The 139,914-nt window shown below is 37.8% G+C and overlaps 15 protein-coding genes, 2 long non-coding RNA genes and 1 other non-coding gene across 42 annotated transcripts; 9 read left to right on the forward strand and 9 right to left on the reverse strand.

Annotated features, from left to right (window-relative positions):
* Positions 1-5,971: 5,971 nt before the first annotated feature.
* Positions 5,972-6,044, reverse strand: TRNAE-CUC (transfer RNA glutamic acid (anticodon CUC)). The gene has a single exon. It is a non-coding gene; the product is annotated as a tRNA-Glu (tRNA).
* Positions 6,045-8,640: 2,596 nt separating this feature from the next.
* On the reverse strand, positions 8,641-11,824 carry LOC103970695 (cytochrome b561, DM13 and DOMON domain-containing protein At5g54830-like). Its single transcript, XM_009384580.3, has one exon. It carries the CDS (start codon positions 11,653-11,655, stop codon positions 8,929-8,931), a length of 2,727 nt encoding a protein of 908 aa, XP_009382855.2. The 5' UTR covers positions 11,656-11,824; the 3' UTR covers positions 8,641-8,928.
* Positions 11,825-15,648: 3,824 nt separating this feature from the next.
* LOC135652277 (cinnamoyl-CoA reductase 1-like) lies at positions 15,649-17,146 on the forward strand. The gene is made up of 5 exons (XM_065173112.1): positions 15,649-15,837; positions 15,922-16,076; positions 16,154-16,339; positions 16,427-16,779; positions 16,878-17,146. Exons 1-5 carry the CDS (start codon positions 15,699-15,701, stop codon positions 17,044-17,046), a joined length of 1,002 nt encoding a protein of 333 aa, XP_065029184.1. The 5' UTR covers positions 15,649-15,698; the 3' UTR covers positions 17,047-17,146.
* A 9,831-nt stretch (positions 17,147-26,977) lies between these two features.
* LOC135652531 (WRKY transcription factor WRKY71-like) lies at positions 26,978-28,453 on the forward strand. Of its 2 annotated transcripts, none has more exons than XM_065173523.1 (4): positions 26,978-27,217; positions 27,289-27,543; positions 27,614-27,730; positions 27,826-28,453. In XM_065173523.1, exons 1-4 carry the CDS (start codon positions 27,125-27,127, stop codon positions 28,096-28,098), a joined length of 738 nt encoding a protein of 245 aa, XP_065029595.1. In that variant the 5' UTR covers positions 26,978-27,124; the 3' UTR covers positions 28,099-28,453. The 2 variants fall into 2 exon arrangements, with proteins under 2 accessions (XP_065029595.1, XP_065029596.1); XM_065173524.1 differs by having other exon boundaries at positions 27,062-27,217; positions 27,279-27,543.
* A 378-nt stretch (positions 28,454-28,831) lies between these two features.
* On the reverse strand, positions 28,832-35,547 carry LOC135652367 (two-component response regulator ORR24-like). Of its 3 annotated transcripts, XR_010502112.1 has the most exons (8): positions 34,923-35,547; positions 34,482-34,634; positions 33,855-34,253; positions 33,624-33,700; positions 31,935-33,194; positions 29,999-30,182; positions 29,795-29,886; positions 28,832-29,085 (listed from the first exon to the last, which is right to left on the reverse strand). XR_010502112.1 is itself a non-coding variant. In XM_065173219.1 (6 exons), the coding sequence occupies exons 1-6, from the start codon at positions 35,047-35,049 to the stop codon at positions 29,014-29,016; spliced, it is 2,088 nt and encodes a 695-aa protein (XP_065029291.1). In that variant the 5' UTR covers positions 35,050-35,547; the 3' UTR covers positions 28,832-29,013. The 3 variants fall into 3 exon arrangements, 1 of the variants encoding a protein (XP_065029291.1); XR_010502111.1 differs by lacking the exon at positions 29,795-29,886; XM_065173219.1 differs by lacking the exons at positions 29,795-29,886; positions 29,999-30,182.
* Positions 35,548-40,882: 5,335 nt separating this feature from the next.
* Positions 40,883-41,436, reverse strand: LOC103970700 (mitochondrial import receptor subunit TOM9-2-like). The gene has a single exon (XM_009384584.3). It carries the CDS (start codon positions 41,434-41,436, stop codon positions 41,089-41,091), a length of 348 nt encoding a protein of 115 aa, XP_009382859.1. The 3' UTR covers positions 40,883-41,088.
* On the reverse strand, positions 40,883-45,372 carry LOC135653395 (uncharacterized). 8 transcript variants are annotated; one of them, XM_065175331.1, is made up of 6 exons: positions 45,166-45,372; positions 44,598-44,728; positions 43,855-44,057; positions 43,540-43,674; positions 42,771-42,830; positions 40,883-42,473 (listed from the first exon to the last, which is right to left on the reverse strand). In XM_065175331.1, the coding sequence occupies exons 2-6, from the start codon at positions 44,689-44,691 to the stop codon at positions 42,333-42,335; spliced, it is 633 nt and encodes a 210-aa protein (XP_065031403.1). In that variant the 5' UTR covers positions 44,692-44,728; positions 45,166-45,372; the 3' UTR covers positions 40,883-42,332. The 8 variants fall into 8 exon arrangements, with proteins under 8 accessions (XP_065031403.1, XP_065031398.1, XP_065031402.1 ...); XM_065175326.1 differs by having other exon boundaries at positions 43,540-43,728; positions 45,199-45,366; XM_065175330.1 differs by having other exon boundaries at positions 43,540-43,728; positions 43,855-44,039; positions 44,598-44,716; positions 45,166-45,366.
* A 571-nt stretch (positions 45,373-45,943) lies between these two features.
* Positions 45,944-47,302, forward strand: LOC103970702 (LOB domain-containing protein 15). The gene is made up of 3 exons (XM_009384593.3): positions 45,944-46,290; positions 46,392-46,638; positions 46,729-47,302. Exons 1-3 carry the CDS (start codon positions 46,277-46,279, stop codon positions 47,116-47,118), a joined length of 651 nt encoding a protein of 216 aa, XP_009382868.1. The 5' UTR covers positions 45,944-46,276; the 3' UTR covers positions 47,119-47,302.
* A 1,762-nt stretch (positions 47,303-49,064) lies between these two features.
* Positions 49,065-53,279, reverse strand: LOC135652855 (pentatricopeptide repeat-containing protein At3g09040, mitochondrial-like). 2 transcript variants are annotated; one of them, XM_065174158.1, is made up of 3 exons: positions 50,309-53,279; positions 49,999-50,136; positions 49,065-49,891 (listed from the first exon to the last, which is right to left on the reverse strand). In XM_065174158.1, exon 1 carries the CDS (start codon positions 53,167-53,169, stop codon positions 50,746-50,748), a length of 2,424 nt encoding a protein of 807 aa, XP_065030230.1. In that variant the 5' UTR covers positions 53,170-53,279; the 3' UTR covers positions 49,065-49,891; positions 49,999-50,136; positions 50,309-50,745. The 2 variants fall into 2 exon arrangements, with proteins under 2 accessions (XP_065030230.1, XP_065030229.1); XM_065174157.1 differs by having other exon boundaries at positions 50,266-53,279.
* Positions 53,280-57,200: 3,921 nt separating this feature from the next.
* LOC135653212 (sorting nexin 2B-like) lies at positions 57,201-76,195 on the forward strand. Of its 4 annotated transcripts, XR_010502363.1 has the most exons (7): positions 57,202-58,336; positions 59,471-59,680; positions 59,788-60,045; positions 61,293-61,379; positions 62,626-62,702; positions 66,274-66,373; positions 66,508-66,689. XR_010502363.1 is itself a non-coding variant. In XM_065174894.1 (6 exons), the coding sequence occupies exons 1-6, from the start codon at positions 57,392-57,394 to the stop codon at positions 75,836-75,838; spliced, it is 1,599 nt and encodes a 532-aa protein (XP_065030966.1). In that variant the 5' UTR covers positions 57,201-57,391; the 3' UTR covers positions 75,839-76,195. The 4 variants fall into 4 exon arrangements, 3 of the variants coding, with proteins under 3 accessions (XP_065030966.1, XP_065030965.1, XP_065030967.1); XM_065174894.1 differs by lacking the exons at positions 66,274-66,373; positions 66,508-66,689 and adding an exon at positions 75,817-76,195 and having other exon boundaries at positions 57,201-58,336; XM_065174893.1 differs by lacking the exons at positions 66,274-66,373; positions 66,508-66,689 and adding an exon at positions 75,822-76,195 and having other exon boundaries at positions 57,201-58,336.
* Positions 68,354-75,793, forward strand: LOC135653213 (uncharacterized). The gene is made up of 3 exons (XR_010502364.1): positions 68,354-68,526; positions 68,698-68,896; positions 74,640-75,793. It is a non-coding gene; the product is annotated as an uncharacterized LOC135653213 (long non-coding RNA).
* A 2,452-nt stretch (positions 76,196-78,647) lies between the features above and the next one.
* On the forward strand, positions 78,648-81,519 carry LOC103970705 (ferritin-4, chloroplastic). 2 transcript variants are annotated; one of them, XM_009384599.3, is made up of 8 exons: positions 78,648-79,096; positions 79,642-79,725; positions 79,818-79,878; positions 79,955-80,042; positions 80,477-80,538; positions 80,624-80,689; positions 81,014-81,077; positions 81,178-81,519. In XM_009384599.3, the coding sequence occupies exons 1-8, from the start codon at positions 78,663-78,665 to the stop codon at positions 81,228-81,230; spliced, it is 912 nt and encodes a 303-aa protein (XP_009382874.3). In that variant the 5' UTR covers positions 78,648-78,662; the 3' UTR covers positions 81,231-81,519. The 2 variants fall into 2 exon arrangements, with proteins under 2 accessions (XP_009382874.3, XP_065028898.1); XM_065172826.1 differs by lacking the exon at positions 81,014-81,077.
* Positions 81,520-82,376: 857 nt separating this feature from the next.
* Positions 82,377-88,787, reverse strand: LOC135653291 (protein TIC 56, chloroplastic-like). The gene is made up of 5 exons (XM_065175112.1): positions 87,999-88,787; positions 86,175-86,372; positions 85,645-85,927; positions 83,481-83,643; positions 82,377-82,818 (listed from the first exon to the last, which is right to left on the reverse strand). The coding sequence occupies exons 1-5, from the start codon at positions 88,678-88,680 to the stop codon at positions 82,582-82,584; spliced, it is 1,563 nt and encodes a 520-aa protein (XP_065031184.1). The 5' UTR covers positions 88,681-88,787; the 3' UTR covers positions 82,377-82,581.
* A 1,576-nt stretch (positions 88,788-90,363) lies between these two features.
* LOC135652374 (ran-binding protein 1 homolog a-like) lies at positions 90,364-93,803 on the reverse strand. Its single transcript, XM_065173240.1, has 4 exons — positions 93,602-93,803; positions 93,366-93,517; positions 93,166-93,291; positions 90,364-90,942 (listed from the first exon to the last, which is right to left on the reverse strand). Exons 1-4 carry the CDS (start codon positions 93,742-93,744, stop codon positions 90,740-90,742), a joined length of 624 nt encoding a protein of 207 aa, XP_065029312.1. The 5' UTR covers positions 93,745-93,803; the 3' UTR covers positions 90,364-90,739.
* A 2,922-nt stretch (positions 93,804-96,725) lies between these two features.
* On the forward strand, positions 96,726-97,924 carry LOC103970949 (uncharacterized). Its single transcript, XM_009384859.3, has one exon. The coding sequence runs from the start codon at positions 96,804-96,806 to the stop codon at positions 97,758-97,760; it is 957 nt and encodes a 318-aa protein (XP_009383134.2). The 5' UTR covers positions 96,726-96,803; the 3' UTR covers positions 97,761-97,924.
* Positions 97,925-99,151: 1,227 nt separating this feature from the next.
* On the forward strand, positions 99,152-108,677 carry LOC135582453 (probable DNA helicase MCM8). The gene is made up of 18 exons (XM_065173370.1): positions 99,152-99,371; positions 100,046-100,186; positions 100,275-100,392; positions 100,483-100,705; positions 100,794-100,957; positions 101,771-102,031; positions 103,280-103,375; positions 103,520-103,672; positions 103,917-103,987; positions 104,082-104,200; positions 106,001-106,130; positions 106,326-106,377; positions 106,449-106,605; positions 106,692-106,866; positions 107,499-107,669; positions 107,758-107,871; positions 108,391-108,459; positions 108,549-108,677. The coding sequence occupies exons 1-17, from the start codon at positions 99,186-99,188 to the stop codon at positions 108,439-108,441; spliced, it is 2,382 nt and encodes a 793-aa protein (XP_065029442.1). The 5' UTR covers positions 99,152-99,185; the 3' UTR covers positions 108,442-108,459; positions 108,549-108,677.
* A 1,188-nt stretch (positions 108,678-109,865) lies between these two features.
* LOC103970709 (uncharacterized) lies at positions 109,866-120,989 on the reverse strand. 8 transcript variants are annotated; one of them, XM_009384603.3, is made up of 14 exons: positions 120,856-120,989; positions 120,281-120,380; positions 120,005-120,126; positions 119,759-119,915; positions 119,560-119,672; positions 118,531-118,614; positions 118,397-118,445; positions 118,187-118,278; positions 115,950-116,079; positions 115,688-115,767; positions 113,882-115,611; positions 112,513-112,629; positions 111,320-112,440; positions 109,866-110,466 (listed from the first exon to the last, which is right to left on the reverse strand). In XM_009384603.3, the coding sequence occupies exons 2-13, from the start codon at positions 120,371-120,373 to the stop codon at positions 111,917-111,919; spliced, it is 3,291 nt and encodes a 1,096-aa protein (XP_009382878.2). In that variant the 5' UTR covers positions 120,374-120,380; positions 120,856-120,989; the 3' UTR covers positions 109,866-110,466; positions 111,320-111,916. The 8 variants fall into 8 exon arrangements, with proteins under 8 accessions (XP_009382878.2, XP_009382879.2, XP_065030130.1 ...); XM_009384604.3 differs by lacking the exon at positions 119,560-119,672 and having other exon boundaries at positions 119,799-119,915; XM_065174058.1 differs by lacking the exons at positions 119,560-119,672; positions 120,005-120,126; positions 120,281-120,380; positions 120,856-120,989 and having other exon boundaries at positions 118,187-118,298; positions 119,799-119,841.
* A 2,121-nt stretch (positions 120,990-123,110) lies between these two features.
* Positions 123,111-132,069, forward strand: LOC135652840 (uncharacterized). 3 transcript variants are annotated; one of them, XR_010502218.1, is made up of 5 exons: positions 123,111-123,310; positions 123,388-123,717; positions 130,450-130,531; positions 130,599-130,684; positions 130,787-132,069. It is a non-coding gene; the product is annotated as an uncharacterized LOC135652840 (long non-coding RNA). The 3 variants fall into 3 exon arrangements; XR_010502217.1 differs by having other exon boundaries at positions 131,102-132,069; XR_010502216.1 differs by having other exon boundaries at positions 131,880-132,069.
* The last annotated feature ends 7,845 nt before the right edge of the window (positions 132,070-139,914 follow it).

The following is a 139,914-nucleotide window of genomic DNA, read 5'->3' on the forward strand; positions in this document are numbered from 1 at the left end:
TTAGAATGGTTTCTAAACTTTAGGAGGAGGGATTCTATACTTTACGAGGGTTTTCAACTCTAGAAACATAGAGTTTTTGTTCATTTTTATTGCTTCTCCATGCAGGAATAGCTAGGAGATTTATAGACCCCAAATGGCTTCAAAAATGGAGCCAAAATTCAAATCCTCAAAATTTCAAGGTACAAGTGGTACCATCGCCTGCACTGGGCGGTACCACCACCTGCAGTCTGACACTAGGCGGTACAATCTCCTAGTATGGTGGTATCACCACTTAGAAGACTGTGTCTAGATGGTATCACCACCCAGATTGGCGGTACCACTGCCTGACACAATCTCGGAGACTATGCCACAATGATTTCACTTGTTTGGACACTGTTTACACCTTTCTCTTGGCCCAACATAGCCTAAACTTAGCCTAACTGTCCTCTAATTAGGTTGGACTAATTCTAATTCTAATTATGTGCTAACTATAAATTTTAAGATATTTACTAAGCTAAACAAAGTTTGTAAGTCTAAGTTTCTTCCGGTGAAGTTCCAGCAAACTTCCGATGATCTCTCGATAATGTTCCAATGGACTCCCAGTAAGCTCCTGGACTTCACGATGATCTTCTTAGAGAGTTCTGATGTGCTTCTTTGGCAAGCTCCTGGACTTCTTGGTCAATTCCGGCAGAACTTCCGATGAACGTTTGGACTTTCGATGAACTCTCGAACTCCCAACGAAATCGTGTTCTTGACTCCGGAACTTTATTTTACTTTATGCCTTGCTATCGTAGTTAATCCTGCACACATAAAACACACTTTGATCTAGACAATTATTACTATGCATGAATCATATTGTTCAGCATATCATTGGTTCATCGACGCTTCGTCCGATTCTTCGATGCATCGTCCTCTCTTACAGCCTATTGCCCAATCGACCAGTTGACCTCCACAACTCCGATATTCTTGGCACAATATCTGCTCTTCTTGGCCCGATGCCTGAATCCATGGCCCGAAGCCTTCTGTCGATACGTTAACTGATCCTCCAGCTCGACCTCCAATCTTTTGACATGTTTTCCTCCGGCACAACATGATTCTTCCTGCTTTAATTGTCTCATCTTGATCGAAGCATCTTGCGTCACTCAAAACGCAGATCAAATCATAAACACTTATCAATTAGTTTCATCATCAAAATATGAGATTCAATAATCTCCCCCTTTTTTATGATGATAACCAATTGATGACGGAGCTAACATTAACTCCCGGAGTTTAAACAAACTCCCCATATCAATATGTCATATTGATAGAACTCTTGGCTTCAAAAATCCAAGCAACATGTTATCATAAAACTTATGCATAACATCATATTTCTCCCCTTTTGTCATCAATAAAAAGGAAAAGTTCAACTATCAAACACGTGTTTGAGATATAAGTTCAAATCATTGCATAATAAACATAATCTCTATTTTAATTATTATGTAAGCTAACAAATTTAGCAAGTGCTACATCATGTTAGAACATGCAAGCTATCAAGTTTTAGATATGCAAGATAGTAAGATAGCATGTTCTACAATATACAAGCTAGCAAAAAAATTTTATTTCATCATTTTAGAAAGTGTAAGCTAGCAATATTTCGAAAGCAAATGCAAGATAGCTTTCTTATTTTTGAGATGAGCAAACTAATAAGTTTTTCCTCTTTTTGTGATATGTACGTTTGTAATTTTTGCTTCTCTTTATATGTGCAAGTAAGCAAAATTTTCTCCTTACAATTTATGAACTAGCAAATTTTATATATATGAAAGTTGGTAATATTTTTGCATCTTTTGAGATGAGCAAGTTTTTTGTTTCTTCTTGAAGTATGCAAGCTATCTAGCAAGCTAGCAAAATTTGCTCCCCCTATGTCATTGTCAAATAAAAGGAAGAATGCAATGTTGTAATTCTTTTCCCTTTTTATCAATCTTCACATCATGACAAAGGTAAAGTATCAACCTTATTTCAATATGTCTGTGCATCATTATAGTTTCAATTTACAGCATACACAATTTTAAAACTTTACATATCATCCTTACTCTATGCATGATAATAAATCAATCATCATATCATACATGATACTCATAAGCTAGCAAATTTATATCATTTTAGAGCATCAAAACAATATCATGAGTATTTCATACATTCATATCATCATACGAAGAATATGAAGAAGAATTAGGTGATGAAATATACTTTAAGAATACAAGGAATTATATAAAGATAAAAAAATCATATCATGAAAGATGAGATTATGTGAATACCAAAAGATATGATTCATTTTGATAAATCTCTTCTTAAATATTCAAAGAGAAATCTTAGGAGATCAAATAATAAAAGATATTCAAATGAAATTTTAAGTCATGAATTTTAAAAAAGATATTCTCTTTAGTAAATCGTAAAACGAAATGTAGGAGAAAAAGATTTCAATTTATGCAAAAGAAATCTTATGATTCATATACAAAATCTCCTCTTTAGTAAAATACCAAGAAAAATCGTAGGCGTATAAAGAAGATATCTTGATTAAAAAAAATCAAGTAATTCTAAGAAAAATCAAGATAAAGCTCATTCAAATTCAAATCGTCAAATCAAAAACATTTTCAAGGGATTAAAAAAAAAAAGGTTCATTAGTCTCTCCTTTTTAAAAAGTCGATAAAGTAGAGAAATATTTCACGGAGAAAGCTTTCTTCGTTTTAGTGTTTCAATTCATAAGATTGATTTTATAGAAGCATGCCTTTTTCATTTATGCCAAATAAAAACATGCATCAGCGTTTAGGATCAAAAAATAAATTTCATCATAAAAACCATCCATCTTGTTTATAACCAAAAAAATAACTTTCATTGCGGTAAAAATCGATAATCCATAAATCGCAAGAATCATCATGCATAATTTCGAAAGATAAACTAATTCAGCATGATCTCAAATTATCATTACATTATTTCATCAAGCATGATTTCATAAATCATAAAATATTTTTAAATAAAATAAAAAATAATACGGAAATCATTAAGATAAACATTAATGCTTCTTAAAAACATACATAAAATTTATCTTAAGCATTAGATTTAAGTCTAACATTTTGTTCCTATATCATAAAGCATGCAATTTTCATGATCATTTTCAAAAATTACTAGAAGGATAAGTATGATTCCTAAAATTTTTATTTTTATTACATCATGCAATTTTCAAGAAAAAAATATATAATTTTTCTGAACTAATTTAAGAACAACTCATGAAAAGCATTATGTAATTTTGAAATAAATTAAAGAGATTTTGGTTACCTCATCGTCGAAAGTCATTAAGGCATAGTTTGCCACCTCGCCTTTATTGATTTTCTTCTCGTCTTTGGATGAACTCAATTCGTCCCAAAATACTTCCTTCTTCTTGCGTTCATAGCAAGTAGTTATGTTCTTTTTAAGTTTATTTTTGTTCTTTAATTCTTGTTTCATGAACCTTTTAAATTTCATAGTGAGGAGTTCAAGTTCACCATCACTTGAGCTTATGCTCGAGTAGTCTTCAATTGTTCTAAGTCTCAAATCCTTCATGTTCTTTGGAAGGTTGTTCTCAAGTTTGTTTTGTGCCGCATTGGTCATTTCGTAGGTCATTAAAGATCCAATTAGTTCTTCAAATAAAAAATTATTAAGATCTTTTGTCTTTTGTATTGCAGTTACTTTCGGATCCCAACTCTTATTAAGATAACGTAAAATTTTGTTTACAAGTTCAAAATCTGAAAAACTTCTACCAATAACGGGTGTACATATCAATAACGGTTTCGCTTGGTTTCATATGAAATAATTCAAAATCATGCATTAAAAGATAGACTTTAGAATCTTTAACTCTAGTAGTGCCTTCGTGTGTGATTTTAAGAGCATGCCAAATGTCAAAAGTCGTTTCACAAGTAGAAATCCGATTGAATTCATTTTTATCTAAGGTGCAAAATAAGACATTCATAGCATTTGCATTTAAAGAGAAAGTCTTCTTCTCCAACTCATTCCAATCATTCATTGGAAGAGAAGAATTTTGAAAACCAAATTCAACTATATTCTATAAATCGAGATTCAATAAAAGGAAGAAAACTCTCGTTCGAGTTTTTCAATATATGTAGTCCGTCCAATTGAACAAGGGAGGACGAATGAGAGAGTGACCCTTGAAAAGAGTCATTTCTCTTTGGGTGTTAAACCAAATGAGAAAAACGAAGCTATGATACCAACTATTAGGAATGAGTCGGCACTAATAGGGGGGGTTTTGAATTAATTCAGCGGAAAGATTACGTCGGTTTAAAAAATCTTCGTTCGATTAAAACCGATTTCAACGAAAATCGTTTCGAGAGATGTTAACTTTAAAATCATATTCATAAGTGTAATGGAAGTAAGCAAGTAAGTAGTTTGCACTGAAAGTAAATAGCAAGAATAGAAATGCAAACCAAGTTTTTATAGTGGTTCAGTCGTTGTGACCTACATCCACTCTACCGATTCCCCTTCCGTTGAGGCCATCGGCATCCACTAATGATCTTTCTTTAATATGCGAAGATCAACCTCCTTCTTACAACTCTATTCTCCTTTTGCAAGCTCAGGAGAGAACCTTTATACCCCATTTTTACAAAGCTTCTCTCACACTCTCCCTTAGAATGGTTTCTAAATTTTAGGACGAGGAACTCTATACTTTACAAGGATTTTCAACTATAGAAACATAGAGTTTTTGTTAACTTTTCTTGATTCTCCAAGCAGGAATAGCTAGGGTATTTATGGACTACAAATGGCTTTAAAAATGAAGCCAAAATTCAAATCCTCGAAATTTCAAGGTACGGGCAGTACCACCGCCTGCAGTCTAACACTGGGCGGTACCACCGCCTAGAAGATTGTGTTTGGGCGGTACCACTGCCCAAACTGGCGGTACCACCGCCTGACATAGTCTCGAAGACTGTGCCACGACGGTTTCACTTGTTTGGTCACTATTTGGGCCTTTCTCGTGGCCCAACACAGCCCAACTTAGCCCAATTACCCTCTAATTGGGTTGGCCCAATTCTAATCCTAATTATGTACTAACTATGAATTTTAAGATATTTACTAAGCTAAACAAAGTTCGTAAGTCTAGGTTTCTTTCGGCGAGCTTCCGGTAATCTTCTGACGAACTTCCGACGATCTCTCGGTAATGTTCTAATAGACTCCCGGCAAGCTCCTGGACTTCACGACGATCTTCTTAGCGAGTTTCGACGAGCTTCTTTGGCAAGCTCCTGGACTTCTCGGTCAATTCCGGTAGAACTTCTGACGAACGCTCGGATTTCCAACGAACTCTTGAACTCCGAACGAAATCACATTCTTGACTCCGGGACTTCATTTTGCTTTATGTCTTGCTATCGTAGTTAATCCTATACACATAAAACACACTTCGATCTAGACAATTATTACTAAGTATGAATCATGTTGTCCGGCATGTCATTGGTCCATCGACGCTTTGTCCGATTCTTCAGCGCATCGTCCTCTCTTGCGGCCTATTGCCCAATCGGCTAGTTGACCTCCGTAACTCCGATATCATTGGCGCAATATCCGCTCTTTTTGGCCCGAAGCCTTCTGTCGATACATCGACCGATCCTCCGGCTCGACGTCCAATCTTCCGACATGTTTTCCTCCGGCCCAACATGATTCTCCCTACTTTAATTGTCTCATTTTAATCGAAGCATCTTGTGTCACTCAGATCAAATCATAAACACTTATCAATTGGTTTGATCATAAGATTCAACAACATCTAAAAATTTTTTATTTTTTATTTTTTACAACAAAGCAACATAAAAGGACAATTGATTGCAGAAAAAATAATTCTTTTAAGAGTAGCAGCCATTTCATGTTTGCCAAATAAATTTGCTCTGTATTATTATTAATTTTGTGAATCATCAATTTCTTAACAAATAATATATGTATATTTAATAGACATGAATTAATTGACAAAACAAATGAATATATATTCCGTTGCCGGGACTCGAACCCGGGTCTCTCGGGTGAGAGCCGAGTATCCTAACCAACTAGACTACAACGGACTAGTGACATGCAAGTAAACTAAATAATTGATCATCTAAAATTATATGATTGGATATTTTATATATTAACGCGACAAATAATATATGATTGGAAACTAGTAGTTAATTTCATTGATTGGTCATGTTTTCTTTGTGAAATAGGTCGGGTTGATCTCGTTCAAGATATGGTACATATAATCAACAATATCATTCTGTCTCATCCTATTTGTTCTGACTCTAATACAGCACCCACCTTGTGTCAAAATTAAAGATTTCTATAGCTTGAATCTTAACTTGAGATTCCCTTATTTACCACCCACCCCTACACAGCTGAGTGTGATTTCTTCTTAAATCTTTACGGATCCAAAGAGAGCAATAGAAGCCCATCTCGTAACACCGGAAGAGGCGCTATAACTAACAATCACAACATTCTTTGCACGGCTCGTTTTCAAGGGTTTTGAATCCAGCTAGATATTTTAAATCCACATATACGATACGACTCAATCACATTGGACACAGAAACAATGTACATTGACATCATCATGCATCACCAAATATTTTTCTTTGCAGGGTACTAGATAAATATTCTTAAGAATCCATGAATCTAGGAGATAAAAGTTCTTCAGACCTGATGGAATGCAATTGCTTTGCTCAACAATGGCAAACCTGAAATCAACATCTCTGCCAAGCAATATAATCTAAGAAAAAACCACTATGAAGACATGCCCAGTGAGCCAACCTATTGTATCAGTGATATTGTACGTATCTTACAATCTGAGTGGAGTCGATGTATTAGTGACGAAAGGAGGATTATAAACAATACAATCGTAATATCTGCTTGTATGTAGGAGTAAGTAACTTTGAAAAATAAAAGAGAGAGAACTTGAATCTATCTAAGTGGTTCATTACAACACTTTCTTCGTGTCTGCGTTTTGATATATCGGGCTCGTGGGCATACATTACCAGAACATGCCACCAAAAAAAAAGAAAGACAAATGACAGATTGCTTGGAACGATGAAAATGATGGCGGATTAAGAATATATCTATCATAGGATCAAAAAATCTTGTATGTGTTACCAAGATTAGCATATTTCAAACAACAGAAAGTATCAAAGGTTGAAAGCAAAATTTCAAAAACATAAAAACCAAACACATCAACTAGAATCCTCGGAAGATACCGTTGCCAATGGACAGAAGCTGATTACAGGTAAATTTTAACTTCTTAAACCTTTGAACATACAAGATCAGCATCTGACACCCAAGTTACGAACATTAAATTAATCAGCACGTCAAATGTTATTTTCCACTGACTGATAACAACTGTGTGCCTTTTCATCATGAAGGAAGATGTTCAAATAAATGTAGTAAAAGTTCATGATTATTGTGGTGTTTCTTTGCTAAATGAGCAAAACATATATGATAAAAACCACAACTATTTGCTTGAATTTCTCATACCATGCCCACACTGATTCCAGAACAAGATGCAAACAAACCAAATCAAATAGCTACTACACATCTAAACCCCATGATCCATAGATATTATAATATCTTTAAGCAAATTCACTGCAACTTGAAAGGCAATGGAACTGATGACAAGTAGTAAGCTGTTAAATGAATAACCAGTTCCCTCATCAGGAAAATTGCTATCTTTCACAGTATCAATGCTGATAAACAGCAAGAAACTCATCCAATTTCCTTTCTTTTTCTAGGTCTTTTGAAATTATAAGCATGAATTCTTTATAGATATTAGAAACTTCAAAGCCATAATAAGATGTAAACAAGGTCAGTAAACAGATATATCTTCCTTTAAGGTTTACGCTTATCCTTGGAGTCATGAGGCATTTCGAACATTTACTGGATGTGAAACTGAAGTCCACATTTGCACATCACTAAACCATTTATGAAAAGAATAAATATAATCACTCCCATCCTCTCAAGCAGACACAAAGTGAAGAAAGTACATGGACTAGAGACTAGCTTATGAGTCTTCTAAAAACGAGTATTATCTGTAACTAGAAGTTATGAATAGAAACTAACAATTGACAAGCAATACAGGACTCATCAAAAAATAAAAACAATAGCACAGTAAACTATAAGGGTATGTATAATAAAAAATATAGTATAGGTCCTCCGGTGCATATATGTTCATATGGCTCCGTCGCATAAGGCTTCTGTGGCTAAATAGGCAACTTATTAATAAGATAAAGTGTTTCATCAAAGTAGAAATTTTGTTTTTAGAAATACATCCATTTAAAATAATTGATTTCCATTCTCTCATAACATAACTTACAATGCAAGCTCCCCGAAAAAGATTATTATGAGTAAATTTCCATCATATGCTGCTAAATGATACCATTCTCTTTTATTACCACAAAAAAATATGACCATAATAATTTAATGACATAGAAGAACAAATGGTAGACACATAAATATTTTATTAATCATATATACTCGTCAATCAAATTAAATTAACAAATGCAAGACAATTGATTAAATTTTCTCAAAGTTTGATGAAAATGATGCATTGAATTGAGAAATTATAGTCAAACATGCATGACAAATGCATAAGCCAACCAATTAGCCTCGAAGAAATTCTATTCAGGGAATCAGGATAAAGAGAACAAGAAACCAGCTGAATGAAAATGAATTAGCTCAGGGGCTGGCATCCTTACAAAACTGTGTACATACATGACATGGTCTCTCATGGTGCAGATACAACAGCAATAAAAGACAGAACGTAAAAAATTTCTAACCTGCACCAGAAGCTGTAATAAAATGTCTTTAAACCAAAAGAATCTTCTCGGGCAAAGCCGATCACCATGGCTCCATCTTCTCTATACATAGACAAAAAATCCCAAGGCTGAAGTATTTATGTGTTTATTTTGATGTATAAAAAATTGTACCTCATCTGCTAAGAGGTTCAAGCTGCACTTCCATTATCCCAGATGTCTGAGACTCTGATTTAGTAACCGTCCTTTCAGAATGCAACAGATCCACTGAATCATCATCTTCACTGTTTCCCAACACCCAATTGCCTTTTAAAGAGCTCCTATGTATTCTTCTCCGCTTAATCTCCATATATTCCAAGTACATAACTAAAAGGGCAAAAGCCAAAACCCATAATATTAATGCCCAAGTAAGCCCTTGAACATTCTCACTGCCATACCTATGCCTCAAATGCTTCATCCCAGTAATTAGCGCAGCAACTCCAGCTACAATAGCAGACCTCCCTACAATAATGTGAAAATACTCCCAAATTATCCTTTTTGGAGAGGCAATCTCTCCTTCTGCTGGTCTTTTTGGACGTACGCATGCATTTAATGGCTGTGCGCATGCCAAGAGTATGGCAGTAACACCAAATTTCACATGCACCAAACTTAAATAAAACCCACGGAGTTCAGCAGCTGCAAAAAGAACACCAAGTAACATGATAGCTATTCCAGAGTATTGCAAGTAGACATGTAACTGGAACCAGCCATCACCCTTTATGTGCCTCAAGTACCTCGCGGCCAAAATTCCCCCAGGAAGCAAGATTCCCCAAGCCACAAACATCATGAATCCATGCACAGCAAGAACAGGGCGCAGATCCTGGTCCGCCTCTGCTGATCCTCTCAACAATAGAACACTAACAGGTCTGTTGCTTGCGACAGAATGCATATTCCTCTCGCTTAAGTTATCTGCCATCCACTGAGAACCCATGGCCCAGATGACTTTGAGAGGAGTCGTAGGATCAATAATATTCTTACACTCTATCTTTCCACTACAGGAGGGTGACAGAGGACGAGTAAATTCAAATGTTATTATTCCATTTTCTTGTCCACATCTAACAAAGGTCAAATTTTCAGAAACCGGATGCACATTCATTGCGTCCTTGCTGTCGATCCAGTAAGTGTTCACATGACCTTTCCCATTGTTGTCTATCCAACCGACATATGCATAGCTGTCTATCATTCCACTTCCAAATCCAATTGCAAGATATCCACTTTTCTTCTCACCTCGAGCCGCAATAGATATCGAATCTTCAGATAAAGTCCAAAAAAAGGAAACCTGTTGATCATCCAAGAGAACACTGTTATTATACATGTCTGAAAGACCACCATCAACAACCTGCACTTTCCAGCCCATTTTCTGCCCGAACAAGGAGTGGTAGTAAAGTTGATCTGGTGTATTCCGATCAGGCAACCATGTCAACTCTGTCGGGCTAGCTGGGACACCTTCAAACTCTGGTCCACCAGCATACATTACCTCTGTCATGTTCCGCAATGTTGCATTCCCACCGATGGGATCAGAGGTGAGGTAAAGTGCCACATCATGCCCAGCTTGGATTGAGAAGGTTACTGGCACACCTCTTTCAGCTCTCAGCAAGGGTGCTTCTTTCTTGTTGATATAAAGAACCTTTGTGGGATTTGGAGGGTTGGGGTAATGCAATGCAGGCCCTGAGGTAACAACCAGTGGCGTCTTTGCATCTGCAATTATAATATCCTGATCCTCCTTATCTTCAGCATCCAGTGGCCCAAAGCAATTGTCCACCTCCTTCGACAAATTGAGGCTGAGGTAATTATAAGCTGTTTCTCGTGGTTTCCCATGATTCTGAGGAAGGTAGTAAGGCCGAATCGAATCAGGGGGCTTCAGCAGACCCAACGCCCAGATCACTGTCATGTTCTGTGTCACGTTCACCGGCACATCATACTTCTTATCAATGGACACTAATGGACGCTCGTACCGGACAAATGCCACTCCATCTCTCCGATGACCATAGACCAATTTGGTATTGTTGACCAGTCCAACTGGATCTGAACCCTCGTAGATTGTATCAGGACACACACCTTCGACCTTGCCGTCCTTGTTGAGAAGGCATTCACTGTATCCAGTAATGAAATAGTCATCGGAAAAGGGATTACCTTCTTCTGTGAACCCGGTGACAGTCACATCTGCATTGAGCATATGCGACGACGAACCAGGCGTCGTCCACCCAAAGGCCATATAGTACTCCGATCCCACCGTTGCTTCAAGGCCGATATCGACAGAATCAGATTCAGGGTCCAGCGTCCACCGAAGTCGAAATCGCGAAGATAGGGCAAAGCAGTTGGTGAACATGGTCGGCTGGCGGTGGATCTGGCTCTTGCTCTTGTGCTCGACCAAAGAATCAGAAGCCGGCGAAGGGGCTGGGGAGAGATCGGGACTCGGGGCCACGGTAGGCTCAGTCTCATTGTCGCCGGCATTCCGGAGGAGGACGTGGCCGAAATCGGAGGCGGTGGCCTCATCCCAGATGGCGAGGACGGCGATCTGGTCCCAAGAGGCGTTGTCGGACAGCCGGATAGTGAGCGACTCGTTGCGGAAGGTGCGGTTGAGGGGCAGGTCGGAGATCCGGGATCCCATTGTCAGGTTGTGGAGGTCGTCGCCGGCAGCGCCAAACCACCGGACCTGGTCGGAGCCGGCGAGCATGTCGAATCCCCGGACGGAGAAGGAGCAGCCGTCGACGATCCGGACGACGCCGCGGACCTGGTGCTGGACCATGGCGAGGTCCGCCTCGAAGCCGGCAAAGGAGGTGTTCTCCGTGCAGCCGGCGACGGCGGGACCGATGGGGAGGAGGAGGAAGAGGAGGAGGAACAGCGATGGCGGGGACGCCATCGAAGGAGGTGGATCGAGATCTGTCCAACAGGTCCGCGGGATTTGGGGTCTAGGGTTAGGGTTCGATGAAGGCGGTCGTTAGCGCGTCGCTGCGAGGAAAGCCAAATTTAGTGGGAAGGAGACATGGAAACTTCGTTTCTCCTCCACCGCCTCCTCCATTATGCCTCCATTCATATACTTTCTTTTGTTCTTGCTTGTCTAGCGTATAAACAATGTTTTTTCTTTTAAAGGTCTTTTTGAGGAAAATTATATTTATTTATCCCTATAAAAATTATATATATATATATATATATATATATATATATATATATATATATATATACCTTGTGAGTAGAAGTCTAAATAGTATATTCAAGAACTTATATCAAATATAAAGATATTATATTATTTTAAAGGGTATATATTTTATAAATATTTTAACTCAAATTAGCTAAGTTTTACTATAGTTAATCATTTTTTTTTGACAAAAATTAAGTGATGAAAGCCAAATTCGAACTCAAGACCTTGCGATAAACATGAGTTTTTTGGATGGATGTTAATCGAAAATAATATATATAATATCAAAAATATGTTATTTCCAAATTCAAAATGATAAATATGAACAACTCTTTTCTCTCCCAACCGATTACATAATTTTGTTGAGTTGATGATAAGTGAAAGGAGAATTTTAGATATATTAAAATTGGTCGAAATGTATTAAAATCACTTTTGGGGATCATGGCACATTACATATATATATATATATATATATATATATATATATATATATATATATATATATATATATATATATATATATATATATATATATATATATATATATATATATATATATATATACATATATATATATATATATATATATATATATATATATATACATATATATATATATATATATACATATATATATATATATATATATATACATATATATATATATATATATATGTATATATATATATGTATATATATATATATATGTATATATATATATATATGTATATATATATATATATATGTATATATATATATATATGTATATATATATATATGTATATATATATATATATATATGTATATATATATATATATATGTATATATATATGTATATATATATATATGTATATATATATGTATATATATATATATATATGTATATATATATATGTATATGTATATATATATGTATATGTATATGTATATGTATATGTATATGTATATGTATATGTATATGTATATGTATATGTATATGTATATGTATATGTATATGTATATGTATATGTATATGTATATGTATATATATATATATATATATATATATATATATATATATATATATATATATATATATATATGTATATATATATATATATATATATATATATATATATATATATATGTATATATATATATATATATGTCAAACCAAGTATAATTTTTCTATTTATGTCTCATCAAGTAGTTGTTTTCTATAGTTTTTTTTTTCTCAATTGATTGGCTTTTATTGGAAATATTCAAAACGAGAATAAAAATGAAGAAAGATTGTCTAATGTAATGTGAATATACCTAGAGAAAATTCATACATATTGTGGTTATATGGGATCAATCAATTAAAGATAGTTTTCATAAAGCATGTTATTAATAATAAGTGTAGCATATTTATCAGCCAAAGCGTAGAAGTATAATAAAATGCTCATTAATTATGATACAAAAGTAATACTAATTATTATCATGATGAAATCATGATCTTTTACAGAATGTCTTAGCCATTAGGATATCTCTTCGGAGACAATCAACCATGGAGGATACCTCACATCATTACCTTCTGTTCTTTCCTCTCTCAAGCATCATATGGCCTTTCTCGGATTGCAGATTCTGAGAGAAAGTTGTGTTGGGTTAAGGCCTTTACATCCAACAAAGAACATGGAATATGACCTTCGACAGAGATGGAACTTTGAAGAGGGTCATTTCCTATTTCCCTATATATATCTAGAACGGGAGTACCCATTGATCTTTGGAAGATTTACCCATAGAAACCAAGTTAGAGTCAATGCAACTTACATAGATCAAAAGAAGAAAGAGATAGTAATAATGATAAAGGGGAAAATGGCCTATTGTGTGCTTTGTATCCTTCCAGTCATTATCACATTCTCAAGAATGTAGTGTTCATTCATAAGGAAAACATCAGAATTAGAAGATGCCAGCCAGTCTGCAGCAGCACTGATTGATCAGAGAAGTCATCCTATCATGTGTCACCTGCATGCAGATCTGGTCATGTTCCTGTCACTGGGTTTCTACATGTTAATTCACCTCATTCTGCTTGTTACTTGCTACTTCTATATTCTGGTTGTGTCAGAACAGATAATATATGCTTCCAAGCTTTTGATGCAGTGTTTCTTACAGTCTTGGGGTGTCAATCAGCTGACTCAGTCAGGCTTGATAAAGCCTAATCCAAACATGATCTTGCACCAAACTCATAATGCATATGTTGTTGCATGTAATCTGAATTAGTTCCTAAGAACTTGAAGTCTTGTCCAAAGATATATGGAAGTCAAAAGGTGTTCTTTCTTCTCATGTGAAGTCAAAAGTGTTCCTTTCTCCTCATGTTCAACTTTGCAGCAACTAGATCATGCAACACAGTCTCCAAGCAGGTAACCTAAAAGTTACAAAAGGGCAGATCGTGTTCCTTATTCAGTGGTTGATCACCAGTTACAGGAGAGAAAAAAATGGAAGCATCAGGAACGAATTCTATGTAAAAGTATGATCTTCAGCTAGATTCTTGTTGTTGTATGAAATCTAGAAGGAATCTGAAAGAAATAATGAATGTTTTTGTCTTTCAATCTCATCTGATCATTGAAGCTGTAAGCATTTGGCTGTGGATTCTTCCATCAAAAACTGCTTTTTTTGGTGCCTACTACAATTCTATGACAAAGTTGAGGAGAGCAAGACTTGCATCTTCTATCACCTTTCGTTTTCTTCAGTAGATTACAATGGCAACAACCATGGCTGACAAAGCTTCAACAGGATCATGAAGAGTCTTGCCAAATTCTTCTTTTTGTGCCATCAGTCAAAATGCTAACTTTATGTGCAGTAAAGCACTTGGATGACACACCCAACTTCACCTGCTACACTTTGTAAGATAGCATAATTGTGCCCTACAAACCTCAAGCTGAAGGCAGAAAAGATGCTGTAGTGCATGCATGTAACCATAGCATGCACAAGAGCTGGGTTTCTAGAACTTCTATCTATTAAACTGTTGCAGATTAAGGCAACTACTCACACCTAAATAATCTAAATAAACCATTTTCTTTGTTAGCCATTGAATTAACAGAAACAAGAGCAAAGGTGTTTGCATTTTCTGATGAAAATGAACTGAGTGCATTAGAATCATTGACACATGGATTTGTAAGAAGCATATCAGATCAAGTTTTGTTAGTTTCATGAAATTTCAGGTGGATATATCTGAGATCTGATCTAATGAATGGAAGTGTTCCATAATGTGCAAAGATCTTTGCACAGCACCAGTAGACCACATAAAAGAATGACTTCCACCACAGCTTCACATCAAGATTTGACATCTTGAAGCTGCCAATCTGATATTTTGGTGTCATTTTTTGTATTTTAAAGATACTTACTAATTGCTAATGTTAGAAATACTCAATAAAAAACATTAGAAGAACAGGAAAGGAATAGTTTTTGGTTTCCTCAAGTTGGAAGAGGAATCAAAATCCACTGCTGTTATTGAATCAAAGCAGACCTCAGAAGAACATATGCCACCTTTTTAAAGGAAATTTTTTGATTCATGAATAGTCATACAAATTTTGTCCTTTTTCTTATCTGCTTCATTGCTACTGATTTCGCCATACTTCAATGATTTCTCACCAACTTCTCTTCCATGAGTTTCCTCCATAACTCTCTGCAAGCTTCTCTTCCCTCTCTATAAACTAGCATGGCGTGGTGACCTCCCTCCTCACTAGCACAAAGCCCTGTACGCTTCTTCCGGATTCTGTTGATCTCTCCTCCTCACGCTGAAGAAAGGATGCCGAGTGACCTCTCCACCCTCGCCGGCAGCGGCCAGACCGTGTGCGTCACCGGTGCCGGAGGCTTCATCGCCTCCTGGCTTGTGAAGCTCCTCCTCGCGAGAGGCTACACCGTCCGAGGCACCGTCAGGAACCCCGGTCCGTGCTTCTTCTCTCACACTTGTCTCTTCTGCATCACGTACGTGGAAAGTTTCATTTTCTCTGATCGATTGTTATATGTAGATGATCCAAAGAATGCTCATCTGAGGGCGCTCGAGGGAGCAAAAGAGCGGCTGGCGCTCGTCAAAGCCGATCTGCTCGATTCCGATGGCCTGCACGTCGCGATCAACGGTTGCGATGGCGTGTTCCACACCGCGTCTCCCGTGACGGACGAAGCCGTGAGTTGTCCTCCCCCATTGTGTCGAATGAGAGAGCATTTCTTCATCCATGTGGTGGGTGAATCCTCTGCATGCAGGAGCAAATGATAGAGCCGGCGATAAAGGGCACGTGGAACGTGATGAATGCCGCAGCCGACGCCGCAGTTCGACGTGTGGTGTTCACCTCCTCGATCGGCGCCGTCTACATGAACCCTAACCGCGGGCTCGATGCCGCCGTCGACGAGTCATGCTGGAGCGACCTCGACTACTGCAAGGTCACCGAGGTGCACCACCAGCTCATACCTGCGATGTGGAATGACCTAAGCATTAATCTTCTATCATCGACTACATGGTGGTGGCGGTGGATGCAGAACTGGTACTGCTACGCGAAGACGGTGGCGGAACAAGTCGCATGGAAGGTGGCGGGGGAGAGGCGGCTGGACCTGGTGGTGGTGAACCCGGTGCTGACGCTGGGGCCGCTGCTGCAGCCGACTCTCAACGCCAGCACAGCCCATGTGCTCAAGTACTTGACGGGGTCAGCGGCGACGTACGTGAACGCGGCGCAGGCGTACGTCGACGTGAGGGACGCCGCCGAGGCCCATATAAGGGTGTACGAGGCGCCGGAGGCGGAGGGCCGGTACATCTGCGCGGAGAGCACGCTGCACAGGGGAGAGGTGGTCCGGATACTCGCCAAGCTCTTCCCGGAGTACCCCATTCCCACGAGGTAACTCTCCTCCGACCTACCATCGTCCTTCTCGGTCTTGGTAAGCATGCCCACCTCGTTTTGGTTGATGAGCTACCTCTGGAGATGGTTGCATGCAGGTGCAAGGACGAGGTGAATCCCCCAAAGAAGGGCTACAGATTCACGAACAAGAAGCTCAAGGACCTGGGAATCCAGTTCATTCCTGTGACGCAGTGCCTCTTGGAGACTGTCAAGAGCCTGCAAGAGAAAGCCCTTCTCCCCATCGTCTCCTGTATCTCCCACAACTGATCCCTCGTCACACTGCTGTGGGCAGCTGCGCATGCATTATGCCTACATATAATATATAACAGTAATAATAAGAAATATACTGTCCATATATTAACGACATTCCCAAGCTAATATTTCTTGTGCGTATGGAAAATAAGAGTACGGTATATACCAAAAGAATAATTAATAAGATTAACAAAAAATATTATTATTATTATTATTATTATTATTATTATTATTATTATTATTATTATTATTATTATTATTATTCAACTTATTTAGATCCACCGAGGAAAAAATATACTAAGATCATTGGAACTATTTTAAGGGGTTTATATTTAAATAGATGTTTAAAAAAAATGAATTCCTTTTCTTCTGAATATATTGTCCTACAAACAATTTATCTTAAAAAATAAATAGAAATTATCCTCGATCGATCTATCAAACGTAATTCCTTAGTTATGAAACTTAATTGCACTGCTGATTGGGTCGAAAAAAATCAAGAATAAAAATTTTCCACTTGTTTGGTTCACTAATTATATCAATTTCAATTTTTTTATTTATTGACAATTTAAGATGTTTTTGTACGTATTTAAATTACTTTGAAAGAGATGAAAATCTTTTTATCATCATTAATCTCTATTTTTATTTTATATAATATATAATTAAACATATAGCCTAACAAGTAAACTCATCGGTTCAACTCGAGACTGAACCAAGTCGATGTCGGGTTCGATTTTGTTTCAACCTTTTTCCACACAAAATAAAAAAAATATTTGAGTATTATATTCCATGCTACAATTTTTCTCATTAGCTTTGTGGATCTAATATGTTTAAGCCTTTGTACCTATTTTTTTTTTTTTTTTGGCTAAGTGACCTGTGATTTGTGTCTTAAATGGTCATAACTATTTAGCCTAACTTCAAGTCTTAACCGTCTAGACGAGAGGTCCTAAATCTTTGGCCTAACTTCAAGTGGGATTTTTTTTTTTTTTTTCATATACATTCAGAGTTAAGTAGATAAATATTATTTTATTTATCATTTATAAATATTTATTACAATTCATTTATTAGTCAAATTATAAGTAGAAAAATAAACATAGTGATGTTAACTTCAAAAATCATAAGTGACTCTACTTAGCGGTAGAGGAAGGTCTGCTCTCCACTTGAATTCGATTTAGTACTAGAGGGAGGCTACTCTGAAAATCAAAAACAAAGAAAATTTAGCAACGTTGAGTAGGAACCCCAAAAGTCAATTTAAAATAAATACATGATCAAAATTCAATCATCTCATTGGCGTATATCAAATACCCGAAGGAGCACTCCCCCGACAATGAATGAAGAGACTTTATCCTATGAGATGAGTTTGTGTTCTCCCAACAGCGGATAAAGGCAAACTCATATCGCAATCCCAACGGATTGAAGTTGTGTCCCTCACCCGCTAAAGTGGGGACATGTTCCTCCCAATAACGGATGGAGGAACCGTCCAGCCGCCACGTCTGATGGCCTGCTAATCCCCGAAGGGAATCGCCCTACCTACTCTCGATAGGGACATAACATAATCTCACACCGATCATGTCCAAGATGAAATAACACATTTAAAACATCTCTTTCAAATATCATCAATATCAAATTATACAAATTAGTCCTCAATTAACTTGAACCCTAGTTCAATCGATCTAATTGAACTCAATTTATTAGAACCTAATTGAACCGATCTCTAATCCTCATTTAACTGATCCGAAACCACCCTAAACTAGTATAATTTGGACTAGATTAGATTCAATTTAGGTTAAACTAACTTGAATAAGTCAATCAATTCGGAATCATCCTGAATCGATCTAAAGTAATTAGTTTAGTTCAATCAATATTTGGACTCAAATCGAACAACAATATTGAGCTAGATTAGGCCAGCCCATCTACTAGTCATGTGCTACATGACTAGGCATGCATCACACAAAGCTAGCCTTGGCTCATGGACTAGTTAGCCTACGGGCCAAGGCCTAACCCGTGGGTTGGGCTTGGCTTACGGGCTGGGCCTAGTCTACTGATTGGGCCTAGCCAATGGGCTGTGGCCTGACCTATGGGTTGGGCCTAACTTGTAAGCAATTTCAATTCAATTCATATCCAATTTTATACCAGAACATATATTCACTAACAATTATATAAACAAAAACATAATAACACATTAAAAGATAGATCGAAAGATAAACTTTAATACAAGGAAATAATCTTCTAAATTCAAATAGAAATCATACTTTCAACACATGTATAATTTTAACATATTCTAGTCAAATAAATTTTAAATCATTCAGAATGATATATTTTAAACTTCAAATCAAAGAATATCAAAATTTTAGATAACATATTTTAATCTAACAGAAAATTTAATATAAATAAGATTAAAGTGTTAGGATCAAGAGCATTAAGAGGGGGGGTGAATTAGTGCAGCGGAAAACCTTCTACGATAAAAATCGCGTTCGTTCGATAAAAGTGATTTCGATAGGAAAGCCGATTCGTAAATCACTTTAACTTTTGATTAAGCGAGATGCAGCAAAGATATAAGTGTAGTTTGCAGTTATGGTTCAAATCAGATAGTAGGCGCAAACTGAAATATGATATTTGTACGAAAAAACTGATTTACGTCTAAATGCTGATTCGTAAATCACTTGATTAAGCGAGATGCAGTTAAAGCAAGGATATAGAGGTAGTTTACAGTTATGATAGAACTCAAAACGTAAACGCAAACTGAAATATGATGATCGTACGATAAAACTGATTTACGTCTAAACGCCGATTCGGAAAGTGCAAAGCTTGAAACCCGATCGTATATGTGCAGAAAGCAGTAAGCTTTTGAGGAGATTTGCAGTAAGGTTAAGATGCTCAAAGTAAATGCAAACCGAGATTTAGAGTGGTTCGGTCAATCTTGACCTACTCCACTTTTGGCTTCCTCCACCGACTAGGTCACCGACGTCAACTAGAGGCCTTCCTTCAATAGGCGAAGGCCAACCACCCTTTTACAGTTTCACTCCTTTCTTTAAAGATCAGAACTTGGAAGAAAAGAGGGAGAAGAACTTTTGGCCTTTACAACAATTTTGAGCTCTAAGAATCACAGAATAAGATCAGGATTTCGGTGTTTGTGTGTTTTCTTTCAGTGCTGAATGGGTGAGGTATTTATAGGCCCCAACCTAGTTTGAATTTGGAGCTCAAAACTGTCAATTCCCGGAATTCTGGGATCTGGCGGTTGCACCGCCTGACTGGAGCAGTTGCACCGCCTGGCAGAGCTCGAAGACTAAGCCTCTAGGCGGTGCCACCTCCTGTCAGGGGCGGTTGCACCTCCTGCCAGAGCTCGAAGACCGAGCTCAGGCAGTGCCACCTCTTGACTGAGGTGGTTGCACCGCTCAGCCAGAGCTCGGAGACCGAGCCCAAGCGGTGCCACCTCTGTCAGGGGCGGTTGCACCTCCTGCCAGAGCTCGAAGACTGAGCTCAAGCGGTGCCACCGCCTGACTGAGGCGGTTGAACCGCCTGGCAGAAATCAGGGTCCGAATGGGTTGATCCATTCGGCCCAATTTGGGTTTTCTCAGGGGCCCAATTGCCCCAAGATTAAGTTAATGGGATCACCTCCCATTTCCAACTTAATTATTGTGCTAACTATGATTTTTCCTAAGATATTTACTGCAACTTGCTCCGGTGCGTCAATCGCTTCTTCCGGCGAGCTTCCGGCGAACTTCCGTCGATCATTCGATGAACCCTCGGTGATGCTCCTACGGACTTCCTGTCACGCCCCTCAAAATATCGATAATATTAAAATTCAAGAAAACAAATCAATCCATGATCCAATATAACATTTGAGGACACTGAAAAACATTCTATCAAATTCATATCTATAAAATCTGCGCAGTTTATAAACATACAACACATTGCTCGACGATTCATAAAATCTGAACCCAACTCATCAAATTAATAACCACAACATAAATTCATAAGTGTGGGAGTCTATACAGTCACAAAACTAACGTTTACCATAAGTTCATATCGTTACACAAATTAAACTTAACATTCCAGAATCCTAAACATGAGAGGTCCTTTAAACTTATACAACATCCACAAGTTTAGATTCATCGTCAACATTTCATTAGATGCAGAGTGTACTTATACAACAAAAACATATATACTAATAAAGATCTGCCCAAAATCTTTTAGCTTTCCACTGCCTCAGCCCGATCTTAACATTTAAGCAAGCGACAAGCTATCCTGAAAAATTTATTCAACAACGGGGTGAGCATATAAAGCTCAGCAAGTGACTAACATATCCATGTCAAAAGAGGACAATTTCCAAAGAGATAAAGTTTTAAAATGCAAGGCAGAATATACGAATTCATAGACGTAATATCATTAGGTGCAGAATCACAATTGTCATTTCAATCATACATATTTGGTTCATAACAAATGGGGCATAGAGTAATTGGAGCATATCAGTAACGAATGAAATGTTTTGGAGCATATCAATAACAAATGAAACATATCGGAGCTTATCAATGGCATATGAAATGTTCCGGAGCATATCAATGGCGTATGGAACATTTTGAAGCATATCAATAACAAATGAAACATATCGGAGCTTATCAATGGCATATGAAATGTTCCGGAGCATATCAATGGCGTATGGAACATTTCGAAGCATATCAATAACAAATGAAACATATCGGAGCTTATCAATGGCATATGAAATGTTCTGGAGCATATCAATGGCGTATGGAACATTTCGAAGCATATCAATAACAAATGAAACATATCTGAGCTTATCAATGGCATATGAAATGTTCCGGAGCATATCAACGGCATATGGAACATTTCGAAGCATATCAACAATGAATGAAACATTTCGGAGCATATAAATAACAAATGAAATGTTTCGGAGCTTATCAGTGGCGTATAAAATGTTCCGGAGCATATCAACGGCGTATGGAACATTTCGAAGCATATCAACAATGAATGAAACATTTCGGAGCATATAAATAACAAATGAAATGTTTCAGAGCTTATCAGTGGCGTATGAAATGTTCCGGAGCATATCAATGGCGTATGGAACATTTCGAAGCATATCAATAACAAATGAAACATATCGGAGCTTATCAATGGCATATGAAATGTTCCGGAGCATATCAACAATGAATGAAACATTTCGGAGCATATAAATAACAAATGAAATGTTTCGGAGCTTATCAGTGGCGTATGAAATGTTCCGGAGCATATCAACGGCGTATGGAACATTTCGAAGCATATCAACAATGAATGAAACATTTCGGAGCATATAAATAACAAATGAAATGTTTCGGAGCTTATCAGTAGCGTATGAAATGTTCCGGAGCATATCAACGGCGTACGGAACATTTCGGAGCATATCAATATCAAATACCAAACAGAAGCTCAAACGTTGTCTTTGACATTGCATTCATATCATTCTTATCCAAAGCATGTACAGAAACACATAACCAAAGCTCTAGATATCATATCAAACATACAGAAGATGTAGTGGGACCACAGACAGAATATGATTCATCCATTTCTGAATAACCATCAGACAGAAGTCTCCCACGTCTGGGAGCTCCATCCACCCACGTCTAGGTGAAGTCAGAGGGGGCCAGCAGAGCATCGTAGGCTCTATGCATAACTCCCTTTACCATTTCTAGCAAAGGTTCACATTATCCCACAACACTAGAGTACAAAAGGACAGAATGAACAATAAATAGCATATATTGGAAGCACACGCGGAACAACAAACATACATGTGCATTTACGAGTCAATACGATGCAAGCAATAATCTCTCACAAATGTGTTCAGATTTGGAATGAAATGAAAGCAAGAGTATACACGGATTCCAAGCAATCACATATAGCTCAATTCAAATAAGAAGGTTAGATGAATTCAATATCCAAAGGAATGAAACTAGAATAGGCACATATCGAAAGCAAACGCGGATTAATGGGATATACATGTGCCTATAGGTGTCAATGCGATATAGCATAAACATTACACAAAAGGATTCAAGAATGTAAATAATTTATAGACAAGATCAAACCAGAATTCAAGCACCAACATAAGCCTCAATTGAGTGAAAGGGACTGAATGTAATCTATTTCCAAACGAATGAAACAGAATACGCGAAATCGACCAAAGCTCGATTTCTGACAAAATTCAAGAGGCACATTGAACAAATACTTCAGATTATTAATTATACTTCAATACCCATAAGAAAACTACTGTTGAAAGATATATCAATCTATTTTCTGTTGAAATAAGTTTCGTATGAATCATGGTTTCCAACAAGGAGTTACCTTTGATTTGGTAACACAAGGTCAAAAACAAAATCATTGTTTTGCAGAATTCATAGGGTCGGATTCAACAGATAATAGGGTAGGCATTTGAATTCCAAATTTTTCAATCTATATGTCAAAAGAAAGGTCTACAAGTCTAGTTTCGAACAAAATCAGTTTGGTACAAATCAAAATTTCCAACAGGGACTTATAGGTATTTTAGTATCGAAATGTCAGAAGTTTTGATCTATATTCTGCAGCATCTATAGGCTTATTTGAAACAGACGTTTGGGTAAGTATTCGGTGTCCAAAATCTACAAAATCAGTGTCAAAAGAAAGATATAAGAGTCTAATTTCAAATGAGCTAGGTTTTGCCTGAATCCACATTTGGTGCTAAAAATTATAGCTGAAACAGTGTATAGGGGTCAGTTTACCGAAAAAATTTCAGATCATTAGTTTTATGTCCAAAGAGAGAAATATCAGGTTCTAAGCATAAATCTTTCAGAATCAATATAGGAACATAGACTAATACTTCTGTAGGATGGGGTTAGAACACTTGCCTTTGAGAATTATGACCCCAATTGAAAAGATTTGAGTAAGAAACCTCAAAGCCTCAATTTTTTTTCTTCTTCTTCTTCCCCCTTTTTCATCTCTTCTTCCTTCTTTCTTTCCTTATGAACGAAGGCAGAGAGGCTTAAATGATGGAATTTGTAATTTTATGTATTTTACAGTTTAGTCCTTATATTATTATATTTACGATTAGGTCCTCAGGATTTACAAATAGGTCCTCAGAATTTTTTTTTTTTTTTGAACAAATCGTCCAAATCTTATGAATAAGTTCTCATATTCATACTTTGACTTTTTATCAAATTTAAAATAGATACTTACATTACAACTAGAAACTTATACGAAAATTCAGAAATGAGGGATGTTACACTTCCGGCAAACTCCTGGACTTGCGACGATCCACTTGGCGAGTTCCGACGAGCTTCTTTGGCAAGCTCATGACTTCTCGGATTTGTTCCCGCAGAACCTCCGACGATTGTCCGAACTTCCGTCGAACTCTCGAACTCCCAACGTGACCATTGTCTTGACTCCAGCGCAACTCCTATTGCATATCTTATTTTCATCGTAGTTAATCCTGCACACTTATCTCAACATATAGATTAGATAACAAATGACAATTGACCTCATCATCAAAATCCGAGATTCAACATAAAGATCTAGATAAGATTAAAGATAAGTTTTAATGTCAGAAAATATCATATATTTAATATATAAAATATATAAATTTTTAACATGTTTAAATCTAAAAATAAAAACCTTAAGCAGGGGTCAAAGAACATTATAAAAACATCTGCGGAAAGATTTTAATACAACAATAAAAATTTTGACATTTAAAGAATTGATAAATATTTTCAAACTATAAAACTTTCAACATTTAAAGAATCAAAATAAAAACTAAAACTTATTTTCAATAAATGTAGGGAATACTTCTCGTCAGTAGGGTGTAACTCCGTTCCTCTCGTTGCTAGGCTTAGCAAAGTGAGGAACGAATAAGAGAAATCACTCCTATTTAGGAGGAGGTGAGCCTCTATTAAAGAAAATTTATTTTTATTTTTATATTTATTTAATATAAATTATTTCTATTTAACATACTAACAAATATGATATCATCCTATTTGGAATGCTTAATAGTTATTTTCTAATTCGTATTAATAAAGAAAGAAATACATTAAGATTTCATAAATTAAAATGATAAATAAGAAAAAAAATTAATTTCTAACTTAATTATTTGATTTGATTACATCAAGTCTTAACCCTCGAGACGAGAGATGATCAAAATTTATATTATGATCAAAATTTATATTCTTATCATAAAAAAATATGAAATATGAATCGTGTGTACGTGTGTTTGATATGGTAAAAAAGTTTAGAACTCTCACTCTGATATCAACTATTACTATCCCACTTATTTCGAACTAATATCACCTTAAATATTTTATGGTTAAAAGCTAAGTCTTTATATCTATTCACTTGTATTCTCCCTAATATAACGTGTTATTATTGAAATGTCTATATTTATGTCTTAGATTAGTGCCTAAATTCTTACATCATCTTCGTTGATCGATATTTCTTTTTAAGAAAAATAGAAGAAATTTTCATTGTTTTCTCATTTTTTTGACACATGGATTTGGACGTAAGGCCTATTACTTATACAACAATATACTAATCAATGATATGTATTGATGCATACTTCGATATTGAGAGTTAAATTGGTTTTCTCCTCAATTGTTTATCTCCATTGATAACAAATAATTGGAATCTCAATTTAAATTTCCTAACTCCTACTTGGCTTAGATATCAAAGTGAATTAATTCTACATGGTTCACGTTTTTTTTCTTCTTTTGTTGCAACTCAAATATCAAGAAATTGGAGAGACATCAGATCGAATAGGTGAGAGGCATATGGTCGTCACACTCCTCCTCGTGAGCCAAGTCTTTGGTGGTTTAGGTTGGAGACTTAGACAATAGAGGTGTGCTTTCTAAACACAATTTGCATGAGCCAAGGCATGTAACACATTTTTAGAGTGATTTCCACAACTTTTCTTCTCTCACGATTTGTTAGTACGATGGAAGACTTGAAGCAAATCTTTCCAACTCCTTGAACATTCAAAAGGAAGAAAGTGACATGAGATCCAATGATCTTTTGCTTTGTTGTCACCACTTGAATTGATACATCCCAAGAGGAAGAATCTCTTATAGGGCACGTTACACATTTTCAAAGTGATTTCTTGATACTTTTCCTGAGTTTTATTGTGATTCTTTTGTCCAAACTTTATCCTTTTCTTTACTTAAAGGTAAGAAGAATTGAGAGCAAATCACTTTCAGAGGAAAGAAATAGACATGGAAAAGATATGCCACCAAATGATAACATCTCAAGATTAATAAATTAGGAGAGAATGAGGCTTTGACCTATCATAGGATAAACTTCTTTGGAAATTTTCAATTTAAAATATATTTTTTTGAATTATTATGATTTTAAGATCAATTTTTTTGAATTAAGATCAATTTTTTGAATTATTGTGACCAAGTTTTTATTCAATTTTGATGTTAGATTAATCAGAGTAGTGTTATATTTTTTCTAAAAAAAAATTATTTATCATTTAAAAAATATTTAAAAATAAAAAAATTGTGATAAATTACTTTACAATACAAGTTATTATAAATCATCTTGATGCGTAAAAGGTATATCAATAAATATACAGGAACCCAAAAAAAACGTGCTCTAATCCACGTGGCGGAAGGTCCACCAATCACCGACCGGGGCCCCGCCCAATGCTTTTTGCAGCACGTGCTTTTTTGGCACGTGTTCTTTTTTTCTGACCTTTTCCGCTTCTTCTCACCCACTTGACCCCTGCCGGGTTCCGCGGGCCCCACCCCTGTGTCTTTTATTCTAGCACGTGGGTTTAATTTTGGTGTGTGAGTGCGTCGGCTGCTTGCTCTTGTAGCTTTTTCTTCTTCTTCGCCTTCCTCCTCCGGTCCCATCACCGACCACTATTTCGAAGAAGCACGAGGCAAACATAAGTATCCTCATCATCTCATACCTAATATAAGACACCATCAAGAATCCACATCTCAATACTCCTGCGCAGGCAGGCAAGTCTCATACCTGAAGAAGACAAGCTCTCTCTCTCTGTCTCTCTCTCAATCTACCACTGTATATATATGTGTGTATATATATATAGCTTCAAATCAAGAGGAGGCTTACCAGTCGGCAAATCATGGACCTGACGTCCTCCGTGGATCTCGATCTCACCATCGGCTCCCTTCGGTTCGACGGCGAGAAGCTCTCCGTGGAAGAAAATAAGAAGGAGGTGAGTCAGCATCTTCATGTTCGTCAGTAGTCGATAGAGATCTGATTTGGTTGCTCTTAAGTCCGGTGAAGGCATTGGAGGCCGAGCTCGGCCGCGCCAACGAGGAGAACAAGAGGCTGAAGGAGATGCTCTCGGACATGGCGGCCAGCTACAGCACGCTTCGGAGTCACATGACTGGGGTGGTGATGCCCAAGACCTCGTCATGCAAGAGGGACGATGCGAGGAGCAGCTCAAGCGAGGAGTCGTCCAAGCGGGTTAAGGAGGAAGAGCGTAAGCCGAAGGTTTCGAAGCTGTACGTTCTCACTGATCCATCGGATTCGAGCCTCGTGAGTTCCCCAAACTCCCTCACATGAACCTACGGGCTTCTCATTGCTGACTCGAATCGATCTTGTTTAGGTGGTCAAAGATGGGTATCAATGGCGGAAATATGGTCAGAAGGTAACCAGAGATAACCCATGCCCGAGAGCATACTTCAGGTGCTCGTTTGCCCCAGCTTGCTCTGTCAAGAAGAAGGTGATGGATGAATCCGGAGAAGAAATGAGAACTCCTCCCTCCATCAAAATGCTGTCTACTGATCTCGCTTGATGATACGTGTTGTTGCCTTGCAGGTCCAGAGAAGCGCGGAGGACGCGTCCATGTTGGTTGCGACGTACGAGGGCGAGCACAGCCACGGCCAATCCTCTCGTCCTGAAGCTCCGCACGCATCAGGCCGCAGTGCTCCTGCACCACCGAGGCCGCAGGAAGTAGAGCCGCCGAATCCGCAGCGCAGTTTGGTGGAGCAGATGGCTGTGTCCCTGACGAACAATCCAGATTTCAGAGCTGCTATGGCTGCTGCCATTTCCGGAAGGATGTCTGAGACATCTCCTCCTCCAACCAAGTAACAGCCTCATCGTTCCATGTGTCTTCTCCATGATGATTGATGATGATGATGATGATGATGATGAAGAGCGGGAATGTTTCAGCAAGAGAAGAGATTTCACTGTAAGATCGGTTTCCTGAGGAGGACGACAAAGGGATGATGATGCTGATAAGGAGGAGAATCACATCACACCAAAAGAAATCCTCATGGAAATGCTGTATTGATGCAGCATTTGAAGGATCGTTTCAACTGCAACAGTAGATATGAGAAAACATCATTGAGGTCATCTACTGGATCTAACCCTTCATGTGACTGTGATCAGAGAAGGCTATGTATTCCTGTGCTCAAACATTGTTGAAATTGGATGCTTAATCTAATGGTCTGGGAGTAATGATGATTTCGATCTCAATCATTTCGATAATCTATCAATCAGTATATGGTGATACTTGGACCAATACGTACTGTGAAACCATAGACAGAGTAGCCACATCACAATCAATGAACTTGTAGAGATGAGTGGTAGATTGAGGAGAGACTGCTCTCAGCTTGCTTTGGGCAGTCGTTAGAGAGAGAAATGATGAACCAGCTACATTATAGCTCAGTCAATTCAATAACCAGATGAATGAAGGGATGAGTCAAACTAATACATTAAGAAGCTCAAAATTCTTAATGGCCATCTCAAGCCATCAAAGGGAAGAAGAAAAACAGTGGAAGGTAGGTCGAAGAGAACAAGAAAAGCATGCAGCAAGAACAGGTGAAAGACAATGGTCGGTATCATTATCGCACCCAACATAACACACTCCTCAGCTACACTCGTGTTCATCGTTCTAGGAAAAACAAATATTAAAGGATAAACAAGCTTGACCGTATGTCGGTCGTAACAATGCCCTGCCTAAATTCCATTGATGATTGATGGAGATCGTTTGTGAAAAGACCTTCACATGCAAGTACCTAAAGAGTAGACATCACATCCCAAGTCCATATCCGCGAAAGCAATCTCGTCGCGCTCCTGAAAGGCAGAGAATTAAAAACAATTACACATCTGAAAATATCTTATTCTGGTATATAACATGATTAGATACAGCACCAAAAGATCTGAAATTGTCCACAAACCCAATTTACATAGTGTTGTAGAAAGAAAAGACGAGAAAAATGGATTTGATGAATGACTAAAAGAGCATGGCCAAATTACTTCTACAAGATTTGTCGAGGAATCTGGGTAATTATCTCTGTCGAGGAATTGGGATTACAAGCTAGTATAAGAGACACAATCTTCCTCTTCCGATTCATTTCCTCCTACTTTAGATTACAGTACAAGACAATTTCAAGTTCTTTCCACGATTTCCTGTGTCTAAAAGATTTGAAAATTATGAGATGAATTTACGGGGTGTGACATGATTTGGAACCAATATAGGTAGTCAAACTGATGAAAAGATGTCCAAGAATACAAAATCTAAGAGTTCAATTGGTGCAGACAAGGGATAAGTATCTACATACACAGATGACCAAATTCACAAAAGCTACCAAATGTTCACCATGTGCATAGGAAGAGATACAACCAGCAAGAGCTAGACAAGTGCATAGGAACTCAAATAGATAGGGAGTAAGCAAAGGGATAAAAACAAAGAAGCAAGGGAGAGAAGTGCACATGGCGTAAAAAAAAGGATGCACAAAGCACCATTAACAGAATCGAGCCCCTGACCATGCAGACTTGTTACCTATTTGTCGAGCATGTCAAGTAGATGAGCTTGTTCACCAAATCATTAATCTCAAGATATCACTTCGGTTCAAATAGGCGATTATTTTGTTTCTGGAGTGAAAGAAAAAAAAACAAATGTATGTTGAGTTCATCACCATCTATTATTAAATCCATCTTCATAATTGCTAGCAGAGAAAAATGAATATCTCTATTCAGAAATAACCTGTTCTTCATATTTGAGGCTCATAGTCTGCTTCATACAAAACCTGGCAGCAAAGACTTTCATAAATTGTGTCATATTCTGATAAATGATAACTCTCCATGTAACCCAAAATGCCCCATTAATGTTCCACATTCAGTTATTCTCTGCTTTTAACTCAACAAACCCATTCCTAGAGTTATAGATTCTGTGAAAAGAAAAAAAAGACAGTTAGTCCACTTGCTATGATTGGCAACTTGCTTTCTCACCGTCATGCAATAAAGATATCAGCAACATTCTGAGTGAAGATTGTTATGGAAATAGATGACAGACTGATGATCAGAAAAGAGATGTAGGACTATAAGAGGTTCCAATAATTGATGAATAGATAGAGATATTCATAGACCAGAGTTTTTTTCACAGGTGATATAGACATTTCCATCCTTTTCTTGGATGCAAGTCCATGACACTCCCTCTTTAGTTGAAAAACCCAAGCTTGCCCTAATGTATGTTGGTTTCAATAAACTAGTGGTTATTATCTATGGCCAAACAAACATAGGTAATATGTTTTACTTAAATGACAACAATGTCGCTGCTGATAACATTATCTTTTTTTAATTACTTACTTCAACAACAATCGCATCTTGAGATAGGCCATCTATGAACTTGATCTACCATGCCACAGCATATTCCAATTTCTAAGATCTAATTGTTTATATATTGTAGTGTTGTTAGTAGCCATCACCTATCCCAGTGTCCTTGAAAATAAACATACAATTGCCATATATTAATGCACATACACCTTCTTTTCCACTTCATCGGTTACTATATTATCTTTGTTTTTCTTCTTATGTTTGCTTTGTTCCTTCTTGTTTTCCTTTTTCTTTTTTTAAATTACTATAGGTAGTGCAGTTATAGTGATTTGATGAAGAAACTTGTTGGGAAATTATAAAAACATGATCTAAATCTTATTGTAGTATGAATATTGTACTGCCCTGGTGTAGGTGGTATAGATTAAATATCCTGGCAATTGGCAATATGGAGTTGAAGGACAGCTGTAAAAGAGGAGTCTCAACAAGGTCATTTGACCCAAAAACAGTGAAGCAGCAAGTTCTTTTTTGCTTTCAGGAACATTAGATTGAGCTCTTATTGGAGTCAGTTATTTCCTAGGGTTTACAAGCACAAACAGGGAAGAAATGTACAATTCAGTTGGCTCATCAAAGAAGAGTCACAGATAAAAATACAGAAAATGGAAGAAGGGATATCGAGAATCAGCGAAAGGAAGAGAGTGGGAATTCTGGATGTCATGATACTAACTTTCAGTCAGAAGATTTCAGAATTACGAACACTTTAGATGTAGCTCCTGTCATTAGAGGGTATTCAAAAGGATGAAACTATTACTGTGTAACGACAAGGAAAGATAACCCTATCATAGGGATGCTTTATATTCAGAATCAGTCAGCTTTTTTCATGGGAGATGAGATATTCTATAGCTTACTATGTACATATACTAACATCTTTGAAGTAAATACATTCAGTAAATCATATTAGAAACATTTCATGCAAGGTGCCTATGCTCAGCAATAACACCGGCAAGTTGTTCTAAAATCCCCTTAGATATGGAAAAGACTAGAAGTTTAGATGGCTTATTCATCATCATCTTTCTAACCATCTCAAGGTGATTAGAACTTCATGACTGCTACATTTAACAAAAGAAAACTCCATGGATAGACAGTTCTGAATTCTGATGTGATTATGACATTCCTGAACCAGCGTCATAACCAAAGGGAAAGTGGTGTCTCACATATAATACCAACCATGTAATGCTGATTGTAAACACCCTTCCATCTAGGTAATTGAGCATTTGACTAATTTAGTCCATCTATACTAGCATTATCATAAAAATAAAGAAACAATAATACAAAAGATTGACTGAAGGGTAAAGGGAAAAGATACATACAGGTTTAATCATGGCATTCACAAGATCATCCAAGCTGCAACCAGCAGAATTTAGTCCACTCTGAAAACTTGTGGAGCCGTATTCACCCTTAAAATTCAGCTGACTATCACTAGTTGGCTTATCAATCATGCAATTCTGTGTTATGAGTGGAGAACCAAAATTCACTTGGCCTATTGAATCAACATCCAAATTTTTATTAGAAAAGACAAATTCTGATGTCCGACACTGAGCAGTTGCATCAGTAATCCTAAGATTGGGCAATGAAGAACTTGAGGAAGCACTTGAAACGGCATTTGGATTAAATGTGTAATCCCATTTCTGCTGAGAGTTGCCTATTATATTGAAATTTGAGAACTTTGGATCTTTGTCAAGAGCTGTGGGCACTGAGCTCGCACTAAGCAAACGAACCTGGTTTACACCATTACTTGTAGTTGGATTACAAAGAGGTGCAACAGCCTTAATGTTTGGAGATTCATCAAGAGTCCTGGTGACTGGATGTGAAGTTACCGTAGAAATGTTTCTTCCAACATTACCAGGAGGTATATCAGTATGATTATAAGGAGCAAGTATAGGCAAGGGATTTGCAGAATACTCAGTTGATGCAACAGCACCCTGCCATGAGCCATCACATCTACTGATACTGGAAAACTGAGACACATCTTGAAGATCAATCTCAAAAAGCTCTGAGCTCGAGGAAGGCATTCTAACTATTGAAAAATTGTCTAATCCTCCTGATTGATTGTGTTGCTTGTTAGCTTGCACTAATAGAGAATTGTTAGTAACATTAGGAAAAGAATTACTGCAAGGACCAGCAGCAAGTCCACTATCAGATAAGCCTGCAGGGAAGTGGCTTTTTGCTTCCTGCATTAACTTAGGTTGTGGAAATTGCTCTAACTCCAAAGCCGTGGGCACCCCCTGAAGCAAATTGACTCGATGATTTCCTTGTAAAATGATCCCTGGTATCTTCCCTAAATCATTGCATGGATTGCTTGCATTTTTGTGCGCACCACCAAGCTGAACTGTCTGAGAAGGTAGTAGTGCATGCATTCCTAGCATAGGACTATTCATTCTACCAAACCCATTCTGTTGAAGGGATCCAAGGATTGGCAGTTGTTTTGATCCATTGATTGCACAGTAATTTCTGAGACCATTGAAAGAGGCCATATGAAGATAGGATGGATTTCTAACTCCGACAGCTGCAGTGATGCTAGCTTGATGGCCTGCCACTGCGCTGAGCCTTTTCAGATAGAGCCTATACTTCTGCAACCACAAAGATAGGAGAGTTAGAAAAGAAACAAACAGGCACGAGGAAGTGTGATTTTTTACGATACATATTCTGATCCATAATTATGAGCTTGATTGCAGAGTAAAAGGGTCGGTATCAACATTCATATATACATATTCTGATCCATCAATTATGAGCTTGATTGCAAAGTAAAAGGGTTGGTATCAATATTCATATATATTTTAGGCATCTAAAACAGACTTTCTAATTAGATAATTAGATCGACTCATGTAGATCCATCTTCAGGTTTCTGAGAACTAGGTTCATAAAGTGTTCACGACAGAAACCAGTGAGGAACCAAAACCAGGAGCAACTCTTAGTTTGGTAGCCTTTTACACAACCAGGACTTGTTAATAAAACTTACAATGAATCTTGTTTGTAATAATTTAAAGCAAGAAACATGCCTGTAGATGGCTTGCAACATTCTCCCTTGTTAGTTTTTCCACATTCATGAGATCAAGTATTTTCTTCGGTACAGCCTCTGCAAAAGGAAGAACAAGCAGAGAAATTATTTTTTAAGTAATTGCCAAGACAAGCAAATGTCAACAAAACAATTGTAAAGCACACGCCCATTTTATTTTATTTTTTCACCTTTATTAAAGAAAAGTAAAAATTATGCCTGAGACGATACTTACTGTCGACACCCAGTTGATTAACAGCAGCAACAAATTTCCTGTGCAGCTCAACAGTCCAAACAACCCTAGGCTTTTTCTGGGCAGACGGGTCTTCATTATCTAGCATGTTGTCTTCACTATCATCTTCATCCACTTCACTCTGATCCTTCCGTTTCTTGTTGATTTTTCCACTGTGATCAGCTGCCCCTTGGCCATCTTCGGACTTTGCAACTTGAGACTTTTGGCCATCCTCCCTACCGTCAGGATCGTTGTCGCATCGTCTTTCAAACTTCCTCCTCCTAATGACATGCTGCCATATGTTTCTCAGCTCCTCGATCCGCACAGGCTTCAGCAGATAGTCACAAGCTCCATGAGTGATTCCCTTCATCACAGTTTGGGTTTCACCATTTGCGGACAACACTACATCATAAGCTCAATTTTGTTCAGAAACCACCCACATCATCCAGTAACTATTAATTATTATTCTACATTTGATTTAACAGTATCAAATGTCACATATAAACATTGAGGGATGAATCATTCAGTTATAAAGGATAATCCCAGATGCAAAAGCATATGCTACATGACAGCAAAAGGTTAGTCTCGATGGATCACCACAACCATCCAAAGAAAGTTTCTAAGACTTACTAATAACTGGCAGGTCCATCTCCAGGCCGACAAGCTCTAAGAGCTTGAAACCATCCATGTCCGGCATGTGGACGTCGCTGATAACCAGATCGAACTTGTCTTTGTTCTCCCTCAACAACTTCAATGCGGTGATCGCTTTATCAGTCGTCGTAACTGAAGAACACAGACAGACAAACACCCATGATTCCATAAGCTCCGGAACTTGTCCTCAGACTAACAAGATTCAATTTTTTTTTTTCCAGGTAACACGAAGGACTAATCAAGAAAAGAAAACCAATATTTTCAAACAAAAAGTAGCAGAGAATTAGGTTTAAATGATAGGAAAGAAATAGCACGATCTAGAAACACGAGAAACAATTGTTCTCGAGAGGAAACGATATTCGATCGGATAAGAAGAATGCTCGAACGAAAAAGGAAAAAGATGCAAACTTTGGCACAAACCATTGTACTGGCAGCGGCGCAGCAGGGCCTCCAACAACCTGAGACATATGGGATCATCATCCACCGCAAGAACACGCATGCCGACGGGGAACTGATCTCTGCTCCCCATGCTCTCTTCAATCGTCATGCTCCCAAATCAACCCTTTGCCAACCCAGAGCAAGTCAAACAACACACTTATCCCAGGAACTGCAAGAACACCCCAAGGGACACACGCTGCGGTCAAAGGTAGGAGGAGATGGCCGAGAACAGGGAGAGGGAAAGATGCAAACTTTGAAGAAAGATGTAAGCTATTGGACGGTGTAGAGACAGAAAGGAGTGGACTTTGGACGCGCGCGCGAGAGACAGAGAGAGAGGAAGTCAAATAGGGCAAGAAGGAATGGCAGAGGGCTGGGAATCGGAGGAAGGAGAAGAGTGACTGCTGCCTCAATTCATGCACCCGTCAAAATGGGAACTTTCCTTTCTTCCTCATTCGGAGGCTCGCTCCTTTTTGGCCTTATCTCCACTTTGCCATCAATGAGCACCAACGATAGGCGTCGATGAAATCTTGCAGGGGCTGAGATCTATGAAAACTATGGTATGAGATCAGACCACCTTCTTGTCCTCACATCAACTTTTGGCTGCCTTTCTTCCTAATGCATATGTGTAGTAAGTAGTCTTGCCATGGATAAATATGTCGCTTTTTCTTCTCATTTAGTTTGCTAAAGACAATCTCAGCTTTCTCTTTGATAGCGACTTTTGTTAGTTAGTTTCCTTAATTTTTTTTGTTTTAAAAAAATAAAGAAAAATCAAAATCTTTATCGACTAAACTACTTAAGTCTTCAATTAAAAATAAATAATATTTTTTTTATAAAATAATAATAATAATAAATATATATACATCATAAATTAATATTTTTATATTCTAATTCTTTGTAATATTGGGCGTAACATAATTCGATTAAGACGAGCATTGTGGGGGGATGGTTTCATTCGACCCCAAACCTTTCCTAATATTGGGTTCATGACATCTTTGTAAGAGTCGCTTGCTTGCAGTGGAAGTGGGCGGCCCCCACCTCATCGCGCCAACCAATGTCTCTTCTGCTTCGGTGGGTGAATGCCACCAACAACGCAATGGTGGAGATATATATATATATATATATATATGCAAGTGTTTGTCTCGATGTTGGCCAAGACAAAGAAAGGCTCATCGAGAAGCGTCATGTGTGCGATGTAGTGTTGTGCGTGGACAGGACGTAACTGATCCGATAACATGAAATGGATCCGCAATTTTGCTCCCGAATCGGGTGAGGCGGTGGAATCGTAATTGTCGCCGAGTTGTGGTGGCATTATTACCGTAAGCTCGATCGTGCGGCTGAAGTTGACGCTGCTCTTGAGGAGGCGATCGGACGGTCGTGCCGTCATCCTCTCGGGTGTGTGGATGACAGCTAATGACCCGTGACGACGCGTTGCGCGAGACCACTGGCCGTCGCTTGTGGGACCCACGGCGCTTAAAGATAACTTAATTTTCGCTTTTCTTTTATTATTATTTTATAAGGCCTTTATAAGCAACCCATTTTTTTATTAGTAGCATTTTTATTATCATATACAAGAATCCTATTTGGGTGATTTGCCAAAAAAAAAAAATCTTAAATTTTTAATATTAAATTTAATATTATACACTAAGTAAAACATGTAAATCTATTCAGAAACAATTGTAATGATCTAATCTAAACATTTTGAAAACAAGAGAGGCTTTAATATTAAAGATAAATTAAGAAAAAAAGAGAGGTCATTTTATGGCAACTCAAACCCACAATTAGCTCAATTTCAAAAAGCTAATTAAGCTAAAATCGCTATGCATAGAATATGGTAAGTGTTATTAGGCTCTACACAATCTATAAGTGTTATTAGTAATAAGATCATGATCATAGGCTAATTATATATTATCCTCTATAATTAATTTTTTTAAAATATTTTAAATTTTATATTAAAAAAATTATATTAAGATATTTATATTTACGAAAGTAAAATATTTAATCTTATTATTTTAATAAAAAAAATTTACACTTTTTTAATTATATAAAATTATCGATTTTAATATTTTATTTTCGTAAATATAAAGATACTAATATAACTTTTAAAAATATAAAGATCAAAAATTTAAAAATAATATTTAATTAGCTCCGTGACCATAGCACCTTTGCTTTCCATCCTTTGGATAGGATAAACCGATTGACATCGGTATTGACAGCCCAAAGCTCCCATCTTCAGCACACTTTCATGTATTCAACGCCCCAAAGCTCGGTGGCTTTCTCAAAATCGTGACCGCAACACCTTTGCATGGCGTAATTTTAGTCAGGTGGTGCTTAGGTAATCATTTCAGACCCAAAGATGGCACGAATCACGACGCGAGTTAGGACCATAACAAATGGCGAAGGGTGTGCGCATCGAACCTCTCGTATCCCTTAGTATAAAAAAGCCCTTTAGATCTTTGGAAGGAGTGGAGGAGGATCTTATCATGCCTTCTTTTTATTATTGTGTGGCAATGGGCCCAATTCTATGTCTCTATTGTTGCAAGGAGGAGAGAGAGAGAGAGTTATAGCGAAGAGGAAAACTTGGCATGTTTTCATGTTATTGTTGAAAGTCAATGAATTGTTTAATATGTAAATTAATGTCTCATGGCTGGATTTTATATTATGGTGATTGTTTTATCTTTGTGGTGACTGAGTGTTTACTTTGTCTTCTTATGTTGGGAAATTTTATTTCTTTATTTTTTGTTAGAAATATATATATATATATATATATATATATATATACACACTCCTAAAAAGAAAGAACTAATAGTTGATTAAAAAATAAAGAAAAAGTATTAAATTAACTCTATATGTTGATAAAGGGCATTTAGGTAATTAAAAGAAAAGAAAAAAAAAACTCAATGGCAACCATGATTGGTAATAGTTAACTTGAGTTTAAAGTGGTAAGGATGGAGGATTGCAATATTTAAAGTGATACATACATATGTAACATTATATTTGAAGGGATGTATATATATGTGAGTGTGTGTGTTATGTAAAAATATGAAGGGGCAAATAAAATATGCTTATTTCCAACTGGAAAGGATAGATATGGCAGAACAAACATCAAAGTAAGAACAAACATACATGGCATTGGGTTGAATATTGCAAGGCTCCTTGCTACTACCATGTGCTGCACTTACTTTCCAAGAGATTCCAAGTCCAGCTTCTTTCTCTATCTACTGCAGCCACCACCAAGTTGGGTACTTCAATCTCTTTTTCTTTTATCGGAATTAAATTGTTCTGTTCCTCCTGTTCGAATGACTCTTACTAACATTCGGGATAGCTCTTCTCTCACGGCCATGCAGAATGATGCTTTGACAACAAGCAGGATGATGCTGTGCTGTGCTCAGTTGGGCTTAGCTGGTAGATGTGGATGTACATGCCTCGTATGTATTGTATGCTTTGTCGGAGTTGTCTTTGGAGAACACAGCAAGTCCTTCACATGTAACCAATCCTGCAAGTCGATCTACCAAAGCAAACTTGTGGCTTTGTCTAATCAAAGTTAGTAGTCAAACCTGTGACAGGTGTAGTGGTTGCTGCCATCAGTTTAATATTTGATCCATGCATCACTGACCCACCACCGCATTTTAACAAATGTGCAACGAGTCCTTCACATGACATTTAGTATAATGTCATCATACAAGTAGATTTGTATCTTCTTTTACTTCCTTGTCCCCTTTAGATCATTTTGTCCATGCAAAGTTGATTGCATAATCCCAAATAACACTCTGTAGATTTAATCTAATGAAAACAGTTTATACTTAAAAGACATCTCTCGACTATTTAGTATGATGTGTTCTCTCTAAGCAGCAACTATGGTGGTAAGGCACTGGTAACCGACCACCCATCCAATGGAAACACTCGTTTTGACTCCACCGCCACCCCCAGTGGTGACTTCATGCTGTGATGAGTCTCTAGTCTCTATCTACAGGTAGGCCTTTCATAGTGATGACTTCATGCCGTGATGAGTCTCTAGTCTCTATCTACAGGTAGGCCTTTCATACCTAAATCCTCTCATCTCATCGTGTCTTAATACTAAGTTGGTCCGATACCATTTGATAACAATAAATCTCGATTCATTTAAGATGATGGCATCATGGTTAAGTCTTCATGTTACAATACATGCTGATCTAATATGAATTTGTGATAACTCTGGACCTAAAATTATCATCCTACAGATGATGACATTGTGATGCTTACCTTTTACATGCATGCAATTTTGATAATGATTGTTGGGCTATTTCAAGTGTGTGTTGCATATTTGCTTCCCCTTTTTATACACTCTGAAGCATACAAGAGTGACTGTAACAGTTGAAATCCTTTTTGTGTAGCCCTCTCTTGTCCTTTCTCAATATCAATAGGTTCTCTTCCCTTCCCTGATCTTTCTACTCCCAAGTATTCCTTCCATCACCCTTCCACTATAATTTCTGCCACTATAAGAACAAGTCTGTTTACTGCTAGTAAAGTGATTCATTCAGCTTTCTTTTCTTTCCTTTTACAACTAAAGATAAACAGTATATTAGCAGCAATCATACTATTATTTTGTGTCATCAACTACAATTTCTTTGCTTTGGAGAACAGCCAAGACGGAATAGATTGGACCACCATGATGGTATCTGTTCTTAAGACACATGACTAGCTACATTAGAAAGGTAACAATGAAATCAATTCACCCACAGCACTGAGGATGAGAGGTAGGAAGTGTGAAGTTGAGCATGAAGAGTAAAAGATAAGATTAACAAAAAGTATTAAATCATAGGAATAGATGGTGAAAACATTTATTGATGAAATAAAGACTTGGGGTTTGCTAACCAACCAGAAGAAGAATCCGAACCCAAAAATCCTGAACTCATTATCGCTAATAATATGTCCGAGGTTGCAGAAAAAGATTCTGAAGCTACAAACTGAAAGTGTCGGAGAAAATTAGAAACAAAAGATGTGATCACAAAGTATTCCAACATGAAAGAGCCTATATTACACCAACCGACACAGGAAAGACCTGAAATCGTCTTTAAAAACCTCGTGATACTCAAACTTAATTTCCAAATAGGATTTCTACCTTTGAAACAAGAAATCTGAACACTTGTAGGGCTACTTCAAAAGAATAAAAAAATCACAACAGAATTTAAGTGAATATATATATATAAACCCTAATCCGATGAATCATAGCTCATTAATTGGCTTTCTTAACTACTTAGCTCAGTCAAGCCTACAGCTGACTCGATCTAAACCTAATGTAGGCACACTCTCTATTAAAGATCCATCAGATGGAACTTGTATGAATAAGAGATGACATCACACAGTAGATGAGGGATCAAAACCGGTTAACATACAAAGAAAAGAAAAGAAAAAGTATATCAAACTGGTGAACACTCTAGACAGACGACGTAGTTAACCGAAGCTATTGAGTAATTCAGAGTGCAGAAAAAACAGTGGTTGGAGAAAGATATCTGGCAGTATTTCCTGATAATAATGATTAAAACAAGGCATTTGTTATTAGCCATCAGTCAAAGCAGTGACAATCGTCAGAATCAAGCAATTAGGATAGGCAAAGATCAAAGACACCAAGAAAGCATTCGTGACCAAGCGACATGAGCCACAAAAAAAGGCATAGAAGAGGCCTCTTTTATTCGTCACGATGCTATCCTTATAAGGACTTCTGTCAAATGATTTGTATATCCATGCCTACTAAAATCTAAGGTAGAGTGGTAAAGGATTTCAACACCAAACTTCAAGTATCTGCTTACAAGAAGATGCATGCAGGTAAACTGTTGATGCATCAAAAATTGACATTGATCCCTTTTAGCAATGCACAGGTAACCACCAAAGATTCAGTTAATTCTGTAGTCCGCATACCATTGCTAAAAAAGCATATAAGATGATCCTCCAACATAATTGCATCGTCATGAAACCAAGATGAATATTTTGATTCAAAAAGAAAGAGTAATTCACCAGTTCCTAACAAAACCCTAATTCATCAAACCGACACATGATAGTTCCTTATTCCCAAGACAAGAAGATGACCGCTGACCTAAGCCCCAAGAAGAAGCATATGAGCCGCAGCGGAGATCAAGGGGGGCGAGATCGCGCGCTGACCTGATCGTCGTGTTCACTTGGCGGGGGCCGCGGTGGCGTAGGGCTGAGGCGGGGTGGGGGTGCCGAGGAGGGTGGACTGTTGCATCTCGAGCTCGTTGAGCTGCTGCTCGCGGTCCATCTCGATGATGAGGGGGACGACGAGGACGAGAAAAGTGGTGCCGGCGATCCAGGCGGCCTTGCCGGTGCTCCGGAGGAGCTTCTTCGCCACGGTGCCGGTCTCGGCGGCGGCCGCCTTCCCCCGGGCGACGATCCAGGACTGCGAGATCGAGCTTGACACGCGGGCCAGGACGCCCTCGCTGGCGCCGTCGGCGACGCCCCGCCGCGGAAGCGAAGCCCTTCGACTCGAAGAAGACGACGACATACTACGATTCCTTCGGCTTCGGTTCGCGAGAACAGGCGGGGAGCGGCGGCTCGACCTAAAGAGGTCGGGCTGTTCGTTGCCTGATCGGATTTCTATCGGCTGATCGGATCCACGCGTACCCGATCCGTTTATGGATCGATGGGAACATGATATCATGGGATGGTGGAGCCGAATTCCATGCCCAACTCTAATCGGGTCGGATCCGACCCGAGCCGGAGGAGGTGGGAATTGACGGTCAAAATAAGTCACATAGGAAGACTGTGTTGATATATTTAATAGAAGATACAGATGAAAACCAGTAAAAATAATTATTGAAGTAATGCTCTCAGACTGACTTTGTCAGACACAATGTCAGATTAAAAATATATTATATATATGTTTTAATAATAATAATAATTTATGAGAGGGTAAAAATATGCAATGAATATGCTATCATTTACAAGTCCATGAATTTGCATGGGTTAGATTAGCTAAATGGAAATTTAGGACACATTTATACCTGTCAATATGGTTGGAAATCTGTTTTTGTCTAACATGGAGAAAGACTCATACCTTTCTCCGTATAATAAGTGGCCTTCTAATGTAGCCAAGGAGTATAGCTTGAAACAACCACATTTGTTGTGCTTCTCAATACCTTGGATCTGTATCTTCAATAGATGAACAATCAAGCCTAGTGAGATGGATGCAAACCCAGGTCACAACTAGAAGAGATAGACAAAAACAAGTTTAGTGAAATAGAAAACTGAAGGTTGCATCCCAAACATACAGCTTACAACTGAATAGACAGACAATTATCTTTGATAATCGGTTAGCTGAGTCCATGCATCTTCATGATTTATCATTTCACATTTTCTCCATGTGGCTACGTTGTGTGCAGTATCATGCTACAAGGATGTTTATGCCACCAAGGCAGTGCTGACGAGTTCTGCTTGGCTGGTCTTGCATGCGTGCATGGCAGCACAAACATTTGTGCTCTCAAGGAATCTTTCGCCGTCGACCAGTATCAGAGGGCCATAGTGGAGGACCATCTTCTTACACTGTTCAGTGAAGAGGAGAAAAGATAAACAAGTAACAAGTTTATGCAGTTAGATGATTGGAAAACCAGATATAGGCGTGATGTCCATATGAAAGTTAGTGAATGACAAGATCTAGTCAAGTACCATGAGAGAGAGATGCTGATCTATCAAAGTGAAATTCCGAAACTTTCATGTGTTGAAATAAAAATACTAGGTTGGTCACAATACATGACCACTATTTCAAGTCGATACATGTTGATTTATACTGCAGGTACCTTTTCTAAACCTCTTACAAGCGTTTAGTGACTGAAAGCTTACCTCTTGGACATAATTCTCCACCTTGTTGCATTCCTGAAGTAGCATTTTAATCACCTCGAACTGTCAATTTATTAAAACATTAATATTTAGTCAGCATTTGGAGGCATTAAGAAAACTATAATTTGGAATTTTGCAGTATAGTATTAATCTGACAGGGTATCATATGCCAATACCACTGTGACTGACCAGATACCAGCATGGAACAATTTTTTTCAGATGCGACAATTGGTATTGGACTAGCAAGATACCAGATTAGCATTTTGAACCTTGGCATATAAAACAGAGAATCTAGCAACAAAAGCCATAGTGGAAATTTCTTACAAGTCTAGGTGCGTTTGTGTCATGTTATGTGAGGGATGATAGTGCAAACATGTAAAAAAGGAAAAAGAAAGAACTCATCCAGTACCAGGGGGCTTGCTTGAATTTGTAGTATGAAAAAGAGTCATTTGCTACATGCAAACAGATCACAAAAGCATGATATAAATATTTGTGTACTGTTAAAATATACTCGTCCCCTGTTGAAGAAATGATATTGAGTCCAAATGCTATTTCAATTAATCTGATGAAATAATACCGGCATCTGATGTAAATTTAGGCTATTTATCATTAAAAAAATTCTTACAGTAACAGTTGCTAGTCGAAGAAGTTTATTCAAAAATGACTTTATTACCATAACCTCCACTCTGGTATTGCAGACACAGGGTAGAATGAAATGAAGAAGCAAATGGAGTTGGAACAACAAAACTGACAAAAAAAGTCCCTCAATTACCTGTGTGTCAGGATCTTGCAGTTTCATAAGTAGTTTAGCAACAACACCATGACACAGAGAGCAGGCATCATCACTCTTGACAGATAATCTCTCCTGACAAAGACTGAACTTTGTGCAGAACTCCTCCGGATGTATCTTAGAGATCTCAACAAAGAAAAGTGAGGCATAGTAGTCGACCAACAGAATGCACTGCCAGAAAATGTGATGCAAGCCAAAAAGGAATCAACTATCATGACCACATAAGCAATGAAAAACTTCCAACTGGTCAGGAAATTCTAACCTGCAACAATTTCTACTCATGACATCAAGAATTACCTGATCCTTGAAAGGCTTCAGCTCGGAACATGCTTGATGAAGTGTCTCAATTATCTCAGTTTGAGTCTTGTTTTCTCCAAGATATTGGGTAGCCTGTGCAGTAAAGTTCTCACACAACTTGCACAGTTGATCATAGCCCTCGACTACTTTGGCGACTTTATTTTGGCTTTGAGGTCTCTCGATGCCTGCTTCTGTGATGGGAACTGTCAGATAAAGATTACTGTTTTCCTTTTTTAGAAGCTACAACCAATTCAACTTATACAAGTCATAGGCGTTTGGCAGTAGATAACTGCTGGAAAGCAAAAAAAGGTAGCTTAGGAAATCCAATCATATAAAGGTCTGCTCTCAATCAAAATCTTAAAAACACAAAACAACAGAGTAAGCGTAAGTAATGCTGCATGAAAAAGATTCATGAACAAAAATGGTTTTACTATGGTTCCTGCATACAAGAGCCGATTCCTAATCTTATCATCAGTCAGAAAACTTTGCATACAGAACCTGTTACAACATAATTCTAAGCTCCAATTGGGCTATAATTCTATCTGAAAGTTCTTCATGTACGACTCTTATGTTTCACAGTACAAAGAAAAAAAATTCAATACCAATTTAAATCTCTTGCTCAACAAAATTACATGAATGTCTACCAGTAGTGTTTATAAGACTGGCAAAAAGAAAAATGAGAGTAGAAAAGACCAAATGTTATATGCAATAAAACAAAGGGAAAGTGTATCATCATGCCATACCCATAATATCAAAATTGTCCAAACTTCTGGCATCAGCACTTGCCCAGCTCATAACAAGTACAAGAAGAAGGAAGAACCCCTCTCTCAAAGCCATCGATCTTGTCTATAACCAAATGCACCTGATACAAAACCTGATAACCGAGTTATAAGTATCATTAAACAGTTCAATTCCATGCCGACAAGACCACAAAAAGCAGCACGTTAGCAATGTCTATAACCAAATGCACCTGATAACCGAGTTATAAGTATCATTAAACAGTCCAATTCCATGCCGACACGACCACAAAAAGCAGCACGTTAGCAAACCCTAGTGAATTTCTCATCGGCCCCTTTAAGCCAACTCATATGCCAAATTCCCAGTGGAAGTCACCAATTCATGCCTCAATTACGGTGATTTATTTAAATCAATAAGAATTAGAAGCAACAAGCGAATTTCATCGGATGAAAGTAGAAACAAACAGCAAAAGACGAAAAAAAAAAAGGGACGAAATTAGAACTCCAATCGTAAATTAATCTATAATACATCAGGTATAACGAGACGAAGAGGGGCAACAGGGTGGGGAATCACCGGTCCGCTCGATCAGATGAGGAGAGGACGTACGAGAAGAGCGAAGAAGGTTTCTTGGCGGCGGCTGCTCCGCTTCTATCTTCCCTCTCCGATCCGAGTTCTTGACCGGGATCGAAGGAGAGAAGCGGACAGGCCGTCGAGGGGCGATCGCGAGCACGTCCTCCGATCGGGACGGAACACGAAGCACAATATGGAAACGGAACAGCGGTGCACATCCGTATTCGACTCGTATCACAACAGGTTTATAATTCTCGTGTCCCTTAAGAGGCAGCAAACATGGATAACGGCCTCTAATCTTTGCACAAATGTAGCGGGGACCGCTGTCCACTGCAGATCGGAAGATCCTAACCGTTGAAAACTGTAAGCTATCTGTTTGGTGATCCGCACGAGGGAGCTGAGCCTATAACCCGCCTCGTTAGTGGAGAAAGATTCTGGACCCACGTGGACCCCATGGTAACTATCCTCCGAACACCTTCTGTGCAAGTAATCACCGTCTAATAAACCGGCCAGGTCGATCGAAAAGATTAGAGATAATCAAATTATTTATCGGTTCGGTTCGACTGCAGGAATCGGATTGAACCAAATCCAATAGATTGGGTTCTATGAAATATTGCCTCTCTTATCAGATTGCGTCTGTAGTAATCATTCTGAATTCAATGCATGTGTCTTTTTGGTATACCAATTCCTTTTACAGAGAGTGCTTCCAAGCTAATCGTATGTCTCTATTCATTCCACAGAAAGAGATGGAAGAGACCTCTCAAAAGCTGAGCATCTGAGACTTTTCCTTTGGTTTCTTACAGAAGTCAACGTCGGAGGTGGCATGACAGATTAAGCACACCTCTCTCTCTCCTCAGAAGCAGAAACATCAGCAGCTGCAACCAAACAAGAAGCCAGCAGTCCTTGTTCTCACCATAATCTCACTGTTGTCTTCCCTTTACGTATCTATCTATGATTTAAGCTTCGGTCCAGTGTCCTCTAATACCTCGCTTCCAAGTACTCCTTCCTTTGCTCATATTCCACCTTTCTGCTCTCACATTCCCCTTTCTCTTTGCCTCCATTCTTCTTCCTCCCTGTCCCCAACTCCATAGCCAGCGCAAAGGAGCATGCCTCAATGTCCACACCAAGGTGAGCAGAATAGGAGAGGGGAGAATGAGCCTCCTTCTTCAAGAATCTTGCACTAGAAATTGATGGTGTTCTTGTTGTTGGTTTATGCCGGTGCACTTCAGGGAGAGGATGGAAGAGGTCGGCAAGAAGATCAAAAGAGAAGCTGACGGCATCACCGATCGGATCGGCAGGCAAGTAGGCCCCGTCGGAACCCTAAACACCATCACCCCATGCGCCGCATGCAAGCTCCTGCGGCGGCGGTGCGCTCAGGACTGCCCCTTCTCTCCTTACTTCTCACCTCACGAGCCTCAGAAGTTTGCCCTGGTGCATAAAGTCTTCGGTGCAAGCAACGTCTCCAAGATGCTAATGGTTGGTCACAGCCAGCTTCTTCTCTTCCTGCTCATGTCTCTGCAGGTACTGATGCAAACCCTGTGTGTTGTTGTCGTCGTCGTCAAGCAGGAGGTTCCCGAGCCCCAGAGAGCTGATGCGGCCAACAGCCTTGTGTACGAGGCGAACCTAAGGCTCAGAGATCCCGTGTACGGGTGCATGGGGGCGATCTCGGCGTTGCAGCAGCAAGTCCAGGCCTTGGAGGCGGAGCTGCAAGCGGTGAGGGCTGAGATCTTGAAACACAAGTACGGGCAAGCAGGTGGTAACATCATCCCCACCTCTCACGCTGCTTTGCTTCCTCCGTCGGCGGCGGTGTCTGTGGCTGCACCACCACCTGTGCCATTGCCATCGCTGTCTCCGGTGACCGACGCCGCCTCCTCTTCCAACTACACTTCCCTTCCTTCCAGCTCCACCAACTACAGCTCCATTACCACGAACCACAATGTCGCATACTTCGGCTGAGATTGCTTGGCACATGCATTGGAGAGAGGTAACATCGTATTGTTGTCGAAGGGTGATCCTAAGTGAGGGGCTTCAATTATCCCTTTTGTATTATGTTAATTTCTGCTGCCAATCCATTCTTGACTAGGTTACTGCATAACTGATGCAGCTCCATTATGAACACTAAGCTTTACTGTTCTTCTCATTTTGGTGGGAGATGAGATGTGGATCTATGCTTGGAATAGTCTCAAGTAGGTTAGATCACGAGCTTTCCCCCCACATGTTAAGAGTACAGAGGTGGTCTTCTGCTAGGAACAGCTGGTCATGGAATCCAAGCTTTAACAAGATAAACAATCTTTTTTCCTTCTCTCTGTCAATGGTTCTTCTTCAATGAACAAGTGGAACAGGGCCTTCTCACATGTTTGTCTGTACCTTTAACTCTCCCTCTTTCAAATCCCAGGGGGGACAGGAAGTATGCTTGATGGATCCTCCCTATGCGAGAGAGAATAGAAGCTTGTGAGAATTTGGTCATGTGGCTAACCCACTCGCACTGGGAATCTTCACAGCTAACCTGACCTCATACTCAGAAAGGTCATCCTCTTTGATGTATCAACATGGAGGAGTAGGTTTTGATCTATCATTCTCGGCAAAACCCAAGTCTCTCATCCTGTGATGGAACTGTTGCCTGGTTGGTCAATGGGATTTGCCAGCTACTTGAATTCTAAAACCAGGTGTGTTTCCTTGGCTTGCAGACTTCCACAAGCACAACTAAAATACTCATGGGGAACTGTGACTTCACAGTCTCCTAGCTTTCCCATCCTTCCTTGCATTCTTCTCCTTCCACTGGTAACCCTAATATATTCTCACAAGGGGTTCTACTGATGTGATGGGATTTGGTCCACCGCCATGGTTGCTTCAGTTTGTCGCATCAGGACCTGTCTTCACTCTCAATAGACCAGCAGCAACAGTTAGACTCTGCAGCAATATTAAACCATGTCATGTTCTTAATTTGTGTTCAAGATAACAGCTCACTCCTCATGCAGCAAAGTTTGAAATGTAGACTTGAAGCCACAGAAATCAATGGCTTTGTTTGGGTTGTAGGTTGTGAAGACTTTGTGGATGTTCTGTAGGGTGTGGTGTAGTGCAAGCTATTGTCCTTTATATTCATTATATATGTACTGTTTTCACTTAATCAAAGAGGAAGGAAGGGTTTCATCAACCACATTGTTAAATCGTTGGGCAACACATGGAGATTTTAAATCATGTCCCCACTGCATCAGCATTTATGTGAGGCATTGACTTTTCAGGGAGTTAATAGTGCCTACAAAGGATTCAGATGACATATATAACCAGAACTATACTTGTTTGACCTTAATTTCATCCAGATATTTAGTAAATATTGTAAGAGTATTTGCATTGATTGTGCACATATCACTGGAAGTAATTTCTTGTAACTTTTCTTTTGTGGAACATATGTTCACAAATTATTCAGTGTTTCATGACAGAAGTCAATGCAGCTTCAAGCTACCTGAGGAAGAGAATCCCTAGGTTCATTTGAAGACACTTCTGAATGAATTCTTTAGGTCAAAGAAAACCAGAGTTGGATACCTAAATCTTTGGTGCATTTACCCTAGAAAACAATATTTGGAGAGGAAAAGGTCTCCAAATAATATGGCTTAGTATATTACCAACATCTCAAGGACAAAGATGAGAGACAGTAGTAGGAGTAGAGTTTGCTATGTTCACCTTGGTGAGAGGAGTTCGTAGAGCAGGTGGCGGTGAGTGAATCAGTGGATCCTCCATTGAAGAGCTGCTGTTCTGAGTGCAACAGGCCCTTCTTGTTCACCAAATACCTGAAATATATATTACATCTCTGTAGTCATTGGAATGATACCCTTGGCAAAAAAATTAGAGTAGACATACCTACTTTGTTGTGTTTACTGATAGTTTCAGATCCCCCTTGCTGAATGAAGAACACCACACTCATATTCCAAGAATAATGGGAAGAGTAAGAGTTCATTTATGACAATCAGATGCAAGTTCATGCAAATATACATTCTTCTTCACAACATGGTGACTTAGTACTGCAGTCTTCTCTCTGGGAAAGCTGGATGTGCCATTCATCAAGATTGATCCATCACAACACTCTTTGCAGTCATTGAGGACATCATTTTTCCATTATTCTAACCAGTTCAAAAAAGATAACTCATATAACCTTGGAGATGAAAAAAATGGATTAACTTGTAAGCCTCATATTATATTCTATGCAGAAGAGAATAATCAACATAAATAAGCTTCGGAATGGATTGTTAGGTCATGTGTTATCGTCCAACCTTTTTAAGGTTATCAAAAGTTTAGTTCTTCCAACTCCAACTAGGAACTGATCCTATAGATCCTGTGATGCATATAAAGCGAAGGATGGAAGATACAAGGTATGGTTCCTAATCGATCTTGCATTAACAGAGAAGTCATGGAAATTTGAGATTAGTGAAAGCACTGCATTTCGTCAACAAGCTCAGGCGCTTTGCTCAACTGCAGTAGTGCATGGTGACTTCTATTTGCACGTCCCCCAAACTTGGAAGCTTCTTCAGCTGCATTAGCTGTCTTCAATCATGTGTTTTATAATGCTTGGTGTCTTAACATCTTGATTTACTTTGCAGTCTGTTATTACTCGATCAGAGTGGATATGGCATTTGACATTGCTGGCTCAGTTTCACTGCATGCTTGAAGGGACTCCCAGTTATGGTGGATCGACAAAGAAGTACATCCTTTTGACTGCTTTTCTTCTATCTTCCTGACATGGTGCACAGAAAAATCAAAGAAAACGATTTGATGAGTACCTGCAATGGACACTGCCGAAGAATTTGACAGTAAGATGTACCTTAGTGTCAAGTAATTTACCTTTTGGCCGGTTGCAGGAGAGAGTGCAGCCCAAAGAATGATCTCTCTTGGCATGTCCAAATATATGACATTAGAGGCCAAAGAAATCCCAGCACTTGGAAGTGGGGATATGGTGAGGACAGCAGAAACATCTTAAATCTTGCATAAGAAGGAATATAGGAATATGTCAGTGCAAGTCTAAAGAGTCACTAAAATTCTGCTTCCAGAATCTAATCAAAACACATAAAATGATTGCTAAAATTCCTAGGAATTATCTAAATCACCTACATGTTTTATCGGCATTGGGTGAAGACAAAGGATTGAGGCAAACCTTCATAATCACCGTTTTGGCAAACTTTCCCAAGTATCTTTTGTTTGGCTGGTGCAAGGGACACCAACTTAGAGACTTTGCAAGAGACTTTAAATTCTAGTCTCTTTTGTCTTCAAATCTAATTACCATTGAATAGGCATCCTCTTGTTGAAGATCCAGCCATCAGCTGATTCCTAAGCTTTTTACATCAGCTAAGAATATACATGGGGAAGTAATGTTCTGCAGGCAACTTGTTCACTGTTATAGCAGTGTCTCTGACACCAGTTGATCAACCTCACGACCAAGAGCATTTTTTATTAACTTCAACTGATAACTTTAACATATGAAGGTAAAAAGTTCCATAAGCTGCTCCCTTGCAAAATTCACCTCTAATGACATCTCTGAAACATTGAATCCACATGATTGTTTGCAATAATTTGATTAATCAGACCTGTGGCTTAGGTGGAAATTATACTATATCCACATGCCTTCTGAATTCTGTTCATTTCCATTTTGATCCTCATTCTTTCAGCATCCTTCCATTTTTCATCTCCTGCATATACATTTGCCATTAATGCATAGGCACTGTCATTATCTGGCACTAACTTAAGGATCCGTTCAGCAGCCAATTCCCCCATCTCTTTATTCCCATAACTACGACATCCACTTAATAGTGATATCCAGATAGAAGGCCAAGGTTCAAAAGGCATGCTCTCAATGACATCTTTAGCCTTTTCAAGAAGTCCATTTCGTGCAAAAAGATCAACCAAGCAGGCAAAATTATCTTTCGAAGGTGACATCCCATAAACATTGCTTACGGATTCAAACACAAATCGCCCTTGATCCACTAGACCCAGATGACTACAAGCTGCAATAACTGCTACAAATGTGGCTTGGGTAGGATACGAATTAGCATATTTCATTTGTTCAAAGATTTCAATGGCTTCTATTATGAGGCCATGATGTGCAAAAGCAGTGATCATGGTATTAAAGAGGATGGCGTCAATACAATCTCTTGAGATGTTCTCAAAGACCTTCTTAGAGCTTGCAATGTCTCCGCACTTTGCATAGGCATCTATGATAGCACTTGCTACACATAAATGCTTCCCAAATCCTCTCTTGATTATATGTGCATGAATGCATGTGGATTGGTCAAGCAAAGCAATATTAGCACACGCATTTAGAGCACAAGACAAGATGACATCATCTGGCTTTTCACCTGAATCTCTCAAGCAATTTAGAAATGAGAGGGCTTCACTGCTGAAGCCAAGTTTTAGAAATGCAGAAATCATGGCCCCCCAAGACACCAAATCCAATGTTCTAATATCTTGGAAAATCTTAAAACAGGATGTAACCGATCCAAAACTAGCATAAGCATTAATCATTGAACTGCATACAGAGCAACACGAATCAAAACCCAACTTGATGATTCTGGCATGGATCTGCTTACCTGTGTCTTGATGTTGGATCCCCTGACAAGCACCCAAGACGTTTGAGTATGTGAATTCATCTGCTTCAATATCCGATTCAATCAAGCTGCAAAATAGTTGCAAGGCCTTTATGCCATACCCATTTAAGTTGTACCCTGCAATCATCTCGTTGCATAGGATGATGTTCCTAGAAGGGTGACTAACGAACAAAAGATCAGCACTGTCCATCAAACTGCATCTGGAGAACATGTATATCAGTGAGTTGACAACCAAGTCATAATGGAAGTATCCAAGATGGTAGGCAAAGCAGCAGAACTGAAGCCCCAGCAGAAGACCATCTGTTGCACCACAAAGCCTGATTATATTGGAGAAAGTAACATGGTCTGGTCTAAAACCAGCTAATAACATACTAGAGAACAAATTCACAACTTCACTCACATCCTCCTCTTTGGCAAGGCCAGAAATTACTGTGTTCCAGGAAGAATTGTCTTTATCCAGTACATGGTAGAAGACATTTAAAGCAGAGTTCTTCCTGCCAGTTCTGAAGTACATATCAATAAGAGAATTCATCACGATGGTATTTGATTCAAACTCATTTCGCACAATCAAGCAATGAACTTGTTGCCCATAATTCAAATCCCCTGTCACTATGCACCCTTTCAAAGCACTAATGTAAGTAACCTGGTCAGGAATCAGCCCCTTCCGGATCACAAAAACTAAACATTGTATCACATTGTGGCTATAGCCATTTAGTGCATACCCCTCAATGATCGCATTCCAACAAGCCAAGTCTGGCTCATCTATACTCTCAAAAACAAGCTCCGCATCTTCAATGTTCCTGCACTTAGCATGCATCCAGAGCAGCGCACTACCGACAAATTGGTTTGTGTCCAGTCCTATCTTCAAAGCAACACAATGAAGAGAAAAGCCAAATTTGATTTGGTCAATGATTGCACATGCACTCAAGACACTAGCAAGAGCGAACTCGTTAGGAATGAAACCTGATCTCATCATCTCCAAATATAACCCTAGACCCATCTCATGCTCATTGTTATTGACCGATCCCGATATCATGGAGGTCCAAGAAACGAGGTTCTTGTCAGTCATTTCATCGAACAAGTTGGATGCACGATCCAACGCCTTACATTTGCAGTACATGGTCAGCAGGTTATTCTGGGAGTAGGTGTCCGGGGAGAACCCGGACTTGATGACCTGGGCATGGATCTGGGATCCCAGGATGGACGAGTTGGTCCGCCAGGAGAGAGTTAGAGCATGAGAGAGGGTCTTTTGGTCCTTTCGAGCATAGAGGTCGGAGATTGGCACAGGGATGCGATGCGGATGACTGGTTGAGCACGAACGGGCACGGAATGAGGAAGAGAGTTGGAGCGATTTGGTTGTGGAGAGCGAGAATGGATTGTAATTCGAGGGTAAACAAATCCTGATCGCTCTCATTGCAGGAGAAGGTTGACAGAGGTCTCATGACCGAGGCAACAAACGCGCCAGGGAGAGAGAGAGAGAGAGAGAGAGAGAGTCCACGACCTTCCCGCCGAACTTGCCTAACTCGTGCTTCCATAGAAGATGTGGGGCCGGCAGAAGCGAGAGAGAGAGAGTCAGACCGAGCTCGACGACTTTCCCACCCAACTGTCTTATCTCGTGGTGATTCGGTGCAATATGTGGGACCCGCAGAAGGGAGAGAGAGAAAGCCGAACGCCTACCCGGACGCAAATTTCTTGTCGTGTCGATTTGATGCAAGATGTGGGGCCCGCAGAAAGGAGGCAGAGAGTGAGAGCGACCCGGAACGCGATCGCCACCCACCTTTCTTATCTCGTGTTGATTCGACGTAAGATGTGGGGCCCACAGAAGGGAGAGAGCGACAGACGGAGTGACCGATGCCTGCGCGGCCCAAGTTTCTTATCTCTTGGGGATTTGATAGATAATGTGGGGCCCCCATAAAGGAGGAGAGAGCGAGAGAGATCGAAACGCCTTCCCCCGCCAGGCTTACTTCTCCCCTGTTGAATTCGAGAGAAGACGTGGGACCCCTTCCCACCCGACGATCAGATAGCCACTTCCTCACCTCGTGATTATTCGAATGAAGATGTGGGTCCCATACCGCTCCTCGGATCAAGTGTGTAGGGTACGACGAGAGTAACTTGCGTCTGGTGATCGATATTGCCAGTGTAGGATAGGACAGAGACAAGGAACATAGTTTTTGTGGGGGTCTGAGGGTACCATAAAAATGTTGTGTGTGCGTGCCGATAAGTAGTTCAAAAATATAAGACTACATATAGCCCCATATAATTACGAATTAAATAAATATGGAACTATGTATTGCCCACATTACTTACTATAACAAATAAATAAAAAAAAAACTATATATATATATATATATATCAGAATTTATCTATAATATAATTCTTTAAATTTATTAACGTTTGCGAATCATATTTTGTCCGAGATTTAAAATCTATACGTGATGTCAATATATGATTTTAAAAATTAAAAAAAATAATATAAAAAGAAAGAAAGAGGACACGAAAACGCAAATCTTATCATAATATAATTCAATATTAGACGATACGATACTATTCGATTCAAGTCACAAATTAAATAAAAATAATCTATCAAAGTCAACGGTTTGGTTTCGACTCCACCTGAATCAGCTTCTTCTGAGTTTGGAAATAACTCAGGGCGATGTTGTCTGTCCTCAGCACAAATCGCGACCCAAGGAGGTAGTGTCGCCAAACTCGTAGGCAGTGGATCACCGCTGTCATCTCCTTCTCATGCACTGGATACCGCCTCTCGGTCTCGTTGAGTTTGCGGCTCTCGTAGGCCACCGGATGACCTTCTTGCATGAGTACTCCACCAATAGCAAAGTCCGAAGCATCTGTATGGACTTTAAAGGGCTCTCCATAGTTTGGCAATTTGAGCACTGGTTCTTCCAGAACAGCAGCCTTCAGATCTTGGAATGCTATCTCACATCTGTCAGACCACTTCCAATGCTGCTCCTTCTTCAGTAACTCCGTCAGTGGGGTTGCCCGCTTCGAATATCCCGCGATGAAGCGTCGATAGTAGTTGACGAAACCAAGGAAGGATCTCAACTCTTGCACCTTCTTTGGAGTTCGCCATTCCGCAACTGCTTGCACCTTCGACTTATCCATCCGAATGGAGCCATCACCGATTCGATGCCCCAAGAATAGGATCTCAGTCTGAGCAAAGTAGCATTTCTCCCTTTTTACGAACAACGTGTTCTCCCTGAGAACCTTGAAAATAAGAAGTTTAAGATATATATATTTTTAAATTCAAAATCTAATGACTTAAGTTTGATTCTTAGTATAAAATTTTTATTCTTATCAATCAAAATCGATGGTTTCAAAATTAATTCGATTCCAATTCTATTTTTCATAAAATCGCTATCAGATATATAAAGGATAATGCACCTAAATAATTTTGAAGAGCATCAGGCATGCACATTTTTTTCTAGCTCTTACGAGAAACACTAACTAAAAGAGAGAGAGAGAGAGAGAGATGGCAATGTCGACGTTTGGGGCTTTGGAATGATGTCAATGTCATCTCTTTGTTTTTTTCTTTTTCACCCTTTTCCTTAAAGTGATATCCATTATGGTATGATTGATATGGACGTCTACATGGATGACATATATCGATATGTCATCACAATAGCACCCACTAGGGTGAGTGCAACTCCTCTACGGCATTGTCCATGGAGAACTCTACAATGCGACACTTTCAAATGAGTCTAAGTCGTCACCCATAAAAAAGGAAAGAAAAGTGATTGTTAAAAGATAAAATTGTGTCTTTGTTATGACATCTTGATTGATACTATATTATCGTATAATATGTTTTGATAAGTCTCATCTTTCAATTCATATAAAATCATCTTATAAAAAAATTAAAAATATTAGCGAAATATATAAATATATATTATAAAATAAAAAAACATTCATCTTTGTCAAATCGGGATGACCAATATTCAATCAATGATTAAGTCACATGAACATTAACCGAATATCAAATATTAATATAATATTTTACTCATATTCTATAATATTTATTTTCAGTTGAATAAATTATAAAAACCCGTTAGCTCACTGTATCTATCATTTACTTGAAACATTCGTATTGTTTTATTACTAACTTGAATATCTAAGCGATCATATCGAACACCTCACGAAATCTTGAAATTTATACATGTCAGATCTAGATTTCTTATTTGTACGAGTTTGAAACAAATCATACTGATCCAATATTCATTGATATTTTCTCATATCATTCATAATATTTTAGTACTTGTACGATATATTTCATATTCTTTATGTATGTATATACGTATGTATGTATGTATATATATGTATGTATATATATATATATATATGTATATATATATATGTATGTATATATATATATGTATATATGTATGTATATATATATGTATATATATATATATATATGTATATATATATATATGTATATATATATATATATATATATATATATATATATAAAATAAATATATATATATATATACATATATATATATGTATATATATAAGCATATCTATATATATGGTAATCATCGATATAATTACTTTAATTTTTCTTTAAATATACATATATAATATACATTTAACTATTTTTTCTTCTTAAGAATGTGTGATATTTTTAAGGATACTGAAATATATCTAAATACCTAAATTGGAATTGAAATATTTATGAGGTTTAGAGTATGTTAAAATAGGAAAGTATGTTGGTTCGAGTTTGCATAATAACAATATCAATAAAGTCACAAAGTCTTAATTATTTAGGATCGATAACATGAATATTGTATTATCATTGAGATCCATAAAGAATATTTTTAATTAATTTAAAAATAAGTTAATATTATGTATAATTTATAATAAAATCTTTTTAGTCTCCCTTAATCTCTCCGTCATCAATCTTTTGAGGTTGGAGTTTGTGTACTTCATAATTATTTTAGAGTCTGAATTCAGGTATATAATCCCATCATTCTTAATATAAGCAAGAGATGATAGATTTGTTTTACAAATATATAAGTCTATTTATTCAAATTAAACCAAGTTTAGGTAAACTTTAATTATTTTTAGATCAATTTAGATTAAAACTAGAGAGAATATTACATATTTAATACTTAATTAAAAATAAATATACTAATTATACTTTACCAGTAATTAAAAAATAAAACAATTCTATTTTACATCCCATAAATCATATCAGGCAAGCCATATATATATAAATATATATATATCTCCATGGTGGACGACGTGATGCTACATTGGGCCAAATAGCAAACTCTAAATAGAACCAATCATGAGCAGAGATCTAAGTAAATTACCTATTTTCTACCTGGGGTCTGATTTGCTGGCGTTATTTGACTGGTCAATTGGTCGACGATAGGGACAACTCATGATCCAATCAGTCCCCTGTCCTTCTGATACAATATCCGGCTTATTCCGTTCCCCGTCTTCCCTAACCCGACGCTCCGTCTTTAGATCTCTTCGCCGCCGTTATCCGGAACGCCGTATTCCGCCTTCGTTTCGCCCGCCCTATTCCGCGTCCGCTATCGACAGCTGATGTCGTCGCTGTTCTTCTGGAGTTAATATACCGGAGCAGAGGGAACGAGCGATTGGAATAAGGAGAGATGGAAGCCCTACCCGTCGCCGGCGACCGGCGCGGCATCCTCTCCGCGGTCCCCGCCGCTTTGAACGGTGGCGATCCCCTCCTGCACCCCTCTCCGGCCCCCGATTCGCCGCCGTTTCCCTCTGCCCCTGGCGCCCTTGACCCCGACGCCATCTTCTCCCTCTTTGACCCCTCCGAGAATGGCGGAGATGACGGCGATGACGGCGGCGACGCCCCCGTCTCACCCCGCGGCAGCGATGCGCCTTCTCGATCCGCCCGATCCTCGGCCTCCGAGTACTCCAGGATCACCGTCTCCGATCCCCAGAAAGAACAGGAGACCACCTCCTCCCTCGTCCCCGGCTCCGGCTTCTTTGTCACCTACCTCATCACCACCCGGTTCGTCAGCGGCAGCGGCGGCGGGCTGGCGGAGATCCGCGTCCGGAGGCGGTTTAAAGATGTGGTCGCCCTCGCTGATCGCCTCAGCGAGGCCTACCGGGGGTACTTTGTCCCGCAGCGGCCTGACAAGAGCGTGGTCGAGGGCCAGGTGATGCAGAAGCACGAGTTCGTCGAGCAGCGCCGATCCGCCATCGAGAAGTACCTAAACCGGCTGGCTGCTCATCCGGTGATCGTGAAGAGCGATGAGCTAAGGGTGTTTCTTAGGATGCCGGTGAAGTCGCCATCGCCGAGCACGGAAGTGGCATTGAGGATGTCGGATGGGGTGGGGGCACTATCAAAGCAGGTCTCCGGGGAGACGAGAGGGAGGAACGTTGAAGTGGCGACACAAGGTGTGGTGCAGCCGGCAAAGGGAAGGAGGGATTTTATGAGGATGTTCAGGGAGCTGAAGCAGGCAGTGACCAATGATTGGGGAGGTGTGAAGTCATTGGTAGTGGAGGAGGATAAAGAATTCTTGGAGAAGAAAGGGAAGTTGCAAGATTTGGAGCAGCAGCTCACAACTGCTTCCAAGCAGGTATGTGTTGACTGCTTATAATTAGGGAGGAAAATTTTTAGTTCATTTAGTTCCCTTGACCATATGGAAACTGCCTCCTTTTCAAATTTAGCTTCTTAGTAGAATTTAGGTTGACATGTTCATAAGTTTGTTCGAGATTTTGTGAAATTGTGGAACTTACCTTAAGAGTGAGCGGTTTGCATTGCGATAAAACTGCTCGCTATTTAATGTTTTAAATGTAATGACCATGGTGTACAATATTTAGTCATGAGTCATGGTGAGTATACTATTTGGGATGTCTTTAGTACTAAAAATGAACATAGCACCTATTGACTAACTAGGCATGCCTGAATACCAGCTGGAGTTTCTTGTTGTATCTGGAGGAGGAGAATTAACTAAGCGACTAACAAAAGCGTCCCAATTTTGTTTAGAGAACACATCTACACATCCTCTACTTAGATCCTTTATTTGAAGTTCAGAGAATCAGTTGAATGTGCACAATAGTGATCTTGACATTCTAGATGGTATAGAGAAATATTATGCAATAAATCAAGAGCTTAATCTATTCCATATGTGTAAGGTACGTGAAACTATCGGTGTGTGGCTCATGACACCCATGTGTGGCAACCATATCAATCACGCCTCGCCAAACTTCATGACCCCTATGTGTGTGGTTTCTGTGATTGACCTGACCATCAACCAATTTGAGCCTGGTCTAAAATGTAAGGATGAAGTAGCCTTGACTCAGTCGATCAATACAGTGTAGCCTTGTTCTGAGAAAGAAAAGTACAAGGTAGTGTTGCAGGATTGAGAACCCCAGACAGGGTGTCAGTCAATGAACAAAAAAGGAGCAGGGTTGTTATTTGCAAGGGCATTTCGATATTATGTAGTTTTCCTAGGTTAGTAGGGTATTGATAACAGAATAACATAAGGTAGTCTATGAGCTACTAAACTACATTAAGAGTGCTATTTTTCTGCAATTTTCAACTACAAAACTAGTTTGATTTACTCTAATCCATTTTCTTCTATTCCTTGAACTACAGAACCACTAGTAAAGAAGCATATTTTAACATTCAACTTATGTTCCTGCATGTGTCCATTTTTATAAGTTTTGTTGAACTAGAAGAAAGGTTTGCTTCATTTGTTTCTATGCAGGCTGAGGCACTTGTGAAAGCAAAACAAGATATTGGAGACACAATGGGTGAGTTGGGCCTTACATTCGTCAAACTTGCAAAATTTGAAATGGAAAATGCCACTTATCATTCACAGAGATCACGGGCTGCGGAAATTAAACATTTTGCAACTGCTGCTCTGAGAACAAGTAGATTCTATCGAGAATCAAATACACAGACGGTCAAACATCTGGTAGTTTATTACAGAGCATGTCTTTATATAGATACAGATACCATTGTTTGACGGAATATTTTTCTTGATGTTGTATGATTACATATACCTTATCATCTTATTGGCAGGATACTCTCCATGAATATTTGGGCCTGATGCTAGCTGTTCACAGTGCATTCTCCGATCGTTCAACCGCACTGTCGACAGTACAAACACTTACATCAGATTTGTCTTCCTTGCTTGCAAGGGAAGAAAAATTGGAAGCATCTTCAATGAGATTTGGTGGAGACAAGTCCAAGATCCATAGAATTGAAGAGTTGAGAGAAACAATCAGAAATACTGAAGATGCTAAAATCTGTGCCATAAAAGATTATGAGTGTATCAAGGTAATCCTGTTGTTGCTATTGTAAGCCCACAGAGTTGAATAAGGAGTTACATCATTCTTAAATGACAAAATAATTTAACCTTTTCCCTTTTAAATTGTTTGATATATAATTATTTGACCCTTTTGATAATCCTAGAATCGCCAATATTTTGAAGTGAGAGAAAGTTTAACCAATCATTTTAACTTGTTAGCAGTTTTTATGAACATGATAAAAAGGACACTGTAGCATGTCGATATCTTGTATGCATAAAAAAGATATGGTGTCTTTTCTTCTTTTTTTTTTCTGTGCCACAATTTCATGTTCTGTACTAAATTTTGGAAACGATTCAATGCATAATGACCAGTACAAGTGCCAGTGTTGTTATATACCTTTGAAGTTCTAAATGTAACCAAGTTGCTCTAACTGTGATTTGTCATGATTTAATTTTATTGGATATGGCTACCATTTTGTCTGCATTCTAATCATACTAGAAATATCACAAGTTATTCAATTTAACCTTTGATATTGGTTGGGCTGCTGTTCTGTCAACACAAAAATTCTTGCATTTTAATTTTGTTCCATTTTATGGTTCTTACTGTATTTTAATTTCATTCCATTACTTCAATTAAGGATTTAAACACTGATCTTGTTCTAATTTTCTCATTAGATGAATGCATACTAAAAGTGGAACAGATATTGTTGCATCTGTTTTGTTATTCAAGTTAGAAAATCTTCTATTACCATCAAAACCACATATTTTTTATAACATGTTTTACATAAGTTAGTATGTATATTTGTTTCTATGGTTTAAAATAATGTAGATCATGCTTGATGCCATTGATCTGCAATATAGGCTCTCTGTTTGATTTTAAGGATTGAAATTCAATCCTCCTGTTAGGGTACTAGCTCAAATCTACAGATGCACCAACACATATTCATCGAGTTGCTCCATGTTTACATTGTGGAAACTGACATAAGAATGTTTGTTTCTACTTGCATCATGCATTTTTAAGTTCTGGAGTTATGTTTGATATACTTTAGGATATTTGAAAAAGGATGTTGTTCAACAAAATATCGTATATTCTACTGGCTTCATTTTTCTTCTAGCTATCTGAGGTCTGCTTTAGAAATCTAGACTGTAATTTATCCAGTTCATGAATTCATTCGAAACTGCAATTTCTACTGCAGCATGATTTATGGTGTTTGAGTTGAAGTGTTTCCTATAAACTTTAATGGATATATCTTATTCAGTTATAGTGGTAATGCAGGAAAACAACAAGAATGAACTTGAGAGGCTAGACAGGGAGAGACATGAGGATTTTCTAGTGATGCTTAAAGGTTTTGTCAGTAATCAGGTACACTCACTCTTGATTTAGTAATATCTATCGTTGTCAGAGAATTTTAACTACCTAATAAGCTTGTCAAGCTTTCTTTCAAATATTTTGTGTGGACTATGCTTATGAGTAGTGAAAATACAAGTTGTGATTGAAAGTGACAATAAATGAAGAGAGCAAGTCGGTAATTTTTCATTATTTGTGTTTTGGTCTTAAATTGCTTTATGAAGTCGCTCAACATTAAGGAATATGAATAATTCTAGGAAATATTGTATGAATAGCAAATAACTTAACCTCACAAACTCTGATTATTTCAAAAATGTATGGAATGACATTTGTTCCTGAGTTGCTATAAGACATAATGCCTTGCCTTACAAAAAACTATAGGACCTATTATTTGAGCATGTAGGAGTAGGGTTTGCCTTTTTGGGTACTGGACCCCTTCCAGCAAATTGCTGGAACGGTGCATACTGGTCTATACCGGTGTATCAACACATGGTACACTAGCGTGTACTAGTGGCTCCGCAACGAAGAAAAAGAAAGAGAAGTGGAAGGTGTGATAGAGGAACAAAGGAGGAAGCAAGAGGGAAGAAGTGGAGGAAGAAGGAAGAATAAGAAAGAAGAGGAGGAAAAGAACAGCGGCAACATACCTAGGAAGCAACGACAACAATAGTGAGGAGGCGTCATCTTACGCGACGGTGAAGTGATAACGACAGCAGTGGGGAAGTGGCGATAGTGAGACAGTAGCATCTTACTCAACGACGAAGCAACAGCGATAGCAGGGGCAAAGCGATGATGGCAAAACAACGCCACCTTATGCAATGGCGAAGTAGTAGCAGTAGCAAAGGCGAAGCAGCGACGGTAAGGCTGCGACACCTTACGCAAGAAGAAGGCTCGTGTTCGCGAGCCCTAATATCTTTCTTTTAATGTTGATTTGGACATGGGTCCCACCATTTCTTTGAATATTTTATTAATTTAACTGGATTGCCCAGTATAGGGTGGTTCACATACTACTCCCTTGTCGGACTAGTACATACTGCCTATACCAAGCGATATACCGCCGCATCACAAACCATGTGTGGGAGCCTTGTTAACATCATGTAACATCCTTTATGGTAGTAAAGCATCAAGACATCGTCTATGCAAATGATTTCAATGTTTTGTGCTTATTTTATAAGAAGATTAACTTTATGCACGTCATATGAGATTGTCACTTGGACATATTTCCCTTTCCTCTATGGGTACTTATGAGGTCATGATATTTCAGGTGATTTACGCAGAAAAGATTGCCAATGTGTGGGCAAATGTTGCAGAAGAAACAAAAGGATACACAAGCCAAAGCAAGTAAGTAGGAACATGTATAGTTCAGATTTCAGCACTTTTCTTTTGTACTCTAAGCATGTAAACTAGCTTTTTCTGGCCAGCAACTCCAAATAAGCACATTTCCTTGGAGATCGGTTTGTGCAATTTTGTGATTTTTCAGATCTGTACCATTGGGTCACTAGATTTTGAGTGTGACCTGGCATCTACTATAAACTGTTATTTTTATTCAGATCACTGCAACATTATATGCAATATTTGATATTAGAAATATTAATTTGGTGGATTATGTTCAGACATCAAATTGCTATGATATTAGATATTAGATCTGTGCTTAAGCAGAATTCAGAGGTTTCACGGACATTACAGACACGTGCACTAGATAAGGCATGGGATATCAATTAATTTTAACATAACTGATGATTGTATTAATTAGTTAAATATATCTTGTAGAAATAAATTTATCCATCTCTACTTTCATCCATAATTTTATGATTTCTTTGATCCCCTTATTCTCATCCACGCCCAGAGCTAACATGTGTGTGGAAGAGAACACTGGAACTTTGGAAATCAAGGTGGAATTCTCGCCCTTCATATATTATTATACTTATTCATTATTATTTTGTCAATAAGTATAGATGGTGTGATGAGAAAGTAGAAAAATACAAGAAGCGACTGTCTCCTTAGGTCTCTCTCTCCTTGTATGAATCAGGATTTTCTAGTTTCCCTACTTGCTACGCAGCTTACCAAGTCTTCGAAGTCGACAATACTACACTGGGTGAGTAAAGGAAAACAATTTAGATATGTGACCTGACATGATTAAACAATAATGAGATCATCCAAGAGGTGAGGAAACCAGTTGAGATTAGAAACTTAAGCTAGATACACAGTCAACACTACGGCCTTCCTCTTCTTCGTTTTATTAAGAAAAGGATTTAGCAACTCTCTGTCAGGGATAAAATGATGCTGATGGAATATTATCAAACTCTTAAGATGGATCAAAATGTAGCAGTTCATCTATTAGCAAGTCATTCTACTGGTGATTCATCTCTCTTTATTAGGCAGTGTTAAACAACTTTTCTCATAGGTTTTTCTCTTTTGAAACTTGCTCTTCATTCTCTTTTCCATTTGGCTTTAAATTATTCTCATTTCTGCACTTTCCTTGTCATAAAAATAAGAAATATTTAAGGTGAAGACAATTGTTTTCTTATATTCACACACACTGCATATACTAAAATATTGAATTTAACTAATCTGACTTTAGGAATCATGTAGCAATAATTGGTGATTTTAGTTGTAGAAGTTGATCCACTAAGTAATAACAAGGTAAGAAACTTGTGCTTCTTAGATCATGCAGATCTTTGAAGAGTTAAAAAAGATGACTACATGGAACAATATCTATGCAACATTCTGGCAAATATTACAATGTTCTTTTGTTCATGCTGTACAAATAGTTCACTGCAAACCAAATGATATTTAATTATTTATATACCAAAATAGGCTGTATATATTGATACATTGGGATTTTAGTAGTAGATTAAAGACCATGAAAATGATGTGATCATTTCCTGAGGAAACAAAATGAACACCAAGTTTCTGTGAAGTCAAACTTTCTTTTGTCTGGAAACCAACTTATATAAAGTCCCAAGATTGTGAAAGAAATATGTCTGTCAAACACCACTTAATTTTAGGCTTTGGTCATTATCTGACAACAACAAGAAAATATAGCATAAAATGAAGTCATGACTCCACCTTCATGATCTGATATGAGCCATGTCCCAAGGAAGAAAGTTTGAAATATGTCTCTGTCAAACGAGGCTTTGGTCATTATTGACAACAAAAACAGAAAGTCATGACTCCACCTTTATGATTTGACACGAGTCATGACTGCTTCAACAATTTAATACAAAATGGACTTCTTGATTGAGCATTACTAAAGTCTTATCAGGAAAATTGAAAGTCTAGTCTGCCTGCATTTTATCTCTTGAAATATATGCAGTTCTTGCTTTCAAGTATTCAAGGTGAAAAATCATGGATTGACTTGCATTTTAGTTTCTTCCTTTTACTTTGTTATATTTATGTTTCTTCGTTTAGAAGTGGATTGTCTTGTATTAGTGTGTGGATGGATGTGGAACTAAAGTGTTAGGACATGTCTTCACTCATTGTATTCTCATTTGTTCTCTCTTCTAAGCTGTCAAAAGTTAGATGAGACCATATGGAGATAACTTAAGGATCATCACCATCATCATCATCATCATATATATATATATATATATATATATATATATAGAGAGAGAGAGAGAGAGAGAGAGAGAGAGAGAGAGAGAGAGAGAGAGAGATGCTTTAATGCCTAAAAGAGACTAGTAAAAAGGTAGAAAATTTGAGTCTTTGCAAGTATTTTTATAGGAGCTGTTGAAGTCGAAGCATGGTAGGCAGTGAAACCAACACACTATTTCAAAACTTTGTTTCTTGTGGACAATTTGTAGGCATCACAGGGTAGATATATATATATTTTTTTTAATGAAAGAAATTTAACTTAGATTAAAGAGTTCATACAAGGAGCTCGGAGGCATATCGCCACTCCAAAAAAAGAAACATTATGTAGCCTTGCAAGTTTTGCTAAAATGTGAGCCATTGTGTTCTGCTGTCTTGGCATATGATTCCATTCTATTACATTTGTCTTCTTTGCAAAATGGAAGATGTCTAGTGTCATGTTTGGGTCGAAGGGATTTTGTTTGATACATGCGGGGTGAGAGAGAGAGAGAGAGAGAGAATGAGTTATTGGAACTAATTATCATGATCAACTTATATATAGAGAATAATATTGAAGAGAAGAAAGAAGATTTTACCAAGCCATCAGATGTATCGAATAGTAAGGAGAAGCCATGAAGCTCAGGATGGATAGCGCATTGGATGAGAACTTGGGAGTTCCTTCCTCATCTTCTATGGCGCTATCCCTCCTGAGCTTTACAGATTCTTCCATACTTTTTTCATACTTCATCCTCACAACCCACAAAATGGCCTACTATATAGTCATGAGGGTGATATGGTGCAGGTCTCTCCACTAAACTTGAGAAATCAGAGAGAGAGAGAGAGAGAGAGAGAGAGAGAGGATTGAGGAAAGATTGTGACCAGGAGGGTCTATTTATAGTTGAGTCCATGTGTGGGTGGTGACTGGCGGAGAGAGATGAGAGAAGGGATAAGACAAGAGTCACGCCTCATGGGCATAGGAACCTAGTATTCAAACTATTTAAAATGCATATACTCTATGTAGAGGTGTGGCCTCTGTGGCAGTCCTCCTCTCTCTTTTCTACAGGGAGAGTAAACTTCTCTCCTCCTGTGAAGGTTCTGTAACCAGTAGGAAAAGCTCTATGGCTTTTCTCCCTGGACGATTGACATTACTATGCTCTGCATGAGGTCTATGGATGGGTTGGTGGAAATTTAAGCTGCACCAATCATTTCCAGATAGATGACTGATGCCTCATGGTAGATGGTGGTAGTTTTCTCTCGACTTTAGTCCTTGGAAGGGCCAGGCATTTCATCAGAGAGCTGAGCTTTGTCAGATCAATTGTTTCTTTTTATTTTTTTTTGTCAGATCAAGTTGAACATGTGGGCTTTACAAGCTTTGGTGCTTGACCTTTGGGTCCATCAGGACAGTAATCTGGCAATAATGAGATCATCAAGAAATAGATCTTGTAAGTGGTTTCTGAATCTTCGATGTGTTTTCCTTTTTGCCTTGTTCTTCAGACTACACCAGAATACATCATTGCTAGTTTTCCAGGTTTTATATGGTTAACAATGTTGAGCTTTAACTCCTTCCATCTCTTAGATGTTCCTGTGCAGTCTCACTCACAAAGTCCTTGGTCCTCTCACATGTACCAGGGGAGTGGACAACTCCTACTTAGCTCAACTTATCATCACTATCCTACAGAGATACATCAAACAATATGTGAGCATAACCATGAAGGTTTCTTTCTTTACCGTTCGCATATATGAAACTCGTTTTTGCTACTTCCTTTTGTTTGCCTTGTTCTTCATAGTTAAATCCAGAACACATCATTTCTAGTTTTCAAGATCTTGTATGGCTTTCCTTCCATCTCTGAGTTAATTAGTTCCTTCGTTCTTAACATATCATTACTGTCACCATGAGTTTTCTTTCTCTACTGTTTGGTGTCTTTGTTCTTCAGAATACACCAGAACACATCATTACTAGTTTTCCAGCTCTCACATGACAATGCTAATTTTTGGACCTCTTTAACATGTACAAGGAGAGTGAACAGCTCCTATATTTAGCTCACATCACAACATAACCATGAGTTTTCCTTCTCTGCACAATATCAAGTCATTGCAGACATTATCATTGTCAGAGAGAAATAGATGCCAGACTATTGCTGATAAGAAGAATGGGAAGGGGGTGAACGGTAGAACATAGTATGTCCTCGGTAAAAGAGGAGAGCCTTTTACATAGATGAGTGGGGTAGAGACAGGGATGAGAGAGTCGGGGGGAAGAAATGGGCGTTGTTCCCTTGAGGACAAGCTCCCTGTCCGCGGACTGTCTCTCGGGACTTGGGGCACCTCCGGTCCCGTGGCTCGTCCGGCTCTTCTGACCCCGTCGTACGTACCGCCTCCGCCTACCCCGGCGTCGTCATCAACACCGAGGACGTCGCCGGAGTGGGAAGAGGACATGCATGCCTGCATGCATGAAGGCAAGCCAAGTTGGCCCCTACGCCGCCCCCCTCCCCTCGCCTTGCCTATCTTTCCGCTGACACGCACCAATTATTTATGCGCCTTTGGCTGCACCTATTTGGACGTTCTTGACCTTTGCCTGTTGACCCATCTTCCCTCGTTCCCTCCCCTCAATTTATAATTGAAAAAAAAGGGAGATAATTTCCCTTTTTTTAACAAAGCAAAATTAATCCATCATGAGATCCAAATTTCGATCGCTATTTCTCTCTCATGATTCAAACTTGGGCCCGATCTTATCAAGTCCAAGCTAGTTAGATGTTGTGTTGATCGAGGTAAGTCAAGTAAAGTTACTATAATAGTTGTCAAATTGGGTCGAACCAAATTACTGTTCACTGAATTGATTGAGATAGACCGAGTTGAATTGAACTATGATTGACATCTATCGATATATCATTTCCGAACGAGCCGGCTCTTTCTAAATCTTGTATATGATTTTTGTGCTTCTCTCGTGTATGGGTGGAGGATAATAATATTTGCTAATTCATATGCAAATTTTAGAATTTTATAGAAATAAATATGTTTTTTTTCAAACTTTAGGAGGATAGATATGTAAATTACAGGTTATCTCTTATAATTAATTATATTTAATATCTTGAGCCCTATATTTTCAAGAGTTGCATTAAGATCTTTATATTTATAAAAATAAAATATTCAATCCTATTACTCTAAAAAAATCTCTCTCGCTCGTAATTTTTAATCTTATGAAATTATATTTTTTGATTCTGTATAAGAATCTCAATGTTTTATTTACGTAAGTACATATATACCCATATAATTTTTAAAAATATAAGGATTAAAATATTAAAAATAATTAATTGTAAAAAATAATATGTAATTAGTCCATTAATCCACATGGACCATACTACATAGTGGGTCGGATTCAGATCGGGTAAAGCTCCCCGCTCAAGAAGAAATTCTGAACGGTGAGATATTGCTGTAAGATTTGCGCTCGATCAGGTGCTGCTCCGGACACGGTCGGAGAAGCGGTACGAACCCTATACCTCTTCGGCCGATCTTTTGCTCCCCCGTCGAGTCGTCTTTTCCTCTGGTGGCGCTCGAGGCCCAGGGTTCCGATTCGCAGTGCGAGGCATCGTATTAAGCGGTAAGCAATCATCTCCCACTTCAAATTTTACGTGAATCGGATCAACATAGCTACTGCTCTCGAGTAGATCTGTGCGATTCATTGAGAAAAAGCAGGAATCTTATTTCTTACTCGGGTCGAGCTCGTGAAACGTGAATCTTGACACCTTGTTCTTGCTATAATTTCATTCAGGTTTTTCGTTCAGTAATTCAAGAAAGTTCGAATCTTGTTCTTGAGTAAAACCCTCATCTCTATTGGTTTGATCGAAACTAGAAATACAAGAAGCAGGATTTTCTCTGCTCCTTGCGCTCCCATTCCTTTAGTTTGGCTTCGAGGCAGACTCTTTAATGTTCTTCCTCATGAACCCAGGAAATGGCCACCTTCTTCTCTGGTAATTGGCAGCTGTTCTCATTCTTTCCTATGCATCCATCTTCGGATATTGTCTACTACCAAATCATTTTACTTCACTTAATAAAGCTCAGAATTTTGGGTGAGTAGCTGATGCAGAAGTAGGTTTTCTTTTCCACTGCTTTGGGTGCAATCTTATTTGTTTAAAGATTTCTCTTCTGGCGCCACTATATAGCTTTTTTGGATTTCATGTCAGCTTTAGGCTCATCTTGAGAAGAGTTGTCTTTGTCAAAATCCATTTGCATTTTTTCCCACACAGAATTTTGTTTTCGTGCTGTAGTATATTTCCTTTATAGAAGCATTGCTTTTACTATTCGAAGGAGAAATCCATTTAGCTCTCTCTCTCAAATCTTCATTTGACCACGTTGAATCTTGAATTTCGACGATGAAACTAATTAATAATGTTACGATCTAATCTGAGTGACGCAGGACTAGCTTCGATCAGAAAAGATAAATTGAATAAAGCAGGAGGAATCAGATGTTGGACCGAAGTTAAACATGTCAGAAAATTGGAGGATCGATCGACGTATAGGCAGGCAGAAGGCTTCATACCGTGAATTCGGGCATCGGGCCGAAGGATTGGACATTGCGCCAAAGACATGTCGGACAACAAATGATTCGTGCTTTATAATAATTTGTCTAGATAGAAGTCGTAATTGGGTTGGTTTAGAATGTAATTAAGTTAACTCAAATAGGGGTCAATTGGGCCCAAAGCGGAGCTGTTTTGGGCCAAATGAAATGCCCATTCACTAACCCAAAAGTTGGGTCATGCAATGGTACCGCCAGATTAGGCGGTACCTTCAAGCGGTGGTACCGCCCAGACACAGTCTTTTAGACTGTGTCAAGCGGTGGTACCACCTAGTGTCAGTGTTGCAGGCGGTAGTATCGCCCAGCACAGGCGGTGGTACTGCTAGGACCGGGGAAATCCGAGATGAGACCTTTTTTGGCTCTCATTTTGAAGTCATTTGAGGTCTATAAATACCCTAACTATTCCTGCATGGAGAAGCAATAATTTGAGCAGAAAGAGGTTATTATTCTAAGTTGAAAAAGTACTAAGTGTCCTCCTCCTCTTTAAGTTTCGGGCTTAGTCTAAGAGAGGTATGAAGTGTTAGGATCGGAGCGGCACTAAGAGGAGGAGGGGGGGGAGGGGGGTGTGAATTAGTGTAGCGGATTAAAACTCGTAAGTTTGAAAACGATTTCGATTCGACAATGAATGACTTGGTGAAAGTAGCTCGAGTAAAGTGAGAAGATAAAAACCGAAAGCTTGCTGCTATGTAAATAACGGTTTAAGAAAGGTAAACACTCACACATTCAAAGAACACACCAATTTAAAGTGGTTCGGTCAAAATGACCTACATCCACTTGCGAAGCCTTCTTCGATGAGACTCCCAACTTCCACTAGCAAATCACTTTGAATGGGAAGGACAAATACCCTTCTTACAACCTTTTACAAGTGGTTCACACTCTTACATATTTTCAAAGAGAAAGAGGGAGGTGAACACTTAAGCTATTGAAAACAAGACTTGCTAAAGACTTTGCTAAGGCTTTATCTCAATCTCTAACTTCTCAAAGGTTGTTGTCTCTGCTGAGAATTGACGGGTATTTATAGACCCCAAGAGGATTCAAATTTGGGCTCCAAATTTGAAATACTTTTGGGTTCCCGATGCTGGCGGTGCCACCACTTGTCAATGTCTGACACTAACAGTGTACTGGCGGTGCCACCGCCCAGTCCGACGGTGCCACCGCCCAATCCGGCGGTACCACCACCCGATCCTTCGGGTTCTGGGCGGTGCCACCGCCTAGACTATTTCAGCTCACTGGTTGGGCTCCAAACTTGGCCTAAACTTGGGCCCAATTGGCCCCTAACCGGGTTATAGGATTAACCCTTAATCCTAACCCTAATTACATGCAAACTACAAAATTAAGACATAGTCCTAAGCAAGTTTTTAACCGACAACGTCGAGTTTCCTTCCTGCAAGCTTTCCGGCGAACTTCCAGCGGACTTCCGATACACCCTCGGATTTCTTCCGGCGGACTCCCAGTAGGCTCCCGATCTTGTGGCGAGTTCAGCGAGTAGCCGAGCCTTCTCGGTGATATTTGCAAACTTTCGTCGATCTCTTCGGCGGACTTCTGAAAACTTCGACAAGTCCCCGATTTCTTCTCGGTTGGTTCCGGCAGCATCTCCGACGAATCTTCGGACTCTCGACGGACTCTCGAACACCCATCGAACTTGACTCCGGTAGACTTACTTTATGTCTTTAAGCTATCGTTGTTAATCCTGCATACTTAAAACAAAACTTTGATCGAGACAATTAATCCTCGGCACATCATCCTCTCTTGCGGCCTATTGCCCAATCGGCCAGTTGACTCCGCAACTCCGATATCCTTGGCACAATCTCCGCTCTTCTTGGCCCGATGCCCGAATCCACGGCTCGAAGCCTTCTGTCGATACGTCGACCGATCCACCGGCCCGACGTCCAATCTTCTGACATGTTCCTCCAGCACAACATGATTTTCCTGCTTTATTTGTCTCATCCTGATCGAAGCATCCTGCGTCACTCAAAAACGTAGATTAAATCATAAACATATATCAAGTGGTTTCATCATCAAAATACGAGATTCAACATGAAGCTTGTAAGGGTTGTCTCCCAAACCTGTGAAAAGGAGAAAGAGTGTAAAAGGGTAGTTGGTCTTTGCCTATTGAAGGAAGACCGGTAGTGGAAGCCGGTGGCCTCGAGTGAAGAGGAATCTATAATGGATGTAGGTCACGACGACCGAACCACTATAAATCGATTTGCATTTTTGTTTTGCTATTTTCCTTTATTGCAAACTGCTTTACTTCCTCATTAATTTAGCTGCACACTCTTACGAACGTTTTCAAAGTTAAACATTGTCGAAACGATTTTATCGTACGAAGATTTTCAACTCGACGTGATTTTTACATACCATTAATTCACCCCCAACACCCCCCTCCCACCCCCCCTCCCCCCCCACCCTCTCATTCGATCCTAATAGTTGGTATCAGAGTCACGTTTTTCTCATTTTGGTTAACACCAAAGAGAAATAACTCTTTTATATGAAGCCAAGTGACATGTACACTCGTTTTACGGATGTCGTCAATAGTTTAAAAGCACTTAGTAAAAGCTTTTTAAATCTTGAACTTGTCAATAAAATTCTACGTTCTCTCCCTAAAAATTGAGATCCTAAAGTAACTGTAATATAAGAGGTAAAAGACTTAAATAAGTTCTCACTCGAAGAACTTTTTGAGTCATTAATGACCTATTAAATGATGTGCAAGACACATGATGAACTTGATGAACATGAGAACAACCTTTCAAAGAATAGGAAAGATTTGACACTTCAAACAATAGAATACCACTTGAGTGATAACTCTAAGTGATGATGATGATGACCTTGAACTTCTCACAATAAAATTTAAAAAGTTCTTAAAACAAAAATCAAAGAATAAAAATAAACTTAAAAAGAAGAATCTGCCAAAGAAGAAGAAAGTTTTCGAGGTTGCTTGGGACGAATCGAGCTCATTCGAAGACGAGAGGCAAACCAACAAAGACAAGGTGACGAATTATGTCTTAATGACTTTCGACAACGAGATAACCAAAACCCCCTTAGTTTACTAGGAAATTACTTGATGCATTTCATAAATTGTTTTTAAATTAGTATATAAAATATAAAAAAATAAATAAAAGAGGATCATGCTTTTCTTGCTAGTGTTTTTGAAAAATTAAAAAAAATTGATCATGACATTTGTTTTTCTTTATGATAAAGGATCAAAGTATTAGATTTAAATCTAATGCTTGTACACCTAATAATATTAATCGTATGTATGCTTTTAAGAAACAATAATGTGTATCTTGATGATTTTTGTATTGCTTTTTTATTTTGATTGAAAATACTTTATGTTTAATAAAAACATGTTTGCTGTTTTAACGATGTAATGAAGTAATAATATGTATATTCTCATATTGCTTTTCAATTATAAATGATGATGCATGGCCTTTGTATGAAAAACTAGAGCATGAAATCAATCATAAAATTTGGAACTAAAAGAACTAGAGTTATTTTTAATCTTATAGGAATCTATCTACGTTGCTTTCATTGAATTTTTCGAAAAGTAATTTTGATGATGATTCGTTTTAATAATGAGATGATATATATCCAAATGAATCATTTATCGATGTTTGCGACATGAGATTTATTTTATATGAAATATTTTTTCTTGATTCACGTATGATTTACTCGTCTAAGAGAAGATTTATCCAAATGAATCTTGATTCTTGACATTAATAATTTAAGATTTATTTGAATCAAAATATCTTATTTGATCTCCTATGATTCTATTCATTATTTATTAAAAAGGAGATTTGTGAAGATGAATCATTCATGAATTGATCTTTCATATTAATATCTTTCATGTCATTTTTTTTATATGACTCATTTGTAATTATGATTTGTATTTCTCATGATATAATTGAATCATTGATTAAAAAAAAAGATAGATTAATGAATCTATCTATGTCTTTTTTTAATAAATCTCTTGAAAATGATTTTGATGATTTGACGATTTGAATTTGAATTAGTCTTATCTATAACATGATCTTAATTTTTTTTGAATTATAACATGATATTTTTTATGAATTAAGATCATTTACTATGACTCTTCCTTTCGCTGTTTGAGTCATCCAAAAAGAATCATAATTTTTCTCTTGATTTTTCGACATTCACAATTTGAAATTTGGTTCATGACTCTATTCATGAAGTATATATCTCATCATCCAATTATTTTTTTCTTGATATTTTTCATGTGATGATATGAAATTTTGCATGAAATACTCATGATATTATGTTGATGCATTCAAATGAGAAGTTATGATCTATGCTTGGTAGGATGCAATGTAATTTGATATTTTGATATCATCATAATTTGAAATATTTATGATTTGGAATGATACATACAATACTTATGATTTTTTTATGAAATGATGTGAAAGTTAACAACTATCATTTTCTGAAATGATACCTTATTTCAGTATGCCATATTGAAATAAGACTGATACTTTATCCTTCTCATGATTTAGAATTTGATGTAAAGGGAAAAGAATTACAACATTGTATTCTTCCCTTCTTTTTGATAATGATAAAATGGGAGAAAAATTTGCTAACTTGCACATTACAAAAGGAAAACTTGCTAGGAAGCAAAATTGCTAGATTGCACTTCTCAAAAGAGATGAAAGAGCTTGTTATCTTGAACATCACCAAGAATTACTAGATTGCAATCTCAAGAGAAGCAAAAGTGTTATCTTGCTTATCTCAAGAAGCAATTCTCGCAAACTTTCATATCTCAAAAAAAGAAGCTAAATTTACAAACTTGCACAACTTAAAATTGTTGCTAGTTTGTATGTTGTAAAACTTACATATCTTAAAAACTTACTGGATGCACTTCTCTTTTTTTGTTGATGACAAAGGAGGAGAAGTAATGAGGATGATTTGAATCATGTGTGGTATGATGCATTTTTATATTTTGAAACATTGCATGATTTTTTGAATTTAAAGGTTCTATCAATATGACATATTTATAGGGGGGTTAAGGTTAACTCCGTCATCAATTGGTTGCCATCATAAAAAAAGGGAAGATTGTTGAATCTCAGATTTTGATGATGAAACCAATTGATAATGTTATGATCTAATCTATATTTTGAGTGACGCAGGACTAGCTTCGATCAGGAGAGACAAATTGATTAAAGCAGGAGGAATCGGATGTTGGGCCGGAGTTAAACATATCAGAAGATTGGACGTCGGGCCGGAGGATCGGTAGACGTGTCGACAGAAGGCTTCGTGCCGTGAATTCGAGCATCGGGCCGAAAGATCGGATATTGAGCCAAGGAGATCGAAAGTTGCGGGTGTCAACATGCCGATTGGGCAATACGCCGAAGGATCAGACGAAGTATCGGAAGAACCAATGACATGTCGGACAACGGATGATTTGTGCTTTGTAATAATTTGTCTATCTCGAGTTAGTTTAGGTCGTAATTGGGTTAGTTTAGAATGCAATTAAGTCAATTCAATTAGGGTCCAATTGGGCCCAAAGTAGGATTGTTTTGGGCCAAGAGAGAGACCCATTTAGTGACCCAAAAATTAGGTCAGGCGATGGCACCGCTAGTGGCTCAATCTCCGAGACACGGTCTCCAAGATTGTGTCAGGCAATAGTACCGCCAGATTGAGCGGTGGTACCACCTAGACCACCGCCTAGTATGGCGGTACTATTGCCCAGACACAATCTTCCAATTTGTGTCAAGCGGTGGTATCGCCCAGTGTCAGTGCTGCATGCAGTAGTATCGCTCAACACAGGCGTTGGTACCGCCAAGACCCGGGAAACCCAGGATGAGAACTCTTTTGGCTCTAATTTTGAAGTTATTTGGGGTCTATAAATACCCCAGCTATTCCTGCATGGAGAAATAAGAATTTGAGCAGAAATGTGTTGTTATTCTAAGTTGAAAAAGTGCTAAATGTCCTCATCTTTAAGTTTCGGGCTTAGTCTAAAAGAGGTGTGAGGCTTGTAAGGGTTGTCTCTTAAACCCGTGAAGAGAAGAAAATGTGTAAAAGGGTAGTTGGTCTTTGCCTATTGAAGGAAGACCGGTAGTGGAAGCCGATGGCCTCAAGTGAAGAGGAATCGATAGTGGATGTAGGTCACGACGATCGAACCACTATAAATCGGTTTGTATTTCTGTTTTGCTATTTTCCTTTATTGCAAACTGCTTTACTTCCTCGTTACTTTAGTTACATGCTCTTACGAACGCTTTCAAAGTTAAACATTGTCGAAATGATTTTATCGTATGAAGTTTTCGACTCGACGTGATTTTTACGTACACATTCCCCCCCTTTTAGTGCAGACTCGATCCTAACATAGTTCTTTTTCTTGGGCATCCTTGTTCAATGAACTAGAAGTCATGCAATGCATCTAAATATTCCACCATGACGAAAAGGTATGACTCTTCATCTTGTGCTTCAATTTCTCCACTAATTGGAATGAATGCCTGCTTTGACCCCTGAGATTCTAGCATATCATTAACCCACCAGTCATCAGTTCATTGCGGAAGTTAATATTGTATGTTCGTTTAAGAAATTGGTGGTTGGGCATTTGCTCAGCATGTTTTGCTGTACTTTATGGACATTAATAGCTTGTGTTGTTTCTTTAGTGCTTGACAGAATTTGTATCCATCAGTTTACTACTACAGGTTGTTTCAATCTTATGTTCCCTAAAGCAGCCAAGTATATATATGATGCTCCATAGAATCAAACTAGTATCATCCTGATGCATCTGTATAGGCCAAGTCTGATGCTTTTAGTTTTTGGTTTTGCCTTCTCCATTTGTCTGCTGTATTTGCCTCAGGTTTTACATCTCAAAGATGATTGAAATTTGATGAGCCTAAACTACTAAATCAAAGTACTTACTATAGTCATATAATCCTATATATCAATTCAGTTTATCCTATTAACTAATATCTGTTCTGATAATAATTATCATAATCTCGATTGATGAGATAGTTGATTTATCACCATGTTGCGTATAAACCACTCAAGTTGAGATAGTTTCATATAATTCCTATACTTCCTGTAACTTAATTCAATTGTTCTCTCACATCTGATATGAAGTTTAAATTGGAGTATCACATCAAATAAGTTTAGTTATGTTTTTTCTGTTATATATTCAGAAGCATTTTCTTTCTTATTTGTTTTGTTTTCTTAGTTCTTATTAGGTGTAATTTTGTTTTCTGTTAGTTTAGTTTGTTTTATGTATGTATATGATTCATTGATTCTACAATGAACTTAAAATATATTTTAAAATTTTAAATATCTAAAATATGCGTAAATTTCTTATGATTTCGATATTAAATAAAATATGTTCGCGTTTGTGATTGAAATCCAACATCAATCAATTGATGGACATTAGCTACAAACTTTTGTATATTATATATATATATATATATATATATATATATATATATATATATATATATATATATATATATATATATGTGTGTGTATATGTATATGTATGTGTATGTGTATGTGTATGTGTATGTGTATGTGTATGTATGTATGTGTATGTATGTATGTATATGTATGTATATATATATATATATATATATATATATATATATATATATATTTGTGTGTGTGTTTATGTGTATCAGTATATGTGTATATATATATATGTATATATAAATATACATATGTATGTACATATATATATATATATGTATGTGTATATATGTACATATATATATGTATGTATATATATGTACATATATATATATGTATGCATATATATGTACATATATATATACTTATATATATACATGTATATATATATGTGCATACATATGTATGAATATATATGATTCATTGATTCTACTATGAACTTAAAATATATTTTAAATATTAAATATCTAAAATATGTGTAAATTTCTTATGATTTCGATATTAAATAAAATTTGTCCGCTTTAATGATTGAAATTCAACATCAATCAATTGATGGACATTATTAGCTACAAAATTTTGTATATATATTATGTATATATATATAATAGGTATATTTATTTAATTTAGCTTTACAAAGAATCACGGAGTCACGAAAAATGCAACAATTATCATAAAAAAATAAAAAAAATATATATACACATGTAAAGTAATTAAACATGAATGGATTCAAAGCATCCCTCCGGTCAAATCAATGGCCAGTTGCTTGACGAATAACAAGAACAAAGCTTTCTATCAAGCGCTAGAAGCGCATCATTATCTTGTATACTCGAGTGGCCTTTCCGTCTTTTGTCTCTTCCTCCATGGGCGGTGGACGCATGAGCGTGTGGAGGGCCACATGCGCCGCGGAAGAAACCTCCCATGAAGGCAACCATCGAGAGAAGGCCAGCCGCGCAGTGCGGTGGCCAGCGACGTGCCCCACATGCCAACAACCGCCCGCACGGCTCCTTGGACCTCACCGGGCGCAAAAGTTCCTCAGCAGGGCACGGGGCGTGCACGCGCCTTCCGTCGAATAGCTTATCCGCCTTGCTCCTCTGTTTCGGTCATGTCCACCAACCCTCAATCATATTGGCTCTTCCCTGGAAACATTTCCCTCTCCATCTTCACTGTCCGTTTGCCGTCGACAATAAAGGGCAAGAAAGGAATATTCTAAGCTTTAAATAATTAATTTGGTAATTTTATTAATGGACGGAGAAAATAATAATCACCAATAAATCTTGAAAGTTAAATTTGTATTAAAAGCCTTTAGTTACACTTTTTCTCCACAAAATATTATATTTTTCACTTTTTTGTATTTTACTAATTCCTTGATATGGGTAAAGAAAAACTTGAATAGAACGGAGAAACAAAAGATGGAAAACCAAGAATTGCATTCTGAAACCCTTAAATTGAGGGTTTTTCTCTCTATAAATCATCCAAAAATCTAAACTAAAATCAATATATATGTTGTTATTATATCAAATTAATAAATAACTATAATTAATATCGGATTGGGATTTAAATCCTTACCTTTAAAAAAAAAAGAAATAAGAAATACAGCTCATAAAACAATTCAATTTTTCGAGAATATTGTAACCGTACGTACAAAAAAAAAAGGATATTTTGGGAAAGATACCCGATCCGGAATCCACCCCCGACCCCACCCGCCAATCACGAGGCGGCCACAGCCGTGTGATTGCCACGAGCCCGCCATGCGCACCTGTTTCCAACCCCATCCATCTCCACCGTTCGCTTCGTCTCCCCGTCTCCCTCCTTACTATATCAACCCTTCGTTTCCGGTGTTCCCTCATCCCAATCCTCTCCCTTCTCGATTCACCGGCGCTTCCTCTGACACTATGCTTCTCAAGGCTTCTCATCCTCTCCCTCTCCTCTCCCCCACATCCTCGGAGGCCTCGCCGCCGCCTCCTGCTTCCCTCCGCCTCGCTCTGAGCCTTCCGAAAGTTCAGACCCGTGGCGGGCGCGTGGTCGCCGCTTCCGGAGGCCACGTCATCACCGGCGTCGTCTTCGAGCCCTTCGAGGAGCTCAAGCACAGCGAGCTCTGCCTCGTGCCCACCGCCCCCGATCAGTCCCTCGCTCGCCAAAAGTACGCCGACGACAGCGAGGCCGCCGTCAACCTTCAGATCAAGTATCCTCTTCCTCCGATCCATGGATCACTTATTTCTTCTCTCTCTTTCCTCCATTTTCGTCGTCTTTTCCTTTGATATTTCCTCCATAAGATCGTACTTTTTTGCAGTCTGGAATCTGTAGCAAAGAAGATCTAATTTTGTTCTTTACCGGCTGGCCTCTTTCACAATATCTCTAATCTTTGCACGGCAATCTCGATTTACTATGACTCTGAACAGATCACGTTGATGATATCCCCGGAGATGTGGTGTTCTACTATTCGAAGAGATCACAGATGCAACCTTTGTTTCTATGATTTATGGCGCCAATGTCTCTGAGCGTGTTTTCTTGATGCTCTGTTACTCCCGAGAGGAAGAATCCATGTTTTTTTTGTTAAAGTATTTGTTCTATTATTTTGATTCTGAAATCTTGAAGCTAAAAAGACTCCATTTTTGTTCTTACTCTGTTGACTGGTGTTTGAGAAGCTCGTAATCTTAGAAGAGTGATTTCTAGTCGCTATGTTACTGACCTTTTTGTCGGTCATCCTTTTGGGTGCTTTAATCTCAGCGTGGAGTACAATGCATCGTATGTGTACCATGCCATGTTTGCCTACTTCGATCGGGACAATGTTGCGCTCAAAGGCCTTGCCAAGTAAGTCTTTGGCGAACCTAAAACCTCTTCTTTAATTCATCTCCTTTTGGGGGTGCAAAAGGGTGAGATCAGTTGTGCTGCTGCTTGTTCAGGTTCTTCAAAGAATCGAGCGAGGAGGAAAGAGGCCATGCTCAGAAGCTGATGGAGTATCAGGTGTTTACCAATCTTCTTGTCCTCCATAAACACTCGTATATGTGTTTTATATTAAGATGTATGTTTTGTGAATCAGAACAAAAGGGGAGGGAAAGTGAAGCTTCTGCCGATTATTTCGCCTTTGACCGAGTTTGATCATCCTGAGAAAGGCGATGCACTGCATGGTGAGTGCTAATTCACTGCTATAATTGGTATTTTCTGCTTGTTTGAGATACAAGATATGTCTTTGAATTCTGTGGCATGGAACTTTTAGATGCTTATTGATATCAGCTTTTGCATAGATCTGCAAATTCACATGTACCTAAGTGTACTGTACATGTCAAACAGCCATAAAAAAGTGAAGTTGTAGGATTTCAGATGCATTTTGTTTCCGCAAAAAAAATGTGATCGAGTTCACGCATGCTTCTATATTCGACATAGGTTGCCTTTGCTAAATACTTATTTGACATATTAAACAGTGTAAGGCATGAGTTTCCTATTGATTCATTGGACATGTTTGTTTACGGCTCGAGTTTGGTTATGCCTACTTCATTTCATCTTTAAATCTTTTCCAATCATGCACCTGTGAGAATACCATTTGTGGTATTATCTGTTTCAGCAATGGAATTGGCTTTGTCTATCGAGAAGCTGACAAACGAGAAGCTACTGAGTCTACACAAAGTGAGTGACTCTGTTCTCGAATGCATTGGCTGGTTGTTTAGCACTTGGTTTGTTTTATAATTAAGTATGAAATTTGGATGAACAGGTAGCTCAAAAGTGTAATGATGCTCAGATGGCAGACTTTATCGAGACCGAGTTTCTTGGTGAGCAGGTGAGGCTTGCTTCCCTGTTTCTCTCTGGTTGTTGCCTTTTAATTATTGTCTGGCAATACTGCAGTCATATGGAAACTTAGTTCTTTAAGGGCATTTAGGACATTCTGACCCCTGCAGCTCTGAATAAGCTTTTGGCTTATTCAATGGTCTCGACCTTATGTTATCTGGTCCCTAACCACATCCGATTTAATTCGGATGGTACTAACAAAACAATTAATGCAAGATTTGGATTCTTGTGAATGTGGGGCGATGGTGTGATCTTACGGTGCACATTTAGGATTTCACCTATTGGTTTCTGCTTTTTTTTTTTTTTTTACTTTCAGGTGGAAGCAATTAAAAAGATCGCTGAATATGTTGCTCAGTTGAGAAGAGTGGGAAAAGGACATGGTGGGGACTTACTCTGTGTGATACTAGAGAAGAAGATATATCGTGTATTGAGAATAATTAAATCTGTGTTTCTAATGCTCTACTATGAACTATCTTTCAGGAGTCTGGCATTTTGATCAGATGCTTCTCGATGAAGGGGCTGCTGCTGCATGAGCTTCGCGAGGAACACGGGTTGTGTCGAGTCCGCCATCATCGAAATCGCCATAGTCGTGTCTAGTCCATCATCATCCTAGGAGGGTTGTAATTTCTCTCTCATCTTTGTTTCTAATGTGTTTTGGGTATTTGGCAGTGCAGTAATTAATGTGAACAAAAAGAATGAGAGTAGAGAAGTCAGAGACTGAATCGATGTTCTTGCTCCAGTGAGAGTAGTACTACCTTTCAGGTGCAGTAAGTATGTTGTTGATAAGAATCAGTTAATTAGTTACCACTTAGAATTTTGCCAGTTTTGTTGATCTTTTAGTCTCTCAGATATGGCTTTCTTTCTCTGGAGATCAAATCAAATCAACCTCCTAACTACCACCATTTATTTATTCTTCAGATTCTGTTTGTCCCCCCCCCCCCAAAAAAAAAAATCATAATTAAGGATAATGTTGATCATATGATCAGGACCTAAACCAGGTTTGATCATATGATCCTTCTGGTTATGTCGAATTTAAAATCAAAACCAAACTGATTTTTTTTTATGTTTCTTCGATTAATTATTTAGAATTTATATTATATTTTTTATCGATTCGAAATTAAACCATCGAGCTAACTAATTCTAGTTGGTTATTGATTCGATTTATGTATGTTCTTGTCGGCGAGCCGTGAGTCCTAAAAGAAACAAACAGCCCTAAAAAGTGAAAACATCATATGGCCGTTCATCGAAAAGAATTAAATCGGATCGTCCGAAATGGGACAATCCAAGCAAGCCGGGGTTCAGATCGGGACCGGAGGAGCGTTAAATACGACGTTCCAACCGATCCGGACGGGTAAGCTAAGCTAAATAGAAGAAACCCAAATCATGTGATAAGGACTAATAACATCCGTCGACCAATTATTATCAGAAGACCAAACTATATGCTGGCCAGTAGTTGTCTTTGGTATTAACAATCTCATGTAAATTAGCAGCTTATTTTTGTGCTTATATGTAATTTAAAGGACTCTCACCTTTATTGATTGAAAAGGACAACTAAATGTCTTGACCTTTGACTCATGCAATCAGTATGACTTTGTTTGATCTTTTTTTTTCATGGGTTAGGAGATGCCTACATAATTGATTTTGGCCATATTGAATTTTATTGGTTTGTGTCCCTGTCATGAGTCAATCTAATATCATAAATTATGGGAGGAGATTGTTGTACCACTTGCAATGTATGTATCCAATAAAAAATTTGCAAACAGATAGAATAGCAATTCTGAGAAGGTAAAGAGTTGATAACCCACACCTGGAACAGCAAATTCTGTCTGTCATCAAGAGTCTTTGCTGTGTTATGTTCACCTCGATCAAAATGCTTCAAGAAACCTAAGGACTGACACCAGCATCCGTGCCTCGGCTATGGATCGCGGATGAGACTCGTCGGCCATATATGGCGGCTTCAGTCTCAGCCCTCTTCTGCGCTTCCCTCTTCGCTCGACGCCGCTCATCCCGTGCGGCTGCGTCGGCATGCACTTTCTCCATTACTTGGATAAAACCAGGAATCCTCCGCACAAATTTGTTGTACACTCTGTAGCTCAGGTTGTAGAAGATTGTGAACAACCTCTGCGGATAAAGACAAACATATTCAACAATGAGTTTGAAGTAATCACTGTTTTCTTGTGCTGACAGTGTGACCTGGTAAAACTCTTCTTCGGCATCCACATTAGTTGGTGAACTAGACCTCGATGGGCAGCTGAATCAAAGGTAATAAAGATTCTAAACAGCCTCTGAAGACAACCATGTTGGGCGCAAGACTGACATGATCACTAATTTATTTTGCTTACCGCCTAACCGTGATAAACTCTTCTTAGAAAGATGAACTGACCCACAACTAACAACTGCATCAGACGGCATATAAAAGCAAATATATCAAATATGCAGGACACCAGATTCAAAATGCAATCAAAGTCATGACTTGATCGGGTCATGACCTTTTGGCGTTTGTACTCTGCTGAACACCAGTACTTATTTCAGATTGATCTTTTTAAAGTGCATGTTACATTATTCAATTTCTTGTATCCCTGTGTATTTTCCTATTATAGCTGTCTAACATAGCACAAAGACCTTAATCAATCAGCCTTCATGCCATTGTTGTGAAAAAACCAACATGATTGGATAACTGCTACTACCTCATCAGAAAAGAAAAGGTTAAGTTGAAGAATGACAAAGATTTCAAGGTGAAGGCAAATGAAAAAAGAGCTTCTTCTCAAAACAAATGAGGCTACCTTCACATCGCTATTCCACTGCTTGAGATATGGTGGACCTGTGGTGTATGAACCAAGAGGTTCACGGTACCAGTCTCCGTCGTATGTTATTTGGTCCATGGCCTGTTCTACACTTAAAACTTCCCAAGGCCTTAATCCAGGGATTACTTTTGCAAGTCGGTACCTGTACATGAGATCAAGATCTCACTCAAAAACTTGCATGCCTTTAAGAAGATTAAGAAATAAATTCCACCAAGAAAAACCAACTCAAGCAGAACATAAGATTTATATTTCATGAAGTTATTGCAGACTAATTCAGAAAAGAATGCACTGCATGTAAATGTAATGAAGAAAGATAATAAGCAACCAATAGAACAAAAAATCTTCCACGGCATACTAGAAATAGGAAAAAGAGGAGTGTAACCAAACCATGTCCCTCCGCAGCAGTTAAAGTGCAAAAAAATCAGAATAGCAAATGACTAACTGCTACTATCTCTTCCTGCATTTATACCAACAACTGCCTGCATATCACTCCTTTCTTTATGATAAGTAGACACTCGAAGGGGAGGATAAGAAAAGGTTTACTTGCTACTAAGACTGAAAAAAACAAACATACAAGAAGGGATCATTCGAAAAGAAAAATGCAAAGGACCACATTTATAGATATATGATTTCTATTAAAAAAAATTGAAAATCTTAGAGACAAAAAGTTGGTGTACTAAAGCCAAAATGGTCTGCAACATCCTAATTTCGAGGGACATGGTCTGCAGCCAAAATGGACTGCAGAAATCTTAGAAACATGGTCTGCAACATGTCTGCGGCCAACAATCTTAGAGACATCCTATTTAAAAGATATATGGTCTGCAGCCAAAAATCTTAGAGACATCCTATTTAAAAGATATATGGTCTGCAGCCAAAATGGTCTGCAAAAACCTTAAGAGACATGGTCTGCAACATCCTACTGATCCAGGAATGGAATAAGGTGGATCCAATCATGAAGTCTACTAATTTCATGGAATCAGCTGTAGCTTGGTGGATACTCAATTATATTCCGCCAATTTTGACCACATTCCGCTATTCGGATGGAGTTTGGCTTGTTCCTAGCAATTCCTGTTAGTTTCAATTTCTTTAGGAGGCCGAAGAAAGACTAGTTAGCCTGATGCTATATGATCTCTGTGGGAAAAGTTCCCAACCACAGCTTCAATCAAATCTCAATTTGTTCCAACTGATTCCAAAACCAACTTATAATCAATTCTGGTTATTCTTTCGAAGTTTTCAGCAATCCCTCTGATTCGATTGATCCAGATAATTTATCCTAAATGTTTACTGGATCAGATTTGTGAAATTTGACAACTTACATGACAGTGAACCAATGGAACTACAGTTACCACAGTTCCTGCAATTCAACAAATGTATAATAAGGTTCCTGCCCAGTGGCATCCAAATTTTCTATTCTCATTCTACGAATTTGCTTAGAGATGACAATTGACTGGACCAACTACAAACACAAATTAGTTTAGGCCTTAACTAACAGACAGGATACAAACAAGCATTAGAATAAAAACTAGAGGCACAGTATTGAGATGAATGAGAAAAAGAATAGTGATTCCACGGCCATTTAACCAAGGTGTCACACTGAAAGCAAAGTACCCAGCCAAGTCCTATTGACGTACATGATCAAAGTTTGTGGTGCTTAGAAACTTAATTTTGTGACAATGTGGTCTAGATGATTTCTAGTAAGCTTCTCAAACCTATTGTACAAAATAAAATAAAATCTTAAGAGCACCTTTATAATTTAATTATATTATGAAGCCTTTAACCAATGTGGCATGCATTGGTATAATGGTAAATTTGCTCTTTTGTAACCTGGAAGAATTGAGTTTGGCTCACAGAAATAACCTGTCTGCAAGTAGAGATAAGACTGACACCCCATACCATGCATTAGTGTGAAACTCCTACACTGGACCCGTCTTTTTCTGGTCTGTAAGCATCAAACTCAATAACAAAGCAAGTAAAATACAAAATTGCACAAACTCAATCCATCAAAAGTTTCAAACAACAGGCACTGCCTAATACAAAACTAAAATAAAGAAATGATATGTGAAGAATGTGGAAAATGGTATATAAACCGAAAGGGAGGATCTGATTCAGAATCAACGAAGAAGAGAAATTAGGAAGGTGATACCTCATCTCTTTGGGAATATATTTGTTAGGCATGTGATCTCTTTCCAAGATTGTAGTGAGTTCGGAGCCACTAGCCCAAAGAAACATCGCATGGCTAGGAGTTCTTACACCAGGCCATATGCCACCGTTGGCTTGAAGTACTGCCATGTCACGTTTTTTGCTCTCAATAGCCTCTTCTTGTAATTCCTTGTAAGTCTTCTTTTCAAATCCCTTTAGAGGAGTCCAGGGAGATATGCCTTTCTGTAGTTTGTGAAGGAAAGCTGTTGCAGCAGCACCTAGTCTGACTGATAAAAATGAACAATGCATAATTCAGCAGCAATTAATCAAAATACTACCTTACAAACTATTCAGTTATGATAAATCATAGAGAAGAGTCAAGTAATTAACATTTAATCTCTAAAATGCTATGCATGAGAATTCTTGGGTTGGGTAAAGCACACTTAACTAGTAAGCATACAAGCTCATCGCGTTCTAATATTGCCTACAAAATTATCAAGCAAACCATAATAACTCTGTCAAATTTGAACTAACCTTCCCAAGTGGCAATTGCTTTCTCTAAGCCATAGACCATTCCGATAGGTGCCCACTCATCCATGTCTTCGCCCCAGATAAATGTGTGTGTATCAATTATCCCAGCAGCCCATGCAGTTTTAAGAGTTATAAGCTCTAATGGTCCTCTGGTACGTCCTAGCCTGTCCTTGTAATACCAGCCGCCGCTTCTCATGATAACTATTGCATTCAGAATTGTGAATAATTTCAAGAAATGGATATAAAAAAGCATAAGTTAAGAACAAGAACAAACCCACATGTAACCAAAATCACATACCAAGAGATAAAAGGAAGATAGCTTATCCAAGAACAATCTAGAAATACCAAATTACCATACATATAGCAATTTATAGAGAATTAATGACCATTATTCTCCACTACTACTATTACATTAAAAAAAAAAATCAGAAAGGAGCATGCCAAGGGGCACATGATATAAGATGAGCCAAAAAGAAAGTTTATAAATAAAGACCCATTTAAACTCAATCAACCACACCAATGAATTGTGCATAAGAGAACATATACTGCGATCAATTCTTCGGTGCATGGTAACACAGAGTGGATGGCTTCATAATTATCTCAACATTGGCGTGGAAACCATTATTTATATGTTAACAAGACCATAACAACCATTCGTGAAGAAAGGCACTTGAAAATGCTTGTTCTTATTGTGTACGTGTCAAACACCAATTTGTTGAATACCTTTAAGACCTTTCAAAAATTAGGACAAGTCCATCATCCAGACTTATGTTAACATATAATATATAGGACTCATAAAATCCACATAAGGCTTCTAGACATGTTGAATATTGGAGATAAGCATGTATTTTGAACTTTTTAACTCAAAGTGACGGTACCTATCTCCTTAACCTTTTGCATACATGTTTGAATTCTATGGCAAATGGTTGTTAGGTAATGAATATAAGTATACAATGGATGTAAGTTGTCTAATTGTGTAAAATATATCTTCATATACAAATTGATTACCAATATATAGAAGATATAAAACCACTGATTCTCGTCTTGTCCAATGTTGACCTCGGAATATCGCGTTGTGCCAGTGACCCATGTCCATGACAGAATTCCTTAGCAAGCATTATTACCCAAAATTACATAGTCTGTTAGCTAATAAGTAGAAAATGCAACATTTTACAAACAACTTTAAGCAAACTATTTTAATCATAATGCAACTTTAGAACTTCAAACAAATGAATCATACTGATTATTACCTTGCAAACCAAATAACAACCAGCAGAGCCGCTACCAGATTTAATTGGTAATAAGCTTCACTATAACTAAAAGCCAACACTAGTGTTCACTAAATCTAGTTGAGCCTTTTACAAGTTTCCAATAAAATCTAAAGCACTAACTAAAGGGCTAAGTATCGTGCCCATAAAAAACCACAAATGCAGAACCCACGCCCGCACATGCACGCACAAAAAGAACCCTGAATCTTTCTATTTCAATGCTGGATATTTTCATCCCTAAAGATTTTGAACTCAAAAACAACTTGCCAAACAACCACTCACGATCTGATATTTTCATCCCTATAAGTTTTTGAACTCGAAAACTACTTGCCAATTAACTGTTTACAACCTTATATTTTTCATCCCAATAAGGTTTTGAATTATAAAACTACTTATCAATTAACCATTTACAACCTATGTTGTCCCTCTAGTCTCATCAGTCCACAAAGGGGTTTAACACCAAATAAGTAGCAAACAAATGAGTAAAATGGAGAGTAAATCACATCAGGATCAAATTGCTAAGTTGAATTTGTTGAATGCACCAAAGCTTATGACTTACAGTCATAGTACCGCTTCTCCAGCCGCTTATACCCGATCGCTTGTGCCACATCGATGGGCCGCCCGGGAGGGTACGGACGCTGCTGGAAACCCCACAGCCCAAAGAAGAACTGCCTGGCGAAATCCCAGAACTTGTCGTCAGACTCCTTCCTGGTCCTTATCGACTTCCTCGGCATCGGCCGCCCGTCCAACCCAGGTACATGGGGGAGCTTCTTCCACAGATCCCGGTCCTCTCGCCGGTAGGGGTGCTTATTTTTCTCGAGCTCCAGCTCGTTGATCCTGTCGGCGATGACCTCGGCGCGGCGCAGGAACTCGACCACGGGGTTCTCGTTGAACTCCTCCCACCATTCCCGGTTCTCTTCGACCTCCTCGGGCGTGGGGTTTTCCTTCTTGTCGAAGCAGGTGTCGTCGGCGAGGATACGCTCGACCTCCGGCGTGTGGCGGAAGTCGGGCCGGTGATCGCACTCCCAGAAGAACTGGTCCAGCATCTGGGAGTACTTTCCAGGGGCCTCCTTGGTATCTGCGGGGGCAGAGGAGGAGGATAAGGAGGCGGCGGGGTTGGATTTGGGATTGGGGAAGGAAAAGTTATGGCTGCCGATGCAGGCGAAGAAGGGGGGTTTGGAGGGCTTCGGGGGCTTCGGAAACCAATTGTCGCCGATCCATCCGAGGTTGATGGACGCCATGGATGGGGTGAGTAGGGTTTTGCGAGGTGGGGATTACGGCGTCGGGCCTCGCCGCGGGAGGTTTCGAAGGAGAGCAGAAGATAGGGTCGAGTCGAAAGAGTTCAGAACGAGACAGAGAAAGACCGATACTCGATTCAAGACCTGCGTTGCCATTCGAGCCACAGTGGGACCCAAGTGAGAGCTTCGCGAAAGAGATAAATTGGGGTAAAACATGTTTCAGAACTATGCGGGCTGCGCTTTCGACACCCACAGAGAGAACAGCATAAGAAAGAACACGAGATCGTCACTCCTCGAGATACCAGCATTACTATTGGATTTACAGTGGGACCCGAGTATTACGCGGGCTGTGCTTTTGACTCGCACAAGGAGGACGGAACAAGAAAGACAAAGAACATGAATATGTTACTCGATAGTATACCTGCGTTATTATTTGAGGACAAGTGGGACCCGAGTGAGAGCTAAGCGAAAGCTATTAATTGGTAAGAAAATGTTTCGGAAATACAAGGGCTGTGCTTTACACGCCCAAATCATACCCAGAAAGCCAACCATTGTGAGATCGGCGTCGAGTAGAATTGCTGATGGCGTTGACGGCTAGGATTATTTGGTATTAACACGGGCCGTTTACTTTGGTGTGAGAAATTATTTAGATTGATTAATATGCCATGATACATCCCACAAAAGGCATTAATCAAATGCATCAACCATATAAGTCATATTATTAATTTTTACATTTTTTTTAATATATAGTGTTCTCCCCCCACTCTCATCATCTTGCTAATTTGTGATCATATTAATCACAAATAATGATCCAATCCATATCCCTATATATCAATTCTCTTTGTGAAAAAAAATTCCACTCATGTATTTAAAAATTAAATTATTTTAAAAATATATGATAATATGTGTATGTAGATATCACTATATAAAGTCTCGCATGCTAAATTTGATTAATGCTTATACTGGATTAAATCTCAAGTTATTACCAAGCTAAGTCTCAAGTTATACATTATATGCGTTATATTTATATTAATGTTTGATTCTTAGTTAAGTTGGGATATGGCTTTATTATAATATTTGATTTTGAGTTAAATTGATTTAATGTGGGATTAAATTAGGATATTACATTAGCTGGAAAACAAATTAAAGCATGTCAATAACAAATTTTAAGTAGCTTTAGGGAATTTGTTCAAGTACTTATAGATAGGATACAGATAGATAGGTGGTTAAAATTCTTAAAATTCACACATTGTAAGCTTACAGCTCAATTGAGGTTAATGCTATGGGAAAGAGACAAGGCTTTACAAATTATTTACAAATAAGAAAAAAATCAAAGATAAAAAAAAAAATACTATAGAATGAAGATTGAACACTTGCCATAATAAAATCAAATCAGCCAAGGCGAGAAGACTTTTTTTTCTTTTTCTCATTCAATTCTTTCCCTCACTGGGTAGAGAGGGTAGCAAGGTTCTATCATAACTTGATAATATTTTACAAGTATGCAACGAAAGGTATGTGTGTCAATAATATAATAAGCACGAGTGACACATTGACTCTTCCTCTCTTTTTTATCTTTCATATTTTTTTTCCTCTATTAATTTAACATAACATGAAAACTTTCACAAATCGATTCATAATAAGGCCTCTAGCATTAATCCTCTAATATAATATCACTTAATATAAAAGTTATCAAATAAAATTTATAATTTATTTAACATAACATTGCTTCTGTCTACATCATGTACTCTTTTACCCGAGGAGAAACTAATTGAAGATAGATGAACAGAGGAGATGACACACCACATAATTCGAATAATGACCGATAAAAACAAGACAACATTGCCAAAGAGAATGACTCAAAAACCTATTTTGAGGAGCCAACCATGGCTTCCGCAAGCCAAAATAAACAACACCAACAATGACCGACTTGACTTGCGGTCACTTATACAACTATTCCAACAACAATGCCAAACTTCATATAAGTGATGATAACATTTTCCAGCAGAACCGACTCTCCCATCAAACAACAACAACACCCCTCGGACTTAGTTGATTCCTCAGCTTAGGGTTTTTCCACCTCCGATGATTCTTCTGCCTTGACAGAAGTGGCTGGAGCTTCCTCTGAAGCTTTCTCTGTTTTGCTTTCAGCAACGCTCAATTTCTCCAATAGTCCAGCAGCTGCCGAGGCATCCTCGCTCTCCTTCTCTTCGCTCTTTCCGAGAGTTTCAGTAATGCTTTCAACCGTCTCCATGAACTTCTTGCAGTCTGCACCAGATGACCAAAGCCAAAGGTCACAAGTCAAACATAAGTTGGGACAGTAGGGAAGAAAATAAATAGAGAAGAGAGGCCAGGTGATAATTAATTATTTTTAATCCACTACAGTAACAGGGGAAGCTATGACTTGAGAGAGAGAGAGAGAGAGAGACGAGGACAAAAAATTTATTCTGCATCTTGAAAAATATAAATGTTTTGTTTTGTTCCGGATAAGTGTCATATGAAGCTGGGTGCAAAAACTTGCAGGTCTAATTAATTTCCTGCCTAAATGCTATCAAGCACACATGTCCCAATGTTTGGAATGAAAGACACAGAACGAGATGCTTAATGAAGTAAATTTTGCAACAAATTTAAGAATAAACAGATATCGAGGTTGAATTGCATGAGCACACACATCCAAGAAAATAGCTACAAAAAAAAAAGGAAGAAAAAGGAGAAACTCTACATATGCTTCGACTGACCAACAAACAAACAAACATGGAGTTTAATCATCACACCAATGCGGTACATCGACTAATCCCACTTTGAAGTTTGAGAATAGTTATGATGGTGTCTAGGGCCTCGAGCATTTTTTTTTTACTACATTCCAGATTGAGTTATTAGGCCACTAAGTCCACTGAACCGAATAATGGATTATGACAACACAACCACAGTTAAGTATTTATTTCACACTAAATACTCAAAGCCATTTACTATTATCACAGAATAATTGGATATACCCACCATCTCTCTCTCTCTCTCTCTCTCTCTCTCTCTCTCTCTCTCTCTCTCTCACACACACACACACACACACACACACATAATAATTCAGTTTGACCCTTGGCGGTGCATGTCCATGGAAGCATAAAAGAACCCTGCTCATTAACGTGCATTCTTAGTAAAACTTTGGACTGTAGGTGTACCAAGAGAACTTCTATTTTCAGATAATTTCATTTGTCAGACTACGATAACATAGGAGATCATCAAACGGATCGATAAAATATAATCATGTGCATGTATAAAAAAAGTGGGTTGATGGTCCATCATGGCATTATAAGTGAAATTAACGTGCACTCTTAATAAAACATAAGTGTTTCAATTTAAGTCACTCCATCTTTTTTTGTTCAAAATTCAAGAAATTGACTAACTAATCATATTTGCTTTGTTTATATCATGAAATACTTAAATTTTCAAATAAAAAATTTGGTGGGATTCATCAAAGGCGATTAGCCACACTTATATCTGATACTTAGTGATGAATGCAACATAAACTCCATCTGCTACAACTTATAACTTCAATATAAACATTCAAAGAGCTAAGATGTAGAAATTACAAGTTCAAAAAACTAATAGAATGCAAATGGATAGCAAACTCCCTTTCTTGAAAGGACAATGTAAGCACCCCAGTGACTCTACTACCACATATAGTAGGTTTTCTTACAAATACCACCATGATTATGGTGACAGCTCAACCTAGGCTAACAATTACGTGGGGGACAAAAAACAATGACCACAACTACAAATATTAAAATCAAGTGAAATTAAAAAAAAGGCCTAGAGATTACTGGCATAAAGAATTCTTTCAGCCTACACACAAAAAAAATGGCAAAAATAGACAAGTAGAAAATAATGGAAAGAAGGTAAATCACGCATATGCAATAACAACACAGCTAAAATACCCACAAACAATAACTTTGATACGTATATTAGATCTAAAAAATCTAAGATTGGATGATGTTTTCGAGTCTGCAGCACACAAATAATAAGAACCGACCCTAATTGGACGAAAGTGGATGAACTTATGCTATACTTGTTTCAAATCTAAACAAAAAGATCTAAGCAGGCTCTTCTCCCAAACAGTAAGAATTACAGTATAACTACTAAAAAAAATTTTGGTATTCTGGTTAGTGAACCAGCAAAATCAGCACAACTCAAAAATTTTCAGCAAAGTCCTCTATGACTCGTTACTGAAGCAAGTCTTCTATAACTCGCTACCGAGGCAAACGAACAACCATAAATCAGTGACCATGTCTTGGTAATGTTAGGACGACAGCACGATGAACAAAATCTCATCGGGCCTCTGTGAAGCTTAAAAACCTCATAAAGGTGTCGGATATGGTATCAGCAAATCGAACTAAAGCAGCAACTACTAGAGCAAGGAATTAGAATGAATTAATTTCGGTTAGATGGAGTTAGAATAGCAACTTGCGAACAAATGAAGATGAAAAAGCTCACTTTCTACTGAGCCGAACCGAATGCAGAACATCTCCTCCTTCAGCTCCCCATCAGCGAAATCCGACGCATGCCACACGCACGACTTATCATTCCCCGCGTGCTCCTGAATCTTGATCGACGGAATAACTGAGACGGCAACAAGGAAATTCCAGATCCAACCAAACGAGAACCAAGAACCAAGAAACCAACAAGAGCTCCACCTAGATGGTTGGCGCAGATCTTGAGGGTCTTCGCCTGGCGCATCACCAGCCGCACCTTTCCCGTCTCCCGGTGCTTCAAAAGCTTCACGCTCCCCGTGCCCCTCTCTTTCCACTGGTTCCCCTCCTTATCGAACCGGTACAGCTTCGCCTTCCTGAAAAGGACGAAGGCAAAGCAAATCAAACCTCAAGATCTCGAAGAGTCCAACAGGGCGATCAGGAACAAAGAAAAAGACTACAGATCGAGCAAGGCGTCCTCCTCCTCCTCGCCGGTGGTGACGGCGACTTCCGAGAGGGTGACGATGGGGGCGATCTGCGCGCCAGTGTCCTCGTCCTCGCCGGCAACGGCCTCCTCCTCGCGATCTGGATCGTTGCTCGCCATGGAATTCCAATCGGGTGCGAGACGTGATGAGAAATGGATCGATTCGAGAAGTGGAAAGCCATTAGGGTTTAGGCCCTTATATAAGGGCTTTAGCGAGGTGGGGGCCGAGGCGGTGAGTGGGAAAGCGGAAGAACACGCAGAAACTTTATGCACGGATCTATATCTGCCGTCTATTTCCACCTGTCAAGAGATCTGACCCGTTGGATTAAGTGCCGTTTAGGGAAAATGGACGCTTTCAGATCGACGAACTATTCGATCGGACGGAGATGGACGATTTTACATTCTTATCCTCTCCAAGTTTGACAACAGGGAACATATCTGCCGTCAGTTATATCCTGTGGAGAGATCTGAGCCGTTTGATCACAAATGCCGTGTATGAGAAAATGGACGCATGAGATCGACGAACTATTTGATCGGACGGAGATGGACGATTTTACGTTCTGATCCTTTCCAAATGTGAGTAAGGCATATCTGCGTACATTCGCGTCGTGTACATGATGGCGTCTGTACCCCACAGGTGGGTCCCGGAGAAGCCTACGTCGAATTCGAATCCCCGCTTGGGTAGGAAAGTGGGCATACATATTGGCGTTCAGAAACGTAAGTGGCCGTTCCTTTCGAGCTTCAAGCTTACGACCGTATCTTTTTGTCTCGTAAAAACAAAAAAGGAATCCTCCCAAACAAACATTAAGCAAAATATTACAGTAAATTATCGTCGATGTCAATCGGACGTAGTCCAAATTCAAAGATATAAAAGTGTAAAGTAAATTTGAGGTGATTCTTGAGTGGCCCCGAGGTGGGGGCGAGCTTTCGAGACGTCACCTACATTAAAAATACTTCGATTCCTCCTTTGTATCAGTCATAATCACGATAAAAAGTGATAGTACTTGGATTCGTTCCTCCTCTCCGGTAGTTTCTTCATCTTTTAAGAGTTTTTTTTTATTATATGTAAAAAGACTTCGGTTCTAATCATGTTTAAGTGAGTCGACTCTAACCTTGAGCAAGGCAGCTTGGGTCAATTATTTTTCTCCACCTCATATTCTTTGTCGGATTGGTCATTTTTTTCTTCGTCGTGGTGACCTTAAGGTTGGGATTGACTGTAACCGCTTTTGTCGCGGTCTCTTGTGCATCTTCTTGTGCTTACTTGAGACCATTGCCTCTATCACTATGTATTAATTGGTCCTTTGGAGGACCTCAAGTACCATCATCTGTCGCCTCTTAACCAGTGACTAGAAAAGGCGAGAGGCCCTTAGCTCCATAATGAAGGCTTGAATCACGAGTGACGAACGTGCTTCTTGCATGCCATAGATTTTGTTAGTGAATTGAGTGACGAAATTAAAGAGTGTCGCTTCTTCTCCTTACCAAGTTTGAATAGCATCGTTGCCAATGGTCTCGAGCGTATATTCTTGAAGAAGTACAGTCCGAACTCTTTTGCAAGCTGAGCAAATGAGTAGACCAAGAGTGGCTTCAAGCGAGTGTATCATTCTCGTATCAGGTCTCTTAACGTTGTTGGGAAGGCATGACATATTAAGATATCTGAAGTATCATACAATGACATTTGGGCATGAAAAGTAAAAGTATGCTCTATCATTGGTACTGTCGTCAAAGGGCTCCAGCAATAGGATGTAGAAGTTTGTCGGGATTGGTTCCTCCTAGATATTCTAAGTGAATAGGGATCGACCTAAGGTGGGATCGGTCGAACTCTTCCTTATGATCCATTTGTTCCTAAGGTGGGATCAACCTAAGGCGGGATTGGTTCCTTATGATCCATTGGTACTCTTTCTAAGTTGAAACTCCCATCACATCTCATTTAAGTGTTGGTCCATTTGTTGTAACCGGACCCTTAGAGAGTCATCCATCGAATCCGCTAATTGAGTCTTAGATTTGGGCAGAGCATAACGAAGGTACGGTGGTGTGTTGAACTCCACAATTGGGGAGTTGGGCGCTCCTTTGGTTGGCAATTCTATAGGCCTTGGGCAATCCTAAAATGTTGGCATCGCATTGGCTGGGGGGATCTCGATGGGTGTTGATGCTAATGGCAGTTAAGGTGTCGACCGTAGCTAAGATGATGATGTCACTTGTTGGGTTAGCTGAGATAAGAACAGGGTGACAACATGCATCATGCTCGTAAGTACCTGCACTTGAGAGGTGAGATTTAGGAATACCTTAGCGGATACGAGTAGGTAGCTTGAGTTCATCACTAAAAGTGAGAGACTTGGGCCATTGAACAAATGCTAGTACCTCACCGACATTTACATCGAAGTGGACGCATCCACGTGCGAAAAGAATATCAGTTGTCTCCCCAATTAAAAATATTATAGGTTAGAGGCAGGGTCTCCTCATTAGAGCATTTGTTGAGATGATTACCTTTTATATTTGATCTTGGAGGGGACAACTTGTAACATCTTCAATGTCCCTCTCTTGACATTTTACCCATCTGAGCTATAAGAGGGGGACAAATTTTTATCGATAGGAGGAAATGGGAGGAGATTGATTTAGACCTTTTTCTTTCGTGATCACTTTTTTTGTGATGCTTATGTGTGACCATTAACATATTCTGTATTATATAATTTAAGTAATATGCTAACATACCATGTGATTTAAAGAGACGATAAAACAGAACGGCAAATAATATCAATTAATTGAGGTCTTTTTGGTGTACAGAATTACCTATGTTTATAGATGATGTAATAGGGCGGTCAAGTGTGCAGCCCAATATGATACAAACTCTAAATTTAAACAGACTTGGGTAAGGGAGTGGCCCTCCAATCTGCTCTTTTTGTTAGGCACTGATGCAATAATGGGTGGATTCCACACCTGATATAGTAAATAATATATTTTAAAAAAATGATATGTTATTGGCCAAACATTTGTTGTTACGTTAAACGGGAAAGATGCAAAATTCTAACTGATTATTAATTAATTATAAACATTTACTTATTTTTACCCTAATTTGAAAGTTCGGTGCGATTTCGTAGAAACTCGTTCTCCCGCTCGATGCCTTCAAGTCGCCCACCAACAAACTCCCAACAGAGTCACTGGAGACGGATCCGATCACCACAATGGCCTCCCTCGAGCAGCCACCTCCCGCTTCGGTCCACGTCGACGCCGCCGGCGCCTCCTCCTCTTCCCCAACCCCGCCGCACCCCCGCCGCATCCCCTCGTGGCGCCACTCCCGGAGGCTCCGCATCGAGATCGACCTCCACCTGCCGCGGTGCGGTCTCCGCCCCAGCAAGGTCCTGATCCACTCCTTCTGGATCTCCCTTGTTGGTCTCTTCCTCATCCGCCTCGCCACCGCCGTCACGACGGCCACCGAAGTCAGGGTCTTCTCCATCGCTGGCGCCGTCGCCGCCTTCCTCCCCTGGCTCCTCCTCTTTCTCTCCTCCGCCGCCATCACCGTCCTCCTCGAGGCCGGCGTCTGCGACCTCACCTGGATCTTCTCCGGCTCGGGGGGCGGTCCGCCAGGAGGGGAGCCTCCCCTCGTTTCCGGCCATGGCGACGACGATCGGGACGGCGAGGGCATTGGCGGAGGCGAAGCTAGCTATGCGATCGTGTCATCTACCATGGTGACCGACGCGTCGACGTTCTCCACTACGCAAAGAGAGCCAAGCCTCGTGGGCATCGGCGGAGGCGAAGCGAGCTATGGGATTGTGCCGTGTACCATGGGGACCGACGCGTCGACGTCCTCCACTACGCAAAGAGAGCCAAGCCAAGTCTCCTGCCAATGTGACGGGGACCGCGACGACGAGGGCGAGGGCAGCGGCGGAGGCGAAGCGAGATATGGGATTGTTTCGTATACCACAGGGACCGAGGCGTCGTCGTCCTCCGGTACGCGAAGCGAGCCGCGGCTCGTCTCCGGTCCGGGCGACGAGGACTGTGACGACGAGGGCGAGGGCAGCGGCGGAGGCGAAGCGAGCTATGGGATTAGCTCCTCTACAGCGGGGAGCGAGGCATCAACCTCTTCCGCGACGCCTCCAGCGGTGCTGCCAGAGTCCGTGGAGTCGGCGCCGCCGGTCTGATCCCTTGCGCCAGCGAGCTCTGTGAGACTTGTCTCCTTTTTTTTTTTGGTTTTTAATCGCTTCAATAATATAATTTTTAATTATTCTTCATTGGCATTTCTACTTGCCACGTCTATATTTTTATAGGAGATTTATGCATTAGAACATTTCGTTAAATATTTAGTAAGCTGCTTGGCATTGTAAATTCCTTAACACCATCAGCAGATTAGTAGTTATAGAATTTAGTTTGTATTTCTTAAAACTATGACAGCAGAGTTTTGCTGTCATAGGGGTTTTGCAAATTTCTAGCAAATTGATTCAACATATGAATTAATTGAATATATATATATATATATATATTAATATTATAAATATGATGTGGATGGGATTTGAATACAAGACTTTTAGTTATGAAATCGATTTAAATTAAATCTCAACCGCCCATTCTATTAAAAAAAAATTGATTTGAAGTAACAGACGAACGGTCAGGATTTAGAGGGAAAGTGAAATGGACGGTAGTGAAGATTCTTTTGTTCTCTCTAACAAACTGGATGATGCTGTGTCGCCGATCCAATCCCGAATTGCATAGAAAATGAATTATCGGGTATGGATCTTTTCATTTAACCCGAACCCAATCGAGATGAAAGCAATACAATAGTGTCAACCGAATCGGGCTATCGGTTTTTCGGGTCCAAACGCGTATCCACCATTTCGCGATGACAGGTTCAGATCCGAAGGAGCACGTTCGTTACATCGCCATAAATACAAGGGCAAACTTGGGACTTTGGCCCTCTCTCAAGTTGGCCTTCGAGAGCGATCAAAACCTACAAATTAGTGGATATTGTTAATATCTTAATCCGTTTGTGGATAATAAAAATATTATAAGGATCAATAAAAATTATTTACAAAAAAAATAAAGATGAAAAGTTTTGATCTTAGAAGTCCAATAAAATAAATAAAATCAGTTAATTCTCGGATATATATATATATATATATATAACAAAAAAAAAATCTTTCACTAATACTTGACTGATATTTCTCAACACATATTGGCACTTAAGAACATATTATGACTCTAATATCATTAGCACTTTTTTACTTATATCATCTATAGGGATTGTGTGTATAAATAGGATTTCTGAAATTAATGTTTTAAATTTTTGTTAAAAAACATTTTCAAGGATAAGCATTTGCTATTGTCATGCTGCTTATAAATAATTCTTAGTCAGTCCCCACAGAAGAAATTAGATCCGGACCCGAAACCTCAAGCGGGTTACATTTGAGACGGTTCGGGTTTGAATCGGATCCTGGTTGTAACCGATCGGATCCGGGTAATCGGGTTCTTGGTGTCATCCTCATAAATAATTACTCAATTTCAAGCAGCTTGTATCCCCTTCGCGCTCCCTCTTTTCTCCTCTCTCTCTCTCTCTCTCGATCCCTACCGCGATGTTTGCCGAGGGCGGAGAGAGGGCCGTTCCGGGTGGCCGCCCCCTGGATCTGAGTGCGGCGTCGAGGATTTGGCCCAACTATTTCCCGCAGGTGGAGTTCGCCTTGGAGGATCGCAAGGTCAAGCTCGTCGCGCTGCTTGCTGATTTCTTCTGCACACCCCAGGCCGATCCTTTCCTTTCTCAGGTCCTGAGATCGTATCATCCCTGGTTGCTTCTTTGACTTAGGGTTTCTAGCTCTGGGTTCTTAGGTGTCAGTACTAATCTCTAATGGTAAATGATCTACGGTGTGGAAGTTCGTTTACTGGGTAAGGTTAGTCGGTGGTAAATTGCGGGTGGTGCAGAAGTAAGAGATTACACAGTTTGAACTCAAGTCGTGATGCTTATCCCGAGAGCAAAATAAGCTATGATGAGTGCATTCTGTCCTGGATGCGTATACCGAAGGTAAGGTCTGTCACTATGAATATATGGATCGGAATGCGTGGGAATTAGTGCCACTGAAAAAAGTTGGAGAAATTGATCTTTGTCATTTTGTTTTGCCCTCTGGAAATTAGTTTCGTTAGGTTGTAGGCTCTGATTGAATGGTTTGCTTCCAACGTTGATGATTGTATTTGCGTTATTGACTGCGCAAGCTACATGTAGATTGCGTTGAAATTGACCTAATATTGAAGTCCTTGGAGAATGGGAACCACAGGGCATATGATTTCAATTTTTGATCCGTTGTTTTATGTTATTTATGTTGTGTCTTTCATATTTTGACCCAGTGGTCAACTTAATGTGTTTACTGAAAGAACTGGGTGATGCCCTCTTTTGAATTTTCTACCTTAATTTCCACATTAACAGCTTTCTTTTTTGAAGCAGGTGCAAGATGATTGTGGCAACTTCTTTCTCCCCATTGACATGCAGCATTTCCAGAAGGCATGTGGAGTTGATGAATTTTATGCCGTTTTGGAGGAAGCACCTAAGGAAGCTCTGTCATGCATGGGTGCTGCAGTTCACATGGTACGTCTCATAAAATCATCTAACTTTATTTGTTCTACTTTTATATTGTTATCCATACGTTTACCACCAGTTGTTAGACCGTGAACAGGTTCTCTCAACAAAGAAGATTAATTATCATTTGGAGGATGCAGAGAAAATAAACATTAGGCTATATAACCACCCTGATTCAATGATCACTTTAAAGAACTTGAAAGCTGCATATATAGGTTGTGTTTTATGTTTCTGACTATTTTCCCCCTTGGCCAGCCATAATTTTAGTGCACAAAGATTGAGGGCTTTACATTATTGTTTGACAGGGAAGCTAGTTTCAGTGCGTGGTTCTGTTGTCAAGGTCAGCACAACCAGACCTTTGGTTCTGCAGATGGAATTTGCATGTGGAAAGTGTGGAACTGTTATTGCGCGTGTATTCCCTGATGGAAAGTTTTCTCCTCCAGTAGCTTGCAGCATCCATGGATGCAGGAGCAGAACTTTTATGCCAAATAGATCTACTGCAAAACTGATAGATTTTCAGAAAATAAGGTATGCCTTTTTTCTCTCAATTGGAAGTTACAGTTTTATCTTATGCAGCTGCAAACTGAAATGTTGATGTTATCTTTTCCCTTGTCAGAGTCCAGGAACTTCTTAAATCTGAAAATCATGAAGAGGGTCGGGTGCCTCGAACTGTTGAGTGTGAATTGGCTGAGGATCTTGTTGATTCTTGCATTCCTGGTGATGTTATAACAGTTACTGGAATTATAAAAGTAATTAATAATTACATGGACATTGGAGGAGGTATAGTATTTGCCTGCCGCTATGCTCCTAGAAATTGACTGTCCCATTCATGTTTTCGCTTTTGGAATTATACCCGGCAATCATCTCATATGATATAGGATATAGTGATAGATATAAATTAAACTGATTGATTGGAACCAAATGTTAAAAGAGAATTTGTTGAAACATTATTAAACAACATGATTATATTTGTATTATAACATTTTGTAAAAAATGATTTCTGTTGTAATATTTTTGATCCTTGTGACTGATTTAATTTGGAAACTTAGTGTAGTAGAAGAGATCAACGAGTTTGTAGAAGTTCAATAATGAAACTTCTAAGCTAAAATTTTATGTGATCGATCTCACAACACTGTTCTCCTTTGAACAAAAACATGCAGCTCTGTGGCTGGTGCTTCCATCTTGCCCTCTGATTCTTAGTGTGTGCAGTTGAGATGGTTTCTGCTTGGACTGCTTGCGTACTTCAAGAAGTAAAACCATCACTACAACCTTATTGTTCCATGAATTATTGCATAATTTTGCATATTCCAAGTGACATTTATACACAAATTGTGTTTAACACTGAATTCTTGTTTTCATGTGTTTTCCTAAAATTCTTAATGACTGCTATTGTATTTGCTGGATATGACATGGTAATTTCGTGACATAATAACTTTTTATATATCATCTTGTGCTATGTGGCTCATTTTCTTAAGAATTTGGCAATTACACTCTTCTTTCTTTCTCTCTTGGGAAGCAAGAGAAGCAATATATTATTTGTTTCTTCATGTTTTGGTGTAGATTGAAATAAAGTGAACTTCTGCAATTTTCCAGGAAGGTCCAAAAACAAGAATCAGGGGCTGTATTATCTATATCTGGAAGCAGTTTCTGTTAGAAACTCAAAATCTCAGAGTACTGAGGATGTTCGTGTAACTAATTCTGAAAGTGGAGCTTATATGCTGTTTGAATTTTTTTCTTTTTCACCCAGAGATCTTGAATTTATTGTGAAATTCTCTGAGGAGCATGGTTCTGACATATTCCGTCAGATAGTTCATTCTTTCTGCCCCTCTATCTATGGGCATGAACTTGTGAAAGGTATGCTTATTTTCATTGACGATATGTGCTGTTATGCGGAATTATTCTAATGCAACCTTTTCTACTAAAAGATTCTTTAAAGTCTTATCTTTGTCAGTATTTATTGACAGATTATTACATTCTATAATGGTTACTTATCGTAACTTCCATTGACATTACCAATTATTATTATTATTATTATTATTTTTGACAGTGATGCATTTTTTGTCATTTATTTTTTGACCAACTGATCATGCGGTCATGGAGACAAGAAAAGAAATCAAGAGAAAATACCATTTTTATTTGAAAGATACCAAAAGAAAGAAAACCTGGTTAAAATTTCTTTAGCATGTTAAAAGAAATCCTTTCCACAGGATCTAAATTTCAGATAATATGAATATATCACACAGTTCAGGCATTTTTCCTCCATCATCATTGAAAAAGAGTGCAACCACCACCAATAATACACCATCATCTCTAGGTCACTTTGATTGGCAACAACAAACCCAGTTGTTCAGTCTTCTCATTTCTCAGGTGCAGGAAAAAAATGCTTTATTTATTGCCCTGTTTCCTTTTCTCAGTAACTGAATTATTTTACATCTTTTACCAATAAAACTAATATGACTGTTTGCATCACAAGAAATGTCACAGTACTAAGATTAAACTAAAATTATAGAGGCATGCTTTCTTAGCTAGAACATCCGAAAAGCTCTAAGAAGCATGCTCAAGGTATGCCTCAGTACAGCTTATAAGCCTCATCTAATGCAAGAACCAAAACTTAGTTCAGTGAGCTTTATGCCTCAGGTGTTTCTAATAAGTCTAATTGTCACAGTCATTACTCTTTGCCACAACTAAATAAATGTTATGACAGAAAGCTGCTCAGTATGAGGCAAGTATATTGTCAATTATAAAGAAGCAGGTGATTTGAGTTGACCTGGCAGATATCTATCCGCCAAAATTATCAGACCAAAACCTCTACCATGCTACTTGACACTTCCCTTTTTAGGTCTATTACCTTTGTACAATTATTGCCACCATTGCTATTGTTGATTACACACTTACTACTGCTTCATCATCCTTATCATTGTCATTGTACAATCATACTTGTTTGTCTATACTATCAGCATTAAATTTTTAAATTTGTCCTAAAATGAAAATGTGTTCCATTGGCCATACCTGGTGATTACTTATTTCTGATTTAATTTAGTGGGAATTTGCATCTACAAGGGATTACTGTGCTTTCGTTGATAAGTTTGATCCTCTCTGTAGCTGGCATTGTGCTTGCACTATTTGGGGGGGTGCAAAAGCATTCGGTGGATCAAAACAAGGTCCCAGTTCGAGGAGACATTCATGTCATTATTGTTGGTAATTGCAATCTACACTTTGTTTACTGAATTCTTTCTGGCTTGTCTGTTTTGTAAATTTACTGCTAATTTGCAGCTTGTGGATTTATCATTGTATTTTGGCATAAAACACTTGTTTATATAGGCTTTATCATCTTTGTTGTAGGTGATCCTGGATTAGGTAAGAGCCAACTCCTGCAAGCAGCAGCAGCAGTTTCCCCTCGAGGCATCTATGTTTGTGGCAATGCAACTACTAATGCTGGCCTAACTGTTGCTGTCGTTAAAGATCCTATGACAAGTGATTATGCATTTGAGGCTGGTATACATGAACTTTTGGCATATTTTCGGTGTTAACTTTTATATATCTATTTCCATGTTCCATTTGTCATTAATATCTCTGTGAGGCTGCAAGAAAACTACATTTCCAGCCTTCTTTTAATATAACCTTCAGTTTAAGTAATCATTACAAAAGGCAGCTGTCATATATGCAGGTGCATGTGCACTTGTATTCATATGTTGTATACTATATATCTTGATGATTAGCATTGATGGGTTTACCACAGGTGCCATGGTTCTTGCTGATCGTGGGTTATGCTGTATTGATGAGTTTGATAAAATGTCTGCGGAACATCAGGTACGATGATAGTTATATGATGATCCATGAAAAGGTGCCTTCATCGTTGGGCTTATGAAGAATTTGGAAATCCTAATTGAATTCAGTTTCTTAGGCTTTGCTGGAAGCCATGGAACAACAATGTGTCTCTGTTGCAAAGGCTGGATTGGTGGCAAGTTTGTCAGCTCGTACCTCTGTTTTAGCAGCAGCAAATCCTGTTGGCGGTCATTATAAGCAAGTTTCTCCCAGTTGCTTCTTCAGACCTTTTAGATTATTGTCCTAGGAAATTTCATTCATGTGCCTCAATAGTGATATATCATGTGTGAGCTTCTATCTAATGCTCAAATGAAACCTCTCTTATTCTAGTTACGCAAGTCAAAGGAAATGTTAGTTACTAAGAATAGTGTCCTAAGATTTCCTAGCTACAGAAACTCTTCATTATGAAGTCTACTGTTCCTTTCAAATGGAAAAGAAGAGAATGATATCACTGTTAATGTTTCTGGTTGCCCGTGGACAAGTGTGAATATGCTCAGACCAAAATTTGATTTTCGAAAGGAAAATTTAATTAAGGCATAATGTTGATGGAATAGATTTTCAGGAAAGACCTAGGGATACATGTTATGAGGACAGCACACTGGATGTGAGAAAAAAGTAGTGTTTTGTTGTAAGGGATAAATTAAGTTGTATAACCAATTCTTCTGGATCTTTTGATGATTGTAGGTTTTGTTTTTGTTTATTCATAGACGTCCTGGGGTTTAAATTATAGAAGGGTTTTTCATGTATAACACTCATTTTGCTGTGAAATCATAGAAAATCCCCTCTTTATTTATATCTGGAACTCAACATGACTTTTACATAATTATATCTTGAATATCTCTTTGTTGTGTATGCTATATTTAGATTTGGAACTTAAGTACTTGAACTACCCTTGTCTGTCTCTTTTGCTCTTAACCTTCGCCTCTATATTGTTCTTGATAGTGGTAGTTCTTGAGGATAAGAGGCCAACAATGACAAAGATAGTGATGGCAATGGTGCTGAATTTGGGGACTGTGGTTGTGATTGACAAGGATGGACAAACCATAAAACCACAGTGCTGTGGAGTGACAAATGGGTGGAGCATGGTGAGGAAGGTAACGTGGTAGGTGCAGTTTGTGACATGGCAATAATCATGGTTTCAAAATGGAGCAATGGCGCCATGAATGTGAATGATGGAGAAGGAGGGGGGGGAGGAGGAGGAGATGGTGGCGGTGGCTGTGATGGCGACAATGTGATGAGTTTAAGTGAAAGAAAAGGTGGTGGTAGTGGTGAACACAGGAAAAGGAGCTGGTCTCAATTTGGTATAGCATAGGGATAGCAGCAAGCTGAGAGGGTGAGGATTGTTTCATAATTATGTTTCAGATTTATGTACAAGTATATTACAAAGAAAGGGTATTTTCCAAGACAATATGAGTTATTTGTGGATTAGGTGCATGGGAGTTTTATGTAATTTTGGGACAATGCAGGGCTTATATGTGAAATCCCTTAAGAAAACGTAAACTTTTGAGTAAAGATGGCATCTTGTTAGAGAAACTTGTTATAATTTAATTGCTTCAAGCTTATCTGTCAATAAATGATATAATGTTCCAGATTGTGTTTGTTTTTTTAACAATCGTTAGAAATTCTACCTTAGTTGCAATAACATTGATCAAATAAGACAATGTAATGGAAGCAGTCTTTTTTTCTATGATTATAGCAACATTAATGCACTAGAAAATGTCCAAATTTTACTCAAGAATCAATTGTCCATATTTCTCATATTATTGATACTTTTTCCTCATAAAATTCTTTATTGTTATCTTCACTTTCGTAAACTGCAGTATTGTCATGAATCGCTTCAATTGTTTTGGGTTTCTTTTAATTCAGGACTACAAAAGCATCTTATTTTTCCAATGGTTTGCCTTCTCAAATTTGCTTGAACTTACTATTTTAAGTTATTGCATTGTTGGTCTGTCATCTATTTGAGCAGCTTTCATTTGTTATCAATAATCATTGCAGCCGGGCAAAAACTGTCAATGAAAATTTAAGAATGAGTGCTGCTCTCCTCTCACGATTCGATTTGGTTTTCATTTTACTGGACAAACCAGATGAGCTGCTGGATAAGCGTGTCTCTGACCATATAATGGCAGTAAGTCACCATACTGATTGTAATTGCTGTGGGGCTCTGTTGTATGTGCACCATCAGATAACGTTCTTCGTTTTTGTAAGCATAAGGATGACATGAAATATACTACCATCAAAATTTATGTACCTATTTTTCATATGAGAGAGCTGATCCATATCTTTGTTAGATATTTGATAGATTTTAAATCTCATATTGCAGCTTCATACAAGGAATTCAGAGCATTTGTTTTCTACCAAGAAGCAACGCACAGGTACTATCTCTCTTTTGTTTATTAAAAAAGTTGAAGTTCATGTGACAAAAAAATTAATATAGCTTACGCAGCTATGCAACCTGACAAGAACATGGAGGTAGGTGTTCGTATTGGTTCATTGGGTTCAAGGTTGAGACTGGACCCGGTGAAAGACAAGGACTTTGTTCCCCTTCCTGGTCCTCTTATTCGCAAGTATATTGCTTATGCAAGAAACTTCATCTCCCCTAGGTAATTAATTTATGTTAAAGGTTGTGTCACTTGTGATAATTTTTGTGTGCTGCTGTCAATGAACCTTGTTTCTTCTTTTTTGTAAGGATGTCTAGACCAGCAGCTGAGATTTTGCAGAAATTTTATCTGCAACTTAGAGATAATAGTACTTCAGCTGATGGCACACCTATCACTGCAAGGCAGTTGGAAAGCCTAGTGAGGCTTGCAGAGGCTCGTGCTCGATTGGATCTCAGAGAAGAAATTACCGTTGAAGATGCAATGGTAGTCTTCTGAACTGTTTGTCCTCATGAACTCTTATATTTATGTGCAGTGCATGTCATGCATGTTATTAACTAACTCGATTTATGGTCTTTTTCGAATTGTGGCTGATTAGACATCAGGAAGGAGTAACATACTATAAAGGGCATTTGAATACACGAAACTTGATATATCCTATCAGAAATAAAAAGGCAGATAAATCATCTTCGGAAGCATTAATTTTCTACTTTGTCTTCATCAATTATTAATTACAATAACAGGTTCATTTTAGGCCCTCAATTAGAGGGCTAGCCTTGGTATCACAATAAGATTACTCCTTTGCAATCTAGGTGGCCAGGGCTTGGGTTATGGAATTGGTTTCTTGGCTTGTAAATTAAGACAGCATTTATTGACCCTTTCTAAATATTGCTTTTGTGGGTGTCTTATGTACTATGCCACCCTTTTCTTTGTGTCTTCTCTGGATGTTACATGAGTTTCTAATTATCAAAAGTTGGTTAAGTGTACTGTTACCATGCAGCAATTTGTTGGTGTCCAAATAGATACAGTTGGTAGCAGAATTTTTGTTCTGCCGCAGATATTGCTTTGTTATCAGAAATTCATTAAATTATCATTATGCCACTTCATGTGGTTGGCAGGACGTGGTCGAGATAATGAAAGAATCCTTGTATGATAAATATGTTGATGAGCGTGGTTTTGTCGATTTTGCACGTAGTGGTGGGATGAGTCAACAGAAGGAGGCAAAAAGATTCCTGGGTGCTCTTCACAAACAGTCCGAGTTGCAGCAAAAAGATTGCTTCTCAATTTCTGTAAGCAGCATAATCCTTTGATTGCATAAAATGTGGATGGTCCTCATTTCTCTTAATTCATGACAATACCTTTTATTTGTTTTCTCAGGAGATATACAGCTTGGCAGACAAAATCAGTTTGCGGGTTCCAGATATAGATACATTTGTGGAAAATTTGAACAGTGTAGGATATCTGCTTAAAAAAGGACCTAAGATGTATCAGGTAATTCCATTGCGACTTCATGATTTATAAAGTGGATAAAGAAAAAAAAATATTTAATGGACATAATAGCAGTAGTTGCCTTTGAAGTCAGTGTAAAGCAAAGTGTCGGCAGAATGAGACAAGCATACGAGGGTAGTTGTAATTTAAGATGAGAAACTAATCCCATTAATGGAATATCCTGCGAGTAGTGACTAGTATTCTGAAATTTGAACAAGATTTCACTGTAATTCGATAAGAGAAGAAAGATAATTTTTAGATGCTGGGTCATATAGAGTGAAGGTTTGCTCATATAGAGAGACCTCTCATGCCTACACTCTCATCATTCTATTTTTCGCTTAATATCTCCCTTACTTACCATTGGTGATTTTCTCAGCACCACCATGTGGTGGCCATTAGCAAGAAGGCAAAATCATAGGATTAGCAAAACCTACAGGTCTTGAAACAGCCTGTATATTTATAATTTTCAGTATGTTTGAGCTCATGAATACTTTATTTTAGTCAAGAAACATTTCTGTGCAGGTTTTGTCTTCGTCATACTCTCACAGCCAGTCAACAAGATCAAGATGCTAATAGTCGCTTGAGCATTTAGTAAGTCTCACCTATCATGCTTGTTGAAAGTCTGTTTTGTGCATGCAGTAGCAGTTTACTAATCGAAGCATCTTATGTTCCACCAATAGGATTGTGGTAAAAGAGTTTCAAAGAGGACAGGTCTACCGATATATTGCCAGGTTTGACAAAGCTATTCTTCTGTTATTATTGGATATGCATTCATGGGTAATAGAATCATTGGCTTTTGTCAATTTTGAGTTATATGTGATCATCGTACCACATATTTGTTATCTTTTACAAATGATGTTTCTTGTTTGTCTCATGGTATATAAAGATCATTCAAGAACTTCACATTCTTTTTTGTTGATCTCCTGCAGTGCAAGGAATACAATATAACCTTGCTGAAAGTGTATTCTGCGCATCACAGTTGATAGGGCTTAGCTTAGCCAAATTTACTCATTCATGCTGTTCTGTTCAATTCTCCATCGTAAGTGTATTCTGCTGCTCGTTTTTGCATGAAAGATCTGTATTTTTCTTCTCCACCCCACCCAAAAAAAACTTCTTGATTATTTCCATCGTTAAGACTTCTACCATCATCCATCTAAACCCATATAAACCTGAACACAAAAAGAAATGTCATGATTCAGCAAGCTTCAAGAAGCTGATTTCATTTTTTTTTTCTCTCTGGGTTGTCATAACATTACCACTATTTATATTCCTTTTCTCTTTATCCCTCGTCACTCATCACCATTACAATAGCCAATACCATCTCCACTTCTGGACAGAGAGAGAGGGTTTCCTTTGGCTGCTCATCTATAGTAATAATGAAATTTATATGGCTATCGTGCCATGTGACTATGCTCAGCACTGCTTTGACGCTCTTTCATTGACCTTATTTGGGTCCAACGAAGTTTGTCTATTAATTGTTCTAAAGTTCTTGAAACGGATAGTTATTCTGAATCCAATTGTGTTACGATGTTTTGGACAACCGAGTGACTTTGGAGTTCAACTTGATGCTCCGCAGCACTTTTACTCGCACTGACTGAAGTTACAATCAGTCACCATAGAGAAGCTAAGAAATATATTTTTGTTTGCAATGATTAGCCCATGCACTGACTGGGCTAATAATCATGCTGACAAATACATTTCTCTTTATCATTGGTTATGCGGTTCAATAGAATCTGAACGTCATATATTTTAGTAGCAAAGTATAACATCGGTTTAGTAGAATTGATGAGACTATAACATTTGGTCTAAAGATGCAACCACTAGAATTTAGAATATGACACGAGGCAGATAACGAAGACATAATTTGATGACTGATCCTCTTTGGTGCACATCAGAGTAAATCATGTAGATCTCTTACCTTTTTGTCCACAAATGTAAACCCCCAATAATTTTGGAGAAGAATCTCCATGTTCTTCGCCTTCCAAAAAAACAGCACCTTCTTCACAAGCGTTTCTTATTATTGTAATTTAAAAAAAAATTGTATCTGGAGCTTCTACAGATAGCAGTATCCTTTTATCACATTTCAGAAAACAATCTTAAACAGCTTCTCAAAAAGATGTTGCATCACATCTACAAGGATTAAAAAAGTAAATCCTTCTTAAGAAACCAAAATAAAGGATTTTTTTTTAATTAATGTTTCTACCTCGAGAAAGTTTAAGCGCACACCTTTAATCTTTGGATTTCATTAGCAAGATAGTAGCAGACAAACTACATAACCAATCCGAATCTGATGTTTCATCGGCTATGTAAATACTGTCAGCTACCCTGCTACATGACAAAATTATATCTTTAATTCAAGCCGAACATCATACTCACAGTTAAAATTGTCAGGTGAAGTCTGTCGGTCATCGGAAAAGGTCCTTGAAGCCTCCGTGAATCAATCAGCATTCATGGAGGAAAACAGAAGAACCCTTTCTCGAGCCGGCCTGCTTCCACCATGTAAGAAATATTCAACAGTTCTTCCTGTTCCCATGGTAGAACCATGCACCAAGGCAGCAAGAATACCCAAGAAAGGACCCGATAAAACATGATGAATTGCTGAGAATAAGAGCGCAAGAACAGGAAAGAGATTAATTCCAAATGTCTAAGACACCACTAAGTTAACTGCATCTACTGTTTAAATAACTTGGTCTGATGTTGAAACATGAGGTCTAATAAACATTTAACCAAAGAAATTCTTACGAGAAACACCAAAAAACTTCTTTAATTGACAAACAGTCAAAAAGAGAGAATACATGCAAAAATAAGCAACTATTGCAGGAGCAAACATAAAAGATACTTAACAAGATGATGAACCTTGTTGTAAGAGAATGGCACTTAATAGAACTTAGAAGTCCAGATGTAACAGCCTCAAGTGATGCAATAGAAGCCCAATCATGGCTAGTGCAGCTTCTGTCCCTTGTATGAATCCTTTAATACTACTATTGCATCATGAACCAGCAAATATAGGTTTCAGATTAACAAATATAGGTTTCAGATTAAGATGCACAACATGGAAATGGGCATCATTAGGACTATCCAGGAATTTCATCTATCCATTTGCAACAGATATTATGTGACTATATATAGCAAAGGGCTAACACTTGAGGTTATTAAAATTCCTCAGTAAATATTTCCCAAGAAATGTCAAAGCCATTACAAACATTATCCAATCACCAACATGTATATTGCTCTTAGATTAAAAATGATTATACATACATGTAGCCTTCAATCAGAACTCTACATAATTCTATAGTTTTACATTCATCATAAAATTGTTGACAATTCCAGATAATTTCACGAAGTAAAGCATAGTATATATAATATGACCTTACAACTTAAAAGTAGAACTAAAATAGTTGCTAGTCAATGCAGGATGTAAAAAGATCTGAAAAGGCAATGATAAACCTACCTGACAGTGTTGTGTAAACTCCAAGCCGACAAAACAAGTAGAACTTCAGCATGAGCTCGCTCATCACTCGCTTGGGCATTCCTTTTAATGTGGAGCTGATCAACATTTCTCCAACATTATATTAAAGAAACTATTGGCAAGTTTGCTCCACTTATGCATTCAGTCTTAGACCACTCATCTGGCATGCATTATATTGAAAACTTATGCGGCAACACTCTAATTCCTAACAACCACCATCATTTAAAAAGCTCTCTATCAACAGACTTTGCTCCCCAAGACAATCCAAGATCAGAAAATTCCAAAATTCAACATTTTAAGTGTCACCTATCATAAAAGGTCAGAGCTTTGGTTTTGTAGAACCAATGATTCTCCTAGTATTCTCAAATTTGATACAGATAGATAAAACCCATGTTAACCTTTGATGGAAGAGGCTGAATGTATACTCTCACTTTCAAAATGCACAGCCAACCTTTGAAAGTTGCAGCACACGTGTCCATAAACTAACCTGTCTGCTAAAAAGAACCAATGATATTTATTCAGAGATGCAAGGGCATATACATGGACGATGGACAAATGCTGCATTGTGACAGTTAACCACTACATCCTAAATTCCCTGTTATATAGATCACCATTTGGGAAAAGAAATTTTCGTTCCTCGTTGCTAGAATAGCCGTTAGTTAGCCCAAATCTCTCATTCCTCAAAGCTTCCCTCAAACCCATATCACTTCCAGTCCGTAAATCATTCAAGCCATCCCACTGTTTGTTAAAAAATTGTTTATTTCTCAATTGCTGGAATGATATCTGTGCAATTGGAGAAAGACCCCTACGGTTTTCTGCTGAAAGTTGAGATGTAATATATGTATCACCCAATTGCAAGAATCTATCTCCCGCAGACTCTGGTATATCCATGTTGTGATAAGAAGAAAGAGACTGCGGCCTCAATAGATGAATCCTTGGGTCACTATCTGAAACACTAATTTGAGCAGAAAATGTAGATTTAAGGCCCAACCCAGCATTATTTATTCCAAGTGACATTCGCTCCTTGCCGACAGCCAAAATTGCTGGATCAGTAAATCCTATATCACTAGGATTTCCAGATATTTGTGCTTGATAATGATTTTCTGCAAGAAAACAAAAACACATTAAGGAACTGAAGGTCCTGCAAGACGACTGGACAAATTTGATATACAAACCTGAGAACACTGCCTCATGTGTTTGGTAGAATCTATCTTGAGAAGAAAAATCTGGAAGGTGTACTCTGCTTGGAGTGGAAAATCCAGGTGGAGCTGATATCTTAGCCTTCAAAGTACCTTCCATTCATGAGCGAATGAATATCAAACAGAGATCAACAACCCACACAAACAAATTTAAACGACAGCACAGTATTTAGTCAAGTTCATATTGGCATGATATGCTAAATAAACAATAATTTCACATTCAAAATACCATGTCCATGTAATGAATTCATTGCTTAGTATTTAAGGTCAATTATCGTGGAAGTGACAGAAACCTGTTACATATAAAAAGAGAAATGTCGTGGTAATTGTGTATAGTCACCCATGACCCATGGATCAGGCTTGCTGACAACAACATGCAAAGTTGACAATAGGTAAGATCTTTTTTTTTAGAATAATTTGACAATAAGCGAGAAGCACTATGCAGGTCCAGAAACTGCATGATGCATATGCAGCATGGGAATGCTTACCACAACAAAAATGTATAATTTTAAAAGCAGCAGATTGGGAACATAGTCCATGAAAGAAATACAAAAAAGAACTATAGCAAAAAAAAGTTCCCCAATCAAAAGGGGAAAAGGCTTTCGAGAAACCAATGCTCCAAGTTTACCTCTTTCCTGGAATAATTAGCAGAACAAATAACAGAAGGCAGATCTCACATTGTCATTGCATAGATCCATGCAGCATCATATATAGGTGACCAAGAGGGTGTGGTCATAGTGGACTAAGTCTCAAAGGAGAAACCATATGGAACTCCTTAGATTGCGTCTGCTGGAAAGCAATATACTTGAGGAAGGCAAAGAGTGGGAATAAACATGTGGAGAAGCAGTCACAAACTAGGGCACAGACAGAAGAAAGAGTGAAAAAAAGATACGAGTCAGAGAAAGGGTTGAAGGCTCTCTTGTATCATCGAAACATATAACCTTCAGACAGATTGCACCAGTTTGGGCTAAAGCCTTTATGCACCTTATGCAGCTGCATGTGTTATGTGTGTTCCAATTATGCAGCCGAATCACATGATGCTGCCACATATATAAGGTATGTGATGAGGCTAAGAGACCAATAAGCATACAGGGTGATAACAGGGTTATGTCACTGATCCACGTGTGCGGCTGCAAAGACTGCTTATTGAAACCTTGTCTAAAGGACTCACAGGCTCCCATTTAAACATTGAAAGAATCTAAATAGTTAAAATGAAAGCACACATATATAAAAGTGAACTTAGAGATATCAGAAACAGCAAAAGAGCAACAAGAATATTAAAAAGTTATTACAAGTGAACAAATTTGTGGGTTGATGATCATATTAATAATAAGCAAGCACTTACCAGCAGCCTTGTCAAATGAGACAACAGGGTTGCTGTTGATGACAGTGTTGGGAGACTCAAAAGTATCAAACATAGTTCCATTTCGAAGCCCGTGTTCAAATGAATCATGTGATGAGCAAAACATCTGTGCATGGGCCTCACCTCTGGTAGGTTGTACAACACTCCCTTGGCATTCTTGCCTGGCAAAAGAAAACCTAGACTGATTGCTGTTGTTGGATCTCCAAGAACTTAATAATTTAAAGGAGCTTTCTTGTTTTTCGGTTTCACCAAGCAGTCTAGCAAAACTATTACTTGTAGCTGAGGAGTCATCCCATGGATCAACATCTAGTGACAGTATATCCGAAATGATGCTGCTCTCCCTCTTTATCTCTACAGTTGCATATTTGTTAGAACTGGCTATATCATTAACTCTTCCTGAAGATTTCACCTTTTCTTCATTGCAGTTCATCTCAGGACACTGAAAACCCCTCCCAGGTGAACAACTGTTTTGCTCATAAGCTTTGTGACCATTGGGCAGTGCAGATTCTTTATCGCCTAATGGAAAAAATGGAAACATGGCCGTCTCTGAATATCTGTCCATATTTCTGCCAACTCTTGGGGTTTGTTTATCTTGGACATAGGTGTTCCAAGAAGTAGAACTTGAACAATTACCGCTATTGTGTGAATGATTTAGGTAAATTGAAGAAGATAGTCGATCAACAGTATCTGAAACTCTAAGTACTTTATTGTCAGAAGGAAGTAGCAAGACATCTTTGTTATTAACTGCAGAGGTCGACTGTTCCTTTAGTAGCTCACAACTCCGGTCCCTTAACCTGTTACTAGCATCCTTATCAAGCAACAGCAGGGCTTTGTTCAATGAAGCTGAATCCGAGTCATTTGTCAGAGGCATCACAGCTGTAAAACTATTAACATTTGAAAATTGATGCTGGTTCACATGCAACTGATCAGCTCTAACATGGCTATCTATAGTTACTGAAGACAAACTTGAGCATAAACTATGTGTTACCCCATTGACAATACTAGAACCTTGAGTAGCACTACCAGAACCAGACCTGCTGAATTGTCTATCAAAACCTTTAGAAATGGTGCTATTTATTGCCTTTGTGTTGTCACCATTTGCATAAATGGATGTTTCGTTATCTTCTGATGCACTAACTGGAAGGCTATATGAGAAATTTGAGGCCACCTGCGAAGCACGAGGGATGTCCGAGAGATCTATAGTTGATACTTCTGATACAACTGTTTGGCTCTGCTCGTCAATAATAGGCATAAACTCGCAATCCGAGTGTGACATTGGTTTTTCTTCACCAAGCTTTGATGTCACAACTATGTCATCCAATGAAGAAGATCTGGATGAACAATTATTTGTTACAACCGCCTCCAGTGATGACCTCAAAGGTTCTACAGGTTGAGAAATGTCACCAACTTGCAGTGATTCTCGGTTTGCTGGCATTTTCGGCGTCATATCCACAAAATTATGCCTCAAGGAGGACTGCTTAGTACTTTCCGTTAACAACAAAGGTGATTTATTAGTTGTTAAAGTCTGGTTTTCAGGCACCTTGGATGTTGTAGCTACTTCATCATTCCATGCAGAAGGATGATGTGTGTTTTCAGTCAATACAGGAGGCAAAGACAAATTACCAACCATCTCTACCTTTTGTTTGGCATGGGAAACTTGGGAGCATGCTGCACTTGCAACAGGAGACCGGCAGTTCGAAGTTTGAAGACCCCTGCATGCAAGAAATTTGAACATTGACTTTGATAGACTGGGAAATCCGAAAAAGAAGGGAACAGCAAGAATCACACCATGAAGCACCAGCCGGAAGAACAGTGGGCTTCCCAGCATTGCTATTAGGAGGAGAATCTTTGGCCTGGTTTGAGATGCTCTGCTTGCATGTACAATCAGTAAATGTGATGATACAAAGCATATACAAAAAATTTATAGCCACAATCAATATGGTTTACTACAGACTAAATAAGTTGCAGGTCCTAACTAAAAATAAGTCCTAAGCCTCAGTGGACTATCAAAGCTTTTTTTTTAAGTGACTATCAAAGCATTAGAATTTACATTTGAGGCACTTCTGATGTGATATCTGCTTGAAGCTGTTATACTGTTAGAAAAGTCATCGGCTGGAGGAGGCAAAACAGTTCCTGAATGCTGTTGAGAATTATTTGAAGCAATTTGTCGAACCCTACTCCTAAAAGCACAATAAGCCAAAAGTTGAGTAAAAGGGAGAGCAAACACTGAATTCATAGGATTACTTTAGATTCTGTGGAAGAACAAGGCAACAATAATAACCTCATCAAGTGCAATAAGATGATTGCAATATGCAACTAGTGAACCTAAGACAGTAGAATAGTAATTGTGGAGGGCTTCAATGTTGTTCACGTCTGTGCTGTCTCTATACAATTTACCAGTTGTGACTGAATGAATCTCAACATAATATGGTGATCACATGTGCTTAAGACAAATGCTGTCATGATATTACAGCATTTGTCTTAAGTACAGGACATCCAACATATACACAGCAACAAGTACATAAACTTATTTCAGTTTGTGCAAGCATATATCTATCAAAATAATATAGCCATATATGCTATGAAAGTGTGATAGCAGGCACTACAATACTCAATAATTCTTAAGCACAGGACATCATGCAAATCATACAGCAGCTTGTACTAAATGTTTGTCAATCCAGATGTCATCATATTACTAGGTACTCAGAAGTCAGAACCCTTCTTTCTGTCAAATTTATTTACAAATTTTTATAAGCCAGAAAGCTGTATAAGAAAGTGTGAACGAATGTGTTGTATAAGAAAGTGTGAACGAATGTGTTGGATATCGACAGAGAACTCAATCTCAAGTGCTATCCTGATGCTTGGGTTGCAAATCATGCATTGGAACTCAGAGATCTCAAGGGCGAGATCCATGCAAAGAAAGCATTTGATGCAGAATTATTGCCTTTAAGTTTAATTTGGATCTTGACAAACTTTAGGCTAAGCCAGAACTGTCAAGTTTGACTGCTATTGAGTCATATCATTATTATTCTTCTAGTATTTTTAGATTAATATTCACCACTTTTTACTGGCTGCTTTTTTAGGTGCCTAGTCCTGTTTGAATTGTATTGATGTTTAAAATTTTTAAGTACAGATAGTGTTTACTTGTTTATGACATAGTTAGCCACTGTAACCAAGATTAAGTTTCTAGACTTCTCCAAAGCTTTTGTACACCTTTACCTAATGATTGCCAGAATCACTAAATAATGAATTAAATTATGTTGATCCTACTTTTATAATATACTAACCAGAGGCTTTCTTATACAGACTTTATAATACTCAAATATGAACTTTCTTTCTTAGATCCCTATTGCGTAACTGTTGCTTGAGTTAGACTATGTTGAACCAAATTTAATTTAGACATTCCTCTAACACTTGGCTATCTAGAACTAAACATCACTTCATGAAGTTACTCTTAAAGTCTAGAGAACTGCACTAAGTGGCCAACTTAGTTCTGACAGTAAAGAGTTCTCATCTTCTTAGAACTATGAAACCTTGAGTGTGAAGAAAGCCTCATGCAACTTCTGTGGTGGCTAATTCCAGCATGTATATTAAAGACCCGAGACACACTAGTTGAGCATAACTGAGGAGAGGGAGACATATTATTTGATGAACATAAGTTGCTTATGTGCAACTAGTATACAAACATACTATCTATAACAAATTAGAATTTTCTAACAAGGAAATCCCTGTGCAAAATATGATGAAAAAGCTTCATAAATAATAATCATAGGCTCATAGCAATGACAGCAAACAGATGTGTAGAAGAAAACTCAATCAAAACAGTATCTCTGAGCTGCATATGTGCAACAGGAATCATTTACACTGAGTTTTCGTTTGATTATGTTCGTCCTACATTGCTGCAGTGCTATATAAGAATACATGTAAGACAATTCATGGAAAATGAATCAAAGAGCAGAATAGTGTCAAGAGTATCAGATATTAGTAGAAATTTCCATCAGATGAAGAAATACTGCTCTGCCAGTACCTCATATCACCCAAAAAAAGCTTCTTGGAAAACCAAAGAATTTACAGGGTTAAATGAAATGCATATGTGCTATAATTAAAGTTTATCGAACACTTGTGTGATGGACACACTATTAAACAATACTTATTTATGACAAAGAATTAAGCTTATTTTAACTTCCATAAAAAAACATGTTGTCATACTGCAATAGCTCAAAGTCAACAGCAATAATCTAGCATTCCATTTTAGATGGAAGGTTGTACGATATACTAATCTATTACCTTGTATAAGCTGAAATAATCTCATCCTTGCTGAAACTATCTTCTTGGCTGCCTATATCATGCAAATACAGACAATCTGGATTGCTGCAGGTCTGAACAACCAAGATAATTACTGGTAATGAAATTTGACAAGAAACAAAGTTTATCATATGTAAACAAAATTATAGTAAAAAAGAATCCAGAAGTAAAGAAACAGGCTACTTTCTGTACCATATTTCTCAACCAGGCATGGCAATATTTCGTTGTACCAAAACATGCCCTACAAAAGTGAACTACACAACTATTAGGGTAAGAACAGGTTAAATGAATAAGTCATGCAAATGAAATCTAAATGACTGGCTTACCTCAAGGTCTTACCCTCCAGAACATAATTGTGTACAGCTTTAATGCATCGAACAGCTTCTTCTTCTCTTGCATATGTAACATACCTAGTCCAACAAGGTACAAAAATATGAGAACCCAATATTGGTAAACTAAACATGAATTCAATACTTCTCAAACACTTTGTGATCAGGTCACAAAAAGCTATAGTTGCGGCCCTATGCAAACACCATGTAGAAAACTTGTTGTTACATGTGTTTTCCAGGTGAAGCCATCTTCATGAACTTACAAGGGCCAAGCACTCCATAAATACAGCCATAAATTCTTTAATTCTCTTTATTTATTTTAGATCCGCTGTTAATCAGTCATGTTGCACCTCAAATCACAATATACACAATACTCAACCAAAACCAGAAGACGATAAGAGAAGAAATATACATACATCCTTTGTCTAGTAGAAGGCTAGGCCCAGTGAGCTTAGAAAAAATTAATGACTGAATCCTAGATCAGACCACCACAAAGTAAACATGGCCCAAGTCAAAAAAAAAAAAAATGAAGTAAACTAAAGAAAAATATAGAGAGTCAGTAGGACCAACAAGCAACATCTAGCACCAACATATAAACTAACACGATCCTCAAATTCAAACATGATTCAAATACTAAAGGCATGTAAGTGAATGTCTACAAGCAATGCACCTAGCATATAAATAGTCACCACTAGATGCATAAGTGGCAATGCTTGTTTGGCAACAAATTACTGAAAAACACAGAAATTGATTTCACAAAAAACAAGAATTCATAAACCCAATTGTGCAAGCATGAAACAACATAAAAATGCAGAATAAGTTGAAAGAGATAAAATTATTGAATAAATCAATTTAATACACAACAAACAACCTAAACTAGATCCCAAATATAAATATCATCACAACATAGAAACAAGTTATAATGCCTGAAATAAGTAGCTTCCTCAGTTTGGAGATGAATTCAAATGATTGCTCTGTTCTTAACAAATAGAAAATAATACCAAAGTCGATATAAATAAGACCTACACACTACACGTGCTGTTACTTGATGCTTGCTGGGTAGGGGTACTTGCAGGACGAGAAATTGACACCTTTATAACTTTCCCATACTGACCAAAGTATTCCTTACTTTCAAGAAACTGCAAATCACAGAGAAACCTCAAAAGAACCCCTTTTTGTTTACCTAAAGCATGAGTTCTAACAACAAAAGAGATCAAGCACGCACACTATCATCGCATAAATTAGTAGGAAGTCCAATTATGTACACAAGGTTTCGTTGCATCACTCTGACACTGCTAAGATGCTTCTTAGCTTCTGCAGATGTTTTCAGCTTTGCTTTTTGAGATTTCTGCTTTTTCTCAGAATTTATCTCAGCAACTATCCTATACAAAAGAAAGAAAATGTATAAATTTAGTGTCATATGAATCTATACAACATATAAATCATTCAAGGAAAACACTTAGAATGTAACCTTTTGCAGTTGGCGGCCATTCTGACAATCCTTTCCTTGTCATATGGCGTGCGACATGCGGGACACCGCCCTTCTGTTTTCTCAGCCATGTCATTTATTTGATGCCAACACCAAACACAAATCTGCAGACAAGATAAAGATCGTGCGTCAACTTCAAGACATGGAACTCAACGCTTCTAAGAATTCAGACATCATCTGTAGCAAAGTCAAACGTAACAAGTGCTTCAATCTTAAAACCCGAATTTATCTCGTTTCCCAATCAGCAGGCACACATACCTCATATCCACATTTGCAAGGTTTCAGCTGCTGGTCAGTCAGATCCATCTCCTCAGCGCACAAAGGACAGGTCCTATCTCCATCATCACTCATGGTGGTCCTTCAAACACGAAAAAATTATTCAAAAGACTAACCAAGAATGCATACAAATCACAGATAAAATACCAGAAATCCACGTCCAATAGTTACTAAATGATGCCCCTAAAAGGTCCTAATTTCTAGGATTACCTACATACATTATCCCATTCCCAAAACCAGAGAGAAGCCCTATAGAACACAATTCTTTTCCTATCCGGCAATCTCCCCAGACTTCTCCTTCACGAATAGCAAAATCTACAGGTTAACCCCAATCTAGCAACATAAGGATTTGCACGAAATCCTTGATCGCACGAGTTCCGACAGAGAATACTAAAAATCTACCCACAGCTAAAAACTCCCACGCCCAATCAATGGAAGCAACCAACAGCCGGCCAGTCTACGCCATCGGTTCCGCGGGGACCATAATAGATCAGCAAAGTGAAGATAATTTAACGGGAGAAGACGGCAGATCCTGCGATCGGCGAGAGATCACTTACACTGGGGGGATTGGGAATGGATCGAAGGCTGAGGTCGGGATCGGGAGGACGCCTCTCCTCTCTTACGAAGGGATGGGTTTGTCCGCAGGACGCACTTGGTGTTTTTGCGCCGACTCGGCTGCGTATTAAAGAACCGGCAACCACAACACCGGCTTCAAACCACCAACGCTCTTGCATTTATTTACGAGACGTGCCATTTCTCCGTTATGCCAATTTTGCCCTTCCCGGACTCGGATCATCTGCAGGACCTTTGTGAGCAGAAGATTCGGTGTTTCACAGGTGGGCGCAGTGGAGCCGTTGCCTTATCCTCTCTCTCTCTCTCTCTCTCTCTCTCTCTTTATATATATATATATATATATATATATATATATATATATATTAAATATTATTAGGAAATATATATATTAAATATTATTAGATTTCCTATTAGATGTATTAGGGACGTGTCTAACAAGAGTCTTCGGAGCCAATAAGATCTCATTTGTTTTTTCTAATGTATTTTATGATGATTTATCGTAATAGTTAGGAAAATAAGGATATGAATTTAATAATTATATAGGATTGTCGGATGTTACTTAGACATGAAAGATCAATTGAATCATTAGGTATTATAGTTAGTGATAAGTCATATTTTGTCCGTTTTGGATGAATTTACGAGCTCTTGGTTCCTCTACGCTTTAACCAAGACTAAATGTTATTATCAGTATTCCCTCTCGTATGGAAGCCAATGGCTTAAAGCCCTTCTTCGAGTGCCAATATAGTAAGTCATTAGTGCGATAGGCTTACGATGAGTTATTCGCTTTGGGCAGCGAGCATATTTGCACGTTTTTAATCTTTCGAAGCTTCAAAATGTGCTTCTAAGGATAAAGGTGACCCGATGGACTTGAGCTCTTGGTTTTTTTACTTTTTAATCAATGTGGAACTAAATATCCTTATCGGTTGGTACCATAATATCATACAAAACGGGTAGAACGTTTAATCGATATATCTAGTTGATAAAGCATTTAAGTGAATGTATTGATAATGAGATGTGGTTTTTGATTATTGATATTATATATATATATATATATATATATATATATATATATATATATATATATATATATATATATATATATATATATATACTCTAATAATTTATTTATGTTTTGGGTGGTACCTAAGTATTGATTTTGTGAGTTAGAATTCAATTTCACCGTTTATCCTTGGGGAAAAAAAAAAAGAGAAGGGCTTTAGATACCAACTTTATCATTATTATTTAATAAAATTTTATGCCATATTGTTTTTGTTCTTTTATCTGTTCATCGCTTAAGCTTCCACCCCAATTTCCAAAGAAAAAAATTGAAGGACTATATAAAGTATTAAAATAATTAAAGACTTGACGATACAAATTATATTAAATAAATGATTGATGCCCACAAAGAAATCACCCAATGCTATAAATTTTAATGTGAATTGGAGTTCGAACATTATTATATAAATAATCGACTAACCACATTAGTTATTAACATATGCTTATTTATTATTAAAATAAATAATTATTTATATCTATGAAACCTAAATTTAAGAGTAAAACAAATCGGATGGATATATGTATATAAATTGTTTCGATACTTATATGATGATATCACTAATTAAATTAAGAACAATCAAATAATATAAATCCTTTCCTTTCTTACTTTTCTCTTTAATAAAAATATAATATATTTAAAGTTATTTTCAATATTTAAAAAATATTGATTGATTTTCCTTAAAAAAAATTATTTTTGATATTTTCTTATAATGTGTTTTAGTTTTTCCATTTGATGCCTATGTTTTATTTAATAACCTAAATATCTTTTCTCATCGTTTATCATCCCGTTGCAAGTCCCGTCATAACTTATGATTATCTTTACCTTGTATTTTTTTTTCTCTTATATAATCATGCTTTAACTCTTTTTCTTTACTTATATTTTTCTTTTTTATTTTTTATTTTCATGATTAGCTATAACAAGATAAAGACGACGATCATGATAGAGTGAAAGCAATGAAGCTCTCATGATGGGATGAATGCATAAGAGTCTCACAATGAAACTAAGATGACTATAAGCCAAGAGTATTTAGAGTAAAGAAATTAATATCAAAAAATTAAAAATTAGGAAAAAAAATAAAAAAAAGAGATTTTTTGAAAAACCAAAGAATATTTGTTTTTATAATAATTTAAGTTATGATGGTGTATGGTTAATAAATATGCAAGTCGTGAAGGGTAATTAAATAATTCTATTGATTTGAGAGAGAGAGAGAGAGAGAGCGAGGCGAAGCAGAATTTGATTCCTCTTCGCATTTTATCGTGTTTCTCTGTTGATGCGGGCCCAAGAACCAGCCATCGAAGGCGGAGCTCGCCAGGAAGCAGAGGATCGTCGAGGAGGAAGACCTTTGGGGGTTGAAGAACAAGAACACAGAGCAAGAATGTCCGGTAAGTGCGTTCGTACCCTCCGGCAGTTCTCCGTCGAGATACTATCTTATCTAATTTAACCTAATCCATCTCATTAGTTCCCTGCCCCCTCACTAGTCGATGGATTCCTCGCTGATCTAACAACTACAGTAACGGGAGGGGGAGGAGGAGGAAGAGAAGGCGTCGGCCAGCCCAAAGTTCCAATTAATAAATAGGGGGGTTTTCGTCGTCTTCTTTTCCTCTTGGTCTCTGTTGTATTACCGATGCGCGTGTTGATGTTCTTAGGGTTATCGACTTGCTTATGTGTAGACGCTAGTTCCGCGAGGCGGGCAGGTACCAAAAGGGTTCCGACTGCAAGTTCTCGCATGATCTCTATGCCCAGAGGAAGGGCGTGGGGATCGACCTCTACAGCGACCAACGCGGTCAAGGTAAGTCGACGACAGTTGTATTCTTTCTTCATTGTTGATTTTGTTTGTTGTTCCTGTCTGTTCATTGAGGTTTGGCATCGATGAGGATAGGCGGAAGCTGATTGTGCTTCTGTTGTGTCTTTCTTTGGCTTATAGCAAAAAGGAAAGCTAGAAAATTGGTGATGCTTTATAACAGTCAAACCTTTTTAATCTACTCTAAGCACATGCCACATCGTTGCGGTATTAATTTAGTTTGGTGAAGAGAAAAGGACCGGTTAATGTACATAGAACTAAAATAGGATGTTCAAAATAAAAAAAAAAATATTTTTTTTATAGATTCAAAGAGCGAAGACTATGGTATCGTAGAGACAGATTTTCCATGCATGTATCAAATTTTGCATCGGATGAAAATCTTGTACATCAGTATATGGGGGCTGTGTACCAACGAGAGAAAAGTTCGAATGCAAGTATTAGTGAATCTCATGGAAGGGACTTGATCATGCAGAGGTACGATTGAAGCAACTAGATAGTTGAACTGTTCCAAAGTCCATATTCGCTTAAGGAAGCTTGACAAGTCAGAAGGATAAAGTACATGATTGTTAGTTAGATAAGACTCTATAAGATATCAGGATTTTCATAATGTTGTTCATTAGAATACAAAGTAAGCAAGTTATATAGGAAGAAGAGTGCTTGTAAGAAGTTATCTGATATGGATAGTGATATCATTACATATTGTTAGATAAGAAATAAATACATTATGACAAGTGCGGTTGAGACTAAGGTGGAAATCATCCGTGTGGTTCAGAGGCGTCCATTATAATGGATCATGATGGTTTTTTTCGCATTAGATTTTTTAAATAAAAATTCGGTGTCTTATTGTTCTACTGTTTTTGTTGTTATGATTAATATTTGCTTTAGGTAACAAGTTGGTATTTTAGCGAGGAACCTCATTTTGATACACAAATAGAAAACAAAATTATTCCGCTATAGTAGTTTTTCCCAACAAGTGGTATCAAAGCATTTGGTTGTTTGGTGCTAGTTTTTTTCTTGTGTAATTGAAATGGAAGAGACAGTATAATTAAATTGAACTCATCAAATTATTCCACTTGAAGGCGTATGATGGAAGATTTACTCTATTGTAAAGATTTATATAAGCTCATCAAATTAGTCCTAATGATGAAACCGTGGCAGCGTAGAAAAATAAACAGAGAGAGAAAGTTAAGGTTTTGAGACTTTTAATAGATGATCAAGCGGCTAAACTTCATCGGTTTTGACCTAAATTTTATGTGAAGAATCCTTGCAATAAGCTCTACATTCTTAATGGTACTGATCTACAGTTTATCCTCTCTGAAATGCTTTTCTGTTATACCCACTTGGTGAAACTTAAAATTTTTCTTTCATGAAAGCCATCTATAATGATGATGATATGTTATTGTTGAGCCAAGATATATTTTCTTGATATTATTGTGATCCTTTAGTTATTTTGGAGAAGACTTATTGTAAATATGTTATCATTATTGATGATAGTGGAAGTTTGAAGTGGACTATGGTCTCGTGATTTTTCCTGCAATGGATTTTTCACATAAAAATTCGGTATTTCACTTTGTGATTAATTCATTGTTCTACTGTTTATATTGCTCTGGTTAATATTTGCTTTTGGTAACAAGTTGATATTTTAGTGAGGAACCTTATTTTGATACACAAATAGGAAAAAGAATTATTTTGCTATAATAGTTTTTCCCAACAAGTGATATCATAGCATCAGGTTGTTTGGTGCTCATTTTTTCCAGCGGTATGATTAAATTGAACTCATCAAATTATTCTATTTGGAGGCGTATGATGGAAGATTTACTCTATTGCAAAGATTTCTATAAGCCAATCAAAGTTAAAGAAAAACTTTCTATCATGGAAGATGAGGAATGAGAGGTTCAACATAAAAAAATTTATTGCCTATATTAGAAGATGGATGAATATAAATTTGCATGAGCATATTTATGATAAAACCAGAGTTGATGTTGTTTGGCAAAGGTTAGAAAATCTTTTTGCGAAAATGATAGTGGGAAATAAAATTTCTCTCCTTAAAAGACTTAATTTAAAGTATAAAGATGGTGATAATATTGTTGAGCATATAAGTTTGTTTCAGAGTTTTGCAAACAAGATGGTTGTTATAAAAATGAATATAGATGATGAGATGCAAGGATTGTTATTTCTCGGCTCTTTATCGGAAAGTTGGGAAACGTATGCGGTGATAATTTGTAACTCTACGCGGGGACTCTAACCATAGATATTGTTAAAGATAGTTTGGTAAATGAAAATGCTAGAAGGAAAGAATGGGGAGAATCTTCTTCTGGTGCACTTATTGAAAAACAAGAAAGACGTAGAAAAAGTCATAGTAAAAATCCACATGGTTATAGAGGAAGATCCAAGTCTAGAAGAGATATCAAGTGTTTCCATTGCAATAGGCCAAGTCACATGAAGAAAGAGTGTATGTTTTAAAAGCGAGAACAAAATGAAAGGAAGAAAAATGAGAAAGAGACTAGTACATTTGCTGTTGAAGATGATATCGTTATTGTTTGTGATGACGGATGTGTCAGTCTTGCAACTCAGGATAGTAACTGGGTAATTGACTCTGGTGCTTCATTTCATGTTACTTCTCATGGTGATTTCTTCATATCTTACACTGTTGGTAAGTTTAGCAATGTCAAAATGGAAAACAGTGGTACATTTAAGATTGTGAGTATTGGAGATATTTGCTTAAAGACTAGCACTATGAGCAAATTAATACTCAAAGATGTTAGATATATTCCAAATATTCGTCTTAACTTGATATCTACAAGCAGACTTGATGATGAAGGATTTACACATTAGTGAAAGCAAAAGAAAGCTCACTAAATGTTCTCTATTTGTGGCGAGAGGAAAAATGCTAAATTCTTTCTATGTCATGAAAGCTAAGTTACAGAAATGAGAGATCAATGCAATTCAAAAGGGTAAAAGCATAGATATTTGACATAAGAGACTTGGTCGCATCAACGAGAAAGGACTTCAAACTCTTGTTGGAAAGTAGTTCTTACCGAAGGTGCAAGGTATATTTCTTAAATCTTGTGATCATTGCTTAGTTGAAAAAACACATATAGTTATCTTTCATACTTATCCACCATCTAGAAGATCAAATGTTATTGATTTGATTCACACTAATGTTTGTACTATGCAAACTAGAACTCTTGGAGGTGCTCTTTATTTTGTTACTTTCATTGATGATCATTCTAGAAAAGTTTGAGCTTTTGGTTTGAAATTTAAAGACCATGTACTCAATGGTTTCAAAGAGTTTCACATCAGTGTTGAAAGAGAAACTAACAGAAAGCTAAAGTGTGTTCGAGCAAATAATTGTGGCAAGTACAGGGGTCCTTTTGAGAATTATTGTAGGTTCCATAGTATCATGCGTGAGAAAACAGTTCATGAAACTCCTCAACAAAACAATGTGGCAGAAAGGATGAATATAACCATTGAATAAAGGATTATTTGTATGTTTTTCCATGCTAAGTTACCTAAGTCATTTTGGGTGGAGGCTATGAGAACTACACTTGACCTGATAAATCTTTTTCCATTAGTTCCTCTAAAAGGTGATGTTCTAGTGAGAGTTTGGAAAGGAAAAAAAAAGATATATCTTATGATCACTCGAGAGTCTTTGGGTGTAAAGCATTTGTTCATATTCTCAAAGATGAAAGGTCCAAGTTTGATAATAAGGTAAAAATATGTATTTTCTTAGGGTATGGTCATGAAGAGTTTGTGTACAAATTATGGGATCCAGTGAACAAGAAGATTATTAGAAGTAGAGATGTTGTATTTCTTGAAGACTAATTGTTTGATGATGGTGACAATGTTGAGAATTTATATTCCTTGGAGTTTAGGTCAAGTTCCTTCATTTGTAATTCATGATGATCATGAGGGAGATGAACAAGAAGATTATAGTGAGAATGTCAGTGATGATGCTTATACAGTTGATGATATTGGCCAACTGAACAATTTAAGCAAGCACCTCCACCACTCTCCACCAATTGAGATTTCATTAAGAAGATCCACAAGAGAGCGACAACCATATACAAGAGATCCTCCATATGAGTATATTATGCTTACTGACGTAGGAGAGTCAGAAACTTACCAAGAAGCTATTCTACATGAGCACAAAAATTAGTGAGTTAAAGCCTTGCAATAAGAGATGAGATCTTTACTTGAGAACCACACCTATGACTTGGTAAAGTTGCATAAAGGGAAGAAAGCTCTCAAGAATAAATGAGTTTACAAATTGAAGACTGAAAATAATAACTCACAACAAAGATACAAGGCACGACTAGTTATGAAAGGATTCCGTCAGAAGAAAGGTATTGACTTTGAAGAATATTTTCTCTTGTAGTGAAAATGTCCTATATCCGAGTTATTCTTAGTTTGGTTGTTCGCTTGAATTTAGAAGTTGAGCAACTTGATGTGAAAACTATATTTCTTCTTGGTGACTTAGAAGAAAAAAATTACATGTAGCAACCAGAAGGTTTCAAAGTCAAGGGAAAAGAAAATCTAGTGTGCAGGCTTAGGAAAAGCTTATATGGACTCAAACAAGTACCGAGACAATGGTATAAGAAGTTTGATTCCTTTATGATGAGTTAAGGGTATGATAGAACCATATCTGGTCATTGTGTGTTTACAAAAAAGTTTTCAAATGATGATTTCATTATTCTCCTGATATATGTTGATGATATGCTGATTGTTGGCCATGATGCTGGTAAAATTAAGAAGCTTAAAAAAGAGCTAAGTCTTTTGTCATGAAAGACTTAGGATCAATAAAACAAATATTTGGTATGAAAATTCTTCGTGATAGAAAGAATGAGAAAATTTGGCTATCTCAAGACACCTAAATTGAAAAGGTTCTTCAAAATTCAAAATGAGTAAAGGTAAAGTAGTTTATTCCCCACTTGTAGGTCATTTTAAGTTTAGTTGGAAACAATGTCCTATAAGTGAAAGAAAGGGAAGAAATGTCCAGAGTGTCTTACTCATCTGCGATAGACAGTTTGATATATGTTATGGTTTGTACTAGGCCAAATATAGCTCATGTAGTTTAAGTTGTCGGTTGATTTGTCTCTAATCCTAAGATAGTATCTAAGTGGTACTTCCAGGTTATGTTTATGTTTTGGTAGTGGTAAGAAGGGTACACAAATGCAGACATGACAGGTGATACTGATTCTAGGAAGTCCACTTCAGGGTTCTTGATGACGTTTTTAGGGGGAGTAGTCTCTTGGCAATCTAAGTGCAGAATTGAGTTGCTCTATCAACCACAGAAGCATAATACATAGGAATTACTGAAGCCTGCAAAGAAACTTTATGTATGAAAAAGTTTCTACAGGAATTGAGCTTGAAACATGAAGGATATACTATTTAAGATGAAAGAATTCAACATACCATTTTAGATCCAAGTATATTGACTAAGATATCATTGGATTCGTGATGTGCTTAAGACGAAAGAATTGTACTTGGAAAAGGTGCATACCAATGAGAATTGATCAAACATATTGATAAAATCTTTGCCTAAGGAGAAGCTTGAAGCATGTAGGTGAAGAGCGGGTTTAGTACAACCCACCATATGAGCTGAAGGGGGAGAATTATTATGTCCAGCCCATAGGGGGGCTTAGACAGATTGATTTGGGCATTGAGCCCAAATCTGATTTATTGAAAAAAGAAAAAAAAAAGAAATAGGGAAGTGGAGACGTGTGCCGGTGGAAGAGACGTGCGAACGGTGGAAATTGTGGTGACGTAGAAAAATAACAGAGAGAGAAGAGGAGAGGGAAAGTTCTGAGGCTTTTGCTAGATGATCTAAGTGGCTAAACTTCGACGGTTTTAACCCAAATTTTATCCTTGCAACAAGCTTTACAATCTTAATGGTACCAATCTGTAGTTTATCCTCTTTGAAATGTTTTTCTGCTATACCCACTTGGTGAGACTTAAAATTTTCCTTTTATGAAATCCATCTATGGTGATGATGATATGTTATTGTTGAGTCAAGATATATATTCTTGATGTTATTATGATATTCTAGTTATTCTAAAGAAGACTTATTATAAATCTATTATTATTATTGATGATAGTGGAAGTTTGAAGTGGACTATGGTCCCGTGATTTTTTTCGTATTTGATTTTTTACATAAAAATTTTATATCTCATTTTGTGATTGATTTATTATTCTATTATTTACACTGCTCTAGTTAATATTTATTTTCGATAAAAAATTGATATTTGATGAGAAATCTCATTTTAATTAAAAAAAAATATATTCAGTTATAATAATTTTTCCCAACTAATAGTGACCGGAGCATATCACTATCAAAGGACTATGCAGCCCAGTATGCCCCTTTTTCGAGTTAACTTTAGTAGAACCTAAATGATGGTAAGGGCTGCCATTATTGACATGCACTGCCTCCTCGGTTTGACTTGAAATCCAAATGAAGGCTATGTCGGAGGAAGAGAGAAAAGATATCCATCGAGGAGGAGATTGGATATCAGTAATTTGTGTCATTGTATTTCTTCTTCTGCAAGTGCAGCATCTTTTTTGCCTCTCTTTTCCATTACTTTTTCATGACAACGCCATGCTCTTTTTTTTCTTCTCTTTCAAGTTCTTTTGCATATTCGCCTTTAACTACTAAATATCATCTTTCACAGCATGCATAATTTACCATTCATTAGTTCTTTCTCCTGAACTATTCATGCATAGTAAGGGAAACGCAAAAAGAGGAAGAAAGAGAAGCTGGTTTTGCTGCAATGAGCGCTGAGCAAGCTAACAATGATTGGATAAGGTAAATTTCCAATATGCTTAATGGAGGAGGCTATTGTCATAACCAATACAAATCTTCTTCGTTTCAGTTGTGGTAATTCGTTAATTCCATCAGATTCAAGTGACGTTGAGGCACATGAGAAGTACGCAAGGGAAGAACCATTTACTGAAGAAGGTACGTAGCCTTTTCATTGGCAATTTAATTCTGTCTTGCCTATTGTTTATCCTTCTTTTAGTACTTTTACATTGACCCATCGCACTGCTGCTGCTACTGCAGCTGCTGAGTGTCTATTTGAGGCAGCATAAACCAGAAGTGGTTTCACACAACCAAAATCCCCTGTTGACATTAGCAATTTTAGGCCACCCTTGCCATGAAATAAAAATTATTTATACACCCTTATAATTAATCTTCACCAATCGGCAGTTATATAGTTAGTAGTCGTAATTATCACTAAGACCTTTCAAAATCATTTTGATAGTTTAACCAACTAGAAATGATTAGTTTTAATTCTTTTGATGAATATGGCTTCCTAATCGAAAGAAAATATATATGTTGTATTAAAATTTATAATGACAAATATGGTGTTCCCAGACCTTGCAAATAGTCCTACTGAATTGGAAGGCGAAGAACTGAAGCTAAAATCTGAAACAGTAAGGGAACCCAAAGCCAGCACTAGTCACAGAGTCTTCACTCCGTTGCTACGACACCTTCGATAAAGAAGACAAGCAACGGAGACACAACACACATCCACTGTGGATGATGGAGGTAATACAGGCATAGGCAACTCATCAGCTTCGGCCTCCTCGAGAGCCGTCGCGAACAGGGGTGGTCGACGCCGGGCTGCCACCGCAGCCGGCTTCGGCCTGGCAGCTGTGATCTCCGGGAGCACTGGAGCCGACGGCTGAGGTGAACTCCTTGAAGATCCTGACCTTGATCTGTCCTCTCTTGGGGTAAGGGTTTCCGGCTGGCTTCTCGGGGTACTTAGGACCTGTCGAGTTCTCCATCTCGAGGGGACTTAATGGGCGATAGAGAAGAGAAGAAGAGGCCAAGAGATGAAGCGAGTGCCGGAGGATTGGTTATCTTTGGAGGGTGAGCAGCACCGTGCACGGGAAGAAGGGCGTGGGTACGTTTATGTAGGGGGGCTGCAAATGGATCGGATCTGCAAACGATACCCGAATCCACCTTTAATCAAATCATGGCCTTTAGGAACTCCAATTAACACTCCGACAATAATGCGTATACATCCTCCTATTTAATATTTTTGTGTTCATCATTTTAAATCCAATTGTAGCGGAATTAGTAATAATCATGGGAGGCCACCAGTAAGATGCGATGACTCGAGTGTCAAGCTTGTGATTGCCACTTGCAGGGTCTCACCGCCCACGCGATTAAGTGCGGCCCCACTCCATCCAAACTTCACATCATAAGATTGTGTTCTTCCTCGCCGACGTGACAATGGTCTCCCATTATTCTCCGTTCTCTATCCAAGAATGGATTTAATCTTGTGTACACATGTGAGAATTTATTTATTTATATAAAATTAAATACTTACTAGTTGATTATTTGTATTCACAATCTGATCATTCAGGTTAAATAATTTAGAAGCACCTAATTAAACACAATATATACAGGGAGATTATCCCTTGTAATTAGTTATATTTAGTATTATAATTTTTATAATTTTAAAAGTTACGTTGGATTCTTATACTTACGAAAAGTAAAATATTAAGATCTCTATATAAGGTTCAAAATATAATTTTACGTGGTTAAAAATCAAGAAAAAATAGTTTTGTTAGAGTAATTAAGTTAAATATTTCACATTTGTAAGTATAAGGCTTGGAATGCTAAAGGTAATTAATTACATGGGGTAATATGTAATTAGCCCAATGTATACCCATGTTCTATCTATGATTCTTTGCCATTTATTTAAAGATCTTATGTTAAATTTAATAACCAACATCATGATTATTATAAGTAACATAATAATGATCACACCATGGAATCTTATCTTCATCTCTAGTTTAGCTCGTAAAATTTTATTCCTTCAAAGTCGTCAATTCAGGGTTGATTATAGATCAGATCCACTGGAAGTTAATCCTTGATATGATACAATCTCATAATTGAATACCATTAAATTACTGATCAATGGGTCCACCATTTTAGTGGCTGATGGGTCTAAACTTGTTCAATGTAAAGACCGGCCCACCCATTCAGAGAAGGATGTATTAGTCAAAGCGTCAACTTAAGGTACGGTGATTCCAAATATTCCGGTGTGATCTAATTCTCTTTCTAGGGAAGCAAAAAGACGAAAGACAAAACAAGAATCTCCTGTTCGAAGAGATATTGTTGGATTCATGTCGGACGATTGCGTTGTTTAGTCATCTCTGTCAGGCTTTAGGTTTGTACCCAACTTGTTACTATTTATCCCTTAGCTTAAAATCTACTTAAAAAACCTTAAGTTAATCGACTTAACCTTAAAATCCTTCGTGTACATACTTCAATCTCATCTTGATCATCTCTGTCATCTCTCTCTCTCTCTTTCCGTCTTCTGTCCTTATCATCCTTCAGCTTTAGAAACGGATAAACGAAGCCCGTGATAAAATGAGAAGAAAGAAAGCAACACGTGCTTCCACGAAAGACCGCTTGTGTCACACCATGTGACGGCAGCTGCTGACTTCACCATGCTTACGTGTCATCTTTGTCGCATGTTGTTTAACTAAAATATCTATAGGTGTGCATACCATTTAAAACTTCATTTCGTTGTTTTCATAATGGTCTGTCGGTTGTTGCTTTAATTACCCCCCAAAAGAAATCTTATTACTTGAATTACGCCCCTATTAACATCCATTAAAATAAAATAAACTCAATTCGCCTAACTTAAAGTATACAAGATTGATTGATTAATTGATTGTACAGAACATTTGAGAGGGATAAATATGATGATGATTAACCAACTTAGGATACTACACGCACATCAAACTGAGGGCTTAGAGCCAGCCATATCAGCCATTGACAAATCAAGTTAAAGCTCGAGCAAACATATCATCTGTCACCAATCGATTACTATAAATATTTAAAATGGAAATGTTGATAGAAAATATATAAGTGTTGGCGTCATTAATGATTCAGCATAAGAAACCAACATTTCAAAATGAAAGATCAACAAAATGCAATAGTAAATAGCCCAATAACAACACCATAATCATAGACTTTTTTCGTATGGCACATTTCAAAACCTTGACCTTCGAGTAAAACCTTTTGATCTCAACCTCTCGCCACCAATGACCTGTAGAAGACACCAAAATCCAATTGATCACTATGCAGATTGGGGTTTCATTGTCAAGGCTCTCTTCCCAAAAACAATTTCTTGATTATTATGACGGTGAAAATACTATTTAAAGTATTTTTTTTTTTTTTACAAAAACATGGTTAATACCGGAGGATCTTATTTTAATATTTTGATGGACACATGAGGATATACTAAAATTTATAAGGTTTAAAAATATCATTTCCAAATTGTAAACAAGTATGTGAAAAACATTAAATTGGTCGGCGAATATGCTTAGATTGGGCCTCATTTTAGGCCCAAGTTAAGCCCATTTTCATATAAGCTTGTAGAATCATATCCTTTGCTTGATGAACAAAAAGGACAACATAAATTTAACTTGGATATATATATATATATATATATATATATATAACTTGGATATGTATGTATAATAGCTAAATGCATGTGTGTATAATATGTTGGACAAAAGAAGTTTTGGTGGCAAATGTAAATATATTAGTGATTGTAGCTCACAATATAAAATCGAAAATAAAAAAAAATTATTTTTTATGATAAAACAAATTGTTGGGCCACAAGAAATTAGCAAGTCTATTGGTCACTCAAAAATAACACGTAAAATTTAGGAAATTTGACCAAGTGCAATGAATGTCCTCATTTGTCAAACAGTAGGTCGCGAGGAATTACATTCAATTTGATTAAAATTGACTATCGCTATGAAGCTCTCTAAAGCATCATAACTAGGTAAAAGTTAGACAAAAATTAAGAGGAGATAGAAAGTTACATTCTAATTGATGAAGATAGTTGATGGATGATGGATGATCATAATATAAAAGTCTCCAAATGTAAGCTTAGGAGGGGACCAAAAGTCTTAGTTATGGGCCCCAAGGTTCCATTTTTTAATCCCTAACGCCAAGATATCTTCATTGATTGTTGGTGCTAAACCTTTTATTTATGATCACCCTTCCAAGTGGGAGCTCCCAAGTGATGCAAAGGCTCAAACCCCCTTTTTTTATTCCCTTTGTAGAGCCTCCAACAAGCACCTAATCAGTCAATAATGTTAAGAATATCTTTAGTAGGTGTCACACAATCTTCTCTCTTCTTTGTTTTCTACTTTTATTGAGATGTGGCAAATAGGTCATGAGGTAGTAAGCTATAAATTTTTAGGCCTTTAATCATTTTCCTTTGTCAAATAATTTGCTACTCTATTTTTTTAATATTATATATCCTTTAAATATTTATATTTTATATATCTAATCAGAAAATTAAAGTGTATATATTTAAAACATCCTTATTGATGTCAATTTGAATTCTAATGCTATTATTATGTTGTAACAAGCTTAACTTAGAAGGAGTAATATATAATGGTGATTGGACTAATTGGTCAACAACTCATCGAATCCCAAAGCCATTAATCTAAGATTACGTGCACACAACTACTACTTGTTTACTTATGTTGCCATCATAGAGGACATGAGGAAGGGGCTTTTTATTGTGCTTGGGTTGAAGGCAAAGGGTGTGAGGTCACTCGTGACGCATGTTGGAAAAGGTACTATTAAGATACGATTAAAATGTTGTTTGGTGATCGAATCATGTTGGAGGAACGGAGTATTAAAATGGTATTGATTCGTGGGGTGTTGCGCTCCTCTCATGCCAATGAGATCCTCCATATGGCTTTGCTTGTTGACACACTCTACTCCATCAGTACTTTGTTTTAGGGTTTGGTGTTGCTATTGATCACATGATGCTTGAGAGATTTTAAGCTCAAGACAACCAATTTTATGGGGTCTCTCATGATTAATATGTGAGGGTGTTATTTCTATTATGATAATATAATGTCATTGTCTCTTTATATATTTTAAATAATATAAAAATTTTAAAAATCTAAAACAAAATTTGATTCCGATAAATTTCTTCTTTACTTTAGACCTAAATCGATTGATCGATAATAACGGGAAGCCGTAAAGTTGTGAATTTTTTAGAGACAACTAAGTGATTTTTTTCATCATTAAACTTGATAAAAAAAAATATTATTATCTTATGTATTTAAATTTTATTTATATTATTTAATATTTTTTTCTTAGATTGATTCATCCTTAGAGTATGTGGATATCATCTTGATTATTACCTATCGAAGTTAAACCTAGTTATTCATGATTTTTTTTTCTTTTTATATTTCTAATAGCTCTACACATTCTATCTTAGTGGCACAACTAATATGGAATTGATTGATTCAATCCCATTTCAAGACAATTGCTCTTACTCTGATTTGATAATTCTATGGGACCATAATGAAAAGAAGACATGGATAAGTCTTATGATCACATCAGATAGGTGGCAGCCACCATGACAAGTACCTCACTCAATTATTACCCAAGTTTAGAGACTTTGTAGGCATGGAAGAATCAATCCTCAACTTGCTTAAGGCACAAACAAAATGGAGGAAAAGGAGAAACATATTCACTAAAATGAATAAAAAGATATATAAAATTTACATTAAGGTTGACATGTAATTCATTAAGACCTCAAAATTAATCATGAATGCTCCTAATCCAAAATTAGGAGGAAAAAAAAATCAAAAGAACATGCATAAGAAGTGTTGATGCACAAAACTACAATCTATGGTATCTTAATCAGTGAAGTGGTCAAAATGATTAAATCCTAATCTAAGTGTTGTTAGATGAACTTTTGTTTTAGTACATCTCAAAAACTCCAATTTGAAGCCCCAATTGGAGTCTTAAACTCAACCAAGTCTTCTACATGATGATTATATTCTTAGGATGGATTCTTTGGCACTTGCTTTGACCAATTGGAGAGAGAAACAGAATGGAGCAAAACTCAACCAAGTATTCTTGATGATGATCATATTCTTAGGATTCTTATGCACTTGCTTCGACCAATTGGAGAGAGAAATAGGAATTGATTCACTAAAGAGTGATTTTAATCACTCAATTAAAAAAAAAAAGGCAAACCTACTTGCATGCTGAGCCCACTTCATCCACCATCCAAGGACATGTGCAGGGGACCATATCCCCATAACACATCAATGCATCACAATCAAAATTGTCAAAGAAAAGAAAAGTATCATTTTGACATGTTGACAAGTCAAAATCTGCTGCTTGGACTCCTTGGCAAGAGTTTTTTTTTTTCCTTTGGTCTTCCCCTTATGCTGAGGATCATCTTGTGCTTTTCAAGATGTCAATGATCTCATGACTCTGAAAATGGAGTTGGTACCACTCAAAAACAATTTTCAACAACTTTTTATGGTTTGATACTTCATCAAGATGTTAATTAATATGTTGATACTATATTTTGATCATTTATAGAATTAGAAATCTCATACGATACGATAATTTGAGATATTAATTATTAATAATAAAATCGTAGGATCGAAGCTCATCGTATATCTTTGTTGAAAAATATATACATTGAATCATTAGTTCTCAATTAGTAGATGAGACCATATTGCTAATCGAAAAAATATATTTTTTTTATAAAGAATACAAAAGATCAAAAATGAAAAGAGAAAGTTTGTGGCTTTATTTTGAAGTCCAAAGGTCCTTTGATTTTTTAATTTTTTTATTAGCAATCAAAATCATGAAATGATTGTAGCTACTAAATGTTCTAAATAGGAGTGAAAAGAAATTTTTTATTGTTTTTGGAATATTTTGAAATTTGTTGGAAATAGTTGAAGCTACATATTGATTTGATTCATAAAAAGTCAACCCATTGGTCTTTGGTTTTATTTTATTTATATTTAAATCAAACTCAGGACTCTCCAGTGAGATTAATCACCACAATCTTATTCTCAAAATTATGCTCCCAATATTTACATTTATGATATTAAAAATCATTATATTAGCGTAATAATTCCTTAGTCACATTTTGGCACGTGCGAGTGGGTAAGCGATGGGGTCGGACATAGTGGGGCCATCATGTCGGATGCGGTCTCCACCTCGAGAAGATGACCAATGAGAGCTCATAAACGGCTGGGGCCTGCCGGTGGGACCGACCACCGTCTCTTACTCCTATCTAAAATAGACTCGTCGGGTGTGTTCGGGGATGAGCTTTTTGACGTGGGACCCGCTCGCGTCGACCAATGGGAAGGCTTGACCTTTTCCCATTCTTACCCTCTCTTTTCCTCTAAAATTAGTGATTATTTTATTTATTTATTTCTCCTCTATATAACATATATCCCTCTAAAATTAGTGATTTTTGTATTTATTCTCTAACCATAAATTTGATCTTCAACCATTGACTATCAACATCTGTTAAAAATACAAAATTCAAAATGATATTAATATATGTATATTAATTTCTTATAGACTAATATTTGTATATTTATCCATGCAAATATTTTGATACTTTAAGACTCCATAATAACTACATGTAAATACATTTGGTGCTTAAATCTCATCTCTTATTCCAATTTGAAACAAACAATGACAATAAATAGCACTTTTTTGTCATGTAAATAATGTATTCTGATTAGATAAGTAACTTAATTAAAAGCCTTCCAAATTGAAATTTAATTGGGGAATGTTGTGATAATAAGATCAATTTGGGTCTATCCACCACTGGAACAAAACAAAATTATCATTTATTGTGATGCCAATTTGGACCACATCATTACAAAACATCATACCTCATGATCAAGAGCTATTCCTAGATTCATGGAGATGTAATGCCAAAAAACATTAATTTTGAGACTGAAGTCTGATCAAAAACTTACATCTATACATACATACAAATGTATCACCATTTGCTATTAAACAATACTAGTAATACTTCAGGAGACTTAGACAACACATCATAATTATCTACTAAGTCCAAAAAAAAATTCAACCATTTAAGAAAAATGTATATTTCTTTTGTGTTCCAATAACATAATGAAGAAATGTATATTTCTTTTGTATATTTCTTATGGTCAAACATGACTGTTCTATGTAGGTTCACATTTAAATATATGATGAGTCATAAAGGAGACTTGGTGGGTCTCCCAAATATGAAGCATCTCAACTTTCATAGATTATTTTTTTGGAATGAAAAAAATTACAATCAAAACCTATAAAAAATATTTATATTGTATGACTTGTTTGTTGTTACTCTAATGCAAATATAGGATAAATTATGAGAAGTCTTGGCAAGCAATATTATTTGCCACACTCATATTCAAAGTGCTGCAAAAGTAGATTTTTTGCACTGTACAAATTAAAGTTCTAATTAAGATTGAAGAGTAGGTTACTATAGTCTGAAGTTTAGGAACTCATGGTGTAGTTTACCACCCTGAAAGTAACTGTAGTTTATCCATTGCCAATGGCTGATGGATCACAGAATTAAATATGTTATCCTCTGCAAGGCATCCTCAGAGCATTCAATGCAAAAAAGTGTCCTTTTTCTTCCGTTCCTCGACCATCATCACATGCTGCTGCTCAATCTGCCTTTCCTGCTTCTTTCTTCAGTCCAAACTCTGCAGCAGCTATAGAAAATTATGCATCTCCATTTTCAAAAGATTTGCTGCTTTGTGTTTTCATGGCAGTAACTCCCTGAGGTTAAATCTAACCTGAGCACAACAGTCAACACCTTGCATGGAGGAGGAAGAGCTGAGACATAGTTTCATCCCCTGGAGAGCACCAGTCCATGCAGTGGTTCTTCTTGCAAGAAACAGTTGTCATACAGCAGGAGCTGTATGTAGGTAGCCATGAGAGGATGGCAACAACAGCTCCCACAAGCGAAGGGAGATACCTCGGATCTGTAAAGAGTGTGCAGACTGGAGGAGCGAGAGAGACAGGGCAGCATCCTTTGGAGAATGCATGCACCTTCTTCTTTGATTGGGAAATGGTTACTGTTAGTACCCTTGAGCTGACGAGCTCTACCAAAATGGGTGAGACAGATTAATCGGCCATGACGGATACAGGAGGATGTGCCGAAAGGTCTCCACATCAGGATGAACTTGGTCATCATTTAGAACACCCACCCTTGGTCAAGCGGCCCCATGGTTATGCTTCCTCCCCTTGCATCTCACAAGCCACCAACCTTGCGTCTCTCTCTCTCTCTCTCTCTCTTTGTGTGTGCGCCCCACCGTCGGCCAGCCGACGGCAGAAGAGACCAAAGCTTC

The sequence above is a fragment of the Musa acuminata genome, chromosome BXJ3-11 (assembly GCF_036884655.1).
Source record: "Musa acuminata AAA Group cultivar baxijiao chromosome BXJ3-11, Cavendish_Baxijiao_AAA, whole genome shotgun sequence".
Classification (NCBI taxonomy): Eukaryota; Viridiplantae; Streptophyta; class Magnoliopsida; order Zingiberales; family Musaceae; genus Musa; species Musa acuminata.

Coding starts and splice junctions, on each gene's coding strand:
- LOC103970695 (XM_009384580.3), bottom strand. CDS start 11,655: ATGGCGTCCCCGCCATCGCTGTTCCTCCTCCTCTTCCTCCTCCTCCCC.
- LOC135652277 (XM_065173112.1), top strand. CDS start 15,699: ATGCCGAGTGACCTCTCCACCCTCGCCGGCAGCGGCCAGACCGTGTGC. Junction 16,077..16,153: donor CTCCCGTGACGGACGAAGCC/GTGAGTTGTCCT, acceptor CTCTGCATGCAG/GAGCAAATGATAGAGCCGGC. Junction 16,340..16,426: donor ACTACTGCAAGGTCACCGAG/GTGCACCACCAG, acceptor CGGTGGATGCAG/AACTGGTACTGCTACGCGAA.
- LOC135652531 (XM_065173523.1), top strand. CDS start 27,125: ATGGACCTGACGTCCTCCGTGGATCTCGATCTCACCATCGGCTCCCTT. Junction 27,218..27,288: donor TGGAAGAAAATAAGAAGGAG/GTGAGTCAGCAT, acceptor AGTCCGGTGAAG/GCATTGGAGGCCGAGCTCGG. Junction 27,731..27,825: donor CTTGCTCTGTCAAGAAGAAG/GTGATGGATGAA, acceptor GTTGCCTTGCAG/GTCCAGAGAAGCGCGGAGGA.
- LOC135652367 (XM_065173219.1), bottom strand. CDS start 35,049: ATGACGATTGAAGAGAGCATGGGGAGCAGAGATCAGTTCCCCGTCGGC. Junction 33,701..33,854: donor TAATCAACTGGGTGTCGACA/GTAAGTATCGTC, acceptor TTCCTTTTGCAG/AGGCTGTACCGAAGAAAATA. Junction 29,086..31,934: donor TGAATGCCATGATTAAACCT/GTATGTATCTTT, acceptor TCTGCCTTTCAG/GAGCGCGACGAGATTGCTTT.
- LOC103970700 (XM_009384584.3), bottom strand. CDS start 41,436: ATGTCGTCGTCTTCTTCGAGTCGAAGGGCTTCGCTTCCGCGGCGGGGC.
- LOC135653395 (XM_065175326.1), bottom strand. CDS start 44,691: ATGGCTTTGAGAGAGGGGTTCTTCCTTCTTCTTGTACTTGTTATGAGC. Junction 44,058..44,597: donor GGACAATTTTGATATTATGG/GTATGGCATGAT, acceptor TTTATCTGACAG/TTCCCATCACAGAAGCAGGC. Junction 42,831..43,539: donor TGCAAGATCCTGACACACAG/GTAATTGAGGGA, acceptor ATAAATTGACAG/TTCGAGGTGATTAAAATGCT.
- LOC103970702 (XM_009384593.3), top strand. Junction 46,639..46,728: donor ACGTCTCCAAGATGCTAATG/GTTGGTCACAGC, acceptor GTCGTCAAGCAG/GAGGTTCCCGAGCCCCAGAG.
- LOC135652855 (XM_065174158.1), bottom strand. CDS start 53,169: ATGAGAGCGATCAGGATTTGTTTACCCTCGAATTACAATCCATTCTCG.
- LOC135653212 (XM_065174893.1), top strand. CDS start 57,392: ATGGAAGCCCTACCCGTCGCCGGCGACCGGCGCGGCATCCTCTCCGCG. Junction 59,681..59,787: donor CACAGACGGTCAAACATCTG/GTAGTTTATTAC, acceptor TCTTATTGGCAG/GATACTCTCCATGAATATTT. Junction 61,380..62,625: donor AAGGTTTTGTCAGTAATCAG/GTACACTCACTC, acceptor ATGATATTTCAG/GTGATTTACGCAGAAAAGAT.
- LOC103970705 (XM_009384599.3), top strand. CDS start 78,663: ATGCGCACCTGTTTCCAACCCCATCCATCTCCACCGTTCGCTTCGTCT. Junction 79,097..79,641: donor GCCGTCAACCTTCAGATCAA/GTATCCTCTTCC, acceptor CTTTAATCTCAG/CGTGGAGTACAATGCATCGT. Junction 79,726..79,817: donor GCGCTCAAAGGCCTTGCCAA/GTAAGTCTTTGG, acceptor CTGCTTGTTCAG/GTTCTTCAAAGAATCGAGCG.
- LOC135653291 (XM_065175112.1), bottom strand. CDS start 88,680: ATGGCGTCCATCAACCTCGGATGGATCGGCGACAATTGGTTTCCGAAG. Junction 86,373..87,998: donor GGAGAAGCGGTACTATGACT/GTAAGTCATAAG, acceptor TGAATGCAATAG/TTATCATGAGAAGCGGCGGC. Junction 85,928..86,174: donor AGCAATTGCCACTTGGGAAG/GTTAGTTCAAAT, acceptor CATTTTTATCAG/TCAGACTAGGTGCTGCTGCA.
- LOC135652374 (XM_065173240.1), bottom strand. CDS start 93,744: ATGGCGAGCAACGATCCAGATCGCGAGGAGGAGGCCGTTGCCGGCGAG. Junction 93,518..93,601: donor GAGGACGCCTTGCTCGATCT/GTAGTCTTTTTC, acceptor CGTCCTTTTCAG/GAAGGCGAAGCTGTACCGGT. Junction 90,943..93,165: donor TCGGTTCGGCTCAGTAGAAA/GTGAGCTTTTTC, acceptor CATCTGGTGCAG/ACTGCAAGAAGTTCATGGAG.
- LOC103970949 (XM_009384859.3), top strand. CDS start 96,804: ATGGCCTCCCTCGAGCAGCCACCTCCCGCTTCGGTCCACGTCGACGCC.
- LOC135582453 (XM_065173370.1), top strand. CDS start 99,186: ATGTTTGCCGAGGGCGGAGAGAGGGCCGTTCCGGGTGGCCGCCCCCTG. Junction 103,376..103,519: donor CATTCATGTCATTATTGTTG/GTAATTGCAATC, acceptor TCTTTGTTGTAG/GTGATCCTGGATTAGGTAAG. Junction 103,988..104,081: donor AAATGTCTGCGGAACATCAG/GTACGATGATAG, acceptor TCAGTTTCTTAG/GCTTTGCTGGAAGCCATGGA.
- LOC103970709 (XM_009384603.3), bottom strand. CDS start 120,373: ATGAGTGATGATGGAGATAGGACCTGTCCTTTGTGCGCTGAGGAGATG. Junction 120,127..120,280: donor CTTGCAAATGTGGATATGAG/GTATGTGTGCCT, acceptor TCTTGTCTGCAG/ATTTGTGTTTGGTGTTGGCA. Junction 112,441..112,512: donor ACATGAGGCAGTGTTCTCAG/GTTTGTATATCA, acceptor GTTTTCTTGCAG/AAAATCATTATCAAGCACAA.